At 41.2% G+C, this 139,036-nt stretch overlaps 2 protein-coding genes across 2 annotated transcripts; one reads left to right on the top strand and one right to left on the bottom strand.

Annotated features, from left to right (window-relative positions):
- Positions 1–6,081: 6,081 nt before the first annotated feature.
- LOC129768868 (serine/threonine-protein kinase Smg1) lies at positions 6,082–107,371 on the top strand. Its single transcript, XM_055770806.1, has 10 exons — positions 6,082–6,226; positions 6,310–7,184; positions 27,613–29,049; positions 36,282–37,349; positions 61,016–63,717; positions 63,781–64,183; positions 94,882–95,790; positions 95,847–96,782; positions 104,529–106,059; positions 106,115–107,371. Exons 2-10 carry the CDS (start codon positions 6,345–6,347, stop codon positions 106,312–106,314), a joined length of 10,026 nt encoding a protein of 3,341 aa, XP_055626781.1. The 5' UTR covers positions 6,082–6,226; positions 6,310–6,344; the 3' UTR covers positions 106,315–107,371.
- Positions 73,872–85,814, bottom strand: LOC129768857 (histamine H2 receptor). The gene is made up of 3 exons (XM_055770796.1): positions 84,572–85,814; positions 74,805–75,096; positions 73,872–74,740 (listed from the first exon to the last, which is right to left on the bottom strand). The coding sequence occupies exons 1-3, from the start codon at positions 84,973–84,975 to the stop codon at positions 73,997–73,999; spliced, it is 1,440 nt and encodes a 479-aa protein (XP_055626771.1). The 5' UTR covers positions 84,976–85,814; the 3' UTR covers positions 73,872–73,996.
- Positions 107,372–139,036: the final 31,665 nt, after the last annotated feature.

Raw genomic sequence — 139,036 nt, forward strand, 5'->3', positions numbered from 1 at the left:
CGACGAATACCTTACAGGTTATGAGCAACCCTTTTTTTTTTTTTTTTTTTTTTTTTTTACGACTGTAGAATCCCATCCTCGTCGCCAACTTGAAATGTTTGGGCGGAGTAAAACGCGCACGATACTCGTTAGACAATATTTATTATATCAACCGTTTCTTTTTAAGTTTTACGAGACGTCTGCTCTGCTTGTCGTTCGGGTACGAAAGAGGCCGATTACAAATCGGGATTGATTGACTAACCTAGATGCTATAATTTTTTATAGCGGTAACACACTGGTGTAAATACACTACAGTTTATACTCATGATTTTCTATGCTGGCTACAAAAAGATGGCCGCTTAGCGTCCTCTGAGAATACCGAACTGCGTCCATCATGCGCTATCGCTATGGCTAACATAAGGCGTCGTACACAAATTACGTAACGTGAAAAGGGGGGGGGGAGTGTCGAGATTGCGTTACTTTCTGTGTATTAGAGATAGGAAATTGCATTACTCAAGGGGGGAGGGGGTTCAAAATCCGGATTTTTAGCGTTACGTAATTTGTGCACGACGCCTAAGCAGGCAACTCGGTGGAAACACACTAGACGGCTCTCCCGTGCGATTCTCGCAATGACAAGTCGCAGCAGGAGCTCGATGAAAAACATATTCAGCGGCTTTCGACGGCTTCACTAGCTGCCATCCGCGTTGACGGCATTGAGCTTCGTATTACGAAATGGGGGAGTAGGCATGACAATATGGGTTTGCAGAAGAAATGAGCACACCTTTAAAAAAAATTATGAATTAAAATTATTGTTCCCAAATCAAATTAGTACTCTATGTAAATCATAATCACTTTTGCTTGCAAGTAGTGAAAAAATATCATACAAAAATTGTGTCTAACGATAATTTTATATTATAATAGTAAGTTTTGGTGAGGATGTCTGAAAATTAATGAAAAAAGTTAAAATTAGGGTCAGAACAACGTTCTTCTAATAGGTAAATAACGCCAAGAAAAAAAAATTCATACAAATTTTAGTAATTTAAAACTGCTTTAGGGCCGATTAATCTGAAAGAGAAGAGTTGGCCTCATACAAACTAATCTCGTATCCAGATGTCGACACCATTCCGCCGTCAATGTGAATTATTATATTTTTATAGACGGATGCAAGACGAGTCTATGGTACAAGGTACAACTGTTTGGACAGTAAGCTGATTAGAGGGAAGGTATATAAAGACAGAATGGTGGAAAACGGAAAAGGGATGTTTACCTGAGCGAGAGGGATAGAGAAGTTGATCACAAATGTCTGAAATATTGCATTTCACGATAATTTGGGTGATATTCGAGAATTCGCAGCTACATGACCGCAGAGTTATTTTCACGTTATTTTGGCTCACCGATAGTACATTTATTATTGCCTTGCTTCATGTGCACCGCATAAACACTAATACTATCACAAAACCGTTCAGCGCATCATCTCCATCGATCCACCGCAGAGAATGACGAACCTAACAACAGTGACTTTAGAACCAGCCGTACTCGCTCCGCCTTGTGTGTTTTATCTCATTATCATTCCATTATCGAGGCTCCGCGGCGGCCTATCAATGCAAAATCCGCGCGGGAGAGCCGTACACTGTGTTCTTACGCATATGTATGAGACCGTCATGCAGGCTTACGAGACTTCGGTGAGCATATCGCATGCAGCCTCTATGCGTGCCATCGTACCTCTCTTACGCAGGCCACTCGGTACCGAATCATGCGCTTGATCGTATGCCCCTCTCACACAGGCTGTTCCGCCTTGCTTCCAACATCTGTGACCACATTGGATGCACGCACCATGTTCTCGTTCGTACAGTACCACCAACGCACAGATGAGTAATAACCAGCCGGGTGACGTCTTTAGAGAACCCCCATTGAACTAACAGGAGCCAACATATCGGGTATCCCACTGACATTTTCCCTTTGTTTTCTTATGAATTGGGTATCCCACTGACAGTTCTGCTTGAGATTTTGCTAACGATCCTAGCATCAATCATAGCACCCGGCTGGTAAAAACCTTTGCAACCTCATGATATACCAGGATCAGAAAATACCGGGAATATTCAAATAAAACAAAATAAAATTAAATTTCAGGCAAGCTTATTTTATCTCCTTCAAAATATGATCCATCTGAAGCAACACACAAGGGCCAACACTTGACCCAGTCCTCCATGCATCTCTGGCAGGCCGACGAAGGGATGGCCTTTAGTTCCCTCGTCGCATTATCTTTGATCTCCTAGATCGACTGAACAAAAAAAAATCGCACGGGACCATATCATGTGAACACGGTGCTTGCTCGATGGTATTTACTTGATGTTTGATTAAATAATTCAGTACAATTCGGGCTCGGTGCGATGGCGCATTATCATCATGCAAAATCCAGGAGTTGTCGGCTCACAATTCCGGCCGATTGTGACGAACAGGCAGACACTAATGGTCGGATGGCACTAAAACTTGACAGAAGTGCGTCTTAATGTCGACCCAACATAAGAGAAAAAATACACCGGTTCCCGCATGCACGGTAGGTTTAAATAAAAAATTCTCGGTACTTTCTGATCATAGTGTACTTAAATGGACATACTTCGGCTATCGCGTCATCTGAATCTGACCTTCATTGAACACTTTACTGAGGAGTTGTGGAACTTGAAAAGCTACCTTTTGCGATATATGATTTGGTAATGAGTAAATCGTGATTAGTGTTAAAAATACATATTTAATAGATGATACCCCCTTTTCCCCTTTTCAATAATGATGATATGGAGTGTACATCGCAGGCTGCCTCCGAAATCTCGAAGACTGGCGAGTAAGAATTGGTTGCTGCTGTTGCGTGCTAAGGGCTAAGGTGCTAAAGTGAACGACGTGCCGCAGTATGATTCGAACGGGTCGCTGGCGAGTTGTGTCCTATGTTTCCGATTGACCGTATCTTGTGAAGAAGCCACGAAGGATTCGCAAGATTGCTGTGGTGGTGATTTCCTTAGTTCGCACGACTTCTGGCCATTTGGTTTTTGGAACGAATTCACCAGAATGAGAAAATAGTTCCCATCCAGTGTGGACCGGCGCAATCAAGATGAAGCCATTGCCACGGCTTCTCCAGTGTGAACCAGGATTCCATAGTAGTCTTCCGGTCTGTCTTGGCTACATTGGCACACTCGTTGCATGAAGCGACAATATTGACGAGCGATGGAGCGCATTCGTTCAACTCCGGGATGTTCTTTATGCAGCTGTTGAAGAACACGCTTCTTGAACCGGGAAAACCTTCAGCGACTTTTTGATGACGGTGGGAATGCTGTTCGAGATTGGTGATCACGTATTCCTCTTTTGGTCGCACGTGACGGTTGGTGAGTCTGGAGAGTATGTCCGCGTGATCGAAGCTATCGGTAGAGATGTAACGGATTTCGAAGTCGTAGAGGAAAAAGGTTAGGGTCCACCGCTGGAGTCTGTTAGCGGTGTATGTGGGAATACCTTTCTTTGAGCCAAGTATCTACAGGAGCGGTTTGTGATCGGTATCCAAAGTAAACGACGACCGAACATCATTCTATGAAACGGCGTCACTGCGAATTTCCTTCCCATATTTGCCATAACAATTAATGGCACCCAGCTACGAGTGAAGTGGGGAAATGTCGTGCGTGGGTGGCATGTTGGTAATTGCTGCTTCCTTCTCCGAGTCTGGTCGAATGCCAGCTCCATCGAGATTTGTTGTACCTGCACTTTTCAATGCGTACGGTGAACCCGAAATCCGGCAGTCGGGCGAGGACTCGATAGAGGTTCCGATGTCATCCAGATAACCAGAGGTGCACTCCAGACCAGCGAGCATGATATCCATTATTTGCTGGAACGCTCCCGAAGCTAGTTTGACGCTTGGCGACAGTCTGGTGAACCTTTATGCGTGTTGATCGTAAGAAATGGTTGGCTTACCTCATCGACCTGGACCTGAAGGTAGACGTCCGACAGTACACTAAGGTAACGGCAGTTGGCCATCTTTGTTAAGATATCTTCAGGCAGAGGGAGCGGATAGCAGTTCGGCTCTAGTGCTGCGTTTAACCCCGTCGAATAATCCGCACATACACATACACCGAGGGATACGTACCTCGTAAAAAACCGCGTTATTTGGAAAATCCGCGTAAAAAACCATGTTAATTCGAAAATCCGCGTATAAAAATCGCGTTAATTGAAAAATCCGCGGAAAAAAACCATGTTACCTAATGATAGATATAAAATGGGACTATCCTTACGTAGAACAGAAGTAAAAAGTTGAGTGTTGCTCGCTTCCGAAAACTAGTAGTTTTTTCCTGCAATTTCGCTGGTTACTGCTAGCTATAGTTCGGTTTTCCTCACGAATGAGGTCATCTGCTGTTGCTAGAAGATTCCCTTGTGATTTGTACACTCTACTGCCGATGCACGTACAGTACCACTGTTGGACCGCCCAGAGCTAAGTAGACAGGGAAATCCATCCACGAATCGCTGCCCGTAAAAACCCCGTCCCGTTGTACAGCCCGCTGAGCTACCCGTTACCTAACACCTAAAATCAACGTAAGAATCGTGATTAGGTGCGGCACTTATTTCCTTCATAAGCGCTAAGCTCCGTTACAAGCACTAATTACCGTAATATGCTCTGAGGGAGCATAAGAGAAAAATGTGAGCTGAGGGGGAGACGTGATGTTGCACTGGTCTGTTTTCACGCGGGTACCGCGTAAAAAGAACCGCGTTAGTTGAAAAATCCGCGTAAAAAAACCTCTTTAAAAAACCGTGCAAAAAACCGCGTAAAAAAACCTGGGTGTATGTGGACCGTCCCGATAGGCTTCCGCTTGCAAAAATACCTCGTGCTTCCACTCGATTCACGAAAAACGCTGTTTTTCCCGGATAATTAACAGATTCTACGATGTTGTCGTCACTCTATGGATTAGGATCTTCCCGAATGAAATCCGCGTAGTTATGAATAATAGCGACGAAACAATCTGCTCTAAGAGTTGGTGATGGACGTAGTCCACTTGCTCGACAATCGGCCTAATTGTTGGAAAGGCATTTCGAAGTTTCAACGAGTTCTTTTTTCGGTTGAACTGGCGCAACAGACACGGGAGCCCTTGTTCGGAATAAGTTTGTCGTCTCCAAGAAAACTGACCCAGTGAATTTGTAAGAACGCATCCGAGAGGAAACGATGGAAACTTACGCGAGTATTTTTACTCGTATTCGGACAGTCTTTCACAACGCATTTTTAATCACACTGACTACTTTCTCGAGTAAAATTCTACTTCGGACAGAAATGTAAATAAACGTTATTTTTTTTGATCAGAGAAACATCTGACTGATAGTTCATTGACTCCGCATGACCAGGTCCAGGTCCGGGCGGTTTGCATTTGATTTCCGCATTCGTGAACGAAAATGCTTCGCGCAAACGAGCCCGCGCTCGCATCCCGTTCTCCTCGGCCTAATGTTACACTGAGTGGTGCTTCGGTTTTTCCAATTAGAGGCAAAACTGTAATTAAATAACATGATATAGAAATTTTCTCTCATACCTTAACATTGTAAAACAAGCCTTCTAATCAGGGGCTAGACATCAATTGAATATAGGCTACCCAAAGTCAAAATCAATATGGCGTCATTTGTTTACCAACATACCATTTGCGAGGATTGAAATCGTTGAAATCACGGAAATTGCGCTGCTTTATTTCTAACTGCTTTAGCGATTTTCATATTTCGGTTTCACATGGAGGTGTTCAGATTCAACATGGAGTTTAAAGTTAGCCACTATTTAACTATAAAACCGGACCGTGTTGTAAACAACAGTAATCGTCAGAACCAAAATGTCAGTAAACCGCAGCAATATTGGGTACATTGGCAATATGAGGGATTTGACGTTTTAGTCATACCCCTGCTTCTAATCTGATAGTGATTACACCATTGATCTTTCCATTTCACTGCCTTGGCACAGATCCTTCTACTTTTTTTTCGCTCTTTTCGATATTTTTTGTTTTTCATATCGAGCCCCTCGTTCGCTTCATAACGATTTGCCCTACCTGCCTTAACAAATCTTCTGAGCTGTCAAATTCGATATTTCTCCGCACATTTGTCAATCTTTCATTTCGAGCCTGATAGTAAACGATTTTTCAGAAATAAATAACTTGAGCTTCCGAGCAGAAACTAAATTTCTATAGATTTATAAATATTCGGAGGGCTGTCGAGATTTCATCCTATCGAGTTGAATGCTGTCAATGTAAGTTATAGCGTTTATTGTGATTGATTGCGCTGATTTTAACCATCCATCCTTTGTTTTTGTTTTGATTCTATTCATCCCAGGAGATGCTAATGGTTTGATTTCGCGAACATTGAAGATGGAAAGTGTTGCATCGTTCGATCGCAAAGGCAATGAAAACAGTGATGTAAAGATCATTGTAAGGAAATCGAGAAATGAATTTTCGCTGGAAAAGAATGAAAACAACGCCGGCGGTGGCGGAGGAGGAAGCAATCGTAGCGGCAAACGATATCAAAATTCTCGAACCATATCCAAGAGGAAAGATAGCCAGAAACATTCCAATGAATCCTCCAGCGTGAGCTTATACTCTCAGGAGCTGAATAAACAACTCCAGGCTAACCTCCCGGAGGATATGAGAATTTCGAAACTCTTGCGAAGATTGTGCCAGGAAACGGACGCGAAAGTGTGTCTCGATTTGTGCAACAAGTTGGGGCTGGTGATTCTGGAACAGTGCAATGCCGTGTACATACGCAAATCGTTTGACATCCTTGCCGACGGCATTATGTCCGTGCTGGAGAACGGTCCGGCAGAGTGCTGCGATGCGGCCGCTGATGTGTTTGGCATGATGGGCTTTGTTGCGCGAGCTGATTTCGGCTCGTACCGGGCGTGGATCATGAAATACTACAAATACTCGAAAAAGCTGAAACGTGCCATGATGAAAGCGCTGAAGAAGACCCTTCTGATGGACGTAAACGGCGAGTTGCGTGATTACGCCCCGCGGCTCATGGAAATGTTGAAGGATTTTTTGGAGGCCGCCGACACGGTTGAAACGTTTATCGTGGTTACGGATGTCGTTGTGGAGGTTTGCACCAGGTACCCGAATTGTTTTAAGAAGCACTTTACCGATATCGTTGATATCGTGGTGGGTTGGCATTTGGAAACAGATCAAAATCCGGAGGTGAAAGGTCACTGCTCAAAGGTATGTATGTTTGGTACTTACATCTACCGTAGCCGAAATACAATAGATAGAAATTTTATTGTTGGCACGGGCACTCAGTTATCTATTGCATTGTTGTTGGCTCGTTGTTTGCATATGTAATGGCGAAATGATGATGATGATGTTGGTTTAAAGAGGCTTTAAACTTTTCAGTTCATTCGCCTCTAGTAATGGCGAAAATTGCAGTTCATTGTGTTTTGTGTCGTTGATACGAGATGAAAGCGTATTTGATACTGCAAGAGACAAATAAAAGTTGCCACCTCAACAGATATCTATTTTCAACATTATCCTTAAAAACAGCAGTAAGCGCCATAACCGAAAGCTGCTGTTGATAGAATATTGTTGCTGGTATCATAGATCACCTATTGTTGTCTGTAATTCGCTACACATATAGTGCTTAGCTTAACGGATGAATGTGGTGTGTGACGAAGGAATTGTTATCAGCGATGATCCGGTTGCGTGTGTTGGAAGTTGTGGCGCTCATATTCACAGGCATTGCACAAATCTGACTAACGCAGCAGCAAAGCTGATCAACGATAATGTGAATGTGCGGTTTATGTGTAATGAGTGCTTGTCTGCAAGTAAACGTGAGTCACAATGTGATTTGGTTAATGGAATTTCTTTTTTGAAAGATTTCATAGCAGAGACAATAACCAATATTCGTGGTACGGTTGCTCTGCAGATGAACATCGCATTTGAAAAAGCTAAACAAGATTTGGAAACGAGCCTTAATACTTTTCAAAAACATATGAATACATACACTAAGAGAAATAATTAGTATACATGTCCAATTTTGTGGTGAATATTACTAATTCGCCATTCATTTTCTACCAGCGGCGTAGTGAGGGTAGAAATTGAAATTGTGATATTTATACCAATGTTCACTATGAACAGTTTATCTAGAAATATCATTACCAGCTTCGCTTATTCTCGATTCAAATTTTTGTCTTGGACACTTTAGCTGAAGCAAAATGATTCACAATTGCATCTAAATCAAGCTATTAGTAATTCTTTCTCGATCGAATGTATTTCCAAGTCATTAGGTCGGTCTTGGTTTATTTTAGATGATGAATAATCAATAATAGATAATTTTTAATCAATTTGAGCTTGCTGAAACTGTGTTCACACGATGCCACTGTAACTGGAAGCATCAGTAAAATTCGTAGCGCCGTCTCGATGTTAGGATGAAATGCTTCGAAAGAATATCTGAAAATAATGTTCAAGATGCCTAAAGTCCTTCATCTGCGTCTTGAACACTTCCACCTCTGATACAAGTTCCTCTGTTTCAACATCTAAAGAAAACTCTCACCCGAAAGTTGACGTTAGTCAGTTAGTCAGTCTCTCGTTATACACCCATACCTCGCTATACGGCCGCTCTTTATACTGCATTTCGCAATAACGGCCCTCTTCAATTAAGACACGTTTTCGACCTACGGCCTAAAATGATTCGCTATAACGGCAAAAAAAACATTTTTCGATGTCGATATACAGAACCACTATATCGGTTTGGGATGTTATGTATGTATTTTTGATTTAAAAGAAATAAAAACATGCATTTTGAATGATAAACCATGTTACATATTAATTAAATTTGGAACCGATCCGATTGAATTTGTATTCGAATAATTGATTCCTTATACGGCTTTTTGCTTTGCGGCCAAATTTTGTGGAACTGATGAATCTGATGCTATATTTGCTATAGCAGGGGTGGCCAAACTTTTCACCACCACGTGCTTTATTTTTAAAAGCAGACGACGGACAACCAATAAAATATGTTTTCAAGTGGCCGTTAATAATTAGTAGTTTGTAAAATCTAAAACAACATAGCGAGAATAATGATTCCTTCTCGAGAACTAATAAGTTATATTAAGTTGGGTAAAAAGTTATCCATTATCTTTTGGGGAAATTCAAAACTATTTTTAATATGCTTCGGATTGTCCGATTTGGGTCAAATATGCATCGGATTGTTGTAAAATTTGTTGCCATTCTGAAGGTGGCTTCATAATGTCTCTATCATAGAAGTCTTGGTCCTTATTGGCGAAAAAATCTAGCAATAGATTTTTACAATCTTCCCTTGATCCCAATTTCTTATCACTCTGAAAATTTCACGATGCGAGGAAAAGGTGGTAATCGCTTGGTTCCTGGTCCGGACTATATGGTGGATCTCAATCAAGCTCTTGGAATTGTCTGGCCTTGCTTTGTCCTGATGAAACACAACACCTCTTCTGTTGGCCAATTTTTGACGTTTCTGGTCAGTAGCTAGTTTCAAACGGTCAATTTGTTGACATTAGAGATCTTAATTTAGTATATTGCACTGAAATAAAAATTTAAAAAGAAGGATTTAAAAAAATACAAAAAAATATTCCCCAACCGAATATATTCAAATTCCAATACTTGCACTGAAATGTTCACGCTGTACCTTACAAGTATCATCTTTATGGGCAGATATACATTTATTTAATTGTGTATACACAGCTTTGTTTCACAATCTTTCGCCATCTTTTTACGCAGAATTTTTAAGCTTTTTCCTACCATTTCCCCCCAGAATACATTTGCTTTCTCTTCAAAAACCAATCAAGCTATTTTTTATGCTGTCAATAGAGTCGAAGCTCTTGCCCTTGAGTGAACTTCACAGAGCTGAAACTGTGACAAAATCTATAGATGCAATATCCGGTAAGTTTAGCTGATGGGATGGCACATCCGCCAGACTCCAGAAATCATCGTTGCGTTTGAGAATCGAGTCGTTTCATAAACGCAATGGACATGCAATCCGTTTTAAGATTTTCGATTAAATTATGTGACACTTCCACCATAACTCATTTGTACCGCCTCATTTCTTCATCAGAATTAACTCTTCACTTTGATGATTTCCTGTGATTCGAGAATAATGAATGGATTCAGCTTCGAGACATTACACATATAAAATCTAGCAAATGTAAATCCGTCATCCTTGAAGTAAAATTTTGGAGTGAGAGGAACTTGTAGCATTATCTTCATTGTTCATTTATCCAATTCGCGAAATTTAGAAATTTATTTTTACTAGTGTGATACGAAAATCGAAAAATTTAATTTGCAGGTGGATGAAATGCACTTTTAGAATAAAAATTATAAATGAAAATATACTTTTTTCCGTATCGTGTATTCTACTTAATAGAGGAATATGACTTTCCATATGGGTACAAGTATTAAAATAAAACTGTCGAATAATATTTTTTTATTATTACTAGCTGGTCCGGCAAACGTTGTTCTGCCATAAACATTATTTGTAGTGAATTTATTGGTTATTAAATAAAAAAAATATAGGAGGTTGTGTCCAAGATACGACCGCATTGTTGATGTAGAACTACTCTGTTATTTTATATAAGTCGCATGTTTATAACTTCGGAATCCATTTTATAATGCTGTGAGATTTTAGAAATAACTGTTTGGTAGAATGTCATGTCAGCATGCTACATGTGATTTAGTATCGCCTCAGCGTTCTCACAACGTAAACTAAGCGCCAAACAAGCGTTCGCCATAGCATGCATACAGAGCCATACATTGGTGGCTTGAAGCTACTAAGACTATACACACTTCTCATCATTTTGCATTATTATCAAAAAAAAACGCTTTTGTTAGTATTACTGGTCTCGAGAAAAGTTACATTACTTCTTCATGCTCAAGATAAGCGCAGCTGTCATCCTTAGTGGAGAAAGTTTTGCTACTGGCAAGCGAAACCAAGTCACATACAAAATTACAGAACGAAATTTACTTTCTTGGTGACTAAATAAGCGAAATAAACTCTTACTGTTAATCTAAACAACCTCGAAAAGAGTAGCATTGCTTCATTATGATCAAGATTAGCGCAAAAGCAATCCTAGTCGGAGGCAGTTTTGCGACTGGCGAACCCAAATAACTTTTGACATTCCAGTACGACATTCAAGATGTTTGGTATTCCCCAAATGCACACGGGAGCAAATACAAATGGAGTTTCAGCAAGGGATTGCCTTTTAGTAGCCAGCATAGAAAATCATGAGCATAGAAATCATTACCTAAAATTTAAAATGAAGTGCTCCGCGGGATTCTTCAGCTGTGATTTTAATTGCAAATCGTCAAGAAAGTTACCGGATGGGTATCCAAACATCGCTTGCCAAAGGAAACTATCCAATGTAATCAAATATTAACATATATGACTCCAAACATTAAACAATACGTGAGCCCCCTAAGCGCGAGCCCTGTTTTATGCTGCCTACGCTCAATTTGCATTGGATGGGATAGGGTTGCCAGAGCCCCGGGTTTCAGTGTAGCAAAGGTTCACTATTTTTACATAAGGGTTATGAAACACGCACGTACGCGCACAGATATCCATATATCGATGGCTTGAAGCAACTAAATGTACCCACACTTATCTCCGGTTTGCATTTTTTTCAACAAAAGCCCTTTCTGTTTATATTGTCAGTCTAGATTAGCTTAGCTGTCATCCTTTGTGGAGAGAGTTTGCGAAACCAAAATTCCAGAGCATTTATTTTCTTGATGGGCCGACGATAGCCTAGCTTGATGATTCCCCACACAATTGTGTAGTTCAGAGCCTTAATGCAATGGCGTCAGTTTGTTGCAATGATTGCCAGAGACATCAGCGAGTTAGTAATTTGGTCGCACAGCTCAATCCGAAATGAAGACATCCGATGACGCACAAGCGATGTTCATTGCCTTGAATACAGAACGTGACTGAAAGCTAGACTCAGTGAGATCCACTGTTTATACTCTAGGCAAGTATTCCCCTTCATTCTTTTTCTTCTTTTCCTTTGTTCACGGGAACTTTAAATCTTATGAATTCTCCATCGTAGCTCGGCGATAAGTTGCCCGTTATTGCCAGCTCTGTTCGGAAAAGCACACAAATGGACTGAGCAAATGTATGGGGAAATTGAAACGCTTATAGTTTTCATGAATTTTAACCATTTACACGCCAGGGGATCGTAATGTATAGCATATCGAACAAATCTTAGGGAATTTCCGTTTCGTTTGGTATGTTAATCGCCAAAATCCTTTCGTGACAAAAATAGTTATTCACGTTAACTTTATTTCATAAAAACGCGACCTGTTTTCTGGTTGGCACCCTTAATGAAAGACGTAGTTCTACGTTAAAACTAATCTACTGTAAGTGTGTTTAACTTGTGTATGACATACCGAGGAATATAGCGATTTTTACATGGAACACGACGTCTCAATGACGTCTAAATCGCATTGCGTTTTAAGGTTGCCACATTTGCACAATCGAAGTCGAACGGATGATAGAATGCGATTTTGCAATCGACTGGGGTAATTTTGACTCGATCGGATTTCAGAATACGGATCAGTAGTTGATCAATAGACGTGTCTGGAATTCTTGAAGGAATTACACTATCGATTTCCTCAGGGCGAATTTTGTCGACTATCCAGATTAAAAATGTGCATATGAGGAAATCCTCACTTTTGCTATCCAATCGAATACATCCAGCAAGGTACCGAGTACGTGTAATGTTGTAATGAAACTCATTCTACATTTCATTAATTTTTTGACGTAGAACTACGTCTTTCAGGAAGGGTGCCAAATCAGAATATAGGTCACGGTTTTATAAAATAAAGTTAACGTTAATAACTATTTTCACTGTGAACGAATTGTCATGATTTGCATACCAATCGAATTGGAAATTCTCTAAGTTTTTTTTGATATGCTATACATTACAATTCGCTAATCTCTAAACGGTTTTAATACATGAAAACTGGAAGAACTTTCTTTTTCTCATACATTTGTTCTGCCGATTAGTGTGCTAACCCTATCCGTATTTCGAATGCTTATAACTCGAACATTTCTTAACAGATCGGAAAAAGGTGTGCATCAATTGATGGGAAATATTTTTACGCGTCTATCACAATTAATAAAATATTATTTTTCATGAGATGAACAATTGAATAACTGTAGAATGTCAAGCGTTATTTTAACGCCCTAAGTGCCTAGTTTTGATTGGCCCGATTTACGGTTTCCCAACACAGACTTCAAAATCGATGTACCTGTGGAAATTCGCTATGCAAATATACATGCAAGTCGAGGGTATTTTTGTTCCCACCGAGCTGTGTTTCCCTAACGCGGACTTCAAAATTGCTGTGCCTGGGAGAATCCGCTTTGCAAATACATGCAATTCGGCGGTATTTTTTTGGTGTTGAGCACTTTTGTACTCGCTCGTCATTGTGCAGACCGGAATATGTTTCCATAAAACGTATATTTAAACTGAGAATCCTCATATCAAATGTAAAAGGACGTTCATCAAATTTATTTGTAACGAAGAACATACTCTATTACATAAATTTCGATGCATGCTAAAATAATATTCGAAGTGTTAAACAAGTGGATTGCATAATATAATTGCGTAGTTCTACGTCGAAAATATGCGGTCGTGTCCTAGACCTAGCCCCCTTACATTTTTTTTTGTTTAAACACAGATACTGTAATATCATGACAATGCATGCGTTTGGGCCTGGAAATAGCAAAGGCTGTGTCGGCGATGCTCATGATAGCGTCTAGCAAGTGAGTGTATTTTTCCTCATATCGTTTCTGATTGTCTATAATCGCAGTCGTTCTCTCTACGCTCTCTACCTCTCTATCGTTTCCAAGTAATTCTACGTTGAGATGGCGAACGTTAGGAACATTAGTAACGTTAGAACCATTGCAGACGAAGATGGAGAGCGTCGTTTGAAAGGTGTGTGTCAACGATGAACTCGAATTTATTGTTTCTTTTTCGAATTACAATTTCTCGTATCACTGTGCAGTCGCCTAACATGACTCCAGCAATGTTGTGAACAACATATGCATTGAATGTGTACACGTGTTCTCCAGTCGGTGTTTTATTAGGATTGATACAATAACGTGATCGTCACCTTGCAATCCGAACATGTATGATATGAAGAATTTTAATAATTCATTATATATATTAAAAAAGTCTTCCAGCTCGCCGGCAACACGCATGGCTTTTGAGGTTATTGGTGCATGTGTGGATGAAAGTTCGATGAAGCGAACTTAACGCCATCTGTCATTTAACAACGTAAATTAATTCGTTCTCTTCAAAAATCGAACGACGGGTCAATTATTTGTATATTTGTACTAGCTAACCCGGCAAACTTCGTCCCGCCCATTTACTTGATTAATTCTCGAGTAATGCATTTGTGTTTTATTTGTATGGCAGCCACCCCTAAGAGAGGGGGGAGGGGTATCTAACCACCATAGAAACATTCATTGCACCCTAAAGTTTCCATATGCCTAATTTGATTTAATTTGCTTGATTAATTCTCGGGTTATGCAAAAATTTGTGCTTCATTTGTACGGTAGCCCCCTCTAAGAGAGGGGGAAGGAGTATCATAACACCATAGAAACATTTATTGCATCCTGAAACCTCCACATGCCAAATTTGGTTTCATTTGCTTGATTAATTCTCGAGTAATGCAGAAATTTGTGTTTCATTTGTATGGCAGCCCCCCCTTTGAGTGGGGGAAGGACTGTCTAACCATCATAGAAACATTTGTTGCACCCTAAAACTTTCACATGCCAACTTTGGTTTCATTTGCTTGATTAATTCTCGAGTAATGCAAAAAATTGTGTTTCATTTGTATGGCAGCTCCCTCTAAGAGAGGGGGGAGGGGTCTCAAAATATCACGAAAACTTTCCCCGGCCCCAAAAACCCCTACATACCAATTTTCATGTCGATCGGTTCAGTAGTTTCCGAGTCTATAAGAATCAGACAGACAGACAGACATCACTCCATTTTTATATATATAGATATTACGAGGGTCATTCAAGTGCACCCGTGGCCGAGTGGTTAGCGTCTCACATTATCATGCTGGGTGTTCGGGTTCGATTCCTGTTCTGGCCGGGGGATTTTTTCGTCAAAGAAATTTCCTTCGTCTTGCACTGTGGTCACGCGTATTCTAGAGCTTGCCCCTTTGGCTTAAGAAATCTCAACTAAATATTAATAAATGACGCTAGTTAATCCGAACGTTGAGACGGCAAAAATTCCACAGGGAACGTTAACGCAATTCAAGAAGAAGAAGAGGGTCATTCAAAAAATAAGTTTCAGTTCCTCAGAAATCGCGGAAAAATAAAGTTAGGTCAAAAAACAAGCTGATGTTCGTAATCTACGTTTTATTTTTTACATAATCGCCGTAACGATCGAGGCATTTTTCATAGCGTGGCACGAGTTTTTTATTCCGAGCGCAAAGTGCGTAGCGTCCAACTTTTTGATGTACGATGTAACTGCGTCACGAATTTCTTCCGTGTTATCGAATCGTTGACCGCCGAACGCCTTGGTCGAAGTTGGTTGAAGTAAGATGCACACAAGGGGATGCTTTGGGGAAATGGTCTGGCGGAAGAGCTTGAGCTCTGAATCGCGAGATACTCTGCGGTTTATCTGAGGACTACAATGTTCTTCGACCATTTTTCCAAGAAATGTCCGACGTCGCGGAACCATTGTGTTTTTTGTTCGCGCCTTTGAGTTGTAAGTTCCTTTATAAAGGGTGTGTCACATCAAATTGCATCACGGAAAAAACGCTGTAGAAATTCGCCCAGTAGACCGATCCTTTTGAAAATTTTAGACAGTAAAATAAAAACTATTAAACAACTTTCGGCATTTTCTTTTTATTCATACTTCGAGCCCAAGCCCGTATGCTCGCACCTTCCTCTTTACCCCGTCCATAAGGTTCTGTACAACGTCAGGTTGTAGTTTTTTTTTGAACAGAAATCCATTTTCTCTTGAAGTTCGCCTCCGATTTGACAACTTTTGGGTTCTTCCGGAGGGCCTGCTTCATAATCGCCCAATATTTCTCTATTGGGAGACGTTGACGTATGGGCGCGTTGGGCGGGTTCATTTCCTTTGGCACGAAGGTGACCCCGGTGGCTTCGTACCACTCCAACACGTCCTTTGAATAGTGGCACGAAGCGAGATCCGGCCAGAAGATGGTCGGGCCCTCGTGCTGCTTCAATAGTGGTAGTAAGCGCTTCTGCAGGCACTCCTTAAGGTAAACCTGCCCGTTTACCGTGCCGGTCATCACGAAGGGGGCGCTCCGCTTTCCGCAAGAGCAGATCGTTTGCCACACCATGTATTTTTTGGCAAACTTGGATAGTTTCTTGCGAATCTCCTCCGGAACGCTGAATTTGTCCTCTGCGGAGAAGAACAACAGGCCCGGCAGCTGACGAAAGTCCGCTTTGACGTAGGTTCCATTACCAGGCAATGCGGCTTCGTCAGCATTTCGGTGTACAGCTTCCGGGCTCGCGTCTTCCCCACCATGTTTTGCCTTTCGTCGCGGTTAGGAGCCTTCTGAACCTTGTATGTACGCAGGCCCTCTCGCTGCTTGGTCCGCTGGACGAATGAACTTGACAAATTCAGCTTATTGGCGCCATCCCGGACCGAACTTCTCGGATCACGTCTAAACTGCTTAACTACGCGCTTGTGATCTTTTTCACTGACGGAGCATCCATTTTTGCCGTTCTTCACCTTCCGGTCGATGGTTAGGTTCTCGAAGTATCGTTTTAGTACTCTGCTGACCGCGGATTGGACGATTACCAGCATCTTACCGATGTCCCGATGTGACAACTCCGGATTCTCGAAATGAGTGCACAGGATTCATTCATGACGCTCTTTTTCGTTCGACGACATTTTTCCAAATTTACAAAAAATTGACAATGAAGCATGGTCAACGTGATCTATACACACTTATCTGATTATAAGCGAAAGCTGAAGATATAATTCCTAAAAATTAAATTTCTACAGCGTTTTTTCCGTGATGCAATTTGATGTGACACACCCTTTATAACGTGGAGTTTTTGTGATCGTAACTTGAATTGTTTTTCAGTGTGAGCATTGTTCCGACTTATTAAACGAACGCTCGAATATTGTAAACGAGCAATAAAGCGACTACGGGTAGATACATTATGTAATTTAGGGACTGTTTCTAAATGTTGAATAATTACAATAACAGGAGAATTACTTTCTAGCGAAGTTCGGCGAATCAATCACGCCAGGGAAAGGCAGCGCCGTTATCATCGCGCCTTCTACGGATCCGCTGGACAATACCAACCGGCGAAGTCCCCATTGAGAAAGCAGGAGTGGGTGCGGAAACTTGTGTCCTCGCCGCACTTTCCAGTTACCCTGTGTAGTTGAATTTCCATGTGCACATTTGATGTACCTTTAGTTAAACAAAAATCATTGTAACGATTAATGTACAAATGTAGAGCTACAGTCCACTTAAAGCAGAAAATTTGTCCTTTTTTCGTAATGTTTAGAAGTGAAAGTCGTCAAAATATGTGATCCTGTAAAAGTTCAATTTATTTTTAATTAAGGTTTCACGTTATCCGTGTTTCGAGGTTAATGTTTGGATTTATGTTGTCAGCATTTTTGTTTCCCAAATGGCCGTGCCAGTCTGGTGGATTGTTGTTGGGCGTTGCCTGTGTTGAGAAAAACCTGTAAACGTTTTTCGTCGTATTCGGAGTGTTTCTTGGTTGTTGGTGATTTTCCTGGAGTTCCTTACGGTTGTTTTCTGAAAGACTTCGCTGGCTGGAATTGGCACAGCTAGATCGCCCTCCGATCCTTATAAAAGGTCACAGTTTAGGCGTTGCCTCTAGCTGGGCAACGAACGCGGCGATTGGTCCTCGAAAGAGGTGGCGGCTAAGCCAATAGCTTAAGAGGGATCGGGTGGGAAAGCTAACTTCTTAGCCTTCTTCGAGCCGTTGGTTCCGAGTTGGCTTTCGAAACCCGGCTCGCTACAAGAAGTCTGTGTTAGGGAAACATATACCCGTTCTTAAATGAGCATTCGAGTATAAAAGTACTACCGGTTCGCATTTATTTACAATGCGGATTTCCCCAGGCTCCTTGATTTTGAATTTTGTGTTAGGGAAACACGTTCCGGTGATCATATGTCATTCGCAGCACAATCATAAATGAGTGGATTTCCGAGCTAGCATCCTCTTATGTGCAGATTTGTGTGATTTCAATAGACTGGTTTCGAAGCAATTTTTATGCTATTGAAATAGGTTTTCGGGCCAATAAGTAACAAGCATACAACTCTTAGACATTAACTAAGGTATTAACGTTCAAAACCTTGCATTCCAGATGTAACACTCTCGGCTACGAAAAATTGACTTACACCCCAGCACAGAAATGGAAGAGGTACTCCTACGTCAAAACGGAAAATAATCTACATTAGATTGAGCACGCGCGTATTGATAATCTAAATTGTGATAGCGATTGAAACATAGTAGAGTTTGTTCTTATGGTGGAATTGGACATGATTTCGGGAACATCCAACTTATCCTTGGGAGTCTCATACAGGTATCCTGGAATCTGGTTCAAGTCCGCCTTCACATATGTCTCGTCATCCACTACGCAGCAGTGTGGTTTCGTTAACTTCTGGTCGTACAACTTCCGGGCACGGCTTTTTGCGACCGTATTCTGTTTCTTGTCTTGGTTTGGAGACTTCTGAACTTTAAATGTCAACTTAAAGATGTAGAACCCTAGGTTGATCACTTGAAATATAGTATTATATTATAATGTAAACCAAATTGAGAAATAAAAAGAATTTAAGTGAAGAAAAAACTTTAAATGTACGTAGTCCAACTCGAGTTTTGGTATTCTGCACGAAAGTCTTGCTCACATGTATGCGACTTTTAAGCCACATCTCGCACTGAGGCCTTCGATTTCCGTTTAATAGTCCCAATTGCGTGTTTGTGATCGTTCTCGATTATCTGACGGCTTTTTTTAGGATCTTCGCTTCTTCCGATCAACAGTCAGACGTTCTTCGAATCGTTTTATGATACCAGACACTGTGGAATTCGCGATTCCCAACTTTTTTACAATTTTTTGGCACGACGCGATTCTTATTCTCGAAGAACTCGTGCAATACTTTTTCGCGCACGCACTTGCTCTTTCGTCGCAATTTTGAAAACTTTTGCGCACCTGATGAAATCAACTCACAGAGTGTAAACAATTCACATTTAATCATCTCTACGCAAAATTTCAATTAATTTTACCCAACGGATCAAAAGTTAGAGTAATATGAGTGTGTGCGGATTTAAAACGGTACACCCTAGCAGTTAAAGTGTCAATGAAAATGGTCATCTTGAATTTTCAAACCGGACTTTCTTTAAAATGTTGATTCCCACGCAAAACTGCCCTATGCAAAATATCAGCTCAAATGGACTTCATTTACTAGTGTCGCAAACATCAAAATTTGTTTTTTTTGAAAACCGAAAAATCTTCCTCCATGAAATCGGGGTTTGAAAAAAAGTTCGATGCAAAAAGTTTCAAAATTGCATGAAACGTCGGGATTTACTAACATATGCCGTCCGAAGCTCGCTAACGCTCGGTCGGACCTAACTAAAGGGTCGTCTGCTATGTTTCAAACTAACCGTGCAATCAGTGGAACACGGGTATGCTTGCTAGAATTCGCCGCTTCCGACGGCGGGTCGGCGACCAATTCGGATTGCCGCACCTCGTCAGTATATTCATATATAAATACCGCAAATCCCAAATACGCATTTTCATAGCATTAATGTAGTGTTGTGACTAAACGAAGGCAATAACAACTCAATTATAGTTTAATTGTACATTTATTGTATAACGGTAATACATGTTTCCTCGTTACGATGTTATACTTGAATGGCTGAAAGCCTTTCTGCACCTTTCTTCTGTGCATAGAGGTTGGTAGCTTGTCGGTAACAGTGTTGCTAAGCTGCTGGTCATACATATCTTACACCCCCGCACTAATTTTTTTTTCAAATTTATTATTGTAAAGTGAATTTACTTCAGTCAAGAGCATCTGTAACAAATCAAATAAAAATATTCATCAGAAATTTTACTTTTTCATAATTCTGCCTGCACTGTCCCTAAATCTCCAATTTCCCCTTTCAAATCCTGCTACTTCCAACCCCAAGTCACTATCATCTGACGATATTGATGCTACTGCCAAACGATAATTTTCCCGTGATTGCACTCATTTGAACAATTATCATACCGACAGCAAGCGTTTTTGGGGTCAATGCAGCAAATGTCTGTATATTGTGATGCATACCGTACAAAAATTTATAAGCAGGGAACAAAGCTGCGGTTTTTATTCGATCAGTTGTTTTTGAATGGCCCCTACTTATTCTTAAATTATTTATACATATTTTAGTGTAATGTGGGCTAATTGTATATGCGATAAAAGATGTTATCTTTTGTAAATGCTGTAAATGCTCTTTTGTAAATGTACAGTAGTTTGTTTTTGTGGTACAGTAATCTGTTTTTGTTTGTTTGCAGCATTAAAGGAAATTGGAAAACCGGCAGTAGGTAACTTTTAACGACAAAAGATCAGGACCACATGGCTAACGTAAAGAAGAAAACATCGAATAAAAAAGTGTGGGGCATGCGAATATACACACAGATGTGATATAAAATTGATTGCAAGAATTTTTCTGTTATCCGGATGGTCAATATTTATCAGTTGTCGCATGGAGTATAGCGTTTCACCAATCGATGGAAAATAAATACGATACAGTAATCTTCCGAATATACATATTTCAGTTTTTGCGGAATGTTTCTTCAGAAAAGAAAGGCAGTTCTAATGTAAATCGAAAGAACTTTTCACACAATCAAATAACGTTACGTTCCAGATTGTATCCATTACTTTTCCCAACAAAACGTTTTTAACCTGTTTTGAACCCTAATATACTCGCGCAAATGGACTCCCAGGCTGACAATCAATAATTTTGTTTTATAGAGGATGAATTAATTGACTTTAAAAACTGAGTGAAGATGAAGAACACATATTAATAGAGTATCACGTTTTCTGCAAGGAATATTGAACAGATTTTCTTCTGTTAAGAACTTAATAACAGAAAAGTCTTGAGTCTTCCGAAAACCATAAAATCACCGTTAATGCGTTCATGCGTTCTTTTACAGTCAACAACGGGATATCAATATTTTTCTTGACTTCACAATGCAATCAGTCGGTACCTCGTCCCAAGCCTCGGCCACCCAAAACATAGCATCCCTAATGTTGATTCGGTTAACCATCTCATCGAACTCTCCTTGGATCCTAGATGCCAAGCTTTTGCTTGTATTTGGACTTGATCATTTGAATAATATTTCGGTTCATGAGCTGTAACAAGGCAATGATTTTTTTTCGAATTTCAAAACATTACTCCTCCCTCATGGGGCGCTAGTCAATTTGTGGCTAAAATACTGCATTATACAAATAAGTCAGTACAAATCATAGTTATTTTACGTTTACCGGGAGATTTGCTTTTAATTTTTTTATAAATTTTTTATAAATCCGGAAAATTTGATCATCCGGAGTGAAAATAAAATCAACATTCCGTTTCATCTCTAGTCGAGAGTGAGCAGTCGGAGAAACTGATCATCCATTGCAGACCATTGGACAAAACGATTTCTTCGAAGATTTGGTGTTTTTGCGAAAGCCATCAAAGTCCAGCGTGGATACAACCAGGTTACAAAACTAGAGGGACGAGATCTAGCTTCATGAGGATACATCGTATGCCTTTTCGAAATTTACAACAAATCAGTCTAGCCAGCAAGTAATCAACTACACATCCCCTCTTAGATGGTGCCTACACACGCTACTAATGATAAATGATTTATTTTTGATACAAGTTTATTTCAATAAGTGCGATCGTTTGCCCCATAGGCTGTGAATTTGTGCCGAAAAGTCCGCATTTGACAATTTGTATTATAATAAATATTGGACAAGCAAAACTCGAAGTATTTATAAATTACGTTTCGAAGGTTATATATAGTTACAATTTGGTAAGCAAACTGAACCCTATTGGCTTTCCTTTTAAAAGTTATTAGACGACAACTGTTAGGTGCGCACCTGCGAACATTAGCACATCGAAAAGTTATATTTTCATCGCATCGCATTTTTGCCTTGCGATTCAATTCATTTCTGAGAGCGACACCACTCTATCACAAAGCGATTCGATCCAAAGCTCCGAGGCTAAGCACCCAATCGGATCAGGAAACGATAGTAGAGCGACAGCAGAAACTAACGAACGAATCATAAAATGATACAGGTGAGCATCGATGAACACGCGCACAGATACCAAACGATGACTCTCACGCTGTGTTCATTCAGTGTTTTCGTTGACACGTCAGTTTACTGTTACATGAGTGATTTAAAACATATTATTGTGTGCGTTGAATGAATCAAATAAGAGAATGTAACGAGCGCTCGTTGATACGATTGGAACCATCCTTGGTTACGTATGATTTTTTTGGTGCCAATCCACTATCAAACAGGGTTGGGCTGGGTTGTTGCTTCGTGTTATTCTGAAGGGTATGGTCTCGATTTTCGCGTGAGTATTTTTTTATTTGATTCAAGTGTCGCTTGATCAATCTTCCTGAGGAATCTAACTGCACCTGGTAGTTCCGTTCTCCGAGCACTTCAGTAACCACTGCTGATGCCCAAGCTTCTTTATTAGTATTTGTATAGTCTCGTACCACGACCTGATCTCCAACGCTGAAAACAGCTTCACTAGTTCCAGCATAATGTTTCATCTGAACTTTTTGCATCTGCTCAAGATTGGTTTTAGCAGCTTCTTCACTATCCGTGCCTTGCAAGCGATTTGGTATCATCAACCAGCGAACTTCGTATGTCCCTCCTCCTCGAACATGATTGCAGGAGAGAATCCAGTTGAGCAGTGCACTGCTTTCCTATAGCCCATCAAAAAGTTGACAACTATAATGTGAACATTCATATTCTGCTCTTGTAAGCACTTTAAAAGGGATGTTTTGAAAGTTTTGAAAATGTTCTCAGCTTCACCGTTTGTTGCAGGGTACCCTGGACTCAGTTTATGATGTATGCCATTCGCTGTCAGGAATTTTTCAACATCGGCTGCCACAAACTGGGTGCCATTGTCACTAACAAGTTCGTCAAAAATTCCGTATCTGGCAATGCATTCAGCTAGCTTTTCCAGAACAAATTGCGCTGTGCACGATTTTATGGTGAAAACTTCCACCCACTTCGATAAGGCGTCTACCATGATAAGGAAGTACGTGTTACGAACAGGTCCCGCAAAATCTATATGGATCCTACTCCAAACCTTATTTGGTGGTTTCCATGGAATCAGTTGTGCTTTTGGTGGAGATTGGCTTCGAAACAAACAAGCCGAACAATTTTTTGCATATCTTTCTATGTCTCCGTCAACACCCGGCCAACAAACAGCCGATCTCGCCACAATTTTGGTTTTCACTATGCCAAGATGGGACCGATGAATCTTAGACAGAACCTGGTGCCTCAACCTCAACGGTACCACCACTCTACAACCACGCATCATCACGCCATACTCCAAGGAAAGTTCTTGTATAAACTTTGCATATGGGTTGTGCTCAATCGTCGAACTATCTCTATCACCTTTTAACGCCTGGATCACGTTGCTTAGACTTTCATCTCTTGACAATTCTTCCAACAATTTTGGCACACTCAATAGTCCACATTCATCAGTATTAATAAAATTTAAATAGGAATCCTCTTCTTTCCAAACCTTCCAAAACTCAACCGGAAACTGGGATGGATAATCAGCAATATTTAATTGAGACCGAACATGTGTTATATCATAACTGAAACCGGATAAGAAATGAGCCCATCTCTACATTCTGCTAGCCGCGATAGGAGGAATACCCTTCATCGGATTAAAGATGCTCAGTAACGGCTTGTGATCCCTTCGGATACGGAACTGATTGCCAGCTAAAAATAAGAAAAACTTATTTTTTTTTATCCAAACAATTATTAGGCTCATTTAGCAATTCAGCTGTAACAGAGCCGAATTCATTCGTGTACATTTTTTATCTTAAGATAACTTTTGTTATATATTACACTGTTACCATTATTAGGCGTAAGAGTATCGCTATCTATCGATAAACATTTGTTTTTATCTATTACACAGTAGCCGTTTAGGCTTAAGAGAATTCCTATTCTATCGATGCACAACACATGTCGCCTTTTTCGGCGTAAGAATATTGGTATTGTTTGAATGTTCACAGTTGGGCTGCTCACAGCGGGACTGTTGATATGGGGCTTCCATTGTTGCGTTATTAATAGTGCCAATTACCAATGCAGCAGACCGAAAATGTGAGCGGTAAGGGACTGGGATCACCGATACATGATGATTGTTGCGTGGGCATATTAGCTAGAATAACACACAAAGATGGTCAGTTGAGGGGCCCTGAGTTATGAGCTCATGATCGTTCGCTTAGTAGCGGACACGCAACCAATTAGGCTACGAAGACCCCCTAGAAAAACTTATTGACGCCGTAGATAATAGCCAATGCTTCGCGATCGATAACACTATAATTCACTTCAGCTGGGTGAAGAAGCCTGGAAACAAAAGCCACTGGCCGCTCAATTTTCCCCTCTCTTTGACTCAACACAGCTGAAACACCTCGGTTGGAGGCATCACATGTTAAAAACAGCTCCGATTTCGGATTGAAATGTGCCAAAGTAACGTCTCTGCAAATTTCATCCTTAATGGTCTGTAATGCCTTCTTGCATTCCTCGCTCCATTGAAGCTTCGAACCCTTCCGAAGTAGGGCGTATAGTGGACTCATAATATCCGCGAGACCCGGTATTAACTTAGCGTAGTAGTTAACTAAACCAGCAAAAGCCCTTACATCTGTCACATTCTTCGGCTCGGGAGCATCTCTTATTGTACCAATTCGCTCATCAGTCTTCCTCAAACCATCTTTTGTAATAACGTAACCTAAAAATTTTACCTGGCCCTTGAAAAACTGACACTTGTCTTTGTTGAGTTTAAGACCTGCTCTTTCAAGTATTTCGAACAATTGTTCGAGACGCTGTAAATGCTCTTCATCCGTGGATCCAGTAATGATACCATCGTCCAAAAAATTTGAAACTCCTTTCACACCACAGAACAGTTTCTCTCATTCTCGCTGGACTATTCCCGAGGCCGGCTTGACTCCGAAAGGCAACCGATTCATTAGATACACACCCTGGGTTGTTGAAATAGCACACAACTCCTTTGAACGTTCATCCAACTCAAACTGGTTGTAGGCCTTCGATAAATCTAATTTAGAAAATTTTCTGCCACCGTTCAACTTAACAAAAATTTCCTCCGCCGTTGGTAACGGATGTTTCACATCTATCAAAAAACTATTCAACGTTATTTTGTAATCTCCGCACAAACGTATGCCACCATCAGGTTTGACCACCGGAACCAGTGGTGTCCCCCACTGACTGCTATCACATTTTGTAATAAAACCGTCTTTTTCCATTTTATCCAATTCCTTCGATACTTCGTTCTAGAACTTAAACGGAACCTGTCTTGGTTTCTTAAAAGTAGCCACTGCATTATCGGTCAGTTCCAGACTAATTTGAGCGTATTTGTAACGCCCTAGACCTTCCTCAAATAATTTCGAATACTGTTTCAGAATTTGCGTTAGTTTTGATTCCTCACTTAGATTCACATTATGTAACACTGCCAATTTTACATTGAATGCTTTCATAAAATTCTTGCCAAGCAAGGGTGCGCCACGCACTTTTACTACCGCAAATAAGACACGCCGAACTTTATCATTGTATTCAATTGTAGGAGTGATAACTCCCAGCACCTTCATCCTTTCTCCGGAATACAACTGTAACTTCAGATCTGATTTTTCCAAACGCCACCGAGATAGTTTTTGTCTGTAGAATTCTTCCGAAACAACACAAAGATCTGCGCCAGAATCCAATTCCATCATACAGCTCTTTCCACCTATTCTAACCTCAATCTTGTACCAATCTACATTCCTATCTGCTCCAATTTTATTCAAACTGATAGTAGCATCCTTACGTATGTAATTTTGATGTAAGTCCACTTGATCCACACTTGCCTGCCTCTCATCGTCTTCTGGGATCGTATGCTCGTCCGCTGACACATAAAAATTACGCTGGTAATCGCACGCCAGCTTCAAATGGCCTTTCTTGTGACACTTCTTACAGATGTATTCCTTGAATCTGCAATCGCGTTTGAAATGCCCCGTCTTGTAACATGCCAAACACTTGCCATTCGATGCTTCTCGCCGCGGTTCAGCTTTCGTCTCGCTTGTCTTGAAGTTTCCAGTCTGTCTGCCCTTCACAAAGTGGAGAGGGGTTGAGGGTTCATTTACTTCATATTTTAGGGCCAATTCTTGCGCCTTCTCTAGAGAAAGTTTTTCGTCTTCTTCGCACACTCTGTCGAACGCCTTGCCTTCCAGTCCGTCCACCAGCTTATTGACAAGGTTATGTTGAAGCGAATCCCCAAACTTGCAGTTGGCTGCTAGGTTCTTAATTCGCACTATCCATTGATTGACAGATTCGTTCCCATTTTAGTGTCGATGTGCACGGAAAAACAATCTTCTTTCCTTGTGCACTACTATAGGAGGGGTAAAATGTGTAGTAAGCATCTTACATCGGGGCTCTGGCAACCCTATCCCATCCAATGCAAATTGAGCGTAGGCAGCATAAAACAGGGCTCGCGCTTAGGGGGCTCACGTATTGTTTAATGTTTGGAGTCATATATGTTAATATTTGATTACGTTGGATAGTTTTTTTTTGGCAAGCGATGTTTGGATACCCATCCGGAAGCTTTCTTGACGATTTGCAATTCAAATCACAGCCGAAGAATCGCGCGGAGCACTTCATTTTGAATTTTAGGTTATGATTTCTATGCTCATGATTTTCTATGCTGGCTACTGAAAGGCGGCCATCTTAGCAATCCCTTGTCTTACATAGTTCCACATACTCTATGTCTATGTCTCTATGATACAAGTCTCGCAGTAGCTTATACGTTTTGGAACTCAGATGGTTGATCAAAACTGCTTTCTTCATATTATCCTCCACCTTGTTCGACACAAAGAACTGCTCGAGCTGCTCTCTATAGAGCTCCCACTCCTCCATCTCCGCGTGGAATGTACGGAATAACGCTGCACCGGCCGCCATTTTCAATGCCCAACCGTCATACCGAAGTTTAACAATTGCCTTGGTTTTTTTTATTCCGTTTTTACATTTTCACTTCAATCCACTACAGTATTCACTAGCTCGTCGCCAATGTAGTGTTGTGACTAAACGAAGGCAATAACAACTCAATTATAGTTTAATTGTACATTTATTGTATAACGGTAATACATGAATGTTTTCTCGTTACGATCTTATACTTGAATGGCTGAAAGCCTTTCTTCACCTTTCTTCTGTGCTTACAGGTTGGTGGCTTGTCGGTAACAGTGTTGCTAATCTGCTGGTCATACATATCTTACCATTAATGACCAAACACAGCAAACAATTCAAAAGATAACTGAGTGCCCGTGTGAACAATAAAATTTCTTTCCATTTTTTTTCTATCGATTGTGTCATGTTAATGTTGCTATTTTTTCGAATACAGGTTTTGCAATCATTCAAAGTGTTTTGGAATGAAGACTTAGAATTCACGCTGAGCTTGTTGGGCCAGTTTGTCGAGGATATCGGAGTTTGCTACGAGGATTTGCAGACGCTGGAAGGAGGTAGTGATGAGCTACAAAACTCATCGGCAATATCGTTTAGCTCGCTGTTGGATGCTTTTAACACGGTTATGAAATGCCTGTTTGTAAGCCCAGAAGGTTTGCTCCAATCGGTTGGCAAAGAAATGGTGGACAGTAACTTCCAGCTTGTGGTAAAGGTTAGTAAGGCCGTAGTCAGACAACCTTGTCCCGAAGAGGTCCTTCTGCCTGTCAATGAAAGTTTGATCCTGTTGCTTCTACTTGAATCAAGTGCCAATACAGTGGGAAGTGAAAGCATTCTTCCCATAATCAGAGCTCAGATTGAGATTCTAGACGAGTTAAATCAACGTCAGATAACAAGTTTGTTACTGTTGCTGTGCCGATACGTGGAATGTTATGCCGCAAATTTGCGTTCCGAGTTTTTGCTGATGATTTGGGACCGAAAATATCCGTTCATTAAACTACGATACCGTCAGTCACGTGAGATACAGGAAGGGTTACTAAAGCTGTATCACCGCGTGTTGGCAATCAAGAATGTGAATGTTCTCCAAGAGGCATATAAGTATATTCTGGATGATTTGGATAATGCCATGAAAACGATTCACGAAAGCGTTGCAGATAACGGAATTGTTAATTCACAGGCTCAATTCGCTATCAATTTTAATCTGTTGACATTATCACCCCTAGCGATGGCCAATAATTCAATACTTGTCATGTGGACCCTTCAACCGAGCATCCTGGTTGTGCTTTTAGATAAGTTGCACATATTAAACACCGACTTATGTATGAAATATGAAAAGCTGCATTATGCCATCATTCGTGTAGCTTACCAGCACTGTATCCAAAACAGTAACTTCATATCATCGAGCAGTCTATTGCGCTCCAAAAATTACGCGATACTGGATTCATTCAACCGCATGGGTCTGGAAAGTACACCGGTTTCTACAACGAGTCCAACTGCGGAGCACTTCCGCTTTATCATCGAATTTCTTGAGAAAATATTGCCGGAGGACAGCTCAATTCATCATGTGGAGCTACTTCTGGATTGGTGTCGTACAATAATTGGGCAGGCGGCCCACTACTTCGATGTACTGCTGGACAATCGCAGTTTCAATGCCATAATACGCAGCATATGTGACATCAGTGTGCGACCGGATGAAGGTCTCATATTGCGTTGTGCCAAATGTCTCGATCTCGTTAGTTCGTATAAATCACTCGCGGCGAACACCTATCAAAGCATTGCGGAGGTTTGCTGTGTCCACATGTGCTCGGTCAGCAGCGAGGTTCGAGAAATATTTTCATCAATTCTTGGGAAACTGCCACTGCGGTTTTCTTTGAAACAGGTTCGTATGAGATCATAATTGTTATCTTGTTTTTTCTTTTCAAATTGTTTATTTGTGCGACTCAATCGTAGAAGTTCTGCTGAGCGGCTAATTCAGTGTTTGTTTGATTACATTATTTCATCTTAAATCATCTTATGTTTGTTTCTTTGTTTTTAAGAGGCTTTAAACTTTGCAGTTCATTCGCCTCCACAGCCAATCATCTTATTCTATCATTTTCATCTTAAATCTGTTTGACCGATTACTCACGGTTTATTCGAGGTTAGGGCGGCAACCATTTTTGTGGGACCGGTCAGGGGTGACATTGCGCATTTCGAAACGAGTGATTTTTGTTCGTTTCGACCACTTTGACTTAGCTTTGTTTACGAACCCAAAATTTTGACGTAGGACTACGTCTAACCGGAAGATATAGGGGGTGAAATGGAAATCTAGGCACTGAACAAGTAGGAAAAAATGCAAGATTTGGAACGCTTATAACTCGAGCATTTCTCAATAGCTCGCAAAGGTTTTTGCATCAATTGATAGGAAATATATCTACGCATCTATCATAACGAATAACATTTCATTTTTCTTGAGATAAATAATTGAATAATTGGGAAATATCAAGCATTGTCAAAATGCCCTATGTGCCCATTTTTGATTGGTCCATTTTGTGCTCCTCAAATCGTACCGACCAAAACGGGCAACCAGAGCAGCAGCGAAATAGAATGAAGCACCATTGGAAAGGAAAAAGAAAAAAATGAACGAAACATTGGTCGCTGTCTCACACATGCGTAATTCTCGAGCCAGCCAGACAGCTTAAAAATCCCCGTTCCGCTGCCGTAACGATCATTCTCATTCAAACCGTACACCACATCGGTTCGCATCACAACACATCAACAAACCAACCCAAGCAGCCATGTCTGGACATGGTAAAGGAGGAAAAGTGAAGGGAAAGGCAAAATCCCGCTCGAACCGTGTTGATCTGGAGTTCCCCGCAAGGGTAGCTAGGCCGAGCGCGTTAGTACCAGTGTACCAGTCCACTTAGCCAGCGTTATATAGTTTCGGCCGCCGAAGTGATCGAGTTAGCTGGCAAAGCTGCTCGCGACGATAAGAAAACCCGCATTCGGAACAGAACACATTCGGTTCGGTGGACATCAAGACAACAGGCAGTTGCAGCGAGTGGCGAGTGGCAAACGCAATCGCAAAACTGCATCAGGTAGCAGAAGAAAAAAGTTTGTTCTTTATACAAACTGCTTTGGTGACAAATCCAGAACAAGGCGGCATCGAGGGCGTTCGAAATGGTTTTTTTTCAAAACCACGAGTACTAAGTTTTCTAAATTGGAACCATTCCATAAAACAAGGCGCTTTTCAGGGCCATTAAACCTTCCAAAAAAGAGTTTAGGAAATACAGTTCAATGCTTTCTAAAACATTATCCAAAATAATAATAAAACACAAATTGATTTTTTCATAATTTGTTTGCCAGGATCTGATGAGTATGAGAATTTGGCAGTTGTTCTGAGCTTATTGATAGTTGGGGACTTTCCTGATTATTCAATTTTCACCAATTCTTAAATTGTTTCCAGATTGAAAGTACAGTAATTTACAATTAGTTCGACATTTAGCTAATTGGACGGACATGTAATGCGACTTATTTAGTTGGAAATTTTTGTAAACATAGAGATCCAAATTATAACCCCACATTTAAAGGCGTCACTGTACCACTGTCATCGCATATGTTCAATTACAGATTAAAATCGCCTCCAATGCGACACTGAGTGGCGCTTCGGCACGTCGCATTGAATGTAATTTACTGTACAATATGTCACAAAGCTGGATGGGAAGAAATTTTCCAACTGTGAAAGCTGTGGCGAGTGGCAAACGCAATAGCTAAACAGTGGAGGCGATCTGGCGTAGTGGTAACATCCATGCCTCTCACGCTAAAGGTCACGAGTTCAATTCTCACTCCCGACATTCTTCCAAAAATGGAAGTAAAAGTGACGAACCAGCCAAATGAGTTGAAAGTCACTATAATACAGATAAAAAAAAAAAAAAAAAAAAACAATAGCTAAACAGGAAGGTTTAACCGAACAAGATGGGAATATCGAGTGATAACAAAAACACAACACCAAAGGTTCTTTTCAGAACCATCAACATATTCATAAAGAGTAAACAGTAAACTAATCCATTTTTCAGGCAGATAGGTAGGTATTCACGTAGGAGAAGAAAATAAAACAATATATTTAAAATATATATTTAATAAAAGCTGTCCCCTTTGTATAGTCCTACGTCACTCCGGTTATGTCCCCGACATTACCCACCCGTCTTTTTTATATTTCTCTACGAGACAAATTCTGCTCTAAATCTAGTACACTGAAAATATTAATTTGAAAAAGATACATAATACTAAAACCAATTCGATTTGAGTTGGGATATGAAAATGGAGTATTGTTGTTTCAATCGAGAGTTACCATACACACTGTAGCATTGTGCATTAGGTCCAGGGATATCATCTGGTGTTCGACAAGCTGTCAGAGGTGGGCGACTGAGAGGACAAGAAACACAAAAGCATTAAATTCTTATAGCAGACGTCGCGAGTTCCTAACGCGTCTCTGATAGGAACACATAGCTGTTTTCCTTGGATATCAAGTATGTTCAAGAGGTACTATGGAACGCATGGAAAGACATGAGACGACCGGATTGTTATAACCGCAGTTGGTCCTGTGACGGGAAAGTGCCAACAATGACGAACTCCGGAAACGTAGAGGTGGAACATAGAACGAGATTTGTTCTAGAACTTCAGAGTAGTCAATATTGCCTCCTAGCAAGTCAAAGACGAATAAGTGCTGCATATTGATCCAGCTTCTGAATAGGGGTTTCAAGACGAACAATTGGCAACGGTTGGAGTATGGAGAATCATTTCATGGAAGTTGACGTTGTTCAAACCGTATGAACTTGCTCTGTGTGCGTCCAATACTAATTATATGCGATGTGTAATATGGGCACCAAACAGTAGCAGCATACTCCAGTATACTGCGCACCAAAGAACAGTAGATCATCTACAAAGCGTGTATATCGGTGAAATCGGAGGCGTGCCGACGGATAAATCCGAGAGTAGAGAAAGCCTAGGAAAATTTAGGACCTCCACACTAACGCCACAGGCAAGTACCCGTCCGATGTTTGTATGCCGTTGATTTTTGTACCGGATACCTCAAACGATTTCAGCAGAACGACACCGTGTATTGATCCTTCGTCATCATCAGTTTGGACACCGCAAAGCAACTCCGTGTCGAACGATCATGTTTTCTCGCTGTATTACCAGAACGTAAGAGGTTTACGTACCAAAATTGTTCAACTAGGTTCACTGTTGCTGAGCTGCGATTACGATGTGCTTGTTCTTACAGAAACGTGGTTACGAACCGACATTGATGACGCAGAAATGACATCTGCATACACACTTTACCGATGCGACCGTAGTAGTTTAACCAGTAATTCTACTATGGGAGGAGAGGTGCTGATAGTTGTGAAAAAGCACCTGAATTATGAACTTGTTCCTCTACCGAATTGCGATCGGTTTGAACAAGTCGCAGTTCGTGTGAAAACTGCACATCGCTCGATGTATATCGTGGCCATCTATCTCCCACGGTGCTCCAGTCCGGATTTGTATTCCACTCACGCAGACTCACGCATAGCAGATCGTTCTTCTGGGGCCGACATCATCATATCGGTAGGCGACTTTAACCTCCCTTATCTCCGGTGGCGTAAATGCTATATTTGGTTACATTCCATCAAACGTTTCATCTGAGGCCGAGCAGTCTCTTATAGAAAACATGTTTGCCTCTGGCTTCCAACAAATCTGCAATCTCGTGAACACAAATAATGTGCTACTGGATTCATTGTTTGTTAACCGACCAGATGAATTAGATCTCTTAGCACCGTCTACTTCACTTTTACCTGTGGACAATCACCATCCACCTTTTATTATATTACTCGATGAAAACGTTAACAACTCAGGCACACCTTAAGACTGCAATGAAAATGTGTCATACAATTTTTAAGCCTGTGATTTCGACCGATTGAACGACACACTCACCAACATTGACTGGGGCGGTATAATGAGCGACGGAACTGCGGATGAATTACTTTCGACTTTCTACGATAAGTTGAATCAAGTATTAACTGAACACGTACCTCGGAAAAGACGAGCCTCCGTTATTGACAAACCATGGTGGATTCCTGAGCTGCGACATCTACGCAACACCCTCAGAAAAGTACGCAAAAGATTCCTCCGAACAAAATCTGAGAGAGAGCGCAACAATCTTCGCGAAGTGGAAACAAGTTATAGAGAACTTCTTCTGTTATCATACGAAAACTATATTTCTATGGTACAGTCGAATACGAAACGAAATCCTCAACTTTTCTGGGACTTTGTTCCACGATAAATGTCATGTCGAACAGCGACGATAGTCAAATCGATGTCAGCGAAGTGCTGAAGATCCCGGAACTAGCTATAAATCTTCTATCCGTAATTAGCCTCTGCAAAAAGGGACAAATCGTTATTTTCACCAAGAACAAATGTGAAGTTCGGGATGAAGACGGCGACCTGGTTTTCATCGGTGTCGAGGAAGGTGACCTGTACAGAGTCAATCGTTCGGAGAAGTCACTTCTGATAAGCGGAATTGAACTTTGGCATCGACGTCTTGGACATTTCCACGAAGGTGGGTTGAAGAAGCCAAAACGGATTGCGAACGGAATCGATTTTCAAGCCGGAACGTCGAAGAATTGTGTTGCCTGTCTGGCGGGCAAAAATGCGAAGCGTTCGTTCCCTAGTAGTGAGTCACGAGCTGAGGTGCTGTTGGAATTGGTACACTCCGACCTTTGCGGTCCAGTAATGTTCCGTCGTTGAATGGAAGTCGTTATGACATTTTTGGATGACGCGAGCAAACGATTGGCGGTTTATTTTTTGAAGCAATGAAATTAAGCACCGGGGGCGTTCAAATCGTTCAAGGCCAAGGCGGAGAGACAAACTGGTAAGAAGATGAAAATGCTGCGTTTAGACAACGGAAAAGAATATGTGCATGCAGATTTTCAGAAGCTGTTGGAGTCTGGCGAAATTCGACATCAAACCACGTGCTTGAGCAGAACAGGGTGGCCGATAGGATGAACCGCACGTTACCGTCCTGGAGTAAGGTGTCGTTATCCGTGAGGGGGAACAACCAGTGAAGCCGGTGGAGTTTATGAAGCTTTGTTGGAATGATTTCTGTGACCGTCTTGTGTGTGGTACAGTCGAGCCTGCTGATGATGTTGATGATGTGGAGTGCGCTCCCACCGCAACTGAATAGACCAGCAGATGAAAGCGGTAGCGGTAGCGAGTGCCGTGCCCAGGTAAGTACAGTGATTTTGGGCCTTATCACGAACGTCACTTCACGGTGAGAACGAAATGAAATGTATATAACCTTGCATACAATTCAATTCGTCTTCACCATGAAGTGAGGTTCGTGATCAAGCCCATTGTTAGTTAAACTTCATTTCCTGGCGTTTTCATTTTCCTCAACTACCCTCTAACACGACAAGCGATGAGGATATAATAGATGATCCGATGAGCTACGGAGGGGTTCTGCGACGACCCCACCGAGAATCACGAGGAAGCGTGAAGAAAGCAAGCTGTGATTGGACCAACATGCCTATATCGAAGACATCATCGATCGTTTCGGTATAACCGAGGCTGATGGAGGAACCGATGGCTGTTCAGGAGCAACAGATGGTTCCGAATGTTAACAGGCATCACGGATTAGGGAGGAGCAATGCAATCGTAGTAGCATTGTAATACGCGTCACCAAGGATTATTATTAGTTGCTAAGAGATAGAATAAAATTTTCATTCTATTGCAAGCATTCAACTGTACAAGTCGTTTTATTCATTTGCTCTGCAATACAGACAGCCAAGATGTTTTGGATTATCTAGGTGGAGGGTCAGTGGACGGAGTTGGAGAGATGAACTTGACGGAAAGTGGAAGCACTGAGCGTGTGCTGGAAATGCTCTGGCAGTCTGCGGAGAATGAACCACTTCATTTCGGAAAGAAATCGCATCGATTCTGAAGTAAGTACAACATTCTTCAAGATTCTTGCAAGATCTTGATGTAGGGAGTATGGCGCTCGAAGATACAGTGGGACCAGCTTGTTGTCAACGATCACATCTACAGCCGTTGGTCGATGTGGATCGCATTGTTCTGCCTTGTTCAGGAGATCCACATTCGATGCTGCTATTTTGAAGATGCAACCACCAACATATACGAAACCCTAGAAGTCAACACATTTGTTGACGCTAGTTAGGCTGCTGAATGTAGTTACCTAACATCCAGAACCTTCACAAACTCTCCAAATAGCGAGTTTTCACAAGAATCCGTCGCTTTCAATTCATCGGCACTCAAACTCGCGTCGGAGACTTCGCTTTCTATCTCCACATCTCGAGAAGGGATGTATATGTGATACTCCCTATTGAAAATCTCGTGGTCATCGATTTTGTTTGCCATATCATAACTCGATGATACTTTGGAAGATATTTGAGATCATTAGAAAAATTGGAAAAAATTGCCTTTGGATATCTTATACATCGTTTTACAGTGAGAATCATTCATCAAATAAATTTTACAGACCTGAACGATGACATACAAACTCTCTTAAAAATACATTCATAATTTTTTCAAAAATTATATTTATCATAATCATGTCTGAACTATTTCAATTTTTTATTTTGTTGTTTTCTTCGGTTCAGTTAAAAAAAGTAATCTACAAAAGTTTGAGCCTCGCGCGCCTCTCACAGATATAAAGGATATAAAATAAAAATTTTGTCAGAACCGGTCTAGGATCCTACCGGATCCTAAAAGGAAGTTTCTCGACTTCTCTGGATAGGGATACTCATTGTCTATCCAAAACTTATTGAACTTATGCTCTGGTGGACTGCGAAGGCCTTGTCGGGGTCGAATCGGCTCTGTGGCGAACAAGACTGAGTATTTATTGGCTTCTCTTATGAATAATGTAATAAAATAACATTTTTTTAAAATTTATAACTATAAGTAAAATCAGTTGTTTTGTTTTTGTTGAACTGATTTCAAAGCTGAGGAATAAAAAATATTATCTTCCGGTTAACCCGTCTCACTCAAACCTCTACAGGGGAAGGTGGCGGGACCATCAACATCATCAAATTTTCAAACAGATTGTAGACGAGCATTATATCATTGTTCTTTTTATTGTAGGTCAGTCAGTTCAGCGGCAACAATCAACTAAGGAGTCAACACATTTACGGATTGCAACATTGGTATGTCAGCACGGAAAAAACGGGCGATATGCGGTCACAATATTTTCGAGAGTTCATCGAACGAATCGGCTTCCAGCAGGACACAGAATGTATCGACGACTTTCTCAAGGAAATGTTTGTGAAATCATGGTTTGCAAACAATGACAAAAGTCGAGTATACGCCGAGATGGCTCTGAACGATTTGCGCTCGCTGGTCCCGTGGGTTCAATGGGAAGCAGCTCATTTCTGTGTAAACAACAAGCTACGAACTCCCATTGGAAAACCACAGGAAACATTCCTAAAGATTGAATCGGTAATCAAGCAAAATGCTCGGGTTTTGGCACTGAAGGAGTCAGGCACGGTGAAGAATCTTGGCGTCTCAATGGCCAACCAAAGACACGCGCGGATTTTACTTGGTTTCCTAGAGGCACTGGAGAAAGCCATTTATAACGCCGCAGAGGGAACTGCGTTCGCCTTACCCAGTCCAGAGAAACCGGCACGAACGTTCTTCCGGGTCAATTTCTCTACGTGTGCAGAGTGGTTCAATCGCGTGCGCACGGCCGTAGATCTGGTGGCGTTGCATTGCATGGAACCCGAAATGGTTATTCGCTATTCGGAAGCAGTACTTAAAGAACTGGTGCTGGCCAACAAGATCAATGATCCGATTTTTGAACATACGCTCATGTCGCTGGTATGGGCGCTGTTGCGGAACTGGGAAAATGACGCTCTGTATGGAGTTTATGTCTGGACGAAGCGAGTCACGGGTCGAAAGTATTTATGGATAAAAATGGCAGCTGAGGAAGCTGCAGGTCATAGAGAAACCGCTGTCGAGGGTTTCATGAGTATTCTAAGGGATCCTGAGTGCGCTAATCTAGATCGACACATTCGTGATTTCATTGTAGACCAGACAACACTGTCACTGATATTCACCGAGCGTCTTACTGAGCTGCACGATTTTCTGATCTCGGAGGAAACTAGTGGAATACAGCGCGCAACGGTGCCGCTTTTGAGCTTCACTTCTAATCAGGTGTGTGTGTTTTTTTTCCTAATATGTTTCATAAGAATTTGGATTACTATCTCAGTATTCAGTATTACCGTTTAGATCACGCAATATTCCAGAGTAATACTACATTATTGATAACTTTGCCTAGTTTGCTGGCATGATTTCAACTCAAAACAAAACAAGTTCTACTCTACAGCACAGGTTTGAAGTGCTTTGAACATATCAACTTTTTTGGCCATTTTTTGGTCCTTTATTACAAAGACTTTTAGTCGTAGGCTGGTTCGTCTCTCTTGCAGAGAAACTACGAGAAAGGGTCCTGAGGGGGAAGGATAATTGGATTTACTATTGACTTGGTTAATAGAACAACGTGTTAATCTACAAAATGTTTAAAAAAAATCGTTTTTTTTTCTTTCCAGTATTGTTATCCAATACAACTACGCACAAAAAGGTAGAAGCATTCAAGTATTACATCTCAAAACTTGATGTTTTCAATGAAGCTTTAAAATAATGTATATCCCCTCTTCATGCGTTGGTTTTTCATAAAGTTACAGCGTTTTAATCACTTAACAACTTCGACTTCGCGCTCCGTTCCCATAATGTTTGCGAGTGTAGAATTAACGACATAGTATTGCATACTAGGAATAAAATTTAGAGCCATAGTTCTATTCAAAAATTATTATTGAATCATTATTTGAATCCTATTAACACTTTTTCCATGTGACACCGACTATTACCGTAATAGGTACACTTATTACGAAATTCCAGGAACACTATTACCATGATGGGTATATCGAAGTGGCATTTTCAAACATGTTTTTCTACACAATTTAGTCAATTAATCATCGAAATATCAGTAAGAATCTTCAAAAACAGAGTTCAAACTGCTAGAAAAAGTATACTTTTGTATACTTTTTAACTAAAATAGAGTATGTGTTTATTCACCAATTTCTGCAAGTTGGTTGCATATGTACTCCATAATTGGTGCACATACCCTATGGAGGTCGGACTCGATTATATTAGGCTGTCAAAAAAGTCCTGCGGTATTTCCGCGAGGTGTCGTTGTAAGCGCGTAGTTCTAGTTGTATTCATTGTATCGAGTCATACTATAGCTTGTTGGAAAGGTATTTTATATTAGCGCTATAATATAGTCCTTGACTGTGTTTTATTTGGTTAAGTCGTTCGTGAGTTATAGTGTCGCAAATATGAAGCAAAATAAAGAGAAATTCCGACATATTTTACAGTACTACTATGACAAAGGCAAAAATGCATCTCAAGCTGCCAATAAAATTTGTGCAGTTTATGGACCCGATACAGTTTCCATTTCCACCGCAAAACGATGGTTTCAACGTTTTCGTTCTGGTGTAGAGGTCGTCGAAGATGCGCCACGCTCCGGAATGCCTGTCGTCGAAAATTGCGACAAAATCGCTGAATTAGCCGAGAAAGACCGGCATAGTAGCAGCCGTAGCATCGACCAAGAGCTGGGGATAAGTCATCAAACCGTTATTAATCATTTGAAGAAGCTTGGATTCACAAAGAAGCTAGATGGGTGCCACACACGTTGACGCAAAAAAACATCTTTGACCGTATCGACGCATGTGAATCGCTGCTGAATCGCAACAAAATCGACCCGTTTCTGAAGCGGATGGTGACTGGCGATGAAAAGTGGGTCACTAACGACAACGTGAAGCGCAAACGGTCGTGGTCGAAGCCCGCTGAAGCGGCTCAGACGGTGGCCAAGCCCTCATTAACGGCTAGGAAGGTTCTGCTATGTGTTTGGTGGGATTGTCAAGGAATAATCTATTATGAGCTGCTTCCCTATGGCCAAACGCTCAATTCGGACCTGTACTGCCAACAACTGGACCGCTTGAAGGTAGCACTCATGAAGAAGAGGCCATCTTTGATAAACAGAGGCCGCATTGTCTTCCATCAGGACAACGCCAGGCCACACACTTCTTTGGTGACGCGCCAGAAGCTCCGGGAGCTCGGATGGGAGGTTCTTTTGCATCCGCCGTATAGTCCGGACCTTGCACCAAGTGACTACCACCTGTTTTTGTCCATGGCGAACGAGTTAGGTAGTCAGAAGATAGCCACAAAAGAGGCCTGTGAAAATTGGCTAGTTTTTTGCCAATAAGGAAGCGAGCTTCTATAACAGGGGTATTATGAAATTGGCATCTCGTTGGGAATTCAATGGGAAGCAGCTCATTTCTGTGTAAACAACAAGCTACGAACTCCCATTGGAAAACCACAGGAAACATTCCTAAAGATTGAATCGGTAATCAAGCAAAATGCTCGGGTTTTGGCACTGAAGGAGTCAGGCACGGTGAAGAATCTTGGCGTCTCAATGGCCAACCAAAGACACGCGCGGATTTTACTTGGTTTCCTAGAGGCACTGGAGAAAGCCATTTATAACGCCGCAGAGGGAACTGCGTTCGCCTTACCCAGTCCAGAGAAACCGGCACGAACGTTCTTCCGGGTCAATTTCTCTACGTGTGCAGAGTGGTTCAATCGCGTGCGCACGGCCGTAGATCTGGTGGCGTTGCATTGCATGGAACCCGAAATGGTTATTCGCTATTCGGAAGCAGTACTTAAAGAACTGGTGCTGGCCAACAAGATCAATGATCCGATTTTTGAACATACGCTCATGTCGCTGGTATGGGCGCTGTTGCGGAACTGGGAAAATGACGCTCTGTATGGAGTTTATGTCTGGACGAAGCGAGTCACGGGTCGAAAGTATTTATGGATAAAAATGGCAGCTGAGGAAGCTGCAGGTCATAGAGAAACCGCTGTCGAGGGTTTCATGAGTATTCTAAGGGATCCTGAGTGCGCTAATCTAGATCGACACATTCGTGATTTCATTGTAGACCAGACAACACTGTCACTGATATTCACCGAGCGTCTTACTGAGCTGCACGATTTTCTGATCTCGGAGGAAACTAGTGGAATACAGCGCGCAACGGTGCCGCTTTTGAGCTTCACTTCTAATCAGGTGTGTGTGTTTTTTTTCCTAATATGTTTCATAAGAATTTGGATTACTATCTCAGTATTCAGTATTACCGTTTAGATCACGCAATATTCCAGAGTAATACTACATTATTGATAACTTTGCCTAGTTTGCTGGCATGATTTCAACTCAAAACAAAACAAGTTCTACTCTACAGCACAGGTTTGAAGTGCTTTGAACATATCAACTTTTTTGGCCATTTTTTGGTCCTTTATTACAAAGACTTTTAGTCGTAGGCTGGTTCGTCTCTCTTGCAGAGAAACTACGAGAAAGGGTCCTGAGGGGGAAGGATAATTGGATTTACTATTGACTTGGTTAATAGAACAACGTGTTAATCTACAAAATGTTTAAAAAAAATCGTTTTTTTTTCTTTCCAGTATTGTTATCCAATACAACTACGCACAAAAAGGTAGAAGCATTCAAGTATTACATCTCAAAACTTGATGTTTTCAATGAAGCTTTAAAATAATGTATATCCCCTCTTCATGCGTTGGTTTTTCATAAAGTTACAGCGTTTTAATCACTTAACAACTTCGACTTCGCGCTCCGTTCCCATAATGTTTGCGAGTGTAGAATTAACGACATAGTATTGCATACTAGGAATAAAATTTAGAGCCATAGTTCTATTCAAAAATTATTATTGAATCATTATTTGAATCCTATTAACACTTTTTCCATGTGACACCGACTATTACCGTAATAGGTACACTTATTACGAAATTCCAGGAACACTATTACCATGATGGGTATATCGAAGTGGCATTTTCAAACATGTTTTTCTACACAATTTAGTCAATTAATCATCGAAATATCAGTAAGAATCTTCAAAAACAGAGTTCAAACTGCTAGAAAAAGTATACTTTTGTATACTTTTTAACTAAAATAGAGTATGTGTTTATTCACCAATTTCTGCAAGTTGGTTGCATATGTACTCCATAATTGGTGCACATACCCTATGGAGGTCGGACTCGATTATATTAGGCTGTCAAAAAAGTCCTGCGGTATTTCCGCGAGGTGTCGTTGTAAGCGCGTAGTTCTAGTTGTATTCATTGTATCGAGTCATAATATAGCTTGTTGGAAAGGTATTTTATATTAGCGCTATAATATAGTCCTTGACTGTGTTTTATTTGGTTAAGTCGTTCGTGAGTTATAGTGTCGCAAATATGAAGCAAAATAAAGAGAAATTCCGACATATTTTACAGTACTACTATGACAAAGGCAAAAATGCATCTCAAGCTGCCAATAAAATTTGTGCAGTTTATGGACCCGATACAGTTTCCATTTCCACCGCAAAACGATGGTTTCAACGTTTTCGTTCTGGTGTAGAGGTCGTCGAAGATGCGCCACGCTCCGGAATGCCTGTCGTCGAAAATTGCGACAAAATCGCTGAATTAGCCGAGAAAGACCGGCATAGTAGCAGCCGTAGCATCGACCAAGAGCTGGGGATAAGTCATCAAACCGTTATTAATCATTTGAAGAAGCTTGGATTCACAAAGAAGCTAGATGGGTGCCACACACGTTGACGCAAAAAAACATCTTTGACCGTATCGACGCATGTGAATCGCTGCTGAATCGCAACAAAATCGACCCGTTTCTGAAGCGGATGGTGACTGGCGATGAAAAGTGGGTCACTAACGACAACGTGAAGCGCAAACGGTCGTGGTCGAAGCCCGCTGAAGCGGCTCAGACGGTGGCCAAGCCCTCATTAACGGCTAGGAAGGTTCTGCTATGTGTTTGGTGGGATTGTCAAGGAATAATCTATTATGAGCTGCTTCCCTATGGCCAAACGCTCAATTCGGACCTGTACTGCCAACAACTGGACCGCTTGAAGGTAGCACTCATGAAGAAGAGGCCATCTTTGATAAACAGAGGCCGCATTGTCTTCCATCAGGACAACGCCAGGCCACACACTTCTTTGGTGACGCGCCAGAAGCTCCGGGAGCTCGGATGGGAGGTTCTTTTGCATCCGCCGTATAGTCCGGACCTTGCACCAAGTGACTACCACCTGTTTTTGTCCATGGCGAACGAGTTAGGTAGTCAGAAGATAGCCACAAAAGAGGCCTGTGAAAATTGGCTAGTTTTTTGCCAATAAGGAAGCGAGCTTCTATAACAGGGGTATTATGAAATTGGCATCTCGTTGGGAACAAGTCATCGAACAAAACGGCGCATATTTGACTTAAAACAGATGATTGTAACTAATTTTATGAATAAATGAAAATTCAAAAAAAAATACCGCAGGACTTTTTTGACAGCCTAATATATAATCGCAATTTCACTTTCAACGTTAATTTTCGAATCAAATACATAATCGAATCACAAAAAAGCTATTTTGCTATTAATGTTTGACATTCATACATTCATGAAAAAAATGTTTTCTTGAGATTCGATTCTGTATAGGATTTGAAAATAACTGTTGAAAAAAAAAAAGGTCGACTATATATCATCGAGTCCGACCTGTATGTGTAAATTAGGGTGGCAGCGAAAATGGTCATGTCAAATTTCAAAAACCGACCATGTACATTTTGTTTTTAGGCTCAAAAAATTACCTATGCAATGTTTCTGCTCAACCGGACATGATTATTAATGAAAATTAACTTCTTCGTATCAAACAGGTGTACAATGTGAATGGAAAACTTTGTTTTCTTCATGTGGTATAATAATCTCATATAAAAATTTCATCTGAAGATAATTTGATATTATAATGATAAGTTTGGTGGGAAACTAATCTCGTATCCAGATGTCGACACCGTACCGTTGTCATCGCGGATACGTTTCATTCCGTTTCCACCGTGAAATGTATTCGAAGTGTATTCGAGAATCAGGCCCCTGGTGTCCTCTCGAAATAAAAATTTTTGGCCGACATTCGAGCTTTTGGGACTTAGTTTGAAAGGCAATGAAGGTATGGTAAAAAAATAGTTATAGAATATAAAGATCCGACCATGTGCATTTTGTTTATTGGCCCAAAAATGATCTGTACAAAGTTTCAGCTTAATCGGACATGATTTAGGGGTGCCTCAAAGCTCTCAAAGTTTTGAAGAACGTCACAGCCAGCACAGAACCTTGTGGGACTCCAGTTTCCTCTGCGAATGTCCTCGATTTTTCATTACCGATGATAACATGGAAAGAACGGAGGCTCAGGAAGCCTTTCACGATGTATAGCATATGGCCGGCGATTTCCCAGCGGTTTAGCTGTTGCAAGACCGCTGGCATCCATGCTCTATTGTACGCTTTGGCAATGTCCAGTGCATGTGAAGGCATTCCGTCCTTGTCTCGTCTAAAGCATGGCTCAGTGTACCCAGGTATGTGTTGGTCCCGCATTCGGGTCGAAACGAATATTGTCGGAAGTCCCGAAAATGGTTGTCGGATAGATACTGAGTCAGTTGTCGGTTGACCATTTTTTCCATGATCTTGGAGGCACAACAGGTCAGCGATATGGGGTCTTCTGTGGAACGTCCGGTTTTGCCTGGTTTCATAACCGGAACAACCAGACCGACCATTCCCGAGAGAAATCACGTTCAGCCCATATTTGGTTGTAGATTTATAGCAATTTTGTTTTGCCTACTGAAGTGAGTTTTTCAATGAGCTGATAACCAACCTCGTCCTGGCCCGCCGATTTACCCTTAGCGACTGCAAATGCCAGAGCAAGTTCGCGAGCAAGGAATGGTTTATTGAGGTTCAGGTTAGGATCACGGTCCGGAATTATAAAATTTGATATTGATTCTTTCGTGACGACGTTTCTATTGATGAAATTCTTGGAAAATAGTCCCCAAGAACATTTGCAGCTGCAGGGAGATCGGTGACGATTCCGTTCGCTATGGATAGGGTGATCCATTGGTTTCTTCTTTTCCCTGAAAGGGCATTTACCCGCCACCAAAGTTCGGCTGGGATACTGTCGCTGGACACACCGTCGATGAATTCCTGCCAGCTGTTTGTTTTCACATTGTCGATTATCTTTCTGCACTCGTTCCGGGATGCGTGATAGGATTCAGCAGTTCCCAGCAGTAAGCAGCAGCAAGCTACCCAATTCGCTTGGCCGTGCCACTGCGGTCGTCTAGTAAGTGGAGTAGATTGGGCTAGTGAAACTCAGATCAGTTGCTGTCTCGGTATGGCCTCGCACGAAGGTAGGACATCCGTCGTTCAACAACAACAGATCCACTTCCATGGCATCAGTCAATTCCGCGGCGGTTGTGTTTGGTGCTACTCCATGCTTGATGGTGTCCATCATAGAGCGAGGATTGTGCCGGTTATATTCCTCAAGGTGTGGACCAATTTATTCCGTAGATTGGAGATCTTCTGGTTCGGCAAGTATATCGAGATGATTGTTACCGGGAACGGGTAGACAATTTTCACGGCAATCGCTGGAAGCTCCGTGTCGAGATTCCCTTCAGAGAAGAGATAAGGCCTTCGAACTCCTATTGCAACGGAATGATAGAAGTTTTGTTGCATATTTAGCATCCATCTGTATCGACCGCCAAGAGATTTGTTCAGCTTCGGGATATCAGCTTTGTGAACTTACTGTGTGGCTAATACAGTTGGAATGTATTCTTGGTCCAACAATTCTACGTCGTATACAACCTTGGATGGTCTTGTGTTAGGCGATGGTGGTGATATCCTAGACGCGGGATCTGAAGAAGAGCGTATGTAAATGTGGCTACATATGTCGTCCTGGATGATGAGCTTGACGAGCTTGGTAGTCTGGACTTGTTGGACGAAGAACGGATCCCGACAGAGCTTCACCGACATAAGGTATCCGAGAAAACCTCACTGCGGACAGAGATGAGGGTGCCGCGGGGAAAAAGGATGATATCCGTGAGGGGCCAGGGACTGGTTTTGGGCTATTGCCAACCTTCGCGTTCCATTCGTCATACTTGTTTGCGTTTACTCTTGCATCAGGCGGCATAGTGATTTGTCCCACATTTTTCGCAGATCGTTGAAATAGAAGTTTTGCATTCTCAGGTTCTGAAACATAAGCTGGGCGTCGGGTGGCATTTCATAGTTCCGGTGGGCCTGTAACTTTCGCACTTTGGATCCCCGGCTACCCATTGCTGTTCGGTTATTCGATGTGTTGGTGGTGAGGGATGCGCCGACTTTTTCTCTTAGAAGATATTTCTCCACTCTGTGTTTTAATTAGAACCTTCTTTTGTTCAGTGATTGATTGGAATTGGTTTGTTGAGACCTGGTTTATTCTCATTGGAGTCTCCTTGCCGTCCTTGCTACACTTTCGTGAACCTCGCCGGGGCGACCGAGATCGTGACCGTCGGTTAGGTAATATTGAGATGTCATTCATGTCATTGACATGTCAGGGACGTGGTTATGTTTTCCGGGGTGTCTATTGCGTTAGGGGATGGAATGTGTATGTTAGCAGCCGCCAGTTCGCGCATCCTTGTCAGCAATCTGGCTATCTTTCGCTTTAATCGCTGTTAAGAGAAAGATGATCTGCTCATCCCGCTTCAAAACTTCTTGCTAACGGGAATCAAGTTTTTCGTTCTATTTATAAATTTCAACCAACAGCTGGTCGAATTTGCCGTTGAGTTGTGTGAAACAGGTATCGTTTCCTTCGGCGACTATGGTTGCAATGGTCTTAGCACGGTGTGTCGAGTCGTTGATTCTTCTGGCGGTGGGGTATCCGATACCCTGGTCCACCATTATGTGTTGAATTTCAACCTCCTTTACGTATACGGGACATTTCTTGCTGTTAACGGAATGGGATTCGCTTTTGCAATGTTTGCAGTAGGGGACACCTTTTCATGGTATTCCCGATATGCTTGAGTGATAACCAAAGCATACGCCGCATATCGGGGTTTTGATAGGGCAACCATTTCGTGGGTGCAGTGCGATGAAATTCAATCTCAATCGAAAGAAATCGACGAAAATGACAAATAATACCATTCGTCATCAAAGAAAGCATTCCTCGATTGGTTGGTTAACCTCGTCCACTGAAATCCGAGAGGGTTCATTGTCAAACGAAAGATTTTCTCCTCATTTGAACGTAATGAATGTATTGAGTCGAACGAAAACAAATAATTCATTTTCACAGCCTCGGCTTTTCGCATGGAAGCATGAATTCGGTTTCTTCACTGTCATATAGGCAAGGAAAACACAGAACAGGCAATGTAAGAGCATTTTCTAATGCCCCTAACTCATGTGTTAGCATCACACTCTTCCAGTATAGCGAGAAACGTAAGATTGAAAGAAATTAAAAGTTTATTCTCTCCAAACCTACTGTTTCTCTCAAACCAGCTGTTTCCCTCTGAAAGCATCGTCGGATCTTAATTGAGTCTCGTTCGTTACTTCAATTGATAGGGATAAACGTAAATCTCAAATAACAGCATGATAAGCGGATTGAATGAAGGTGCGGTTATTCAATCGAATGGAAGGGATACAGTGAGCAGGGATCCGTATGAACGAAACATGCTCATTCGTCAAAGCAATCGATGAGCCTGCGATGCTCGTGTGAATAGAAGTGTTGTCAAGAATGAATGATGGTAATCATTCGTTCGAATTCAAATAAATGAATTGATTATTTTCAGCACTGCGTGTGTGACCATAATCGAAACATCCATAACAAAACATCGGTGATGGATAGTACGGTCGAGTTCGGACTCTAATCCATCCAAAGTCGATTGTTTGCGGTACGACGGTCCCCTCAATTGTCAGTATGATTGTAGGAGTTACTACTATCTTGTCGCCTTCTTTCTTCGTGATCCTATGAATGTCTTTTACTCCTTGTTCCATTAATTCCTCTTTCAAGCCTTTAGTTTCGTATTGCGTGGATTCCAGGCAGTACACAAGTTGGTTTAATGTGGGGTGTTCCGCAATTTTGATCTCAATTCCATCTTGTAAATTAGTCATCGTTTTAACAGCAACAATCTGCTCCTCATTTCGTAGTATCAGGATATACGAGGCTCCTTCGTTTTCAGGTCTTGCGTCCCTGATTTTGACACGCAGAAAACTCCACAGAATTTCGTATTTCGAACGTTTTTTTTTTTTGGGAGCGCCTTTGACTACCCTTCTAACCGTAGAACTTGTACTTGACCGAAGTCACTGTTAAAGGGCGAACACGGAATTATTGCGACATCGAAAATGTCATGCCAATTTTCTTATAATGTTTAGAACCAAACCAAAACTTTAGGGTAGTTTTATACATATATTTACTTCAAAAATCAAAAGAAAAGTTAATCGATAGAGCATTGAGTGTAAAATTGAACGCATTTTCGCTTGATGCCCTCCATCAAAGTCTTTACAGTGTCATCCGGTACCAGTTTCTCAGTTTTTCCATTTTCTTAACATGTCCTTCTCGTCTTTGACTGTCTTCTTGCTCTTCCGAAGTTCCCGCTTCATTATTGCCCAGTACTGCTCCACCGGGCGCAGCTGCGGACAGTTTGACGGGTTCACGTCCTTTGGAACAAAATTGACAGAATTGGCCTCATACCACTCCAGGACACTTTTAGAATAGTGGCATGATGCCAAATCTGGCCAAAATAGCGGAGCTTCGTCGTGCTGTTGCAAGAACGGCAAAAGGCGCTTCTCGAGGCACTCAGATTTGTAGATCTCGCCATTTACTGTGCCCTTTGTCACGAAAGGCTCACTCCTCAGTCCGCAAGAGCAGATGGCCTGCCAAACGAGATATTTGGAGGCGAACTTCGACATTTTCTTCTTCTTAAATTTGTCGTCCACGTCGAACTTGCTCTTGCCGGTGATAAACTCCAACCCCGGAATTTACTTAAAATCGGCTTTTATATACGTTTCGTCGTCCATCACACAGCAGCCATATTTTGTCAGCATCTTCTCGTAGAGCTTCCGTGCCCGAGTTTTAGCCGTCGATTGTTGCCGCTCATCGCGGTTTGGGATGTTTTGTACCTTTTATGTATGTAGTCCAGCTCTCTTCTTTGCATTCTGGACGTAGCTCTGCGACATGCCGATCTTTTTAGCCAAATCACGGCTTGAGACGTTGGGATTTGCTTTAATCATCCACTTCACCTTTCCCTCCGTCTTTTTGTTCTCCGGTCCCGGCTTTCTTCCAGCTTCTTTTCCGTGGTCCAACGTCAACCGCTCCTGGAACCGCTTCAACACTCTGGAGACGGTTGAATGGTGAATGTTCAACATTTTTCCCAACTGCCGGTGCGACAGGTCAGGAAATTACAGGTGTTTGGAAAGAATTTGTTCTCTCGACTCGCGTTGGTTCACCTCCATTTTCGTTGAATCGAAAAACACGACTTCGAGTTTAACAGCATGTAAACAATATACATCAATGAGAAAGTGTGCAAAATTTGGTTGATTTTTACCCAATTGTAAAACAGTTATGTCCTGTTGAATGTGTCGCAATAATTTCGTGTTCGCTTTTTAGTGTCTCCCCATCTGGGAAAACTCCGTCCCGTGAAGGTGCCGTCTATTCTATTTGTTGGTCCTGGGTCCTCTGGATACCCTGGTGGTATGAGAGGGGGATAACGGTAGCTTATTGTCCGAAGCACAGTATGTAATGGAAATGATGATGCGTTAACTATAATAAACTACTTCTGACACACGCAAAGATACAATAGAGATTTATGGCGTCTATTCGCTTAGCACCTTTTTTGATTTTTGTTGATTATAAAATAGGATTAGGATTCCGTCAGGAAAAAAACACGTCAACTCGTGATCACAGTTTGCTGTGATAGAGCAACTTGGTCATGTTTTCTACTATCATTTAAAGAAAACTGCTGCAGAATTTCACCGAAAGGTCACGGTGAAGATGGTCTTGGAGAATCGGTTCAGAAGATTTAAAATATTAACATAGAAGTTTCAAAATATTGGGTTGAGGAAAAAGAAATGTCGTATATTGTCAATATATGGCAACACTTAAACATATCTTGTGTTGTTGTACTTATCGCATCGGGTCATACTATACGGCTATTTAAAGACGACAATCTGTGCTACAAGTGTCGTTTTGACAGTGTTGTGATTGTCCTTTTCAGTTTTAAGTTATAGCCCGTCAAAGATGGAGTCCACCAAGCCACATTTTACGTTTTTACTACCTGCGAGGTAAAACTGCAACGAAGGCGGCCGAAAAAATTCGTGTAGTTTATGAACCCGATACTGTAACGATTCGCACAGCACAGCGTTGGTTTGATCGATTTCGTTCTGTTGTAGTGACTGTTGAAGATACACCCCGTATTGGTAGGCCAATCGTCGTGGAGACCGATAAAATCGTTGAAATCATCCAAGTGGACCGGCATGTGAGCACTCGCTCGATTGGCCAGGAACTGGGTATAGACCATAAAACCGTTTGGAACCATTTGCAGAAGATTGGATTCCAAAAAAAGCTGGATGTATGGGTGCCACACGAGTTGACCAAAAAAAATCTTTTAGATCGAATCAACGCCTGCGATGCACTGCTGAAACAGAACGAACTCGATCTGTTTTTGAAGAAGATGGTGACTGATGATGAAAAGTGGATCACGTACGACAACCTAAAGCGAAAAAAGTTGTGGTCGAAGCGCGATGAGCCGGCCCAAACCATCGTTAAGCCCGGATTTACGGCCAGGAAGGTTTTGCTGTGTGTATGGTGGGATTGGAAGGGAATCATCCAGTATGAGCTGCTCAACTATGGCCAGACCCTCAACTCGGTTCTCTACTGCGAGCAGCTTGACCGTTTGATGCAGGCGATTGACCAGAAGCGGCCAGAAATGATCTATAGGAATGGTGTTGTTTTCCACCAGGACAACGCTCGGTCTCACACATCTTTGATGACCCGCCAGAAGCTACGGGAGCTCGGATGGGATATCCTATTGCACCCACCGTATAGTCCGGACCTGGCTCCAAGTGATTATCATCTCTTCCGGTCCATGCAAAACGCTCTTGGTGATACTAAGTTGGCCTCAAAAGAGGCTTGCGAAAACTGGCTGTCTGAGTTTTCTGCAAATAAGGAGGGGGGTTTTATAAGGGGAGGATAATGAAGTTACCTTCTAAATGGCAACAAGTTTGCGAGCAAAACGGCGCATATTTGACTTAAATTGGATAATTTTAAGTATGTTAAATAAAGCGTAAAATTCGATCAGAAATACGACATTTCTTTTTCTCCCTACCCTATATTAGCAAACAGCAAGCACTTTCGAACGAAGATGACACTCAAACGCAACGACTCGCGGAACTTAAGAACCGCTTCGGTTCTTGTTTTTGAGTGACTTTAACCCAAAGGTCATTCGTCCCTGAGCTCAAGAACCCAGAAAATGGGTTGCACATTAGTAATAGCAGGGGAACCGAGAGAATCACATGAGAAATACTGCTTGTCAGGTACAAAATGAAGTCATTTCTCCATCGGATTATTACTACCATCATAATGGGAAACGGTTGTACTGCTAAATCGCTATGAGCGGAAGATATTACATGGGCTGAAAAGAACCGACAGTTTTCAACAGATAGCGCCACTAAAAATGAACAAGATTCATTTCGGTAGGTTCACCTGTCACTAGCTTGTGTGTGAAGTTTCATGACATTTCGTTTATTTGTTCACAAACTACAGTTGTTTAAGTGTCACTATCTGAGCATTGGTATAAAATATGGAAAAGAGGAATATCGTGTTCTGATCAAACATTGTTTTTTGATGGGAAACAATCCTGTACAATCAATGCAGTGGTTGACGAAATATGATTCTATTTCTGCTCCTTCGAGAACAACAGTTTATCGGTGGTTTGGTGAATTGCTCCAAACGGCTGCCATAGTAACCAACATCAGTGCATCGGACAAACCATGATCAAAGTTGAGGTCATCGAGATGCATTAATTACATGGTTTAGACATATAAATCTGATACACATAGTATGCAAGCATGATGTTTACAAAATTTGTAAGTTTAAAATTTTTAAAATAAATCCTTTTATTTACCGAGTTAGAGCCATTTTAGTGATGCGGTATCTAACTTGGTACGGCCATAACAATGAACTTGAAACGCGTTTTTCTCGAAACTTGTTTTTTCAAACTGGCGTACACGATATCTAAAGTTCTACTGAACGGATTCATGTCGAATTTTAATACAAACTGCATGCATCTCTCTATCGCATGAACCTCTAAAAAAGATATTTTTTTAATTTTATTATTTTAAAAAAATGGGAAACGTAAGAAAAAACCTTATGAACCGCATTTTGTTTTTCAAACGGCCGCCGTTTTGTCAAAAAAAGATGTTCTTTACTGATTCAGGACTGGAATCGTGTACGCCATGGCACACCTTTTTTCGAACTTCTTCACTTCATCAGCTTGTAATTATATTAAAGGGTGTGTCACATCAAATTGCATCACAGAAAAAACGCTGTAGAAATTTCATTTTTAGGAATTATATCTTCAGCTTTCGCTTATAATCAGATAAGAGTGTATAGATCACGTTGACCATGCTTCACTGTCAATGTTCAGTGTAACGCTAGAAAACAATAGCCAATGTTACACCCTGTAGTTAGTAGCCATAAACAAAAACAAGAAACCCCAACTGTCTAAGAAGATTGTCAAAACCACATTTAGATGATTCGGCAAAACATTAGGAAAATTATAAATTTGTTCTCGAATATAATAAGGAATACTAGATTGTAAGTTAAATGAATTAAAAATAGAGATGAATTATAAAAATAAATTTATTGCAGCTTTAGCTGATCAATCGGAAAATTCGAGTGTCTGCTTAAAGAATTCCGAAACAAAACTTCGACGAACAAAAACTAAAGAATCTACCATACAAGATGGATTCAGAGCAGAGATCGATTGTTCGACAAACACGAGCTATGACAAAAGCCGCTGCTATGAAGGCAATGTCTAACCCGTCGGATAACAAATCGACTCACGAAAAGGACAATAATGATGATGTTGATCGAGGTGACGAGCATGATTGCGCCGCCTGTGATCGACCAAATAATGCCGAATTCTATATGGTCCAGTGCAAAGATTGCGACCGATGGTACCATTTTTCGTGCGCCAAAGTGACAACCGCATCCGTTCATGCAACGGTATTTTCGTGCGAGCTATGCAATCCACGAATACCGCCACCAGTTTCGTTAACGGGTCAATCCAATAGATCTAGTGCGAGGAAAGCGCAGATTGAACGAGAACTCGAACGGCTCGAGGAGGAGAAAAGGTTGATGGACGAAATGGAAAATGAACAGCTGGCTCAGGAGAAAGCTTTGTTGCAGAAGGCTAAATTGGACAAAATTGAGCGGACCAAGCTGTATATCGCAAAGAAATATGACCTGCGGAGTCAGCAAGAGGAACACGATGGAGGTGCAAGCGTACACAGTCTTCGTTCAAACCGAACAAGCAATCAACGTGTTGGAAATTGGATTCAAACTCAGCGAGAAGCGGCCGACAAAACTGGCCTTGGTATGGTAGGAAACATATCCGAGCTTCCGTCAGCTGTTTCCATTCCTCCACCAATTGCAAATCCGGTCGAAAGACTCGAACATAACTTCACATCGACTCCGTTAGCAGATAAAGCAAAAACAAAAAATGTTCCTGCACCAGTTGCAATGATCCCATCAGTGAATGTGGATATAAGCTCTGATATTAGCAAGACCGTAAACGACGCTAGGAGAGAGAATTTGGAAGGCAATTCGAATGTCGGAGTTGGCAAATCAGATTTAGTGAATTCTTCCATCATACCACCGGTGAATGTGCAACCATTTTTAGCGATGTTAGATGAAGCGAGGGCCGGTCCGTCAACACAGGGCATCATTTCGAAGCATGCCGAAGGAGTCGGAGCTTATGAGTACTGGCGGCAGCAAAGGACGAAGCGAGAGTTAGCGTTAGTTGAGCAAGTACGAGATTTGGAAAACCAGCGAGCGAAGGCATTGCTCGATCAGCAACGTAAAGAAGAGGAGTTGGAGTGCATGCGGCAGATGCAAGTTTCGTTTGAACAGAAGCGGCAGCAAGAGTTGGCGAAACAAGAAGGTGAGCTGAGACGTCTTCGCGCTTTGGAGCAGGACTTCAGGGAACAACTTCGGCTACAGGGCGAGCCGAAAACATCTGGTCATCTGATTCCACAGGAAGCGGCTGCGTTTGGTGAGATATCCTCACTGGACCAGAGGATTAACAAGGTTGGAGGTGAAACAGGAGAACACAGAGTGCCGACACGTTCTGAAGAAGGTATTATAGATTCCCATAAGGAATGGTACATTTCGGAAATGGAAATGCTAAGGCAGTCACGTAGGGAAAATTCTAATTTGCAACCAGTGAGTGAACAAATTCAAAATATTATCCCACTTCCTGAAATATATTGTAGCCCCTCTTACTCTTATCGACAACCCATTGAAACTACTGTTCAAACCCCAGTTGGTGGACGTACTGATTGTACAATGCCAATATATCTAGCACCCCATTCCCCCCATATGCTTCAAAGTAATGTTCCAAATGCATCTCAAGGTCAGTTGTGTCCACCCGCCCCGTCCGTTCTATCAAATAAAGCAAGGAGCCACAGTGCCCAACTAATGATAACTGGGCCAACACCACAGCAGATAGCTGCCAGGCAGGTAGTTTCTAAGGAATTGCCAGTTTTTTCGGGCGATCCACTCGATTGGCCGTTGTTTATTAGCAGTTTCCGACATTCAACTGAAACTTGTGGCTACTCTGATTCGGAAAACTTGTTAAGACTTCAGAGATGCCTCAAAGGAAGTGCCAAGGAAGCGGTAAGCAGTTTTCTATTACATCCGTCCACTGTCATTCAAGTTATATCCACTCTTCAAACACTGTATGGTCGTCCTGAGCAGATCGTGAAGGTTATGGTACGAAAGTAAGAGAAACTCCGGCTCCGACAGCAAATCGAATGGATACGTTGGTGAAATTTGGGTTGACAGTGCAGAATTTAGCCGCTCATTTAAGGGCAGTTGGACAGGAAAGACATCTGTCTAATCCAATTTTGCTGCAGAAGCTGGTGGATAAGTTACCAGATGCAGTAAAATTTAACTGGGCCTTGTATCAACAACAATTACCAGTAGTGGACCTAAGCACATTCAGTGACTATATGGCAAAAGTTGCTTCGGCTACGAGTACAATAGTGTCATGTGACATGGATTCAAAAAATGTTCATCGAGATGATCGTAGACCTAAAGAGAAGGGATATGTCAATGCACATGCAGTGGAGACGGCTCAGTTCTCCCGTGAAACGGCAGATGGAAAACAACGGATCCATCCTTCGACCGAAATAATCAAAAAGTCATGTTCTGTTTGCAGCGGTGGCAATCATCAAGCAACCAACTGTGCTACATTTAAAAAACTGTCTGTTGATGAGAGGTGGAAGATCGTCAAAGATCGCAAGCTGTGTCGACGGTGTCTCATAGCACATACTCGATGGCCTTGTAAAGGAGAAATCTGCGGTGTAGGAGGATGTCAAAAGCGCCATAATCGGCTCCTGCATTATGACCCATCATCAACTGAATCGAAATCTGGTGTATCAGTGAATGCCACAGTCACAATTCATCGTCAGTCAGCAGCACCCACTCTGTTCCGTGTGATTCCTGTAACTTTATATGGTGAGAAAGGACAAATTAACACACATGCGTTTTTAGATGATGGTTCTTCGGTCACGTTGGTAGAACAAGCGATTGTGGATTCGTTGGGTGTGGAAGGAAAGACCAAATCGCTCTGCATTCAATCGACAGGTGGAATAAACAAAACATTCTCGGGTGCTCAGCGTGTGAAAATGAATATCTCGGGAGTTGGTAGTAGCAAACAGTTTGATATTTCTGACGTGTATACAGTAGCGAGCCTTGGTCTACCAGAGCAGACGTTAGATTTCGACGGCATGGTGAATCAATTCAAACATTTGCGAGGATTGCCGATAAAAAGTTTCAAACATGCTGTTCCTTGGATTCTCATTGGTTTGAGTAATACCCACCTGTTAGCTACACTGAAGTTACGCGAGGGTCTTCCTCATGAACCGATTGCCACGAAGACTCGCCTAGGTTGGACGGTATATGGAAGTGTAGTAGGAGCAGAAGCACCGTTTAACCATCGACAAATGCATTTGTGCTCGAAATAATGATCAAGATCTTCATGAGTATGTGCGCAGCTTCTTTTCTGTAGAAAGCCTCGGCATAACGATAGCCCCAGAAATCGAAGGATTGCAAAATCAAAGAGCGCGACAGATTCTCGAGTCAACTACAATACGTACAGCGAGTGGGAGATTTGAGACCGGACTTCTATGGAAGCAAGACGAAGTGGAGTTCCCTGACAGTCGACCGATGGCTGAAAAACGTTTACGATGCCTGGAAAAACGATTGAAAAAGGATCCATTTCTGTACGATAAGGTACGACTACAGATCGAAGAGTTTCAACAAAAGGGATATGCGCACAAAGCCACCGCAAATGAACTGGCTTCATTCAACCCTAACCGTACATGGTATTTACCCATCGGAATTGTTTTAAATCCCAAAAAACCAGAGAAAGTGAGATTAATTTGGGATGCTGCAGCTAAGGTCAAAGGTGTGGGCTTAAACACAATGCTCCTTAAAGGGCCAGATTTATTGGCGCCATTATTGTCTGTACTGTTCCAATATCGTCAGCGGAAGGTGGCAATATGCTCCGATATCAAGAAGATGTTCCACCAGATTTTAATCAGAGAGGAAGATCGTAGTGCGCAGCTTTTCCTATGGAGAAATAATCCTGAAGACGAATTAGAAACGATGGTTACAGATGTCGCAATTTTCGGAGCTACCTGCTCCCCATCTCAATCCCAATATGTCAAAAATTTGAACGCAGCTGAGTACGAAAATGAATACCCCAAAGCAGTGGAAGCTATAAGAAAGAGACACTACGTAGATGACTATTTAGAAAGCGTGGACACAGCAGATGAAGCTGTTAAAATAGCTTTGGAAGTCAGTTATATACACGCTAAAGCTGGATTCTTGATCCGTAATTGGATTTCTAACGATCGATCGGTATTGAGAAGAATTGGGAAATTGAATCCAACAGCTGTTAAACACTTTGTCCCTGACAAGGAGAACACATTCTCGTCCGAACGTCTCCTTGGAATGGTCTGGTTACCGGATACCGATGTTTTTGCCTTTTCGTTAAACTTTCGTGAGGATGTGCGACGACTGATAATAGGAGAAATTGTACCCACGAAAAGAGAGATGTTACGAGTGGTCATGAGCATCTATGACCCACTCGGTCTTGTGGCATCATTTGTGATTGAAGGAAAAGTGATAGTTCAGGAAGTTTGGCGAGCCAAAATCGACTGGGATGATAAAATATCGGGAAAGGTGTTTTGTCGCTGGAAGCAATGGCTTGGTGTACTCCATGACCTTGATCGTGTAAAGATACCTCGTTGTTACTTCCCCTCATACCATGTTGGCAGCTTTGACACACTTCAGCTCCACATTTTTGTTGATGCCAGTGAAGAAGCATTCGCAGCAGCAGCATATTTTCGAATTGTCGATCGAGGGCATGTGCGATGTGCTTTAGTTACCTCTAAAACAAAAGTAGCGCCTCTACAACCACTGTCAATCCCGCGACTAGAGCTCATGGCAGCCGTTATCGGAGCTCGCCTGAGAAAAACTATTGAAGAGGGACACACACTTTCTGTTAAACGTACCTATTTCTGGAGTGATTCAACTACTGTGAGATCATGGATAAAATCCGATCTGCGACGGTACAGGCCGTATGTGGCTTTTAGAGTGAATGAAATACTGAGTCTATCAACTGAGCACGAGTGGAGATGGGTTCCGACGCGACAGAATCCCGCAGACGAAGCCACAAAATGGGGTAAAGGCCCAGCTTTCGATAATGATTGCCGATGGTACAGAGGTCCCGACTTTCTATACGACAACGAAGAAGAATGGCCGAAGGATCCTAGTGATACCCATGAAACAGCAGAAGAATTACGTCCTGCTTATGTGTTTGCACATTTCATTCTTAAACCTATTATCGTCTACGAGCGTTTCTCGAAGTGGGAAAGATTGCTGCGATGTGTGGCATATTTGCATCGTTACATAGGAAACTGTCAACGTATGCGGTCCAAGGAACCTCGCCAAACTGGTAGTTTGACAAGAGAAGAACTACAAAAAGCTGAGAGAAGTCTGTGGCGTTCAGTACAAGCTGAAGTGTTTCCGGATGAAGTTGCTACGTTAAAACGCAATTTACAAGTAGAAAAAGAAAAACGAAGACCGTTGGAAAGAGGAAGTCCCATCGCAACAGCGACACCAAGAGTCGACGATTATGGAATTCTTCGAGTGGACGGCCGAATGGAGAACGCAGATTGTATTCCATATGAAGCGAAATATCCTACTATCCTTCCGAAAGAGCATCGTGTTACAAAACTACTACTGGATTGGTACCACCGTAAATATCGCCATGCCAATGAAGCAACCGTGTTGAACGAAGTCAAGCAAAAATTCTACATCCCGAGACTCAGAGTTCAAATTCGTTTGGTTAAAAAGCAGTGTATGTGGTGTCGAGTACATAAAACAGTTCCTGTAGTACCTCAGATGGGACCATTGCCACGTGTTCGATTGACCCCATTTGTCCGCCCATTCACTTTCGTTGGAATCGATTTCTTTGGACCATACCTAATAAAAATAGGAAGAAATGCAGTCAAACGATGGGTATCATTGTTCACATGCCTAACTGTCAGAGCTGTGCACCTTGAAGCCGTTACAAGTCTATCCACCGATTCATGCAAAAAAGCTATACGCCGTTTCATCGCTCGCCGAGGAGCCCCACAAGAGATATTTACCGACAACGGTACCAATTTTGTTGGCGCGAGTAGAGAACTGAAGGAAGAATTGCATAAAATGAATACAGAATTAGGTGACACCTTTACAGATGGCTATACACAGTGGCGTTTCAACCCACCAGCGGCACCACATATGGGGGGATGCTGGGAAAGAATGGTGCGATCGGTGAAGGAAGCGATGGGTTCACTCCCAACCGAGAGAAAACTTGACGAAGAGTCCTTCGCAACGCTATTGGCTGAAGTAGAACACATGGTGAATTCCCGCCCTTTGACCTTTGTTCCACTGGATACAGAAGATTCAGAATCGCTCAGTCCTAACCACTTTCTTATGCTTAGTTCAAATGGGGTGCAACAGTCGGTAAAGAGTCCAATCGATGAGGGTGCTACAATTCGGGGAAGTTGGAATATGATCCAACATACTTTAGATAAGTTTTGGCAACGATGGATCAAAGAATATCTGCCTACCATCGCAAGAAGAACAAAGTGGTTCAACAACGTGCGAGAGATCAGAGAGGGAGAGCTAGTTCTTTTAGTGGATGAAAGGATCAGGAATCGTTGGATTAGAGGGCGTGTACTACGTACCTTTCCGGGACGAGATGGGGTTACTCGTCGGGCAGATGTTCTCACCTCAAGTGGTGTTTTGCAACGGCCTATTGTTAAACTTGCCTTGTTAGATGTACTAGGTGACGCCGAAGTCAAGATTCTGGCGACACAGGGGGGAGAATGTTCAGTGTAACGCTAGAAAACAATAGCCAATGTTACACCCTGTAGTTAGTAGCCATAAACAAAAACAAGAAACCCCAACTGTCTAAGAAGATTGTCAAAACCACATTTAGATGATTCGGCTAAACATTAGGAAAATTATAAATTTGTTCTCGAATATAATAAGGAATACTAGATTGTAAGTTAAATGAATTAAAAATAGAGATGAATTATAAAAATAAATTTATTGCAGCTTTAGCTGATCAATCGGAAAATTCGAGTGTCTGCTTAAAGAATTCCGAAACAAAACTTCGACGAACAGTCAATTTTTCGTAAATTTGGAAAAATGTCGTCGAACGAAAAAGAGCGTCGTGAATTAATCCTGTGCAATCATTTCGAGAATCCGGAGTTGTCACATCGGGACATCGGTAAGATGCTGGGAATCGTCCAATCCACGGTCAGCAGAGTACTAAAACGATACTTCGAGAACCTAACCATCGACCGGAAGGTGAAGAACGGCAAAAATGGATGCTTCGTCAGTGAAAAAGATCACAAGCGCGTAGTTAAGCAGTTTAGACGTGATCCGAGAAGTTCGGTCCGGGATGTCGCCAATAAGCTGAATTTTTTCAAGTTCATTCGTCCAGCGGACTAAGCAGCGGGAGGGCCTGCGTACATACAAGGTTCAGAAGGCTCCTAACCGCGACGAAAGGCAAAACATGGTGGGGAAGACGCGAGCCCGGAAGCTGTACACCGAAATGCTGACGAAACGGTAATGGACGACGAAACCTACGTCAAAGCGGACTTTCGACAGCTGCCGGGCCTGTTGTTCTTCTCCGCAGAGGACAAATTCAGCGTTCCGGAGGAGATTCGCAAGCAGAAACTATCCAAGTTTGCCAAAAAGTACATGGTGTGGCAAGCGATCTGCTCTTGCGGAAAGCGGAGTGCCCCCTTCGTGATGACCGGCACGGTAAACGGGCAGGTTTACCTTAAGGAGTGCCTACAGAAGCGCTTACTACCACTATTGAAGCAGCACGAGGGCCCGACCATCTTCTGGCCGGATCTCGCTTCGTGCCACTATTCAAAGGACGTGTTGGAGTGGTACGAAGCCAACGGGGTCACCTTCGTGCCAAAGGAAATGAACCCGCCCAACGCGCCGGAGCTTCGCCCAATAGAGAAATATTGGGCGATTATGAAGCAGGCCCTCCGGAAGAACCCAAAAGTTGTCAAATCGGAGGCGGACTTCAAGGAAAATGGATTTCTGTTAAAAAAAAACTACAACCTGACGTTGTACAGAACCTTATGGACGGGGTAAAGAGGAAGGTGCGAGCATACGGGCTTGGGCTCGAAGTATGAATAAAAAGAAAATGCCAAAAGTTGTTTAATAGTTTTTATTTTACTGTCTAAAATTTTCAAAAGGATCGGTCTACTGGGCGAGTTTCTACAGCGTTTTTTCCGTGATGCAATTTGATGTGACACACCCTTTAGTTATGAATATTTTTTCTCCGTGCAATATTTGTTTTATTGTTAAAAGATAGATGAACAAATATTGATATAATGGATACTAAAAATATTCTTTATTTTATTTTACGGAGCTCGAAAAAAAGTCCGAAATTCGTGTCTCTACACTAAAACACCCCCTTAACCCCTTGCCGTACGATTTAATTTTCAACAACAGGGCCCAAACACGAGCACAGTGAGTCGTTTCGATACTCTGTTGAGTGTGTGTGTATCTTACTTACGATTGTAGCAGTCGCGCATCATCACACGCCTGAAGCATGTATCCATTTCACATCGATAGACGACGAGTGAGGTTCGATGTTGTACGTTCTGGCCAGTTTAATCGCCACGAGTGTGGTTCGACATTATACGTGAAGGGGTTAAGAGAGGTACTTTGAGTTGGTATAGTATAGTTCTGGGAACATGAGGCGTTCGCACATGACATTGCCGCCGTTTTGGTTGTCTTTCCTTGCTTCCACGAAGGAAACGTAGGAAAAACAGTTTAATCACTGCAGAGCGGTCTGTAACAATGAGAGCTCGTGAGGACTGTATCAATCCTAGCCTAACCTTTCTTAAACAACCTAAGTATCGTCCAATTCATTAAACGACTATTGTGATTGTCTAATGATCGAAACGAGACGTTTGATTATGTTATCAGGGTATCGGTCAGTTGTTACTATGTCTACAGTTTTAGCCTCCGATATTAGGTTTAGTTGAATATTCGTTTCAATCTTCATATTGTTCACTTTCATTGTATTAAAATTGGCATAAGCGTTAGCTAAACGCGTTTTATCTTTCAATTTTGTAGGTAAAGTCGTGGATGGAGTACGATCGCACGAGAGACAAAAACGCAATCGACATGTCGAGCTGGGAAACGGCAGATATGGGATCTGGGATAGCAAACAATTTCTCGTGTCACAAAATCATCTGCGCCACGGAGAATAGCATTGGTGCGACGTTTCTGCAGAATGACACGGCCGAGAAAGAACGAACTCTGAGGGTTTGCAACGAAGTTATACACAGCGCACTGCAGGAGTGCTTGCTGACCAAATCGAAGGAATACCTCTTCCAGCTAACGATCACCAATCACATTGCGTACATCGCGAAAATGGACGGTTGTACGGCGAGTGACCTGGAATCGATTCGCGTTGAGAAGCGTTACGGGTCGCTGACGATGATGAGAGTGTTGTCTTGGTTGGAATTTTTCGATGAGAGTAAAAGTTGCAAACAGCACAGCATGGAGATGCGATTGGATTTAGCTTCTGTAGCGCGCAAAGAGAACAATTTCAAACTTTGCAAAAAGGAACTAGAAATCTTCTACCGTGATTGTAACTTCGCTCGAATGCTCAATTGTGAGCAGAAAGATCTTAACGTGGACAACATACGGGAGAAGTTGATGGACTCAGATCAAGATATTTGGGAAGAAAGTGTATCTCGAGCTGTTTATGAGCAGTGTAAATGGCTGTATTGTCAACAGAATAGGAAGCAGGATGCAATTAATTTCGCATCCGTTGCTGCTGTGCGAATCAATGAGCGAATAGCAGGAAGCGATGAACATCTTACTGGTAGCTTACGTGACAGAGAGGCACGTTTCTTATTGACAATCGCAGATTGGTTACAAAATGAGGATGTTAGAATACTTCAGGAGTCATCAGGTTCGCCACTGATAAACTTAATCTCTTCGCTTCCGGAAGTTATGCCATCCGCTGATTCGCGGATGATATCGGTCTTCTCGGCGATGGATATTGTTATGGGCAAACTTCTACAAGCAAGTGTGCATCGCTGTCCGGAATTAGCAAAAGCATGGTCACAATTTGGATCGTGGTGTTATCGGTGGGGAAAGAAGATAATGGAGTTCAACACGGAGGGGAACACCGTCCATCGGATAAATCTAGAGGAAATTCGTAAAATATTACCGGCCACTTCGTCCGACGATCTTCAGAAGATCGCCGTTATTCTCAACCAACATGAAGTGATTTGTGAAGAAGACGAAATTGGACTGAACGAAACCAGCTCAACGGATTTGCTAGAGGCACTTCAGGCGACAGTGCCAGATTTGTGTCATTGTTCGCCTGAAAAACTTCAATCCATTGTTGACATCTGGCGCCAAACACATCGAACTGTTTATGGCTATTATGAGACAGCCGCGACAGCATATTTCCGTTTTCTTCATTTATCATCATCGATTGAAATGGAAAGTGAGAATGGAAATTCAACTACGGTTACCGCGACTCTCCGACTGCTGCGGCTGATTGTGAAACATGCCCTTGGGCTGAAGGAGGTTTTAGAGGAGGGTCTTGCCGCCACTCCCACTAATCCATGGCGAGTGATCACACCGCAGCTGTTTTCACGCTTGAATCATCATGAGCCATATGTTAGGAAACGCGTGTCGGAATTGTTATGCCGAGTGGCCAAAGATGCACCCCATCTGATTATTTTCCCCGCGGTTGTTGGTTCGGTTCAGGAGGGAAAGATGGATATTGCAGATATTTCCATAGAGGATCTGGACAGTGTTGATCAGCGAAACTCGATTTGCGATAACTCAGGTCTTGTTTTTTGTTTCAACTCACTGCTCGACATCCTATCGAAGGATGCTCCGGAGACTGTGAAACAAGTGCAAGTCCTGGTTCACGAACTTAGAAGAATCTGTCTGCTGTGGGATGAACTCTGGGTTATGTCACTGCAGCAAATTTACTCAGAGTATACGAAACGATTCGCAAGCTTCGAGAATGAAGTGCAAAAAGCGGTGGAAAACAAACAACTTGCCCAGAAGAACCAGCTTCTGGCCGAGAAGCATAACCTCCTGCTCAGACCGTTGATATTTGCACTCGAGCAGCTGCACGATATGACCTCTCGCACTCCGGAAACAACACATGAGAAACATTTTCAAGACAAATATTCGAAGTACATAAGCGCGATGATTGAGAAACTCAAAGAACCGTTGGATTTCAATAAACCCATCGAAGGATGGGTGAGATTCAAAGCATTGTACGTTCAGTTGCAACAGCGAAGTCAGAAAAGAATCGCCTTTTCTCTGAGGCTCTCCGACATAAGTCCCGTTCTGGCCAAACTGTTCAACACAACCATATCGATGCCTGGAATTGACAGTTCCGAGAAGCAACAAATTTTGATACGCTCTGTTGATAATTTGGTACAAATTTTGCCAACTAAAACGAAACCGAAAAAGCTCATGTTTTATGGTAACAACGGGCGTCGATACAGTTATCTTTTCAAAGGTCTCGAAGATCTTCACCTCGACGAAAGGATCATGCAGTTCCTTTCGATAGCTAATCTTATGATGACAAAGTCAATTGACTGCAATGGAAATATAACCTACTACCGAGCGGAGCACTATTCCGTCATTCCCCTCGGACCCAGATCGGGGCTGATCAATTGGGTTGATAACACGATTCCGATATTCTCTTTGTACAAAAAGTGGCAACAACGAGAAGCGCAGCAAAAAAAAGATAAACCTGGATCGGTTTGTCGTCCTTCGGAACTTTTTTATCAGTAAGTCATCCTACTACAAATGTTCAATGCGAGATTCAAATGGGATATACAATTTTTTTTCAGAAAGCTAACTTCGGTGCTGAGGGCCCATCGCATCAAATTTAGCGATAATCGCAAGGATTGGCCTTTGAGCGCGCTCAAAGAGGTGCTGCAGGAGCTGCAGAGTGAAACGCCACGCGATCTGCTAGCGAAGGAACTTTGGTGCCACAGCACAACGGCTTCCGCCTGGAGACAAGTGATTCGTAACTATTCCCTGTCGGTGGCGGTGATGAGTGTGATTGGTTACATTATTGGTCTCGGTGATCGCCACCTGGACAACATGTTGGTGAAGTTAGCAACGGGTGAAATAGTGCATATAGATTACAATGTGTGCTTCGAGAAGGGCAAAACGTTGCGTGTTCCCGAGAAAGTTCCGTTCCGTATGACGGCCAACCTGGAGGAAGCCCTAGGAATCACGGGTATTGAGGTGAGTGTTATATATTTTTTTGGTTTTGTGAATTAATTTGATCGTAAAATTGGTTACCAAGGGTTGTAAGGATGTGGAGATCAATGGGAATGTTGCGCGAACCAAGAAAATGAGTGTTTGCCTCAATATTCTAGGATAACCCTTCACCGTACAACATCGAGTCTCACTCGTGGTGTACTTGAATAACATAGGGCGCTAGAACGCTCAGCAGAGTAGTGGAATCACTTGATGTGTGACGCATTAAATAATACGGGAAGGCGTTAAATGGAATTATTTTATTGATTCACATATATAATAGGTATACTTCCTAGATCAGCCATTCCATGCCAAATCGATATAGTGGTTCTCAGATTTTTGTCAACAGTGCACAATGGTCCAGGCGATGCATTTAATTGGGAACTTCCTAGATACTTCCTAGATCAGCAATTCCATGCCAAATCGATATAGTGGTTCTCAGATTTTCGTCAACAGTGTCCAGGAGATGCATTTAAGTGGGAAGTAGCATTTAGAGCTCGACGGTTATTCGGTAGACCAAAACTGTTAAAGTTTTTAAGTCTTCGCAACTTCGATAAAGTTGTTACATATCATAGAGCGCTCATTTTCATGTTATTAAAAATAGGGTGACCAAAATTGTCGATGAAATAAAAAATATAAACTTTCTTATCTTTATAGATAGAGGTGAACATAGTTAGACAATGTTGTAGTCCCAGTTATTTGAGACATCTTTGTAGAACAAAGTTTTTTTCTATCTCTTGAAATAATTAATATAGCGCCTTTTCTCTAAGTTGCGTTAGGGTTACCATGAAAAAAAAGGTTTTTATACTCTAACTTTTATATTTCAAATTCTACATACAGACTGTCTTCGAAAGACTTTTAGTGCTTACTCATACAAGTACATGCCAATATCTCAACTTCACTCAAAGTTATTGATATTTCTTCCCAAGAAATACGCTCTCTGCAATTGTTTGTTCTTCTTTCTGGGGCAAACATAAACAAAGTTTATTGGCGGCATTTGAAAGAACATAGTTCACTCTACATGATGTGTGATTTAGAAAACTATGTTATTTTTTTTATTAATTAAAATTGAAATCATGTGTTTTTGGATAAAAAACCATCAATATCTTTGTGTAGGATTAAGATATTAACAAGCTCCGAAAGTCGTATGAAGACACTTTTGATGTAGAATTTGAAATATAAAAGTTAGAGCAGAAAAACCCGCTTTTACATGATCACCCTAATGCAACTTAGGAAAAAGAGCTTAATCGATTATATTAAAAGATAGAAAAAAGCTTTGTTCTACAAAGTTATTTAAAATAATTGGGGCTACAACAATACATCGAACTATGTTTATCTCTATCTATAAAGATAAGAAAGTTAGATTTTTTTTCATCGACAGTTTTGGTAACATAAAAATGAGTGCTCTATTCTATGTAACAACTTTGTCGAAGACAGTTTTTGTCTAAAGAAGAAATATTTGCTACAAAGATGTTTTTTAACTGAAAAAGGCGCTATATTGATTATTTCAAGAGATAGAAAAAAATTTGTTCTACAAAGTCGTCTCAAATAACTGGGACTACAACATTGTTGAACTATGTTTACCTCTATCTATAAAGATAAGAGAGTTATATTTTTTATTTACATTAGACTCGTATTTTTTCATTTTTTTCATTGGGTGTCCATTTCCATCTTAGGGTGGTCCGAAAAATCATTTTTTTCCACTTTTTCACAAAAATAACTGATTTCATAGCTTTTGAACCACTGAACCGATTTAGATGATCGACATATGAGCTGGCCTTTTGTGAAAAAATATGGAAGAAATTCATGGATTTGGACTAGAAGGCGTATATATAGTTTTTTTTATATTTTTTCTTGAAAGCTGAGTATTTTTTACATAACATATCTCGATACCAGAGATGTTTTTTTCGTTTTCGAGATATGATTTTTTAAAGTTAACCGGTGGTTCGAAAAACCATTTTCCTCCTTTATCCAAAAATTACTTTTTGCAAAAATTCATAACATTTGAACTACTGAACCGATTTAGATGATAGACATATTAAATTGAAGCCAAAAAGCTAACTTTCTTCGAAAAAAACATCACACTTGCGGGAAGATTGGATTATAGTCGCATAGGTCTTGTCTAGTCACAAAGGAATATTGAGCGAAGACTTAGAACATGTTAAATTGCAAAATAATGACTCAAAAACGAAAAAAATAGCATCTTTGATATCGAGATAAATTATGTGAAAAATCCACATCTTTCCATAAAAATATTTAAAAAATAACGCCCTCTATATTTAATCGAGAAAACTATGAAAAATTAACTCAATCAATAATTACAAAATAGGGGGTGTTGAATCTAGTACTTATTTTATGCTCACGCCATAGCTTGTGCTAGCCGGCGCGGCTTAAATGAGATTTTTATCTCGCTTTTCTGGCAGCCCGATTGTACGACTGATAACGATTGTGATTAATACCGAGTCAACCGAACCGTATCTGGTCAGTTCCACTTTGTAAGCAGTTCAGAGCTGTAATAAAACTCGATGTAAAAAAGTTACATGAAGAAAAATATAATAAAGTGACTTACCTGTTTGTACTCACCTGGAGTTCGCTGGAATCCGCCGTTGTTGTGCTGGTGCTCGTTTTCCTCGCTGTTCGCCGTCGTTGCTGCTTATGGTGAAGAATCTGAAAAGGAAATAACATTCAACTTACTTGTGTCGTCTGGTGCCTCTGCTGCTCCGAAGTGAGCTGTTGAAAACTCATCGTAGGACTAATTGAGTAAGCGCCAACAGGGAGTTTTCGTAGCCACTTGGTTACGCGTTCGCATAATACCGTTGACCTGGGCTGAGTTTTCCACTCCAGCCCATGAGAAACAACCCCAAACCATGATGCTCCCATCACCGTACTCTAGAGTCGGTTAGAGATGCCGGTCCTGTAGACCCTCGTCGCTCTTCTACCGCACCCGGAGTCGTCTTTTATTGTTGAACAGCTCGAACTTGGAGTCGACCGACGCATGCTTTTTGGCGAAGTAGCTCTTCAGGTCCCGTTCCATCAAGCGTCGACGAATGGTGCGATCGGAAAGATCCAGATCCAACCTTTTTTAAATCGCCCGAATGGTCGTTCGTGGATTTTTCTTTACTTCCCGGATGATTAGCATGCCCATTATTGCATCAATCATTACGTTTCGGTCCTCTTCCTGGTCGATCGGTCATGCTGACGAACTTCTGATGCTTCCGAATGACGAGCACCACTTCTTACCTCCTATTTCTCAGCAATGTTTCGTTGAGACACCATACACTGGAAGACACGCGCAATCAAATTTCGGACCTGTGTGGAGATTTGCTTTCCATCCATTTTCAGGAATCTTTCTCAGCGTCAAAAACACGTCACTACGCACGAAAAGTCGACTGAACAACTACGAAATTTCTGTTTGTGTCAGATGTAAACAACAAGCTGTCAAAATCGAGGAATGCGTTAGGAGCAAAAACCAATTTTTTTCTTTTTTAAATAAATTTTTTAAATAAAAAAAATAAAATAAATAAATCAACGATACTGAAATGGCAAAATGGTCTACTAATTACCTACTTTTGCCTAGCATTGACTGGAATACCGAAAAGTTTGAAAAAACTTTTAATATTGGAACTCTTTGATTTCAAAAAGGGGTGGATTTTTTTGCGCTCATCAGTGTATTTCTAAGCGACTCAGAGCCGCAGTATAGATTCAAAAACAAGGAAATTATGTTCTGGAAGCGAGAGATGTCGAATGACGATTTTGCATGTCCGAAATGTTGCTTGAACGGTACAAAAAGAAGTTTTTTCTGTATCGAATCGTTACCGGGGGTGAACAATGGGCTCACTACGATAGACCAAAACGTAAAAGATCGTATGTAAAATCCGGCCAATCAGGAACATCAGCGCCGAAGCCGGATATTCATGGTACCGAAGTAATGCTCAGTATTTGGTGGGATCAAAAGAATTTGATCTATTATGAGCTGCTAAAACCTGGTCACACGGTTAATGGAGACTCCTGCAGAACAATTGATCCGTATGAAGCGAGTTATAGCCGAAAAACGTCCAGATTATCCGATCAGACACGAGTCGATAATATTACATCATAATAACGTTCGGCTGTTTGTTAAAAATTATTTGGAAAAAATCGAGGATGGGGAATTCTCGTTCACCCGCCTTATAGCCCAGACGTTGCCTCTTTCAACTACTATTTGTTCTGATTGATACAAAACGCTTTGAGTGGAATAGTTCAGAACAGGGTATCCAAAATTATGTTGTTTGGGGAAGTTGTGCTTTTGGTGTTCAAATATTGATATATGCAATTTAATTCCGACATTCTTCCAAAAATGGAAGTAAAAGTGACGAACCAGTCAAAAGTGTTGAAAGTCACTATAATAGAGGAAAAAACAATTTACCAGCGTTTACAAATATAATTCAATTCAATTTTTCTCAATCTTCTGAACACCAACATTCTCTCTGGATATTCCTGATTGATCCTTCTTTATGATGAAGGTCATCCATTGATGGTAGGAAACATGATTCGGTATAGGTCCTTTTGAATTCTCCTGTTGGTGCGCGTTGTGTAACGTATACATTGAAAAAATGGACTAATTTCGGATGGTGATGGAATAAAAACCTATAAAGGATGATTCAATGGACCAAATTTTCTTTAATTTCTACGTTTATTATTCCTTCCCCGAAAATACGGCACATGACTGGATTATTAGCTATGGACGATGAAAAGATGAATGATTTGAAGTACGCACAATTTTTTTTTATCAGTCACAGCTGGGAGACGCTGGGAGAATTGGCGGTCTTCAGTACAACGTTTATCTTCAGCCGGTCCATTTCCTCCAGTGATCTTCTGGCATAATGATGTGATATCTTGGCCAGGACCGGCCAGAAAATCACACCCTCCTTCGCGTGATACTTCTTGATGAAGGTCGCAACTTCCGGCAGGCACTTCGTACGGCATATCTCACCGTTCACCGCAAGCCCCGAAAAATATTTCCACATAGTAATGTTCATTCTGGCCAGATATTTCACAGTTCGACCGGTTGCTCCCAGCTCCCAAGGTTTCCGTTCGAAACTCTTGCCTTTCCTGTTGTAAATGACGTATCGACTCTATCCAGAGGACACAAAGTTTCCATCATCTTTGGTCCGGGTGGAGCTGTCGGCTGACTGTTTTCGTTATACTGCTGCAAATTAACTAATAAGAGCATCGAAACATAGACGTAGGAGACTTAATAAATGTAGGATTCAAGGAAAATTGTGCAGCAGACGGCAAGCCAGACCTGGTCTCGGAATTTTATGCCAAGAGATCACTGTATGAAATGGACCGGATAAAGTCAACTCTTCTAAGATTCGCTCATACCATTTTCATCGCACCAAAACAAAAGTAGATCTATGTCAGTTTGCATGACTGATGAAATCACCCAGAAGATTTTCAGATCGTCAGCAGTGAATAATTTTCTCGATGACAGACGGTGGACGAGATCGTTTATATATAGAACTAGCTGACCCGGCAAACTTCGTCCGCCCAAAATTTATTTTTTTGTTATCAATACCCTTACACATCCACGTTTTCTTACTAAGCGCACGTTCATGGGTCCAATCGCTGTTCATTGAGTGATTTTCTAGGCAACCCTTTAAAACTACCTTTTACTATAAAATTACTAGTATTAGTACTAGTTTTCGAGTTCTTCAGAAATGTGTGTTCTTGGAATATCCACAGAAGAAAGCCAAAAGTTTGCAAGAAAAAAATATTTTGTTAAAATCGTAAAGGTTTCGATAAAATGGATCCGAATCAAAATGAAAATGACTCGTTCTGTACTAGTGTTTGAGAATACTTCAAGATAACTTTGATATGTATTAATGAATCAAATTTCTTACCTTTTACGACTTTTCTCAGTCGTCGTTGAACTCAATCAAAAATCACAAACAATTAATTCATTAGAAGATATCGACATACGTTCACAAGTTTCATAATTTTTGCTAATTAAATGTTTTAAGAACTACTGGAATTTTCTGATAAATTACTGGAGAATCAGGGAACATCAGGGAATAACCGTTTATATAATCGTCAAATTTCCAATGAAGCCCTGGTAGTGCTAGAACAATTCCAGCGTTTGCGATCTAAACTAGTGTGAACGTCGTACGAGTGTGGTTGGTTACAAGATCAACAACAAACAATTACCTCGCTAGATTTCGTCTGGTTTGTAGGAAATACAGACTATCTATCGGTATCGGCTCTCGTAATTCAGAAGACGATACGGATCACACCAAGGTAATATTCGGAAAGACGAACTGTCGTTGCACTGATTCGATTTTCGTCATCCCATCTTGGAAGTACGGATTTCAGATGACGCTTTCATATTTCAAGATTGGTCGAACTAGGGTGCAAAACAGCAATTTAAGGCAGTATATATCAGAGAAACTTTTGGAGACTCGGGATGGGACTTAATTATGCAATTATGCATTTTATACCAAGTGTTCGAAAAATCGAACAGCAACTTTGATAATTTTTTATGTCTTTGGAAAACACCCATATGGTAAGGTTTTGGCATCCGATCATAGCTTAATATTTCAGCTGCCACTTACTATCAATTTCATTCAATTTTGTATAACTTGATTGGGCAAAAAAGCGATTTAAATCAACTACAAAAAATAAGTTTCAGTGATATTGTGAAGTTTTGGACCGATTAAGAACCGTGATTAAGAACAAAAGGCCATGTTTATTGACGAAAGGAGTGTTCCTCATCCACAATAATGCGCGGCCCCATTCTGCTTGCGTAACTCAAGAGCAATTGAAAAAATTCAAGTGGACTATGTTCGAGCATCCTCCTTACTCCCCAGACCTCGCCCCTAGCGACTATCACTTATTCCCGGTGATGAAACAGGCGTTCGGCGGTCAACGATTCGATAACACTGAACACTCGGAATAGAAAAACTCGTGCCACGCTATGAAAAATGCCTCGAACGTTATGGCGTTTATGTAGAAAAATAAATAAAACGTAGATTACGAAAATCACCTTGTTTTTTGTCTTAACTCTATTTTTCCACGACACTCGAATATGCGGAGAGTGCATAACCTCGTATATGCGGAGAGTGCATAACCTAACAAAAAACAAAACCTAATAAAATGCGAAAATATGTCAACTTTTCTAAATTATTTTTTTGATAAAAGACCACACATTGTGATGTAGGAAAAAAACATTGGATTAAACCTCCTACAGGATGAAACATGTAGGTTGTGGCCAATGTTTTTGTTTGGCGATTTTTTCGATTTTTTGTCATTTTCCGGAAAATTGAAGAACGGAAAAAATGATTCTAGGAGATTGGAGTTTTTGTTTTTACAGCCTGGTCGTGAATGAGTTAGTTCCTTCTTCCTACCGAAGGTTAACGTCTAACATTTGCGTTGATTGGCGTCTTTTGAGATTCGACCCATCTTAGCAAAATTCCAGTGGCATCTAGCTTTGCTAGCTAGCGATTACGAAGTTCTGATGAATCTTGTCAATAACGGCTGATAGTTATGTATGGATTGCGTCACGTTTCTATTATGCTGTCGACGGCTTGATTGCAAAAAGTTACCAAGTTCGTGAATCGCCCGGGAAAAATACATGTTGATCACAACTCTGAAATCTGATCGAATAAGTACGAGGACACTGAATTCAATACGATAAATTCAAACAGTTTTGAAATCCTTCATGAAATCACTCTGTATCTGTTATCAATATTTGTATAGCATGAAGGTTATAGAGCTAGTTTTACAATTGAAGGTAGTTATTGTACATCACTTCATCATTTCGTCCGTCTCTGCCCTTCTTCTTCTTCTTATATGGCACTAACGTTCCTAGAGGAACTCCGCCGTCTATTACTTGCGTCATTTTCATTAGTACTTAGTTGAGATTTCTATGCCAAATAACACGCCTTGAATGCATTCTGAGTGGCAAGCTCTAGAATACGCGCGACCACAGTGCAAGTCAGAGGAAATTTCTTTGAAGAAAAATTTCCCCGACCAGAACGGGAATCGAACCCGAACCCCCGGCATGTTAGGTGTGACGCTCACCACTCGGCCACGGGAGCACCCGTCTCTGGCCTACGGACGGCGAATATCATACTAACATTCCTTCCCTTCCCCTGGTGACTGTAAGGACGTGGCCGGCGTCGTTATTGACTATTTAAAGCTCGAATCACCGAAAACTACACAACGAGAATGATTTGCTAGTCCTGTTCGCGCCACGTGTAGCGAGCGCTTACGTGTTCTGACATGTCAGGACAAACCAATTGAAATCCTCCATTTTGTCAGCAACAGAAATTTTCCATTCACTACCCGAAGCAATTGCTCTCCATTTCATTCCATCGTATCACTCCGCAACGTGCGAGAGCGAGATGAAATAAGTAGCAACATTACAAACGAACAGCACCCGGGCGAGCCGAGTGGAGCCGACAGGATAATCACCCCACCAACTTCCGACAAACATAAAAGCAACGCACAACGTGATTCATTTTCCCAGTTTTTTTTCCTAATTTTTTTCCAACGACAAAGTGGTTTACCAAGTGATGCGTAATTAGTGAAATACAGAGAAACTTGCACTCCAAAAACTTATGTTTTTTAATTTTCACAGTGTGCTTAGCCAGAACCATTCCAACCGTAGTTAGCCCGGTTTATGTGCTAATAAGTCCCAAGCGTCATTCTGTGTGTTCTTCGTGCAATTTGGTTGGTTCAGGTCAATCACGGAAAGCAAGTACGAAATGTACAGTCTACCCAAGCTCAAGCTCATTTCATCATTTCGTCTGATCTAGATTCTATTCAAATCTCTAGAAACCCAAAATTAAATGTTTCTAGCTACTATCCTCGTTTCATGTAAAGTATCAAAAAGCAGTTATCAGTAGAACAAATATAGTTAAGAAACATGTTACGAGTCTGCAGGTTGAATTCTCATATCTCATATCTATATTTTTATCCATTTTTATACCACTCGATTTTATCAATCGATCTATGACCAAGAAAAAACAGATAAGATTCACGTGAAATCTTGCTTACGTACGTCTTCTAGATTCCGCAGTGCAATTAAATGAGATCCTTTGGTATGTTTTTAGGACTTGTTAACCATCGGAATAGAACGATACATGAGAAATTTGAAACATCTTTTTTGTGTAGTTAGAAGTCTCTAAATCTGCAAAAAATACTTTTGGACTATGGACTGAGCGATGTACATGACCAGACTGGTGTTGGCTGAATTCCAGTCGGCGTCGTGAAGGTTATCTATGATCCCATGCTCATTATATATGAAAAGAATGTCACTAGGGTTGTTTTTAAGATACAGCGATGTGATTGAATATTTCTTGTTACAGACTATGCAACCGGTCTCAACTCTTGAAGAAGATAAATTATACGATTAACAATGAAGAGTTTTGAGTCTTGTTCGTAACCATTCCACTACGAAAACTTCCTGTTCCTGTGGTTTATCAAACAAAATTACATGTGTTACTTAATTTTATTTGAGTGATTAATTGAAGACAACTTTTTATTCGCCGTTCGGATGGAATTCATTTTGATGGAAACAACATTTCAATACTGCATTAGCCCTTTTTAATTCTTTTATGAAGCCGTATGTGTTTCTTGTTTGTTATGAGAGTCGTTAGATTTAAAGTAAAACATAGCTTGTAAATTCTATTCACCAATCTATTTCAAGGAAAACAGTTTACATAGACTCTATACAAATGGCTGTTAAACATGCCATTAATTATAAAAAAATCGTATAGTAGTTACTTCTAATAAATAGTTTGTACAAAGATTTTTACTCTATAATTTAGTTACATCCTCTAGAAAACTAGGATTACTAATACCCGCAATTTCATCATTATCACAGTTGTGATTGGTTTTATTTCGATTCACATCTCCAGCCCGATATTCCCCTTCATCAGTTTTATCCAGTGGTCCTTTGCTGGACCATGAACTAGACTTTCTGGTGCTGTCATTTCTAACATCGAGAATTCCTTCGTATACATTATAGTTATTTATTATCAAATTTCCTTTGATAATATGTGTCGTTATGCTGGTTGGTTCAGTTGAAGTGTTGTTTCTCCCATTACTGAGGTTTCCCACTACTTGCTGGATCGGCGTACTGTTTATGGCCTCCTCATGGAGCGTCGAGATGAATGTAATCTCATGATCATGTCCTTGTGTCACGGACTCTATGCTGATTTTATTAATGTGTGATGAATTACCGTTCATGGTACGCCGTACTCTGTTATCAACATCTCGCTTGCGTCTAATTTTCTTCTTATTCGACATTTTTGCTCGAGGATTTTCGTCGAAACGATCGGGCTTTCGACAACGCAACAATTGTGAGAATGCATAGCGAAAATTGGTATTCTTCCATGCGTAAATCAATGGATTCATCATTGAATTGGCCATTGCCAGTGAGAAAACCGCTTTGTAAGCTGTCGGTGAACTGTGTTCAAAGATTGTATTTATTTGAGTTAATATCACGACGAAATATGGTAGCCAGCAAAATGTGAAGCATCCCATTATCAGCAGAACAACCTGTAACGGAACGGGAAGAATAAGCTATTCATCTTGCATTTGCGACACGCATTTGAAATATTACCTGCACGGACTTCCAATCGGACGTTTCTTCCTGGGAATTGTGTGCTCGCAGTTGTTTGGCGTGTTTCACTGCCTCGCGCCATATTCTCCAGTAAACGAGAAACAAACAAATCCATATGATTGAGAATATCGGCGTTATTACCCCAGCCACATACCATGGGTGGAGCAGCTCATCAAACTCACACTCCATCGCCGTTTCCCATTTGTTCCAGACAAGTGGGATGGTTGCAATGAGGATGGCAAGGCACCACCCGCAGCTCAGTATGACGAAAGCGACCTTCTTTGTCATCACACTGCAATAATGGAAGAAAAAATGATAGTGATGCATATATTTTAATTTTGCAATTTTTCACGAGACAAAAATAAATAAATAAATAATGACAAATTAACGATTAAGTTGTAAAAAATAGATTTTGACGAAAGCCATTGGGGTAACTTCGATTATTTCGCTAAAGGAACTTTATTGTTCAAGATTTGTTTCCCATTTTCCGGGAAATCACTGTTTGAAAAATCGAATTTGCCTAAATTCTGCACTTTTTTGCAAGTACAATCAAACCTCGAACAAAAAGTCACTTTAATTAGCAAATATACGGCATTCATAAATATTAGGCTGTCAGAAAAGTCCTGCGGTATTTTTTTTTGAATTTTCATTTGTTCATAAAATTAGTTACAATCATCTGTTTTATATCAAATATGCGCCGTTTTGTTCGATGACTTGTTCCCAACGAGATGCCAACTTCATAATACCCCTGTTATAGAAGCTCGCTTTCTTATTGGCAAAAAACTCGGATAGCCAATTTTCACAGGCCTCTTTTGTGGCTAACTTCTGACTACCTAGCTCGTTCGCCATGGACAAAAACAGGTGGTAGTCACAAGGTCCGGACTATACGGCGGATGCAAAAGAACCTCCCATCCGAGCTTCTGGCGCGTCACCAAAGAAGTGTGTGGCCTGGTGTTGTCCTGATGGAAGATGCGGCCTCTGTTTATCAAAGATGGCCTCTTCTTCATGAGTGCTACCTTCAAGCGGTCCAGTTGTTGGCAGTACAGGTCCGAATTGAGCATTTGTCATAGGGAAGCAGCACATAATAGATTATTCCTTGACAATCCCACCAAACACACAGCAGAACCTTCCTGGCCGTTAATGAGGGCTTGGCCACCGTCTGAGCCGCTTCAGCGGGCTTCGACCACGACCGTTTGCGCTTCACGTTGTCGTAAGTGACCCACTTTTCATCGCCAGTCACCATCCGCTTCAGAAACGGGTCGATTTTGTTGCGATTCACATGCGTCGATACGGTCAAAGATGTTTTTTTGCGTCAACGTGTGTGGCATCCATACATCGAGTTTCTTTGTGAATCCAAGCTTCTTCAAATGATTATTAACGGTTTGATGACTTATCCCCAGCTCTTGGCCGATGCTACGGCTGCTACTATGCCGGTCTTTCTCGGCTAATTCAGCGATTTTGTCGAAATTTGCGACGACAGGCCTTCCGGAGCGTGGCGCATCTTCGACGACCTCTACACTAGAACGAAAACGTTGAAACCATCGTTGTGCGGTGGAAATGGAAACTGTATCGGGTCCATAAACTGCACAAATTTTATTGGCAGCTTGAGATGCATTTTTGCCTTTGTCATAGTAGTACTGTAAAATATTTTGCTCCATATTTGCGACACTATAACTCACGAACGCCTTAACCAAACAAAACACTGTCAATGACTATATTATAGCGTCAATGACTATATTATAGGTATAAATACCTTTCCAATAAACTATAGTATGACTCGATACAATGAATATAACTAGAACTACGCGCTTACAACGACACCTCGCGGAAATACCGCAGGACTTTTTTGACAGCCTATAGAAATCAATATATAATATATTGATTTCACATTTCAAGACGAACAAGCACAGAAGGATGAAAGGGAAAACCTGACTTTTTCCACCTATGGTGACATGTGACCTCCCTTATTTTATGTAATTTTAACTTATTACCGGCAGGCTTTTTCTTTCAAACGAAAACGCCTGACAACCTGACATCCAATGTGTCGTTCATATGCTTATACGGATCATCTGCATGACTGTACAATACATCTTACAAGCTTGTTGGAAAGTCTTCGGTGACCGGTGACGGAGCAAATGATTTGACTTTATCCCCCGAATAATCGATAGAATGCAGGAATCTCAGCAAGTTCCCAGCAACAGATGTTTCAGATGTTCGAACATTGTTCTCCTAGCGAAGGACTGTTAAGGACCTGATCCGGAGTGTGCAGGAAATACGGAAATGAGGGACACTTTGACAGCGACTGCAATGGGAAACCGAGGTGCATGCTCTACAAAACAGAGAACGGTACACCCAAACTAGCGTTGGCTGAAAAAATATAATGTTTGGCAGAAAAAATGCCTTTTCTTGTGTTAAAGGGTAAAATGCACGAATAAAAGCATCTTTTTAACGGTGTTTAAATGTTTGTACATATGAATCAGAACTCTCATTCTCTCAGACTGAATGCCAGCTTAGAATTGTACAAAACAAAAGCCAAACGGTGCCAAGCAGGGATTGAACCAAGGCCGGCTGGGATGTTAGACCCAGTGGCGTCGAGTGGAGCTTTCGCACCTGGTGCAGAAGGGTCTAGTTACACCCCCTTTCTTTCACAATTTTTTATATGGTGTATGCCGAATAGGATTGGGCGGTCTTCATAAAAAAAATCGATCTTGCCGAATCGATTTTCCAAACGACGTAGGGATCGATCCACTGATTAAATCGTTACCAAATAATCGATCTTTGAAAAATCAAAAGCTTTTTTTCCAATTTATCTGCTTATTATGAAGGAGTGTTGTCTTTAAACATGGAATACAAAATTTCGATTTCTATTCAAGCATCAAAAGCATTTTGTTTTGTTCCTCAAAATATTTTAAAGTCAAAAAAAATGTTCCTGGGTATTCGTTTTGTTGAATAAATTAATCGAAAAAGCGTTATTAGGAAATCAACAACTGGTATTTGTTCCGAACTCAGCTGACAACGATCCCATAAAAGCCAATCGTGCCAACGTCTGTCATATAGTCGAAGCCGATTCTTGATTTTGGCGCCATTTCTAAAAAACAACGATTCGCCTGGAATTGATGTCAACATCTAGTTCAATGATCATATGAGCCACTGGTTACAGTACAGTTCTGTTTCTGTCAGCAATGGTAAAGGAGTAAATCGTAGAAGAAACGATCCAAATGTTGACAAATGTTAGGTGTTCTTTGGTCGAGATTGAAATCAATATATACTGAAAAACAAATCTACAAAAAAATATTTCTGAGATCGAAAGAATAGAAAGCAAAAAAAAAAACGTTTCTAGATTTTCTCGAGTACAAAAGATCGATCCAAAAAATCGAAAATCGAAATGGAAAAGATCGGTCTTCTGAAAATCTGAATCTGAGGGGGTATTTTTGCACCCCCAAAATCGTGTACCCGGGGATCATTATGGGTGGATATCACATTTTATCAGCAGTTGATGATTGTGTTAATCTCTCGCCCCGTTACGAATGTAATATCGCTGATGGGATGTAACTACTCGAGCAGGGCTGGATTCGTTGCCAAGCTGGGTATTTTTACTTGAAGACAGAGGTATCCCAATTAACCTCAACCACTGCGACACCGACACCGATTGTGGCAATCAAAGACAGAAACAAATTATGATGTCGCAACCATTCAGGAGACGTATCCTGTTCCTCAGTAGGTGACGGATATTAACGCGGGAATAACCGCCATTCAAGACATGGGCTAACATCACATTCAGGAGGGAGTCTTGAGGTCTCAAGAGGGTTCCATAATGATTTCGTGCCACTATGCGTGGACACTGACGTCCTAGATATGAACGCAGATGAACTGACGGAAACGTTAGCAGAAGCATGGGATGCATCTAGCTTTAGGAGGTCTAGGCAATGTTGACACATTTTTAATCTGTTAATCTGTGGAGTGAGGCACTTGGCGTACTTTGTTCCATTTGCTTAACGCCTGAGGACGCTTTCAAACAGAAAGCAATGACACCCTAAAAGAGAGGAAGGTTCAATTAAGATTGGTTAGGTTCGCTCTTAGACGGGTGATAAATGGAGTAAATCTAATTGCTTAAGAGAGCTATGCCGATACGTGGACGTCAATCCATGGGACTACCTGGCCTCCCACGCCATATAGAAAGGCTGGAGTCGATAATGCTCAAAACTCGCGAAATAAAAGTCCTAGATCATCTGTGCGGAATCTTGAAAAACTACACCCAAACTAGCGTTTTCAGAAAGCATTTTATTTTCGACAAAACATATCATTTCCTGCCTTGAAGCGTCAAATAGACAAATAATGTCATATGTCCCCCAACGTTTTAAAATGTTTGTATGTATGGAAGCAGACATCTCTTTCTTTTTTCTTTTGTAGTCTTTTTTGGGATTACACACAAAAAAAAGTTCAAACGGCATCAATGGGGATCGAACCAAGGCTGGCTAGGACGCAAGACTGTTTTACACGAGCACGCTATCCACATGACTATTGATGTTGTTCGGCAAATGCGTGATAATATTGCACCTGATTATAAAATGATGTTGGAAAGTGTTTTCTAAGAGTAAAAAAGGATCGCATGAAGGAGAGCAATATCTATTTCGGTCTGGTCCGTGCATGTGGCAAAGTGTGCGGAAAGCTTAATTGTCTTTTGTTTCACTCGCTCGTATTAATCTTATATTGCTGTACCATGTATATTATACAAATGCTTACCAGTATTTGAGAGTCATGACATTTTCTGTTATGTTATTTAATGTCATAAATCGGGATGACAAAACATGAGCTAAAAATCAATTTTGGGGATATGTAAACCATAAAAATATAATGTTTCTTCTACACTTTTTATTAATTTATATTATGGATGACTTGTACTACTCTTTCATGCGAAACCCGTATAATGTCTTCAAATTGGAAAAAAATGCGAAAGAGTTTGACCTTCATTGATTAATTTATTCGCAAGTTAGGCCTCACAAGAAACTCAGCCGGATCGCGTTGGGCGACGAACGAGTTAAAGGGGCTTTCAACTTTGCAATTCTTTTGCCTCTAAAGACCAACTTGGGCCAGAGACGAATTACAACTACGGCAGGAGTTCGGCAGGGCTCTATTCTGGGTCCATCGCAATGGAACGGCATGTGAGATAGTGTACTAAGCTGAATCTGCCTCGCGGCTTGCAGATCATTGGTTTCGCGGATGACATCGTTGTTCTGGTGATCGGAGAGTCATTGGAATGGGTTGAAATGCTAGTGACCGAGTCGATAGACATGATCGGATGCAAAGTTGGAAGCTGCAGATAGCGGACTGTAAGACAGAAATGTTGAATATCAGCACCCGCAATGTGGTGAAACGGGCGGAAATCGCCACAGAACGGTAATCCCAAAGCAAAAACTGAAACACCTTATTGATGATCGACTGAACTTCAACAGCCACGTCGACTACGCAACGAAAGCAAGGTCTCCATCGACATCATCTTGGTGAAGGACAGCAAGTGCTATAGACGAAAGGGAACCAGTAAAATGTTGGAGCTCATGGTGTGTAGTGGAGTGCGGCACAGAACAGTAGACGCACAGGATCATACCGATACTTTCGGGCTAGGTTAATAGGAATCATGGAAAGGTAAATTTCTACCTAACCCAGATTATATCTGGTCACAGTTGTTTCAGGCAGTATCTACACCGGTTTGGATACGCAAGGTCGCTTCTTGTCCGGAACGCGAAAATTTGGAAGAAACACCGGAGCACGTCGTTTTTGACTATTCCAAATGTCTGTCCTTGATGGTGGGAATATTATGGTGAAAGTGTATGGAATGGAGATCACTGCGAGTGTTGTTGCGACGGAACGAGCGTGAGTGGAATGAGAATGGAGTGGAGTGAGAGGAAGTTTTACAGTCGAGGAAGAGGAAGGGGAAGAGAGAGGAAGGACAGAGGTTCTGCGACCCTCTTCGATTTTATTGAAACTTGATACATACGGTGGAAAAAACGCAAGGGTCACGGAGTAACGAAGGCTACAACGAAGAAGAGGCTGGACAGAGCCAAACTGATACTTTCGTGGCACGCAGGTCAGGAGTCCGTGTTTTCCTGAGCTTGAGCTTGATCTTAAGTTTGGGTAGACTGTACACTTCGAAGATGCTCTCCGTGATTAACCTGAACCAACGAATATGCACAAAGAAACTACCAAATGACGATAGCGAGTAGCAAATCATTCTCATTGTGTAAGTTTCGGGAATTCGAGTTTAATATAGTCAATAACGACGCCGGCCCCGTCCTTACAGTCACCGGGGAAGGGAAGGAATGTTAGCATGATATTCACCGCTCGAAAGCGTGGTTCCCTAGCGATTATTAAAGACGGGATAGTTGCTGGTGGGGAGAGGTAGGAATCAGGATTCACTGTGGTGAGTAATGTGATTATGTAAACGTGAACTATCGACCACTCGACGAAACGAATACTCTAAAATCAAATACATTTCGTGGCGGCTATTGATAGGTGGCCTGAAAAGGTCCCTTCGAATGAATATTCAAAAATCAAAAGCACTTCGTAGCTGCTGAAGATAATAAAGGTAGTAGTAGGATGCAGTAGGATCGGAATTGCGATAAGAGATGTGAATCTGTGTGCGCGGGCATAACTACTCGACGAAATGAAAATTAGAACATCGGATATATTTCGTAGCGGTTGAAGATATTAATGGGTGAAAAAAAGGAAAACGTCTCCTCTGCAATATATCGGAATTAATATATACTTTGTTCCTAATGACACGCAATGCTCTTTCTTTGTAACACGGAGGTTATCCCTGGGTTATCCTGGGTAATCTACAGAGTCCACAAATTAAAGAACGAACAGATGGTTATTTTTCTGTTCCTTTAGGGGTAAGGAAAAAACCATAATTTCTAACACGCCATATATCAGTGCGAAAACAAAATCTGAAATCACAGGTCAGGAGTTCATGTTTTCTGATGAGAAACTCTTTGTCTTGCAAAAGTTTTAAACTTGAAATTAAACTTGAAATAAATTTAAACAGTCGCACAATGTCCAAAATGATCGACTTCGGTTAGCATCCCCCGTCCCACATAAACATTCCGTGGTTCCAGGGTGCCGCGTCGGTAATGGTTTGGGGGTCGTATCCAAAAAACCTGAAAATTAACCCCGCGTACCATAAGACCGGGGTTCTGGAGAAGGTTGTGGCCCCGGCACTTCGGGACCTCTACGGGAAGGATCATTACGTCTTTCAACAGGACGGCGCACGGCAAATATCGTCCGAGCGTGGTGTCGGGAGAATTTGACTGATTTTCTCGATAAGATTTTTTGTGCCCTCCAGTGTTTGGATTTCGATCAAAATCGAATAATACACAATGTGTCATGCAAGTAACCTCTCACGAACATATAACCAAATATAAGTGGATCATTCAGATATTTGTATAAATGACAGTAATCACTTGTGTTAAACTAAATGATTAAACCAAGAGAGGAGTTATTTGCATATTCGAGCTGTACCAAACATCGCACACCATTTTCGAAGCCTGCATACAAGTTTGAACCGCATATATCGTCCCGTTCTATTAGAACGAAACCCACTGCACAGACAAGTGCAAAACAATAAATGATACAAGAAAAATTACGTCATAATTCGGTCACCATTTGCGGAGAGCAACGAATGAGAGAAGAAATAAAACGAGAGAGTTTGTTTTCTCACTGGAACGGTGTTGCTAGTAAAACTATGCGGTCTATATAAAAATATATATTTCAAGGGATAGCAGCGTTAAAAATGGAAAATATAATCTAACTACCCTTTCCTTTGCTTCTATCTAGCTAAATAATCATATAGTCAGCACTCTCTGAGACTTAAAAATCAGGATCTGCTACATGAGCTGAATATGAATCATTCGTTTTGCGTAGTCCGTATGATCCTGCTGTTACGCGATGCATGGAGAGTTTCGATATGTATATGTATAAGAAAATGAATTTTCTGCGCCGAATGCGTATATGATGGTTTTGCTTGCGTGCTGGTATATCATGAAGTGCGAACCGATGCAGAGTTGTCTCGTTCTATTTTGTGTCGTGATTTGTAGCACGTAAAAACAAAAAAATGCCGCTGGGGGAAATGATTTCTGTATGATCATATTTGAACGAACGAAAGCGATTTTTTCACTGAATGGATCATTTGGCAAACACTGGTGCCCTCCCAGCTCTCCGGACCTTAAACCTCTGGGCTTTTATGTACGGCCAAGCAGAGCGAACATAGATTGAGCACTATGGATCAATTCAAAAAGCTCATTTCCAAGATCTGGAACGAGATGCCGATGGAGCAGGTGCGTGTCGCGTGCGATTCTTCTGAAAAATGTATCAAGCTCGTCATACAGAGCTGAGCTGGGTGCTCCCAGTTAATATGTTGTGAAGGTTATCAATTTGCATAAATAAAAATTGACGCAGAGGAGAATATCTTGTATTTCCTTTTTTGACGTAGGACTACGTCTTTCATTAAGAGTGCCAAATCAGAAAACAGGTCACGTTTTTATGAAATAAAGTTAACGTTAATAACTATTTTTGCTGCGAATGGATTGTAACGATTTGCGTACCAATCGAATCGGGAATTTTCTAGGATTTGTTTGATATGCTGTACATTACAATCCTATAATCCTATATGGTTTAAATTGATGAAAATTGGAAGCAATCCCATTTCTCCATATCTTTGTTCTGTTCATTTGTGTGGTTTCCCGAACAGAGCTGTCAATAACGGGCAACTTATGCAGCCGCTAGAATAGTAACAACAAAGGAGGATAGCGAACTGTCGCTAGCGTATAAGTATTGCATCTCTGCTGAGGAAAATTCTCAGAATCTTTCTGTGCCCGAAACAACAAAGGTCGTTCTGCTCGTTTTGTGTTTTATGTTTCCTCTCGCGCTGTGAACGCTATTGAATATTTCACTTGAAGTGCATCTGGCATTGCAATTAATATAATATAACCATTAAACAATTTTTCATAAACGGTCATTCTCGCGATGTTTCATTTTTATCGTTGCCACTGTGTGCATCTGTTAGACGCGTGCTTGATGCTTGTTGAATGGTGATGCACGGAAGATGCCTCTCGTTAAATACTCAGTGCAATGCATGCATTGATATAGAGAAACAAATTCCGATATATGACCAATTAGTGTATTGTTCTCGTAAAGGCAAGAAAGAATCGTTGCTTATCGAAAAGGGTCCACAAAACCACCCTTTCAGGGTCCCCGACACTTTTTACTAAAAAGTTATTTATGAAATTTCGACGTATTCGCAAATAATATATGAAATGATCACCCTTATTCTGTATTTCGATTGATTCGAAATATTTCGATCGACTTGATAAAATTCCATTCTCTATTCCGTTCGAGTTGTTTTTGCATTTCGTTCGATCTGCTTCTTTTCGAACATTAAATGGGCAAAACGTCGAAATATGGAATGCAAAATTATAACTCGAGCGAAATATCACTTTCGAACGAAATGGAAATACGTCGGAATACAGAATAGGGCTGGATAAATGATAAACAAATTCAAAAAAAAAAGAATGCGTAGGTCTACACCTGAGCGGTCGTGTCTCGGATACAACCCCTCGAATTTTTTGGCAGACAATATGTCTTCACCCAATAAATAAATCAATTCATTTTTCGGTTATACATATATTGTTTGTCTCTATAGAATACGAAAAATCAAACATTTGCACTGTAATTTTATCATATAGTGTACTGATACCTGTCTGACGACTACTTACCGGGCGTAATGCAGCGGATAGCAGATGGCAATATATCTGTCAACAGCTATCGCAATGAGATTCCAAATGGAAACACCGCATGCGATGATGAGGATGAAAAATCGTAACAAACATAATCGTTTGTCGCGACCCAACTCGTGTCCCATATAGAAAGCCAGATGGTAGGGTAGCGTTAGTCCCACGAATATATCCGAGAATGCTAGTGACAATACGAACATGTTCGAAATTAGCAGCCGCAATCGGCGATGGTATCGGACGGCCAAAATAGTGAGAATATTTCCACACAAAATGCACACTATGAGCACCCCATCGATGATGGCCCATATCGAGAGGTCCTTACTGATGGCCGAAAAACGATCCGTAAACGCTGGTATCGTTGTTGTTTCGGTTGCCTCCGGATCCATTGCATTCACTTTATCGAGTAACACAATCAAAACATATATCCTTTCCTGCTTTTGTTCTGTTTCTTTCTTATATGAACTACCATCCTCAGTTTGCTGCTCCAGATTTGTAACCTCGTCTTGAATTGGATAGCGCCCAGGGAATTGTTAACAGTTACTGCTTTGGTTCACTATTCATATGTTGCTCGAATTATTACTTTTCATCCGACACCACACAATCGAACTAACTTTCGAAGATAATTATAGCAGACAACACATATTGCAAACGTGCTCCTTTTCAAATCTAATTCAGATTTGAAATTCAAAACAAGTATTTCCGGCGAGGCGGTTAAGAACACCAATAATTCACAATAATTGATCGAACTATTCGCACGATTTTTATTGTGACACTTGCAACGATAGCTGGACACCGGATTAGTCATATCATACTTTCCAGCGGTGGTCTCCGTTTCGACTTCTTGTCATTCCGGGCTCTGTTTACACACCAATAGACAATAAATCAAACTCTCTATGAATAGTTGATTTCAGTTGAGTTCATCCGCGCGATCGCGTATCAATTATATATTTGTTTAGCCGATATTCGATTATAGTGAAAGATGTATCGTTTATATTTTTGAACACGCGTGTTTTTTCACTGTGAACTTATTTTGAAAACTGGGAGAGTAGTGTAGTCACTGACCGCCAAACTATCGGTAGTTTTGTTTTTGCAATCCATCTTACTTTTGCTTCAATACACACCCACGCTGTCAAGGGCACGAACGCGGCGACTCAAACACATTCAGCCGGCCTGAAGGTTGAAAACGGACTGCCGCGCCAGCCGATGAGGTTTGTGGGCTTTGGATTGTGAGAATCCTCAGGGCTGACTGACTGACTGATTGTTTCTCTCTAAGTACGCCGATTTTGCCATTACCATTCTGTTATATGTGCAAAGAGCAAAAGCTGATTTTTTTTACGATTAACAAGATTTTGGGGAAGCACACCGTGTTTTGAGTGATATGCAAACTTTTTGGATACCTTTTCATGGATATGGAAATGTTTTTACTCATTAGTGGTGTACTTACTACCTGTTTGACGATGAGTTGCATATTTGGCGTCCCGTATTGATCAAATTCATTACCTTTCGAAAATGGCTTAACTGTATCCGTAGGTCATTCGTTCGAATAAAATTTCCAGAGTGTAACTGTTAGGATTTTATCTCCAGAATTCTGAAAAAAAAGTCATTTTCTTTCTTCGCAATTCAATTCATTCCACCATTGATTCGTACATATTAACCCTTTGGCTGCCGGCGACACCACAGTGGTTACGTGCCAATAGTATCTCAGTGGCCGGCGACAGCAGTTTAGTATCGTTTGCATTCTGGTGGGGTGTTGTTTAGGTAACATTAACTTACACACGCCAACAAGTTTTATGTTTTTTATAAGTAGGGGAGGTGAGGAAATACGGATATTCAGAATAACTTCAATTACATCTTTCGAAACTCAAGTTTCTTCAAACTTAAATCCAGTTTCGTGCATTTCAATAACTATTTTTCGAATTAATCGGCCGAATGTTCTTCAATGTTTTTACTAAAATTGAAACAGATCGAAAGAAGAACATTGTTTCGACGATTACCCACATGGACACACATATATTGGGGGGAATATGGACAGGTTTGTAATATTTACGCATGTATATCTTCGAAATTTCATGAAAGTAATGAAACAGTGTTGAGAACTTATGAAAATTAGCGATGAGTAAAACTTAGCAATTTATAATTTCCCGATAATGTCAAGAACGGGCGGCTACAAGCCAAGTAGTCCGAATTAGCGCTGCCGGTGCCAAGCTAATATTTTTTTTACGAAACGTACGGACGGCAAAGTGTTAGGTATACTCAAGTAAACAATGGCACATGAGAACCGATATGGTCCAGCCACAGCCTTGTTCATCACCAAAACGTCAGTGATGGTCCAGACCATGGTTGGAACAGAAAAGCATCATGCCATTGCATTGCGTTCTTTGACCAAAATCTTATAGTTTAAATTTTATAAATTTTTAGAAAAATTTCTGAAAAAAAACTTTGATTCTTTTCAAAAAGTTATCTAGATTATTTTTGAAGATTTAAAGTTTCACTGCATTCTGAGATGGTGCTGCCTACTCCTTAGATGAGTTGGCATGAAATTCGTCCAATGTAATCAAATTTGATCTCCAGTGTAGGTCAGTTTCCTTACTGCAAATGCCACCGCCGAATGGAAACATTTTTTGGGACCTCCATTTGCCCCCACAAATCTTTGAATTCCAGGACCAATGATCGATACGCGGTGATGGTGATTTGTCGGTCGCTCTCGTCTTAAAACATTATATAGATTGTGGAAGATCGGAAGATCGGTTAGAACAGTGTGATCCGAGCACATCTTGAAAAGGGAAGCAGATATGATGTCGTACTTGAGCAACACATAGTTCAGAAATGTCGACGATTTCAAATTCTCCTTCTTTGCGTGGTAGTGTCTTCTTTCCAGTGTCGATTGAGTATGATGCTTCCCGGCCACTCTGAATGCTTTTCTTGTCCTCCTTTCAAGACCTTCTAGGCTAGTTTTGGTCCATTTGATTACTCAAAAACTTCGTTCAGCTGCGGCTTGATATCAGAGTGGCGAATTCCACTGATCTGCCGGGAAAAAAAGGATTTTTTTGGAAGGAGATTCCCTATTCTCGCTAAGTACCCTTTGGGGACTCCGCCTCCGTTGAATTAATCTCAGAACAAATTTCGGAAGACGAAAACGAAAAAAATAATTTATAATAAAGGTTACGATTTTTTTTTGTGGCAGAAAACGCAGAAGAACATCATGATGTTTTTCTCGCGTCAGAATATTTCTAGCCAACTTGTGACATTGCGCAGCTATTTCGGTAGCGCTTGTACCCTTTGTGATTTTTTGCGGTCACGGTTCTGCAGTATTCGAAAAGCCACTCCACGGTCTTCTATGATCGTACATTTTCCAGAAGCTAGGACGACTGGATTGATTCACGCACAAAGTGGTGGATTATTTCGGGCCTCTGATGATAAAATAAGGACACCTCATTAAACTCGAGCGAATTCAGTATCTTTGTCTCCGTATTGCGTTGGGATGTATGCCCTCAACGCATATCATGAGTCTCGAGGTTTTGGCAGGCGTACTCCCACTAAAAGATCGCTTCAATTTATTATCTCTTCGGTTCCTCATCCGGTGTAAGGTTATGAACCATTGGTAATCGGAAATTTTGAGCAGCTTATCGAGCTAAATTTTCATTCTGGATTCATGAGCTCATATCATGAATTCGTCTCCATGCAGGTTGATCCTTCTTCGTATACTCCCAACCGTGTTTGTTTTCCTGACTACATCAATTCCTCTGTACATTTTGATCTGTTCATGAAGGAGAAAATCCAAGGAATTCCAGATTATCATCAATCGGGGATCGTTCCTACGATCTTCAATGCAAAGCATGGCCGTATCAATTGTGATAATATGTACTTTACTGATGGGTCCCCTATGAATGAGTCCACAGGATTTGGAGTGTTCAAGGTTTAACACCATACCAATAGCTTCGAAGTGTAAAAACTGACTAAAAATGTGTAATTTACACATTTGCGTCTGATTAAAAAGCTATCTGAGCATTTGTGAAGGTTAGGCCTTTGAACTGGTAAGAATTTTGTCCCTTGATGTGTGTTTAGTTAAGTTTGCCATTTTGTCAGGCCAGCGATGAAACTTACTCTTGATTGAATGGATACATATACAGTAGAACCCCGATGATCCGCGGAATAGTCTGGTTAGCTCACCGCGAATAACGAAAATCACGGATAACGCAATAAAGGACTAAAAATGAGTTCCGAACACGAAAAAACGATATTTCAGCATGAAAACAATGTTTTATTAATACATAAATCATTAAACTATCCATCTAGAAGGTGTACATCAGTGGTCAGATAATGTGAAAACCATGACCAAGACAAAAGTGCATGAGTCTATCACTCACTGATAAATTTTGAGAAGTCCTATGGATTTACTATGAATCTCGCTGTCGCGCATAATCCGCACCGCGGATAATCGGAGTTCCACTGTATATACAAACGAAATGTTCGCCTAACGAGTAGTTTCACGTAATTGAACCGTAAATTGAGGTCCAAGATAATGCAATTCAATACAATTGGACTATTTTTCGTGGGACTATATGAAGCCTCTGCTCTTCGTCGATAAGCTGCAGAAAATTTACGCCATTCGCCACGTATTCTGCGAAAAGTAACCGAAAATTGGACTTCCCGAACTTCCTTCCTTTCTCCGAGTCAGTCGAGGTAGACCGAGGCCGGAAATGCCAGGAATTTCATTCAAATAAAAATAACAAATGATTAACTTTCGAATAAAGCCAAATCAATGATAAATGATGCATCTGTGTTTAATTTGAATTTAAATAACTGTCTTTAAACGACCTGTACATTCATAGTTTATGATAGTACATAGTATATCTTTTGACAGCAATTTCTTTTTGAAGACCTGTACTGCCGTTCTACGCATAGTTGTCCCATGTTCCAAAATCAGCAACTGAGAAAATGCATTCAAGTTTTGCTAGCATATTTGTCTACATTTTTGTTTAGCAATACACTAGGTTATTTATAAGCAGAAAACTATTGTTTAATGAAATAAGAGAAGATCCCCTCATTTGGATCATTTAATCTCTCTCTGCTCTTCTTCATTATCCCTGGATTGCACGTGGAAGGTAATCCAAGATCCCCACGGTAGTGATCACCTACCAATAATTTTATCGATCGCCAATATCTGCAGCACTTGCTTCAATGCATGAACTTCCTCCACTCGAAGAGTATAGCTTTATATCGAGTTTGGTTTACGAAAGCGCACTTCAAGCTCAAAAGAAACGTGTACCAGCTACCAGTTTCCGACGTCGTTCTCCATCACTTTTGTGGGACAAGGAGTGTTCAAAGGTCTACCTTGAAAAATCATCGTCTTTCAAAAAATTCAGGAAAACTGGATTAGTGGAATGGTTTCGAAAGTACCAAGCTCTAGAAGCCAAACTAAAAGGTTTGATTAAAGCAAAAAAGCGTGGATATTGGCGGAAGTTCGTCAATGGTTTGTCAAGGGAGACCGCTATGAGCACTCTTTGGAATACGGCTAGGAAAATGCGTGACTGGAACCATACAAATGAAAGTGATGAATACTCTGACCGTTGGATTTTCAAATTTGCAAAAAAGGTTTGTCCCGATTCCGTTCCTGCACAAAGCGTCGTACGCGACATTCCGCTCCAATGGGATTATGAGAATTTTTCGATGGTAGAATTCTCAATTGCCCTCCTCTCATGTAACAATTCAGCTCCGGGGTCGGACAAGATTAAATTCAACTTGTTGAAGAATCTTCCCGACTTGGCGAAACAGCGTTTGCTGAACTTGTTCAACAAGTTTCTGGATCTGAATATTGTCCCACATGACTGTAGACAAGTGAGAGTGATAGCCATACGAAAACCCAACAAGCCGGCTTGCGATCACAATTCGTGTAGGCCGTTTGCAATGTTATCCTGTATTCGTAAATTGTTAGAGAAAATGATTCTACTTCGTTTGGACAAGTGGGTCGAAACGAACAATTTGCTGTCAAACACGCAGTTTGGCTTCCGCCGAGGTAAAGGGACGAACGATTGTCTCGCGCTGCTATCTTCTGAAATCCAAATCGCATTTGCTCGCGAAGAATAAATGGCTTCCGTTTTCCTCAATATCAAAGGGGCATTTGATTCAGTTTCCATGGAAATTCTCTCAGAGAAGCTTCATAATTGTGGACTTTCACCAATTCTGAATAATTTCCTGTACAATTTACTGTCAGAAAAGCACATGTTTTTCAATCATGGCCGCTTGAAATCTTCTCGATACAGTTTTATGGGCCTACCACAAGACTCCTGCCTAAGCCTCCTCTTGTATAGTTTTTACGTCAATGATATAGATGATTGTCTAACTAGAGATTACACGTTGAGACAACTTGCAGACGATGGAGTTATTTCCATCAGGGGTACTAACCCCGCCGTTCTGCAAAAATCCTTGCAAGATACCCTGAACAACCTGTTCACGTGGGCTCTAAAGCTGGGTATCGAATTCTCTACGGAGAAAATCGAAATGGTCGTATTTTATAGAAAGCATGAACCAGCCCAATTCCAGCTATCCTATCCGGCAAAACGATCAGGCACTCGATGTTTTTCAAATACCTTGGAGTATATTTTGACTCTAAATGTACCTGGGGAATACACATTGCGTATTTGAAACAGAAATGCCAGCAAAGAATCAATTTTCTCCAAACAATAACCGGAATATGGTGGGGCGCCCTTCCAGGAGACCTCATTCAGTTGTACAAAACAACGATATTATCAGTGTTAGAATATGACAGTTTTTGCTTCAGCTGCCAGGATTCATATTCTCAAGCTGGAGAGAATACAATATCGTTGCCTGTGTATAGCCATGGGGTGTTTGCATTCGACACATACGATGAGTCTCGAAGTTTTGGCAGGAGTATCCCCGCTTACTCTTCGGTTCACAGAATTATCCTACAGATTTCTCATCCGTTGCAAGATCATGAATCCATTGGTGATTGATAACTTCGAAAATCTACTTCAACTGACTCCTCAGTCAACTTTTATGTCTTTGTACCATGAGTACCTTACCCATGAAGTGCACCCTTCACCAGGCATCCCCAACCAAGTTTGCTTCCCATACTTTTGCAATTCCTCTGTCATTTTTTATCTGTCCATGCGACAAAAAATCCATGGAATACCAGATCATCTACGCTCCAATGTTACTCCATCGATATTATTGGAAAAATATGGGAATGTTGGATCTGATGAAATGTTCTTTACTGACGGTTCATTCATAAACGGGTCCACTGGCTTCGGCATCTTCAATGAAAATTCCAGTGCCTCTTTAAAACTCAAAGATCCTTGTTCCGTGTATGTCGCTGAACTGGGTGCGATATACTACGCACTAGGGATCATTGAAACATTGCCCATCGACCACTATTTTATTTTTTCAGACAGTCTCAGCTCAATAGAGGCAATCCGCTCAATGAAAGTTGATAAACGCTCATCTTATTTCCTAACAAGAATAAGACATCTATTGAGTGTTTTGGTCGAAAAATTATTCAAGATTACCTTGGCATGGGTTCCCTCTCATTGCTCGATTCCGGGGAATGAGAAAGCGGACTCGTTAGCTAAGGTGGGCGCTTCAGTAGGCACACTTTTTGAAAGGCAAATTGCTTATAACGAATTTTTTCACATTCCTCGTCAGTACACACTCGTAAGTTGGCAGCGCAAGTGGAGTGAAGATGAGTTCGGTCGTTGGTTACACACGATTATCCCTAAGGTCTCGACGCATGCATGGTTCAAGGGATTGAATGTAGGTCGTGATTTCATTCGCGTGATATCTCGGCTTATGTCCAATCACTACAGCCTAAACGCGCATCTCTATCGCATTGGGCTTGCAGCAAACAATCTTTGTGATTGTGGCGATGGCTACCACGACATCGAGCATGTTGTCTGGTCGTGTATCCGGTTCTATGCCGCCCGCTCTCAGCTTTCCATAGCATTGAGGGCACTAGGCAGACAATCGGATATCCCCGTCCGGGATATCTTAGGTAGCCATGACCCTGATCTTCTGCTTCATCTATACCTGTTCCTCAGAAACGCCGATGTCAACGTTTAATGATGTTTCTTTCGTTGTGTCCCTGTTTCATATCCCTCCTATCCGATCTATAAACTTTTACTTAGTCGCGGCAATACATACACATACTCTTTACAAATACACAGGTCGAGGATTGTGCAGGCCACTGACCATTCAACAAGAGCCAAAGGTTGTACCGCTCATGACAACTCTACACGAGCTGAAGATTGTACCGCCCAGTGACCATTCTACCCTAGATTCCTCGAGTCAAGAGAGATGCACCACGATTGATATGTGGTACAGACTAGGGGGGCGTCGCTGATTAATGGTCAGTTGCACCCCAATAGGAAGTATCCCGTATCGGCCACACATACAGAGCACTGGAGACTGCAACATAGCAATTATGAGAATCTTTGTAATACTAACCTCGAGCCAACCGCGTGTAATCGGTTATATATTACTAACATAGTAGTAAGACAAAAATTGTCAAAATATTGAACTTCCAGCCCCGTCAGGCTAACGCCATATGTGCCTTAATAAAATATATATTTTGGAAAAAAAATCTTGGTTACGGGCTTGAAAATTCATGGTGGGACAGTTATGCCTAGAATATCAACAAATCAACATCGGACAATTGAGCTTGATGTTGTTTTTTAAAAAACAAACTACAAATTTTTGTGTTTTCCCGGAAGATTGGACATAAAAACATCATTTAATGAAGATAAGTCAAAAAGTAACATGGGACAACTATGCGTAGAACGGCAGTGTATCTTTCGACGGTCATTAATTCACGTTGATCCGTTTTGTTTTGACAAAAGTTGTGCAGGATGGAAATCGAGATAAGAAATTTGATTTTGACTAGAACACACCACATTACAAATCCGTAGTGGTAAGATACTAAACTCGCGAAACTCGCAGATGGAGTTTTGATCAGATGTGGCAAGCTGTCATTATAGTCGAGAGTTGCTTCAGTGGTGCCGTGACAATGGGGTGGTTACATTGAGAATACCTCAGTCCTCGTAATTACCCCCAATTCCGCCCAATCGAAAAATATCAGGCAATTGTCGAGCGGAAATTGAAGAAGGATCCAAAATTGACTCGGGATGCTGCAGACACGAAGATATCGTGAAATTAAATGACCATTGAGGTCGACCAACAGAGAATCCGAACTTTGGAGGAAGGTATCCGAAGAAAAGTACGAAAAATCATCCAAAACTATAACGGATTTTTTTTTCAATGTGCTTCAATAATTTTTTGCTCCAATAAAAAATTATTCATCTGCATTTTGATATATAAAAAAAATTCGTATCTTTTATCGATGTACAATTGGTTTTGTGATTCCGAATTCTAAATGTTCAAGCTTTATAAAGTTGTTTTTCGAACATTAATAAGAAAAGTAGTTGATTTAAGCGACTGTTCAAACATTATGCACTTATTTATATGTCGTGGGAGAGAAACTCTTCAAAAACAATCATGCAATTATTGTTGATCAATTCGTCCAGAACCGCCTATTGATGTAGTTCCGTATAGTGTTCCGGAAGGGTAGCTCAGGATTGATTTCTGACGACACCACCAAAATAACGGTATGTACTTAGCGATTCTGAGAGTACAGACAATTATCAGAAAAGCAAAGTTTATCAATTATATGTACCTCAACAGATAGAGAAGTCTTCAATTACTGTTCGGCATGTCACAGTGGAGAGTAAAACAAGTCGTTTATCGTGCGCACTTATCAGTGCGAGAGATTGAACAGCTGCATTGTCATATCTCGGAGCATTCGTTCACGGTGAACTCCACCCACACAGTTGCGAATGCAGTTTCGATAATCGATTTGCAGATTTGCGAATGCAATGGTCTCAACCGTTTCTATGGTTCCCAATATCTATTGGCTGTGTATTCCACTTTATTGTATTTGAGTATAGTTAGGCGGATCAAAGGCACACCAAAAAAAGTTTATTCATTCATCAGTGTAACATGAAAAGATAACGTTTTATGGTGCTCACATCATAACCCCTAGAACCTCATGTTTTGTTACAATTCAATTTATCGCAACACGGTTTCATTGATCATCGTTGTTACACTGCTTCTATGATTTGCCGCCGCTTATCACTGGGGTGATATGGGGTTCTATCGAAAAATGATGTTTTTCTGTCATGTTCAATATATTGTATTCGGATATCAGTTATGGTTTTTGTTTCGTCAAGAAACATTTTGAAAATAATTGTAACTGATCGTGTTTTATGACTATTTGTTTACAGGGCACGTTCCGTTTGGCATGTGAGCATGTTCTGAAGTCATTGAAGAAGGGACGTGAAACTCTGCTCACTCTACTGGAAGCCTTCGTGTATGATCCGCTGGTGGATTGGGCGGTTAGTGAGGAGGCCGGCGCGGCAACATTCTCCGTATCAACATACGACAACCGAGAAGGTTTCAACAGTGAACTGTATCTAGCGAAGAAACAGCTGGAGCGGGAAGTGAATCGCGATACATTAGCGATTCGGTTCTCGGAAATCAAAACGGAATGGATCCGCAATCGGGACAATATGTACCAGCAGCTTTCGCTTATTCAAGTGTTCCTACTCGAACTCGAAAACAATCGCATCGAATTGAGAGACGCTGAGAAGCAGCGGGATTCCCTATCTCGGCAGATACAGATGATCCGTGAGGCAGAATCCCTGGATTCGGCTATCGGCAGCCATCCTTTGAACACGCTCTCGCAACGATATAGTGTTTTCAAAGGTTTAGTTGAAACCCACGCTTCGACGAAGAAAGCTCTCATGAGTAAGATTTCGGAATGCGAGAAGAAGATCGATGAGTACCGGAGCTTCCGGAAAGATATTGATAGTGAAAAATTACATGAATACACTGCTGGAATAGACACAAACGCAATTGAGTGTTCCAGCTCAGAGTTTGAATTGGTACAAGAATTTTTAGAAAGCTCAAACCTTCGCGACACTTTCCTCAAGACAAACACATGTCGACATGAGTTTAACGAATATTCCCATCAAACAATGGTACTTGTAAAACACGTATTCGAAACGCTCAGTCAGTACGGGGAGATTATAAAATACTTTCCGAATGATTTCGAGCTTAATCATCGAGATCACATGTATGCCGCTTGGTGCAGAACGCTGATCGATAATAACACACAGGATTCGTGCCAAGAAGTATGCAACTCAAATTCCTTGTCATAAACAAACTCTAATGCTATAATTTCTTTCAGGTCATGCGAAACTACCAACAGTACCTAACAAAACTACAGCAACACTCACCCGGTCAGCAAGTTCTCTCTTTCTCGTTTCAACTCACAAATTTCATCTCGGACAGCACATTTAGACTATCGGAGCTTCTAAGTTATCATACTCAGGAGTTGAACGAGTGTACCATTCCCATCGATCAGCTTTACGAAAATGCCCATTCCACAATCAATGCGATGGCCTTGGGCAATCTTAACGGAAGATATTTGTTGACGGGTGCTGCCTTGAAGCCTTATGAAGATCTGAGCCAAACATACCTATTGATGGAACAGGCTGCTTCCGCTGCAGGCGATACCCTCGTTGACATGCAGTTCAATGGCGATTGGTTCCTGTACGAATTTTACACCGGTTTATCGCAGCTACATACACTCAGCCAGATTTGTTTCGAGGACGACAATTGTTGCATCCCCAAGGATAGTTTCTCCGTTGGTATGCACTGTCTGTCCTGTTGCGTAGGAATTTACGAGCAGTTGCATAATATGCACGAATGTATCACCCAAAGCTTTCTTACCGACACGCTGCGGGGAATCATTTCTGAGAATCAGAGTGTGATCGAGATGATTTCCGCCGTTTCTGACCTGCAAAATAATGTTGTTCCGTTGTCAGAGATTTTGAATGATCTGAACATGCATCTGCAGTGCGTAGTGATGAACGTTCCTTCGCCACACGCGGAAGTGATGGTTACAGTGGAGAGCTTGAGGAGGCGAATAGCAGCGTTAGGCGAGCGCTATCGATTGCAGGAAACCCCAACAGAAGGAGGAAGTTTATATTTGAAGCTTCATTCACTGTTTAGTGATTTGATTGACAAACGGAGCGAGCTAATACAGGCTATGTGCGATGGACTAATGGCATCGGATGATACCGATTGTATAGATCAAGTTAAAGATGCTAAGGATTTGACGGTGAGTAAAGGTGATGTTTATATCTTTTTTAATAACCTACACCGTCTAGCTTTTGAGACGTGCAGATGTATATTTCGATTGCGCTTATCACAAGTGAAGCATCAACCTTTAAAAAATTATTATATTGTACTGTGCCACGCTGTGTGAAGTGTTTCGCGATGAGACGAGAAAACACGTTCAAAATAGATCTTCGCGCCCCCCTTAGGGCGAACGAAGGGCAAGCGTTGCATCCTTTCCAATCCTTCCAATCATCCCACCATAAATGCAATGTGTGGTGCATGACACATCTCCACATCACAATTATGTATTTGAGAACGTACAAATCCATCCATGCCATCCATATTTTTATTCCAATTCCAACCTTTGAAAGTATAACCTCGCAAAAATAAATTCCACTGTGTTTGAATTATTCCTATGTGTTTAATTTTCTAAGTTTTTGATTCCCAAAGTGCTTCAAGTTTCCAAGTTTCGTGAATTCCAAACGATCTTTTTCAAGACCAAAGTACCAAGTTTTCCCAATTCCTGAGCTATCAACATCAAGGCCTTCATCAGCCGAAGAGCCGTATCGAGCTCCTCGTGATAACGGTAACTGGGTGGCGGATAAAGTAGAGATGGGTGCAATACAGGTGATGGGAAGGTACCCCATCCAAGAAGTGGTAGAGAGTTCACAGGAAGGTTTCGTAATCACCAAAATCAACGGAATCTTCATGTGTAGTTGCTACGCAGCCCCGAGATGGACAAATGAGCAGTTCTACCAGATGATAGACGCAATGACCGCGGAATTAATCGTTAGCAAACCGATCGTCATTGGACGCTTTGGCGGTGGAGTGGGGACGTAGATGTACCAACGTAAGAAGGTACAGTCTACTGGAAGCTCTCGTCCGGCTGGAAGTGACGTTATTGAACGAAGATATCACCAGCACTTTCCGGAAAAATGGCCGCGAATCCATCACGTTACCTTTTGCAGTCCGTCGTTGTTGGCGAACACGAAGTGGAAAGTGTGCGAATCGTATACGCAAAGTGATCACCATAAAATCGATGAACGAAACCACGTAGTAGTACGGAGGACAACCAGCTGCGAGCGGAAGTGGAAGACGAATGAGTTCGACAAGTACCTTTTTGTTGAAGCACTTTGTCTAGATAGCGTAGCTTCAGACTGGAACGCAGAAAAATTGACAGATCTAATGGTGAGAGAATGCGGCACTACCATGCCTAAAAAAATAGAACCTAAAAATAAACGACGCCCAATTTACTGGTGGAACGAAACAGTCCGTAGCCACCTTGCTAGTTGTCTCCGAGCCAGAAGAAGGGTTCAGCGAGCAAGAAAGAGTGCTATAGAGAGGAGAATAGTGCGGTGTACCGAGCAGCTAGAACCGCCTTGCAACGGGAAATTAGACTGTTTTAAGGAGCTATGTCGAAATGCAGACGCCAATCTATGAGGCGAAGCTTGTCGCGTCGTGATGGCGAAGATCAGAGATCAAGTGACGCCCGTCGAATCGTGTCCCGAGAAGCTGAAGATCACTGTGGAGGGATTATTCCCGAGGCATGATCCAACGACTAGGCCACCCACACCGTACGAAAAGAATGCTGCTGAACGTTTACCAGTCTGCAACGAAGAACTGGTAGCAGTGACAAAAAGACTGTAGATGAAGAAATCACCCGGCCCCGACGGACTCCCCAATGTGATACAGGCGTTCCCGGACATTTTCAGAACAGCGCTACAGAAATGTCTGGAAGATGGTTACTTTCCTAAAAAATGGAGTATAGGACAGCTATTGTTGCTGCCGAAGCCAGGAAAACCCCCGAAAGTTCCAACATCATATAGACCTTTATGTCTGTTGGATACGCTCTTGGACTCTTGGAGAGTTCAATCCTCAACCGGCTGACGAAGTGTACGGAGAGTGGCCATCGTCTGTCAAAAATGCAGTTCGGTTTCCGAAAAGGCAGGTCCACGGATGATGCCATCCGGGCGGTGATCGGAAAAGCTGAGAAGTCATCTAAACAAAGTGGAGGGGCGACAAACACTGCGCGATAGGAATGATCGACGTGACGAATGCGTTTAATAGCGCTAACTGGGAGGCCATTGCCGAATCCCTGCACCGTACGAAAGTTCCGGAGTACTTGTGCAGAATCTTAGGAAGCTTTTTCCAGAACCGCATTCTAATCTACGAGACGAGCAGAGGGCAGGTACCGATGAATATAACGGTCGGAGTTCCACAAGGCTCTATCCTGGGTCAAACGCTCTGGAACGTTATGTACAACGGAGTGCTGACATTTTTTTTATCCCTTTTGTTTATTTTAGGCTCATTAGCATTTTAGCTGTAACAGAGCCGAATTTTAATCGTGTACATGTCACATGTTTATCATATCTATAATTAGCACATTATACAGTTGCCATTTTTTCGGCGTAAGAGAATCCCTTCCATACCATTGCATATGGTACACATTTACACAGTAGCCATTTAGGCGTAAGAGTTTTCTATCTGTTCTTCCATTATCCAGTTAGACCGGACAGCGGAGACAGTTGATTGATCATTGTTGAGTTATTTATAGAACAGCAGCCCGATGTGTCTTGCAGAGCAGAGCAGTTGTATGGATGAATCGATCTTATTTCGACCGTGGATCGATATCCATCGCTGATGATTGTTGCGTGGACGTAGTTATTCTGTAACAACACAAAGGCCCAAACAACAATGAGGGCCCTGAGTTTTGAACTCACGATCGATCGCTTACTAAGCGAACGCGCAACCAATGTGGCCACGGAGACCCCCAAGTGTGCATTGAAGCTTCCCAAAGATGTGGAGATCGTGGCTTCGCGGACGACGTCGCACTAACAGTGATAGACGAAACGCTGGTGGTGAAGGTGCTAACAACCGAGTCCAACGTCACAGTAGACAACTGGATGCGAGCAGCGAAACTGCGAATTGCTCGTGACGAAACAAAGGTGCTGTTGGTGAGATAACTGCAAAGCCGGGCAGCGGGTGGAAGTCACAGTCGGGGAACACGTGATATCTTCGAAGCGTACGCTGAGGTACTTGGAAGTCATGATCGACGACCGGCTGAACTTCAACAACCACGTCGACTACGCTTGCGGAAAAGCAGAGAAGTCCATCAGTGCAATAGCGAGGATAATGATGAACAACGCTGGACCCTGCAGTGGCAAAAGGCGTCTTCTAGCTACTGTATCCTCGACAATACTACGGTACGGAGCGCCAGTCTGGTCTACGGCTCTCGAAACCGATCGGAATTGCAGAAAACTGGGCCGTACGTTTCGGCTCTTGGCGATGCGAGTTGCATGATCCCGATTGGCATCACCCTAGTGGAAAACGGCGAATGTTATATACGAAAGAAAACCAGTGGTATCCGGAAAACAGCGAGAGCAGAGTTACTATTGAAGTGGTAACAAGAATGGGACACGGCGGAGAACGGCAAATGGACGTCTGGGCTCATGTCAGTACTATCGACCTAGTTGAACAGGAAGCATGGAGAGCTGACATTTTACTTGAAACAGTTCCTGTCCGGACATAGTTCCTTCCGGCAATATTTACACCAGTCTTCAGAAAATTCATCAGCGCGCGTTCATAGCAAACACGTGTTCTCTCTAGGAGCGAAGTGTATCAAACTCATTTAACGTGAGAGCTAGGAATTGGCGAGGGTATTGAACACGGCGCATAATTCAGATACGAAACATCGTTTCTCTTCGGTCGTTCTAAGCAAAGCATGAAAACAACAGTAGAACAAGGTACATAAACACAGTATATGAACACGCTTTACTTAGCGATGGGTGTGAACTAATCTACGCTGATGATCTGAAATTGTACTGTGCGGTAAAAGAGTATCGAAGACTGCCATCGTTTACAACATTTGATGAATGTGTTCGTCGATTGGAGCCAAAGAAACAAGTTGATTGTCAGTATTCCAATGTTTTCCATCATAACATTTCAACTGTTTTTCGAAAAGCGTGGCTAGATCTGAATACATTCATTGTGTACTGTGATATTATTTATTAAGACATTTCAGTTAAACGAATATAACAGCAATGAATAAATAAATAAACACGGTGCAGTAACGATCCTCACATCTTAAAGCGAATGGTGTTCACAACAAAACATTTCATCTATACGAGAATCTTCCACATTGGTTGCGCATTCGCTTACTAAGCGATCAAGCGTGCATTCAAAACTCAGGGCTCTCAATCGACCATGTTTTTGTTGTTATAGAATAATTACGTCAACGCAACAATAGAATAATAATCAGCGATGGAGATCGATTCACGGCCGGAGTCCTGGCCTTTCTTCATCCATATTTAAGCGCTGCTTGAAGCTGCTCTGTTCTTGCAAGAAACACTATAATGATCTTATCAACTGTCTCCGCTATCCGATCTATCTAGACAAGGGAAGAACAGAAGGAATACTCTTACGCCTAAATGGCTACTGTGTGTGTAATTTACAATTTATAGAAACTATAGAAACATGTAACATTTCAATTTAAATCCGGCTCCGTTACAGCTTAAAAGCTAATGATGATAATGAGCCTAAATATATAAACAAATGGGATACAAAATTCATCTATGTTTCTGTTCGTGTTCATTCGCCAGTAGAGATGGGCAAACCGTTCACGAACGGTACGAAAGAACTAATTCGCCGAAAAGAGTGAACGAGCGGTCGTTCTTTATCAAAGAACGGTAGTTCTCCCCACGAACTGATTGCGAGCGAACGGTTTGTGAACGAACTGATTCCGTAAGAACGGTTTGCGAGTGAACTGTTTGAGAGTGAACTGTTGGAGAGTGAACTGTTCGTGAACGAACTGATCCCGTAAGAACGGTTTGCGAGTGAACTGTTGGAGAGTGAACTGTTTGTGAACGAACTGTTTGCGAGTGAACTGTATGGGAAAGATCTGATTGAGAGTGAACTGTTTGGGAACGAACTGTTTGAGAACGAAGTGTTTGCGAACGAACTAGCGCAGCTGAACTGATTTGCGCTGGACGGAATGGATAAATATTATGTTATCGTGATCGTTTGTATGTTTGTATATTGTAGGTGAAAATCGCTGCTGATTTTTTCCCTGAATGAACACTATGAAATATGATCTTACATGGAACCTGTGTGTTTTCCAAAAAGAGAATATGAAAAATTGCACATATTTTGTGCGCATCAAATTATTACATAAACTTTTGTCGACCGATAAACATATTTTCACACACAGTTTGAGACTTTTCATGAAGCAGCTTATCTTTCCCCACTAAATTTCAAAAATATAATTCCCATACGTACACTATCCAATCCAACGATATCAATTAATAGCTGTCTACTGATGTTGGGTTCCAGCCAACATTCTATGTTGTTCTTAATACCGCTGAACTAAAGAGCGAAAGAACGGTTCAAAAGAACTGATTCACTTAGATGAACGGTTAGTGAGTGAACCGTTCATCAAAGTGAACTGTTTCGTCCATCTCTATTCGCCAGAGCGCATGTGTATACAAGGAGTGAGGGTTCAATTGAGCGCAGGAAACTTTTTGCACGAGCGTTACATTTTGGAGACTGGTTGAGAGGGAAAACATAAAGTAAGAGAGATGGGAGAGGAATGAGAGAAAGTTTAAAGGGTCCCTTACACGATAAATAATAATGACATTACGTCATCAGAATGACATTAACAATGATCGTGTAAGGTTGACAAAAATGATATGATCTACAATAATTATCTTCTTCTTCTTCTTAAATGGCACTAACGTTCCTAAAGGAACTTCGTTGTCTCAACGTAGTATTACTTGCGTCATTGTTACTTGCACTTAGTTGAGATTTCTATGCCTGAGTGCCAAGCTCTAGAATACGCGTGACCACAGTGCAAGACGGAGGAATTTTCTTTGACGAAAAATTCCCCTGTCTAGAACGGGAATCGAACCCGAACCCCCGGCATGTTAGGTGTGATGCTAACCACTCGGCCACGGGAGCACCAATAATCCTGATTTTCGGATCTCGCTCCATCATTACTGTAATAGTGCAGGGACATTATCATTCGAGGTGTCTAGGATACTGTGCGACATCTTGTGTTAAAATCTATGTTTGTGAGACAATTTCCTCTCTATCAGGTTAGTGTTCCCAAAGCAGTTTGAAACTTCAAAAATTTGATTGGAAGTTATTATTTGCTGTGACTTCAAATTATTATTTTCTATGACTTGAATTCACAAAACACGTAGCATTGAATTTTATTTATTCAATTTTCTTTTTTTTCTGAAATCCCTACTAAATGAGTATGAAATGAAATTACTACCAGATATAATTTTAGTCCAAGACTCCTTCGGCATTCACGGAAGAACCTGTTACTATATTACATAGAGCAACATATTTGACGTGAAAAAAATATTTTCATTTATTCTTTTTGATTTTAAAAATCTTTTCATTCTACCTGAAAACCCGTTATATAATTTTCGATTCACAACGATGGAGCACGAAGCTTTAAATTTTAATTCGCGATGGCGACGGTACAGTGTCGACATCTATTGCCCAAATAAGCGGTTGAAGTATACGGGTAAGATATGGTATCGACTTCTACGAAAGTTTTAACTGGTAATGAATCGAGCATAAGTTATTGAGATTACTATGGAAAAATACAGTTTCAATTTGTTAATAGATTAATGAAAAAAATGCTCATAACATATTGTTTTGAATCTTCTTCATCCATTACTGACAGACATTATAATAACAGATCAAATAGTTGAAATTATAATTAGAAGCCATTTTTTGCAGAAAATCTTTCAAATTATTGATGTGGATGTTTATTTGATACAATAAAATTAATTTTCATTGATAATTTTCATTTCGTAAATTTGTTTATTTCTCTTAAGACTATGAATTAGCATTGTTGATTAGAGTTGTTGCATTTCTCCAAGCAATAACAATGATTGTGTTGGGTTGAAGAATAATAATAATGCAGAATGGAGTGGTTCTTGCTAGTGTTGCCCTTACTGATAATGTCAATGCTACTGATCGTGTAAGAGCCGCTTAGGGAGTGCAGCATCCAACCAGTACCTGTTGATTGCGCAGGAAATCTTTCAAATTATTGATGTGGATGTGTATTTGATACAATAAAATTAATTTTCATTGATAATTTTCATTTCGAAAATGTGTTCATTTCTCTTAAGACTATGAATTAGCATTGTTGATTAGAGTTGTTGCATTTCTCCAAGCAATAACAATGATTGTGTACGGTTGAAGATTAATAATAATGCCGAATGGAGTGATTCTTGCTAGTATTGCCCTTACTGATAATGTCAATGCTACTGATCGTGTAAGAGTCGCTTAAGGAGTGCAGCATCGCACCAGTACCTGTTGATTGTGCAGGAAATCTTTCAAATTATTGATGTGGATGTTTATTTGATACAATAAAATTAATTTTCATTGATAATTTTCATTTCGAAAATGTGTTCATTTCTCTTCAGACTATGAATTAGCATTGTTGATTAGAGTTGTTGCATTTCTCCAAGCAATAACAATGATTGTGTAGGGTTGAAGAATAATAATAATGCAGAATGGAGTGATTCTTGCTAGTATTGCCCTTACTGATAATGTCAATGCTACTGATCGTGTAAGAGCCGCTTAAGGAGTGCAGCATCGCATCAGTAACTGTTGATTGTTGAGGATCTGTCACAGCCTTTGCAGACTGCATTCAAAAAAAGTCTAACTGCTAAAGTTTTAAAATTTAAACATTATTTTTTTATTCAGTTTTTTTTTGTATTCATATTTTCAGGTACTGATACTAAACAAAGCCACGAATGACGTTTTGGAAGCTATATTCATTTTAAAGCGCATCCAGACGATTATAGAGTTCTTCACCTCCTGCCTTCAGATGGCATGCGCCTTCAACGGAACCAGTCTTGCGGCAATTTGCAATGACGACGCTTTAGTCAGACCGGTGAGGAAATTTATTGCTGATTTCACGTATCACTTACTACTGGGAATTGGTTCGATTGCCGCTGGAATGGTCATGTACGGAGTGTTGCAACGTTCCAATCCACAGTTGACGCATGACATAGCGAATCTGCAGCAAATAACAAACGCGAACAGGATCCATATGAATGATTTGAGCAACATGTTCCTTGAACGAATGTTCGCTGAAGTGACTGAAATAGACTACAACAAGACGAACAATGCCTGTTTGCATCTCAGCTTCACGTGGAAGAAGATGATGCACATCAAATTGCTCTCGGAGCGCATCATGACTGAACAAATTTCGCTGAGCCGATGGCAAAAGTTGTTTGTGGCGCACAGTTGGATGCACAATGTAACCACAATTCCTAATGTTGGCAATATGCAACAAGGTGATCTAACGCTGTACGCAAATCGTTCGACTCTACTGATGCAATTGAAAAGCTACGTTGAGTCACTTACATCGGCGAAGTCGACTATTCAGAAGATGCGAGATGAGATTCTTAACAATACGAGTGCAATCCTGCATCGTTTGAAATGGGCAGCAGGGGCCAATGCTGAGTTAGTACCCCTATTATCATCATTCGAGCAAGCTTCCCTGAAGAAGAGAGATTTCTTGGACGAACAAATGATTCATCTGGACATTGCGTTGAAACACTGCTGCTCTGTTCTGAGCTATGATATCGTTCGTTTACACATGCATAGAGATCTGGAACAGGACCAAGAGTTTGTCGACTTGGTCGAGCGCTTCAGGAAGGCTTGTACAAAACTAAATTCCTGTTCGACGATGGTTAGTCCAACCGAAATTGCTTTGGTTGAACTGCTCGATCCAGAAGGACAGATCGATCACATTTGGCTGAGCAATGTCAAAGCACTGATCGATGACATGACCGACCAGGTGCAAAATAAAATCGCCAAAGTAGAAAAAGAAGTGAGGGCCGCTCAGGACAATTTACACATGAGTGCACACAAGTTGAGAACTCTCGTAAGCACGCATCACGTTTTGGCAGCCGATATCAAGGGTTTATTGAAAACGAAACTCAAAATAGAATGCTCGCCAACACTGCGCGAATATCTGTTGAAATACAAATCATTTTTGGAAACCATATCGGAACTTCATTCGAACATGTTGAGCAAGGACTTCACCGATGAATGGGTGCAACAGGCGATGGAACAAGTGCAGAATACGTTACCAAGTGTGCATCAAACATTCGATCAGTTGTTTGAATTTGAACAAAGTCGTGACGATGATGTAGCTATCAACGCAGAAAAGGAAATGCATGACAAAATAGGAATGCCAATCGTGGACTCACCTGCTAAAAAACTTACTTCAGAAGGTGGAACGAATAAAGGTAAGATCTGTTGTTGTTCCTTATGAATCTTTGTTTAATTTTGATTACGTTTCAGTACAACAAACTCCAAAAGAACAGAAGCGCAACGCATATGCGGTATCTGTTTGGCGGCGCATCCGCATGAAATTGGAGGGTAGGGACCCAGACCCAAATCGTCGATGTACCGCACAAGAGCAAGTGGATTGGATGATACGTGAAGCGATGGAACCGGACAATCTGGCAGTTTTGTACGAAGGATGGACTCCCTGGGTGTGAAATAATGTGGTTAATGAGAACAGGTTGAACATGTCGGTAAATCATCCAATATTCTAAACCGTGGGGACACATCCGTGTCGATATCGGTTCCAAGTATCACCAGTAGATAAGACTGCTGGAATCCCGCGCAGGAGCCATCTGCAGAGTATCGAGTGTCGTGGTGTTCGATGCGCAGTCAATCAGTGGTTCCATTTTTTATTCGCGCGTTGGGGTAGTCTGGGCTGCAGCCTATGTTACTAAGTTTCATATCACCACAGTGACGATACAACTTAGAGAATGAATTTAAAACAGTTCTAACCATCGCACTGTAGTGACTTTTACAAAGTGCACTGCAAAATTCAGTCATTTACAATTCCCAACAACAAAAAATATAAATATTATACTTCAAACTTTCGCCCTATCGAGATATGCAATCCAAAGCTTCTCTTAGATTGTTTTACCGGCATGTCATGGTTCTTTAGCCAACGGAATCTAAGAGAACTAGCCAACTTTCTTATAACAACATAGAAGAAATGGGTATCAGTTGGCTGGGCAGTGTGTATGAACCCATACAAACTCATTTCTACGACCCAAAGAATTGCTTATCATTGATCGGACGGAAGGCATAAAAAATAAAACGTCAAAATATCTCCTCAATCATATTTAATTTTACCGCCCTGATACCGGTACTATTTCCCGCTGGAGTTTTATTTACGATTTGCACCCGCCAGTCATTGATTTGGGATCAATGCCACTTTTTCTCAAATTTCATTTTCTTGGTCATATTTCGGACTGTTTTAAATTCACTTGGTATTCCTTCGACACCGGAATCATTCAATTATCGTCATCATTTTATTTGTTTCAACTTTGCGAATAATTTTTTGTGTCCATAGCATGTGGCTCATTTGCATTCCTTCGTTTTAATCATTTCCGCTTCCAAATTTTAATCCAGAGTACTATCATTTTTTAGAAATTTCGTTGAAAGAAACAATTTCATTCATCCCCCGATTCATTACTATTATAGGTTATTCAAAGGCAAACTTTCTACTGTTTCGAAATGGATCAATAAAAATATATAGCGAGTACTTTTGACTCCATCTTCTTCGATGACATCCCCGATGATTTCCAATTTTGAATTTAGTGTGAGTATTCGTCATAGCCTGGCAAAAATTGACAACAAGTAGAAGTGTTTGTTTCTAGAGACACGGACGGAACCTTGATGTAGGACTTTGAATACAACTGCTTTTGAATCGAGTTTCTGTAACTGTTCACAAATCTGTATATTTAACTCACTCAATACCCCAAATGATGGCCATAGAATATCGTTTGTTATATGAACTGAACTGAATTTATTTAGAACAAGGAACTTTTATTATTGATACTTTCTATTTTCAATAGCATTTTTAAAATTATATTTTAAAATTAACCCTCTACAATCCAATCCCGCCTTTATGCGGGTTTACGGATTTTTTTTATCAAATATTCAGACATTATTTTCAATGTTCACCCCTACTAGAACGTCTTTAGAATATTTTCATCCATCACACATACACATTGGTTTTATGCTGGCAGCTTTCTGCTAGGAGTATTTTATGTTGAAAGTCGGAAATTCGAGATAAAAGTGGAATAGGTTTTTTAGAGAAATAAAAATTTGGGTCTTAGAGGGTTAACACGAAAAACTCGACATTACACTAAAGTAGCTTTTCACGCGGTTTTTATATGCGGTTTTAGGAATTTACGCGGATTTCGTAGTTTACGCGGTTTTCTATTACGCGAATTTTAGATTTTACGCGATTTTTTTACGCGTATCTCGAAATTTACGCGGTTTTTTACGCGGCACGTATCAACCGCGTAAAAATTCAATATGCTAACTGATGTGACTTTTCACGAAATAAAAGTTTGTATTGTATCACTGGTAAGTAGCTGAGAAATAAAAGGATATACAGATATCATGATTGTAGCATGCCAAAAAATTCAGTTACTCAATTGTTAGAATATGGGTTGCATTTTAAACTGATTCACTGTTTGTTAGATTTTTACTCGGATTTTGAAAATTACCGGTTGATTTCTACGCGTATTTTGGAATTTACGCGGTTTTGGTTGTGCGGCAAGTGTGTTTTTTTCGTCAAGGAGGTGGAAATCTTCAATAGACACCCAGCCGCCATGTTGACTGGGTAGTGTGAGATTTCTACTCACTAAAACCACCACCTTGTACTTCATACCTGACCCCCTCCGGAACACAATTTGGTATTACTTCGGGGAAGAGGCTGTGCTTATGCACTTATTGCTCTATATTTATTCTGGTTACTCTTTGATCTTCTCTCCATCTTCGTTGAAGTTTCACCATAATTTTACATATAGCGTGGTTCACTGCATTCCATGTGCTCTCTTCTCTACACATTGCCTGTATTATATTTCCAGCATTCACATCGGGACCGCTCACTATAATCATTTCTTGTCTCTCTGTGAAGAATCGAGGACAGTCAAAAACCACGTGCTCCTGTGTTTCTTCTATTTGATCGCAGAAAGCACAGAACGGTGACCTTGCGTGTCCGATTCTGTGCCGTCGGAAACATCCCTGACCTGACAGAAATTGCGTCAGGTGGAAACTCACTTCACCATGCTTGCGATCAATCCAATTCGCGATGTTCGGTATCAATCGGTAGGTTCATCAACCGTTAGATGTGTTGTTCCATTCCTGCTGCCACTTCTGCATCAAGTCTAATTTAGCTCTTTTTCGCACTACTCTGTTCCTTTGCACATTCATCGTTTCTTGTTTGTAGCATACGCTGTCTTCGAATAGAATGATGGCGATCGAAATCATTCCCGCTATAACGTATAGAGTAGTGCGGGGCAAAGATGTGCACGGGCAAAAGTGCGCATTGGTCTTTTTGAAGCAAACGAGCATAAAAATTCGACAACAGTGTATTCGTTTGATACATTATTACACCTGAAGCTCACACATATAAACATTGGAGTGCCAATGAAAATGGCCATCTCGAATTTTCAAAGCGAACTTGATTAAAAATGTTGATTCTCACGAAAAACTACCCTGTGCAAAATATCAGCTCAATCGGACTTCATTTACTAGTGTCGCACAGCGGTCGAAGTTTGAGTTTTTTGAAAATCGAAAAATCACTTAAGGGGGGAGTAAAGAAAATCAGGGTTTTCGAAAAAAAAAATTTTATGCCAAATGTCTTCAAGTTGCATGAAACGTCGAGATCTACTGTCATCTCGAAAAAAAATGTTTGTTAAAAATCGACACTTTGGGACTTAGTTGTTTTTAGGAATACGAAGTATAACGTATGGTTTAGGGTGCCAATGTCTTAAAATCGCATGAAACGTGGAGATTTACTGTTATCTCGAAAAAAAAATTTCTTCAAAAATCGACTTTTCAGACAAAAACGACCAAGTGCCGAATTTTTGACAACAATTTTTTTTCGAGTTAACAGCAAATCTAGACGTTTCATACAATTCTAAGACATTTGGCATCAAACTTTTTCTTGAGAACCCCACTTTTCTTTCTCCCCCCTTGGGTGGTTTTTCGATTTTCAAAAAACTCAAACTTTGACCGCTGTGCGACACTAGTAAATGAAGTCCGATTGAGCTGATATTTTGCACAGGGTAGTTTTTCGTGAGAATCAACATTTTTAATCAAGTTCGCTTTGAAAATTCGAGGGTCACTTTTTTCCCATACATCCATTGGCACTCTAATAAACATGATACATTTCATGAAAGTGGCAAAAAAGTTATGAGGTAAAAAGAGTTTTGATTCTTCATTTTCTAGAAGATGATGGTGAGGATTCGTTTTTGTGGAAAAGTTCAAGGGCTTTCTTTAAAAAAAAGACGGGTGGGTAATGTCGGGGACATAACCGGAGTGACGTAGGACTATACAAAGGGGACAGCTTTTGCTAAATATATATTTCGAATATATTTTTTTATTTTCTTCTCCTACGTGAATACCTACCTATCTACCTCAAAATGGATTAGTTTACTGTTTACTCTTTATGAACATGTTGGGGTTCTGAAAAGAACCTTTAGTGTTGTGTTTTTGCGTTCTTTTTACAAACTTGATTCTTGTTTTTTTTCTGAAGGCTTTGTACTTATTAAATGTTCAACGCCGGGCATCTTTCGGCATATGCACATATCGTACAATCAAAATGATGGCTGTGATAGGGAATGCATAGGTGGTTATCAGCTCATTCACTGTCATATATTTCACTATTGAGCATATTACCGTACCTTAAACTGTGGTTTCGGAGAAGAATGAATTGTAAGATTTGTAGTCTCCGCAAACAAAGTAAATAAAAATGAAACAGAACTGAGTTTTTGGAGACGAACTCTACGATCTGTCGAGAAATAAACGAGCTTTAAGCGTTCTGAAAAACCAACAGTAAATACAGGGACGGATGATTTTCGGATTAAAGTCCTTTAAAATAAGAACAGAGCAGCAGGAAATACATAGCTCATCATGTTGCTCCATTGTTAATTTTCTATACAATGCAGATGTAACGTCAGTCAATTTTCAACATCAGTTATCAACCAAAGAAAGCAATTTTTTGCTACTGAGAAATTTCGTTAATGCCATCCTGCATACAATGTGTTGTAATTTGAAGCCACTTTTAATTCGGAAACCAAGCATGGGTTTGTGAAAACTGAATGATCAATTTAAAAGACCCGAACCACCAATAAGTTCAAGAACAAGCATAAACAAAATAAATCAGTTTATATTATATGTCATATTATGTCACTTTAGAATGCATTGGTATTGTGAAAAACTTTTAATAACTCTTCTTTGAAAGGTTTAATGGCCCTGAAAAGCATCGTGTTTTACGATGGCTGGTTTTACCACCAAAGCAGTCTGTATAAACAAACTTTTCCCATCTTCTACCTGCTGCCGTTTTGCGAATGCGTTTGCCACTCGCTGAAACTGGTTGTTGCCTCCGAACCGAATGTGCATTGTTCTGTAGGCGGGTTTTCTTATTGTCGTGAGCAGCTTTGCAAGCCAACTCGAGCACTCCGGCGGCCGAAATTCTATAACCGCTATTAGGTATACTGGTGCTCCGGCACCAATCCGTTGATGCGATGTGATTTGAATCGATGCCATACAACCACACTGATTTACGGTTTGAAAGAGAATGATATATTTTTCAGTGGATCCGCGCATTTTGTACTTTAGCGGTACACGCTCACAGGATAGAGACAAATTGGCAGACTCAGCCAAAGGGGCGAGTCCAACGAGACGAAATACATTCATTACGATTTGTTCGCTCGTTGGATTCACATGCAGGCTAAAAAGGGTCCTTTTCTGGATCACAAAATTATCTTCAATCTAAAGAGTTTATTGTTTTGTTATCACTCGATATCCCCATCTTGTTCGGCTTAACCTTTCTATTTAGCGATTGCGTTTACCACTCGCCACAGCTTTCACAGTTGGAAAATTTCTTCCCATCCAGTTTGTGACATATTGTTCAGTAAATTACATTCAATGGCACGTCGCATTACCACCACTCAGTGTCGCATTGGAGGCGATTTTAACCTGTAATTGAACATTTGCGATGACAGTGGTACAGTGTCGACTTTCAATGTGGGGTCATAATTTGGATCTCTATGTTTACAAAAATGTCCAACTAAATATGTCGCATTACAGGTCCGTCCAATTAGCTAAATGTCGAACTAATAGTAAATTACTGTACTTTCAATCTGGAAACAATTTAAGAATTGGTGAAAATTGAATAATCAGGAAAGTCCCCAACTATCAATAAACTCAGAACAATTGCCAAATTCATATACTCATCAGATCCTGGCAAACAAATTATGAAAAAATCAATTTGTGTTTTATTATTATTTTGGATATTATTTTAGAAAGCATTGAACTATATTTCGTAAACTCTTTTTTGAAAGGTTTAATGGCCCTGATAAGCGCCGTGTTTTATGGAATGGTTCCAATTTAGAAAATTTTGTACTCGTGGTTTTGAAAAAAAAACATTTCGAACGCCCTCGATGCCGCCTTGTTTTGGATTTGCCACCAAAGCAGATTGTAAAAAGAACAAACTTTTTTTCTTCTGCTACCAGCTGCCGTTTTGCGATTGCGTTTGCCACTCGCCACTCGCTGCAACTGCCTGTTGTCTTGATGTCCACCGAACCGAATGTGTTCTGTTCCGAATGCGGGTTTTCTTATCGTCACGAGCAGCTTTGCCAGCTAACTCGATCACTTCGGCGGCCGAAACTATATAACGCCGGCTAGGTGGACTGGTGCACTGGTACTAACGCGCTCGGCCTAGCTACCCTTGCGGAGCAATTGGCGGATACACCTACGGGGAACGGCAAACCAACACGGTTCGAGCGGGATTTTGCCTTTCCGTTCACTTTTCCTCCTTTGCCATGTCCAGACATGGCTGCTTGGGTTGGTTTGTTGATGTGTTGTGATGCGAACTGATGTGGTGTACGGTTTGAATGAGAATGATCGTTACGGAAAGAAGGAAGGTCTTGTATTATAGAGACTTTAAACTTTTGTAGTTCATTCGTTTCTAGCCTTGAGAAAGGCCCTTTGAAAACTCTACTCTACTTTACTCCAGCGCTACCACCTCCACCCTCTTGCCTTGAGAAAGGCACTCGATCCGTCGCCGTCCAGCCCGTCCAGCAACGATGTTGTCCAGTCGGTGTCCACACAAAGAATGATCGTTACGGCAGCGGAGCAGGGATTTTTAAGCTGACTGGCTGGCTTGAGAATTACGCATGTGTGAGACTGCGACCAATGTTTCGTTATTTTTTTTTCTTTTTCCTTTCCAATCGTGCTTCATTCTATTTCGCTGCTGCTCTGGTTGACCGTTTTGGTCGGTACGATTTGAGGAGCACAAATTGGACCAATCAAAAATGGGCACATAGTGCATTTGGACAATGCTTGGTATTTCACAATTATTCAATTATTTATCTCAAGAAAAATGATATGTTATTCGTTATGATAGATGCGTAGATATATTTCCTATCAATTGATGCAAAAACCTTTGCGATCTATTGAGAAATGCTCGAGTTATAAGCGTTCCAAATCTTGCATTTTTTCCTACTTGTTCAGTGCCTAGATTTCCATTTCACCCCCTATATCTTCCAGTTAGACGTAGTCCTACGTCAAAAATCGATTAGTTCAAAAATTGCTTGTGGGCAAAGGTGCGCAGTGGGTGTAGGTCAAAAGTTCGCACCAGCATTTTGTTCTCAAAAAATTATAAAATGTTTTCAACCAAATTTTTAACGGGATCCACAAGAAGAAAACTGATTTGAAGAAATGCTGTCGGGCCGACAGAGGCTTCGGGAGGGAGTCTCGAAGCACCGAATTACGGCATACTTTGGTATTTCTGAATCAGCTCTGAGGAAGAGGCTCATATCAGTAAGTGATTTCGGTTTGGTTCAGATCAGTATTTACGAGTGAGCAGTCTGAGGATCTGGCGAACCATTGCAGAGCACTGGACAAAGCTTTCTATGGTATGACTCTCAAAAATTTGAGGCACCAACAGCGCTCCAAGGCGAAGCGTCGGAATTCTCAAAACTGTAATCCAAAATGAGGAAGAAAAATAAACAATTGCTTCTAAATAATTCAAAATGAAAATTGTTTTTATTTTCACCATGCATTCAATTCAGCAACGGTTATGTTTCGTTTATGTTTATGCTTTCACAATGAACTTCAAATAAATATAGTTTTTTTTCAACAATGAGTTTCAAATAAATCAGGTGAAGGTAACTATGTATTTACAAACATGATCTATAAAAAAAAATGGTAATGGCCACGATTTAACTCAAGAACGGAGCAACGGATTTTAACAGTCAGTATCAGGATTGATGCGTCTTAGTCTACATCAGGTTTATAGGCGTCGTGCATAAATTACGTAACGCGATAAGGGGGGAGAGGGGGGGTTCGAGGTTGCGTTACTTTCTGTGTATTAGAGATAGGAAATTGCGTTACGTAGGGGGGGGGGAGGTGGTCCAAAATCCGGATTTTTAGCGTTACGTAATTTGTGCACGACGCCATATGTCAAAAAAGAAATTATATACCGCGAGTATAGATCACGTACATAAAAATGATTCCTGTGGGAGCTTGAATGTTCCAAATGATTTATATCCATACATCAATTGTGGGTGGGACGAAGTTCGCCGGGTCAACTAGTTTGTTAATAAAAAGAATTCTGTTTCAAATGTTTGTCATTCTCAGGTATCTTATATTGTCAGTCTCCAATCTCCCAAAAATTTCCACGTGGTATGTTCGACCATAATGCCCACTCATCTACACCCATAAAACATCACACAACACCCCTCTCCTCGCCACTGGATGGTGCCTACATGCTCTAGTAATGATGTAATGATAAAGCATTTATTTTTGTTACAAGTTACCTCAGAAGTACAATTCAATAACTTTTGCCCCGTACGGTGCGCACCTTTGTCCCCACTATGGGGCAAAAGTACGCAGTTGTCATTTTGAATCAAAATAGGTTTTTGTCTCACTACAAACAAAACTCGAGAAATTATTGTATTACGTTTCGAAGGTAATATATAGGGTTGGGGAAAAAGAAATGTCGTATTTCTGAATGAAATTTGACGCTTTATTTAACATACTTAAAATTATCCAATTATCCAAATATGCGCCGTTTTGTTCGCAAACTTGTTGCCATTTAGAAGACAACTTCATTATCCCACGCTTATAAAACCCCCCTCCTTATTTGCAAAAAACTCAGACAGTCAGTTTTCGCAAGTCTCTTTTGAGGCCAACTTAAGCGCGCTACACATACAGCGTCACCGTCACCGTCTCGTCAATTATTCTCTTGGACTTATTTTGCCGACGTCATTTTATTCCTTTACGTTGACTTGACGGTGACGGGACGTTGTATGTGTAGCGCACTTTAGTATCACCAAGAGCGTTTTGCATGGACCGGAAGAACTCCCGTAGCTTCTGGCGGGTCATCAAAGATGTGTGAGGCCGAGCATGGTCGTGGTGGAAAACAACACCATTCTTATTGATCGTTTCTGGCCGCTTCTGGTCAATCGCCTGCTTCAAACGGTCAAGCTGCTCACAGTAGAGAACCGAGTTGAGAGTCTGGCCATAGTTGAGCAGCTCATAGTGGATGATTCCCTTCCAATCCCACCAAACACACAGCAAAACCTTCCTGGCCGTCAACCCGGGCTTGGCGATGGTTTGGGCCGGCTGTGTTGCATCCATACATCCAGCTTTTTTTTGGAATTCAATCTCCTGCAAATGGTTCCAAACGGTTTTATGGTCTATACCTAGTTCCTGGCCAATCGAGCGAGTGCACACATGCCGGTCTACATGGATGATTTCAACGATTTTATCGGTTTCCACGACGATTGGCCTACCAATACGGGGTGTATCTTCGACAGCCACTACACCAGAACGAAATCGAACAAACCAACGCTGTGCTGTGCGAATCGTTACAGTATCGGGTCCATAAACTACACGATTTTTTTTCGGCCGCCTTCGTTGCAGTTTTACTTCGCAGGTAGTGAAAACGTAAAATATGGCGAATTTCGTGCTTGGTGGACTCCATCTTTGACGGGCTATAACTTAAAACTGAAAAGGACAATCACAACACTGTCAAAACGACACTTGTAGCACAGATTGTCGTCTTTAAATAGCCGTATAGTATGACCCGATGCGATAAGTACAACACAAGACATGTTTAAGTGTTGCCATATATTGACAATATACGACATTTCTTTTTCCCCAACCCAATATATAGTTACAATTTTGTCAGCAAAATGATTTTCATTTGCTTTTATTTCAAGAGTTATTGGACGACAACCGTTAGGTGCGTATCTTTGCCCCGCACTACTCTTCTGCATCCGCAGTCCGATATGCGCTTGCTACTCTCATCGTCATTACTCTAAATGTTCTGTTTAGCAGTGTCCGTTTTTGTTTTACTCCGAGTGCTGCCACCCAGGCCGGGCTGCCGTAACGGATACACTGGATACACTGATCAGAAGGCGTCTCTTGCTGCTACATGGTCCTACGTTATTCGGCATAATTCTTGCCATCCCTGCCACGACCTTTGCTGCTTTCTCGCATGCGTATTCTACATGACTCTTGAATTTAAGTCGGTCATCAATAATAACACCCAGATATTGCAATTCTCGTTTAGACGTAATTCTGTGATCCCCAACAACAATTTCTGCTTGCTTCACGACTCTGCAATTGCTGATCAGCACCATTTCTGTTTTCTGGTGTGCTATATGTAATGTTGCCTTCTTCATCCATTCTTCAACAATTTGAATTGACTGTAGTGAACATTTCTACTTCCTCTCTTGTCTCGCGAATCACCGTCAGTGAAATATCATCTGCGAAGCTAGTTATCCTCACGCCCTTCAACGTTAACACTTCGTCATACATCCCGTTCCACAGCGTTGGACCTAGGATGGATTCTTGTGGGACACCCGCTGTGATATTGAACGTTTTCTGCATTTAGAAACAAGGCAAATAATTGATGAGCACCTCTATAATACGCATCAATTTATTTGGGCACCGTTCTCGGGGTATCGATTGACCTTTGAGTTTTGACAACACCACTCTATAAGCATTACCCCAGGAGTTCGCGTCTGCGTCCCGGCACAACTCTTTGAAACACTTCTGTCTACTGCGACTGATTTCATGCTTAAGTAAGGCCAGTGGCGTCGAGTGAAGCTTTTGCACCCGGGGTGGAAGAGCTGATTTGCACACCCGTCTCCCCGTCAGAAATCATATTTATCCAATTTATTCATGTAAATTCGGTTTATTCTGCACCCCTAAAATCGTGCACCCGAGGAGCGGTTTGCCCCCTCCGCACACCCCAGTCGATGCCACTAAGTAAGGCTGTTGCCTCTCTGAACGCTACCTTGCACTCTGCTCTGTCGATTACAGTCCTAGCCCTTTGCATTCTTCTTCTGGCTCGGAGGCAGCTCGTCCGGAGGGAGTTTATTGTTTCATTCCACCAATAAACCGATCGTCCTCGTCCTTCGGGGCATTTTCCGCCTTTTCTGCTCTTGCCTTCCAAGAATGTTGTTCACTCACAGCTGCTGCGATCGTAAGGGCTCGTATCAAGGCGTGGACTTTGTTACGAGACTTGATGTACTCGTAGAGCTCCTCACTTGCCTTCTCGGGTTCTCCCAACTTGGACTTGTTTTGTTTTAGCACTGGCTGTTTGTCGAGGGGAGTATTACTACTAGTGTTTAATGCTGTCGATTGATTCGGCACCGGTGACCTAACCATCTGTCCCCCTCTGGCAAAAACGATCGCCTCTTCTACTTCGTTATCCATTCGTGGTGTGTTTTTTGTATGCAAGCAGTGAGGCCATGCAAGGGCATGAGTCCGTGTTCAGAGCCGGCTCAGCGTAAGTCAGGAATGTGACATCTGATCCTAGTACCTAGTGCCTGAGCCTAGACGAGTTTCGAACGTACCCGAAGACTTGCCAAGTTACGGGGTCACGGGGCAGCCGCATTATTAACCCACACGCATGTTATCCATTTCCGTGTCATATCCGTTTTCCACTTCTTACCAGTATGCCGTAATCAGGATCTTACTGGCGTCGATCTTGATGTGCTTGGCATTCCCTTCGTTGCTCCTATTTCCCCCCCGTCCATAGGCTTTACCGCGTCGTTACTCGCCTTCGCACCCGTTTAGTCGCCTTCTACGACGGACAGGGACCTAGACCCGAAGTGCTATTCCCGGCAGCTCCACGACCCTCATAGATTGTGCTGGATAAACATTCGTAAGTATGTTTTTTTTCTTTTTTTATTGAAGTAATGTTTGTGTAGTATTGTTTTAATATTTTTGTATACATGTCAATGATATTTGATTCCCGTTTGTCACAACGTCTAACCGTGATGGCGAAAACAGTGAATCTACTCCGTTCAGAAGTATGCGCGTTCAAAGAACGGTACCCTGCCGCGTCGAAAACGGACGTCGTGCGGCACATTGTGGACGTCGGATACGCCCGTTCTGGCATCTACAACATATTGGCACTATTGGAGAACAATTAGAGCATCGATAGAAAGCCCGGCCCAGACGGCCGACAACCCTGAGCGACATGAAGCTCCAAAGGATGCTGAAGAGGAAGATCGAGGGGAAAGGGACTACATAGCTGCGCGCTTGGTCGGGAGGTCGGTGCTACCGGCCAAACAGTGAAACAGTACCTGGCGAACATGGAATACATGTCAGGAATTAGAAGTCCCGTCTACTGATCTCGGAGCTGCAGGCAATGACGCAGCGGAAGCGACTGAATAAGATGGTCAATTCGATTTTCCGGCGAATCGCAATGTTGCGGTGGTGATGGACGAAGAAATCTATCTCACCCTGGATGGCAACGACTGGCGGGACACTTCGTATTTTTCTTCCCCAACGAAGGAAGTGAGCTGCGAAGTGAAGTTTATTTCACACACCAAGTTCCCCAAGAAGGTGCTGCTGTGGCTGATAATCAGCGGGAAGGAGATGTCAAAGCCGCTCTTCTTTAGCTCCGGACTGGCCGTGAACAGGGAAATTTATAGTACGAAGTGCCTACCGAAAGTTGCGTCGTTCATCAAGAAATTCCATAAGGGCGAAGACGCGGTGTTCTGGCCGGATTTGGCGTCGGCCCACTACTCGAAGCGATCGTTAGAGGAGATGGAGCGGCTGAATATCGATGTGGTCCTCAAGTCGGCGAACCCGCCCAATGTCCCCCAGCTGCGTCCCATCGAGAATTTCTGGGCCCTGAAGCGTAAGATCTACTCCAACAATTTTGTCGAGAAAACTGAGAAGGAATTATTTTTTTTGCAAGTAACATAATTTTATGTTTCTTTATGTGATAAATAAAAGTAACACAACTTTTAGAGTGACACCTCACGTACTCAGTTCACTAATTAAAACTGACTTCTTTTATTCACTCTCATTCGATATACACTTACAGTATAGTAGTTTTCATGTCAGGGGTATTCAACATTTACTCAGTCTTTACTGGTACACAACAGTTTTCACCCCTTCAGTTATTTGCATATAATTCAAAGTAATATTTACAGATTTACACTATGCACAATGCTTTTTATACAATTCAAATCCCTATAATATTATGAAAGAGAATAGTCATTTTCCAATATCACAAGACTTTTCTTGAGTTGTTTCGATTTCAACTATATTCTAAAATCTGATTAAATATTCGAAGGAAATAATAATTTCTCTAGAATTTCACATATTTTTTTATTGACGTAGGACTACGTCTAACCGGAAGATATAGGGGGTGAAATGAAAATCTAGGCACTGAACAAGTAGGAAAAAATGCAAGATTTGGAACGCTTATAACTCGAGCATTTCTCAATAGATCGCAAAGGTTTTTGCATCAGTTGATAGGAAATATATCTACGCATCTACATTTCATTTTTCTTGAGATAAATAATTGAATAATTGGGAAATATCAAGCATTGTCCAAATGCACTATGTGCCCATTTTTGATTGGTCCATTTTGTGCTCCTCAAATCGTACCGACCAAAACGGGCAACCAGAGCAGCAGCGAAATAGAATGAAGCACGATTGGAAAGGAAAAAGAAAAAAAAATAACGAAACATTGGTCGCAGTCTCACACATGCGTAATTCTCAAGCCAGCCAGTCAGCTTAAAAATCCCTGCTCCGCTGCCGTAACGATCATTCTTTGTGTGGACACCGAGCTGGACGGCGAGGGATCGAGTGCCTTTCTCAAGGCAAGAGGGTGGGGGTGGTAGCGCTGGAGTAGAATAGAGTAGAGTTTTCAAAGGGCCTTTCTCAAGGCTAGAGACGAATGAACTGAAAAGTTTAAAGTCTCTATAATACAATACCTTCCTTCCTTCCGTAACGATCATTCTTTGTGTGGACACCGACTGGACAACATCGTTGCTGGACGAGCTGGACGGCGAGGGATCGAGTGCCTTTCTCAAGGCAAGAGGGTGGAGGTGGTAGCGCTGGAGTAAAGTAGAGTAGAGTTTTCAAAGGGCCTTTCATAAGGCTAGAGACGAATGAACTGAAAAAGTATAAAGTCTCTTTAATACAACACCTTCCTTCCTTCCGTAACGATCATTCTCATCCAAACCGTACACTATATCGTTTCGCATCACATCAGATCAACAAACCAAAACAAGCAGCCATGGTTGGACATGCCAAAGGAGGAAAAGTGAAGGGAAAGACAAAATCCCGCTCGAACCGTGCTGGTCTGGAGTTCTGCGCAAGAGTAGCTAGGCCGAGCGCGTTAGTACCAATGCACCAGTCCACCTAGCATGCGATATATAGTTTCGGCCGCCGAAGTTATCGAGTCAGCTGGCAAAGCTGCTCGCGACGATAAGAAAACCCGCATTAAGAACAGACCACAATCGGTTCCGTGGACACCAAGACAACAACAGGCAATTGCAGCGAGTGGCGAGTGGCAAACGCAACCGCAAAACGGCAGCAGGTAGCAGAAGAAAAACGTTTGTTCTTTATACAAACTGCTTTGGTGGCAAATCCAGAACAAGGCAGCATCAAGGGCGTTCGAAATGTTTTTTTTTAAAACCACGAGTACTAAGTTTTCTAAATTGGAACCATTCCATAAAACACGGCGCTTATCAGGGCCATTAAACCTTTCAAAAAAGAGTTTACGAAATACAGTTCAATGCATTCTAAAATATTATCCAAAATAATAATAAAACACAAATTGATTTTTTCATAATTTGTTTGCCAAGATATGATGAGTATGAGAATTTGGCAGTTGTGCTGAGCTTATTGATGGTTGGGGACTTTCTCGATTGTTAAATTTTCACCAATTCAATTGCTTCCAGATTGAAAGTACAGTAATTTACATTTAGATCGACATTTAGCTAATTGGACGGACCTGTAATGCGACATATTTAGTTGGACATTTTTGTAGACATAGAGTTCGGGGTCCAAATTATGACCCAACATGTCGCAAGCTGGATGGGAAGAAATTTTCCAATTGTGAAAGCTGTACCCCTCACTGTCAACGCAAATGTTCAATTACAGGTTAAAATCGCCTCCAATGCGACACTGAGCGGTGCTTCGGCACGTCGCGTTAAATGTAATTTACTGTACAACATGTCACAAGCAGGATGGGAAGAAATTTTCTCGCTGTGGCGAGTGGCAAACGCAATCGCTAAACAGGAAGGTTTAGTCGAACAAGATGGGGATATCCAGTGATAACAAAACAATAAACTCTTTAGATTAAAGATAATTTTGTGATCCTGAAAAGGACCCCTTTTAGCCTGCATGTGAATCCAACGAGCGAACAAATCGTAATGAATGTATTTTTGTTTGTTTGTTTCTTTGTTTTTAAGAGGCTTTAAACTTTGCAGTTCATTCGCCTCTAGCCCAGTGAAGAGCCACAATAAAACCAGCCCAGAGGGGACTGGCGAAAGGGAAACCAACAAAATCACTCATCAGACCTGTCCGCTCGACTCTCGGTTAAAGAAGAAGGTAGGAAGGGATCCTATGCTTCATAAGATATTTAATATATGCTGTAAAGAAAGTAAAAATTTACTGATCCGAGGACCAAAGCAGTAACGAAGCACAAGTGACCCAGCGAAAGGCGTGTTCCAAAGCCAAAAAACAAAAAGGCCCTTCTCAGGAGGATAGGAAGGAAAGGAGTGGAAAGGATTTGGGTGGGATTAGTGGATTGGGAGGGGGTGGGAGTGGTATGGGAAGGAACGAGGGGAGGAGTAGGTGTGGGGTGGGGTGAAATGAAATGAAATACAGTTTGAATAGATAATAAAATATAGTGGTTTTGAATTTAATGGTATATAGTATAGCTGAAAAATGGAGAGGTTTATTTAATGAATTTATCCTCCTTGGTGAGTGTGGCTGTAAGAATAGGAAGTTGATTAAAGTATAATGTAATGGATAGAAGATAGATGTGGGTATGAAAGTATATATTATATTATTTGTTATTTATTATTATTGAATGCGTGTATATACATGTATGAATACCTTCCTTCCGACCCGTACATACATGTGTATACACACATAAACACGCATACATGACTGTGAAGTGGCGAACTTTAATAAGCAATTTCCAAGGTATTTAGTATTTCGGTTTAGATTTTACCAAAGAAGTCGGTTTCTTTCAGAAACGCAATTAAATTGGTTTCTTGGGTCTCGTCTCTACTGAGGATATCTCGGAGACTCTGACCTATGTTGTGTCGGACTCGAGCATCTTTGGTATGTTGACATTCAAGTAAAAGATGGCTAACGGAAACCGGAGCTTCGTTGCAAGCACATTGGGGTTTTTCGGCTCTGCAGAACAAGTGTGAGTGGGTGAAGTTAGTGTGTCCAATTCGAAGACGGGTAAGGACTTGCCTTTCCCTACTATTGAGACGGTCCTCCCAAGGGAGAGTGGAATTTTTGATTTTATGAAGATGAGTGGGACGGCTGTTTATCCAACCTATGTCCCAACTTTCACGGACTTGCTGTTTTACCCAGCGGATAATGTCAGATGGAGGACAGGTCATGTCTGGGGGTTCTATTTTGCTGCCCTTGCCGGCCAGTATGTCGGCGGCTGTGTTTCCGCGGATTCCTGAGTGACCAGGAACCCAGCAGAAGGAGATGTTTTTATTTGAAGCAGCCTCTTCTGTTTGCTTAATCCATGGGTGTTTGCTGTTTCCACTCAGAAAATCGTGGAGACAGCTAGCTGAGTCTGAGAATATTGTGGTAGGAAGAAACTCATGGGTGTATTCTTGGGTAGCTATTAGAAGGGCGAAAGCTTCCGCACTGAAGATGGAGCATTGCGGTGGAAGAGAAAAGCTACCCGTGTATCTACTCTCAAAGATTTCACATCCAACTCCATCGGCACTGACTGAACCATCTGTGTATACCTGGTGGTTGATTTGAAAATTGGATGCAACGAGGTTATTGAAGCAGGCTTTGACTTTTGAAGAAGGGTCTCCCGCCCGAACTGCCTTGAGAAGTTCAAGGTTAATGTTCGGCGGTTTGACGTTCCAATTTCTTCCCGTCGCAGATGAACGTTCACATATATCGGGAAGATCTTTGTTCGTAAGATTTTTGAACCATGTTTTAGCCCTATGTATTAATGGGACATTGTGGTCGTTTTCGGGGAGTGACAAGTGACGGATGGCTTTATTGGTGATGGCTTTTGTTACCAGGTGGGTGAAGGGAAGTTGCCCACTTTCTGCCATTACAGCAAGAGTAGGACTGGTGGGAAAAGCGCCAATTGCGAGCCGAATTGCTTTATTGTAAATTGGTTGAATGGTGTTTAACACCCTGTTCCCTCCACGGCTGAAGGTGCCTATTCCGTAAAGGATTTGTGGGACCAACCAAACATTTACAACATTTAGCAGCGTCTATCTATGACCAGAGGCTAGGTTGCCTGCGATAGCCTTGATGATGTTCAGTTTCTTTCTGGTGGCTATTTTGGTCTTTTGGGAATGTGATAGGAAGTTGAGTTTCTTGTCGAAAGTAACCCCTAGTTTTTTCAATGTCCTCATTGTAGGGATCGGGATTTTGTTGAGCTGAAGATAGGTTCTCCTTCTGAGAGCTTTTCCGATATGTATGTGTTTGGATTTCTCCGGGGAAATTTGAAAACCTGTTTTTAGAGCCCAGTTTTGGATGGAGTCTAAGGTTTTTTGAAGCCTCTTTCTCTGAATTAAGCCGAAGCAGCTCGTAGAGATAAGAGTAATGTCATCTGCATAGACTATAACCTTTATATGGTCCGGGATAATCTCGAATAGAGATTGCATGGCAATGTTGAAGAGGCTTGGTGAAAGTGCTGAGCCTTGTGGGAAGCCGTTTTCTGGGATTTTTAGAGAAGATTGGTGGTTGTTAATAACGGTTTTGAAAGACCGGTTTTCTAGAAAACTTTTAACGAAGAGACCTAATCTCCCACGAATCCCCCAGTCGAAAAGGCTTTTCAGCACTGGGTACCTCCATGCCCGATCGAAGGCCTTGGATAAATCCAGGGAAACAATATCAATGTGGTGTAATTTTTCAGATGCGTCGTCTAGGATTTTTTCGATTGCTACAAGGCAATCTTCTGTACCTTTTCCCGCACGGAATGCGAATTGTCTGGGATCAATCAGCTTATTTGACTCTAGGAAAGTCGATAAGCGTCAATTGACCATTTTTTCCAAGACTTTCCCAACACAACTTAGGAGAGTGATGGGGCGGAAATTGTCAAGAAGATGATTGTTCATGTCTGGTTTCGGGATACAGATCATTAAACCCTCTTTCCAGCAACTGGGGAGGGTTCCACTGTCCCAGACTTTGTTGAGGAGCTTCAGAAGTGCTTTTTTCCCGAGATGGGGTAGATTCTTAAGCATAGGGTAGCTGATGTCATCAGGTCCTGTGGATCCTTGTTTGACTTTGTTCAGTACCCAATCGAGCTCTTTGAGGGAGAGGTTTTTGTTGAAGTCAAATTCCACATCGGTATGAAAATCGATGGGAATTCTTTCGCATTCCGTTTTGTGGGTTAGAAAGGTTTGGTCGTAGTTTTGATTGGAGGAGGCGGAAGCAAAGAAATCTCCAAACGCCTCGGCGATGATTTTCCGGTCATTGGTGTATTGACCGTTAATTAGAAGATTATATTCTTTGCTTCTTTTCTTTCCATGAAGCCTGCCAATCTTACTCCATAACTCCTTTGTTGACGCGTTGGGATTAATTTCGCTGACGAATTTAACCCAACTGTTGTGCTTGGCTGTGTTGATAGCAGTCTTAGCTTCTTTGCGAGCCCTTTGGAACTCTGCAAGCAGAGTGGGTCTCAGTGGGCTGTCCGGATGGGCCTTTCTTAATTTGCGTAGGGCCTTACGTCGACCTTTGATCGCTGCCTTCAGCTCAGGTGACCACCATGGGACACATTTCCTGCAACTTCTAGGACAATTGCAACTTCTAGGACAACTTTGGAGAATTCCTCAGCTGTCCAATCTCGTTTAGCGGAGAGGCGGTTTTCAATGTCAAACTGATAGCCAGCCCAGTCAGCGTATTCAAATTTCCATCTTGGCCTTGTTGAAAACTCTGGAGAAGTTTGGCCGAAGGAAGTGAAGATTGGAAAATGATCGCTTCCGCAAGTATCATCGTGGATGTTCCAAGAAAGTTTTGAAGATAGTTTGTCTGATACTATAGTGAGATCGATGGCTGAAGTAGTACCAGAATAATGGATTCTGGTGTGTTGGCCGTTGTTAAGAAGGAGAAGAGAATGGTCGGATATGAAATCCTCAATGATGGATCCTTTTCGATCGAGGTATGCACCTCCCCAGGCGTATGAGTGGGCGTTGAAATCACCCATAAGCATGATTGGGGCGGGAAGTTGGGCGAACAGATGGTCCAGTTGTCCGCGTAGAGTGTTCGGATCGGAATCATTAGTGATGTAGAAGCTAACGACGGTGATTGGAAAGGGGTGTTTGATGCGCACTACCACTGCCTGAAGATCAGTGGTAATGGGAAGAAGATCATGTGGAGTGCCATCTTTGATTGCGATTGCAACTCCGTTTTTTGAGGGGTTGGGACCCTCTTTGAAATATGTGATATATTTTGAGATGAAGTGTTTATCGAAGTTGTTTGGAGTCATAGTTTCTTGAAGGGCTATGACTGTGGGATTAGAGTTTGAAATAAGCATTTTCAGTTCTAGAATATTTCGTCGGATACTTCTGATGTTCCATTGTATCCCGAATTTCTGTGTTGGAGTGAATGTGTTGGTGTTTTTAACTCTAATTCCTAAGTCTTAATTATGTGTATGTTTGAACTATTCAAAGAGAATTAGTTCGATGGTCCTTTACCCTTGGAAAGAGAAGCTTTCTTTGAGGTATTGGTGTTGTTTTTGTTTGGTGTAGAAGTCTTTGGAGTGTTTGTTGTGTTTGTGTTGTTTTTTGTTGAATGTGCGTTGCTGTTGTTGTTATTGTTGTTTTTTGTTTGATGTGTGTTGTTGTTGTTGTTGTTTTCTGTTGGGGTTGTATTGTTATTTGTTGTTGGTGTCTGTCTTTGTTCATTCTTAGTTCTTTTCTTGTCCTTGTTTGTTTGGGTCTCATCTTCAGATTTTTGATCTGACTCTGAGGATGATCCTTTAGTTATTTTTCTTTTGTTTTTGTTTTTGTTTGGAACATCAGACGTATCCATAGAAATGACTGATTCGCTTTCGGATTCAGTTGATGAACTACCAGTTGTTGAATCTGTCATGGTTGTATCGAATGTAGTGTCAATTGGGGGGGTGCTTTCGCGGCTAGAAGTGGCCGAAGCGGCCGAGGCGCAGTTACATTCGCAGTTGCAGCTGGGTGCTGGCTTTTGCAAGTTGGATAGTCTGTCTTGCAGAACACTTGCGAATGTTGGAGCATTGTTTTGAAGTTGCAGCTGTTCCTTTGCCTCTTTGTATGAGATTCCATTGTCGATTCTTATTCTGGTGATTTTATTTTCGGTTTGCCATACGGGACAATTCCTACTAGAAGAGGAGTGGTTCCCTTGGCAGTTGACACAAAAAGCTGAAGCATCGCATACTTTGTTTGCGTCTGTTTGTTGTTCCGGATGTTCATGGCCGCAGTTTCTGCAAAGCGGATTTTCGCGTTTGCATCGCTTGTTCGTATGCCCAAATTTGTAGCACTTGTAGCATTGCATGGGATTGGGATAAAAATTTCTAGTCCCGGCTCGAATGAACCCAAAGTAAATGAAATTGGGAACGACAGTTCCGCGAATGGTCAATATTAAAGTGGCCGTTGGCACAACAATGTTGTTGTCCTTTCTGGTGATGCGTTTGACGCCGATCACACCTTGAGCGGTGAGTTCTTTCACCAGTTCGGATTCCGGAAGGTCGATAACTTCGCGGCAAGTCACAACGCATTTGCGTTGGTTTAAAGTTGGGTGGAAGATCACTTCTACAGGAGTATTATCAATCAGTTTGGTAATCGAAAGTAACTTACCGACTGTATCCTCATCCCTGGTTGTCAAGATGTACTGGAGTTTCTTTTTATTATCTCGCTGTGGTTTGGCGCTGTTGAATTTTTTTACAACTGCCTTGATGGTATTGCTGACTGTGAAGGGGTTTGTTGGAAGCACCTTGTCTCCTGTAGCTCTCAGAAGCAGTATCTGGAGATTACCGTTCGAGGGGTCCGCCCATAGTGGAGCGGTGGCTTCGGTGGGCCTGCCCTCATAGAAATTTGTAGCCCGGCCTCCCGGAGGCCCGGAGCTACTTGAAGCCATGCTTCTGCTTGACTATACCTAGGTTATAGTCAGCAGGTACGGATATGAAATCACTAAAATTCCTTATTGGGAGATATTCACTAAGGGGTATGTTCCCAGAAAATTACACTTTGTTCTAGTAAAGCACTTTGAAAAACCACCAATGGGTGCGGAAAATTGCAAATCACACTTAATATAACAATTGCTTCCGTCACTTCACTTGTTTGTATGCGTGTTTTTCTTTTTAGATTTTATTTAATAATAAAGATTCACTACACTACAATATAACTGGCAACACTGCCCGAAAGAAAAAGGGGGCGTGGCGTCGGTGACGCCGAAAAAGCGCGCGCTTTTTCCGGCAAGCCGGCGAGCGCCCGCTCTCCACGGTCGAAGCGAGCTATTGCCTTTTCCCGCTCTCCTTCTGCTGTCACCTTAAAACTTATTGTAACAAATCTCCTTCCACAATCGCCAGGGGGAACGTCCCAGTCCGCTGTCCAGAAACGCCAAAACTCCGAGCTGCTGAAAGAAAAATCGACCTTCTCGGTCGGAGGTTAAAATCAGTATGATGTATTTTTTTGCCATCGCTGCCTTTTAACGCTCATTCGTTCGTCTCGTTGGACTCGCCCCTTTGGCTGAGTCTGCCGATTTGTCTCTATCCTGTGAGCGTGTACCGCTAAAGTACAAAACGCGCGGATCCGCTGAAAAATATATCATTCTGTTTCAAACCGTAAATCAGTGTGGTTGTATGGCATCGTTTCATATCACATCGCATCAACGGATTGGTTCCGGAGCACCAGTATACCTAATAGCGGTTATAGAATTTCGGCCGGCGGAGTGCTCGAGTTGGCTTGCAAAGCTGCTCACTACAATAAGAAAATCCGCCTACAGAACAGAGCACATTTGGTTCGGTGGCAACAACTAGTTTCAGCGAGTGGCAAACGCAAAACGGCAGCAGGTAGAAAAAGGAAAAAGTTTGTTTATACAGACTGCTTTGGTGGCAAAATCAGCCACCGTAAAACACGGCCCTTTTCAGGGCCATTAGACCTTTTAAAGAAGAGTTATTAAAAGTTATTGCATTATATCAATGCATTCTAAAATGACATAATATGATATATAATATGAACTGATTTATTTTGTTCATGCTTGTTTTTGAACTTATTGGTGGTTGGGGTCCTTTAAGTTGATCATTCAGTTTTCACAAACCCATGCATGGTTCCCGAATTGAAAGTGGCTTCAAATTACAACACATTGTATGCAGGATAGCATTCACGAATTTTCTCGGTAGCAAGAACTGCTTTCTTTGGTTGATAACTTATGTTGAAAATTGACTGAGGTTACATCTGCATTGTATAGAAACATAACTAAGGAGCAACATGATGAGCTATGTATTTTCTACTGCTCTGTTCTTATTTTAAAGGACTTTAATCCGAAGGTCATCCGTCCCTGTATTTACTGTTGGCTTTTCAGAACGCTTATAGTTCGTTTATTTCTCGACAGATCGTAGAGTTCGTATCCAAAACCTCAGTTCTTTTTCATTTTTATTTACATTGTTTGCGGAGACTACAAATCTTACAATTCATTCATTTCCGAAACCACAGTTTAAGGTACGGTAATGTGCTCAATAGTGAAATATATGATAATGCATTCATATGCACATATCGTACAATCAAAATGATGGCTCATTAGCCATCATTTTGATTGTACGATATGTGCATACGCCAAAAGATGCCAGGCGTTGAACATTTGATAAGTACAAAGCCTTCAGAAAAATATCAAGAAGCAACTATAAGATAGTGAGAAAAAATTGAGAATGTTTGTAAAAAAACGTAAAAAAACAACATCAAAGGTTCTTTTCAGAACCTTCAACATGTTCATAAAGAGTAAACAATAAACTAATCCATTTTTCAGTTTGATAGGTAGGTATTCACGTAGGAGAAGAAAATAAAACAATATATTTAAAATATATATTTAGCAAAAGCTGTCCCCTTTGTATAGTCCTACGTCACTCCGGTTATGTCCCCGACATTACAAATACGATTTGGATTTCAGAAGATAGCAGCGCGAGACAATCGTTCGTCCCTTTACCTCGGCGGAAGCCAAACTGCGTATTTGACAGCAAATTGTTCGTTTCAACCCACTTGTCCAAACGAAGTAGAATCATTTTCTCTAACAATTTACGAATACAGGATAACATTGCAATCGGCCTATACGAATTGTGATCGCATGCCGGCTTGTTGGGTTTTCGTATGGCTATCACTCTCACTTGTCTCCAGTCATGCGGGACTATATTCAGCTCCAGAAACTTGTTGAACAAGTTCAGCAAACGCTGTTTTGCCAAGTCGGGAAGATTCTTCAATAAGTAGATTTTAATCTTGTCCGACCCCGGAGCTGAATTGTTACATGAGAGAAGTGCAATTGAGAATTCTACCATCGAAAAATTCTCATAATCGCCTTGGAGCGGAATGTCGCGTACGACGTTTTGTGCAGGAACGGAATCGGGACAAACCTTTCTTGCAAATTTGAAAATCCAACGGTCAGAGTATTCCTCACTTTCATTTGTATGGTTCCAGCCACGCATTCTCCTAGCCGTATTCCAAAGAGTGCTCATAGCGGTCTCCCTTGACAAACCATTGACGAACTTCCGCCAATATCCACGCTTTTTTGCTTTAATCAGACCTTTTAGTTTGGCTTCTAGAGCTTGGTACTTTCGAAACCATTCCACTAATCCAGTTTTCCTGAATTTTTTGAAAGCGGATGATTTTTCAAGGTAGACCTTTGAACACTCCTTGTCCTACCAAAGTGATGGAGGACGACGTCGGAAAGTAGTAGCAGGAACACGTTTCTTGTGAGCTTGAAGTGCGCTTTCGTAAATCAAACTCGATATAAAGTTATACTCTTCGAGTGGAGGAAGTTCATGCATTGAAACTGATTCATTGGCGATCGATAAAATTATTGGCAGGTGATCACTATCGTGGGGACCTTGGATTACCTTCCACGTGCAATCCAGGGATAATGAAGAAGAGCAAAGTGATATGTCTAGCATACTTGCCCGTGCAGGAGGGTTGGCTATCCTAGTTGCTTCCCCTGTATTTAAAACTGTCATGTTGAAGTTGTCGCACAGATCATAAATCAAAGTGGCACGGTTGTCATCGTAGAGTGATCCCCATGCTGTTCCATGGGAGTTGAGGTCACCTAAGATTAGCCGCGGCTCCGGCAATGCCGCGATGATATCAAAAAACTGATGGCGGCCGACCATGGTTCTTGGAGGAATATATATCGAGGCAATGCAGAAGTCTTTGCCATTGATTTGTGTCTGGCAAGCGACAACTTCAATGCCTGTCATCGATGGGAGAGTGACTCTATAGAAGGAGTGACATTTTTTGATCCCCAATAGTACGCCACCAAACGAGTCATTTCGATCGAGGCGAATAATGTTGAAATCGTGGAAATTCAGTTCGTCGGCTGAAGAAAGCCATGTTTCACAGAGGGAAAATACATCACAGTTAGAACTATGAACTAAAAATTTAAATTGATCTAGTTTAGGGATGATGCTTCTGCAATTCCACTGTATGACAGTGGTCAAATCCTTGACCTCTTGCACTGAATCAGGCATCGAGGGAAATGACGCTGCTAAAAAACCACATTTTTCTTTCAAAAATGTTCTCACAATCGGAAGCAAACATAATACTATGCTTTTAAGAGGGTCATTTATATTTAGAGCATTTAAAATGTTGTCCACCAGGTCAGAAAGCGCAAGCAAACCAGATTGTGGATGTTGCCTCGACCGCGAAAATGGAACAGACCGGGTGGGTGCTGCTCCGGGAAGTGCTGAGGACCGCTGGTGCGTGGAAGAACAGCTTAAACCAGGAGGTACTTGCTTCGGTCTATTCTCAGCACGTTCGATACGAGTTTTCATTCCAACTTGGGAAGTTTCGGTCGTCTTTCTGGGGAGTGAAGGAAAAGAAGTAATTTTTCTTTTCCTGACGGCACCCTGCGATGTACCGGAACTTCCTGCATTGGGAGCGTCAGCAACAGGCTCGTCGTTCTGCAGAATGGAGTAGGGATTGTCCTGAGTCGTTGGAACGGAACTCTTAAGCATTTCTGCATAAGTCCGCTTGGAACGTTCCTTTAAGGAACGCTTGATTTTTTCCCCTCGTTGTTTGTACACCGGGCATTGAATAATATCATGAGGAGTCCCGCCGCAATGAAGACACTTGTGCTCTTTCGCGCAAGGATTCTCATCATGGCTCTCTCCACAATCTGCGCAACGTTTTTTATTGCAACAATAGGCGGCCGTGTGACCGAGTTGCATACATTTGTTGCATTTCATTACCCAGGGTACAAACAACCGAACAGGTAAACGAAGTGCACCTATTGCAACGTAGTTTGGAAGGGCGGAACCCTCAAAAGTCACACGAAAAAAGTTTGTCCGATTGAGAACCCTTTTGTCTATTTTTTTTGTGACACAGATTTCAGTCGATCGCATGCAAGAATCTTCACAGTTTTAAGTGAAGAGTTCTTGAAGCGACCGACACCATCGATAATCTCTTTTCGAGTCAAACCCTTTTCGGTTATTACGCCGCCTATTTCGACGTTGCAACAGGGCACGTATACGCGATACTCAATCGCAAAGAGGTCGCAGCGCGTGATTTCGTTCGCTTGTGTCCTGCTTGAGACGACAACTCGTAGTTTGTCTGGCCCCATCCGTGTAATCTCGGTAACTTCGGAAAACTTCTGAGTAAGTTCTTCGAGATACGAATGACATTGAGAGGTTTAGATTTTCGTCTAAAGTATACAATGAATGGGCCTTTGGAGCCTCTAGGGTATTCTTTTGGACGAAAATCCTGTTTTTCTTCAATGTCCTCATCTTCGGAACTTCCAACTTCATATACAGAAGTTTCTTCCTCAATCTTCCTGCTCTTCAGGAGGAGGATCGGTATCGGAAATATTCAATGGCGTCGATGGGGGATCCTTCCCGCCCTCAGCCATATCAAAAAAAATCGGTCAACTGTTCGATATGAACAGAATATAATGATAATCAAAATAAATAAATAAGTGAAAAAAATATTTTTATAAGGTTATGATGCGAATATTAAATTCAATTTATTTTATCTATATATATATATATATATATATATATATATATATATATATATAAAAATGGAGTGATGTCTGTCTGTCTGTCTGATTCTTATAGACTCGGAAACTACAGAACCGATCGACATGAAAATTGGTATGTAGGGGTTTTTGGGGCCGGGGAAGGTTTTCGTGATATTTTGAGACCCCTCCCCCCTCTCTAAGGGGGGGCTGCCATACAAATGAAACACAAATTTCTGTATTACTTGGAAATTAACCAAGCAAACGAAACCAAAGTTGGCATGTGAAAGTTTTAGGGTGCAATAAATGTTTCTATGATGGTTAGACAGTCCTTCCCCCACTCAAAAGGGGGGCTGCCATACAAATGAAACACAAATTTCTGCATTACTCGAGAATTAATCAAGCAAATGAAACCAAATGTTGTATTTTAAAATAAATGAGGCTCCGTGCCACACCTCGAACCGCAGTCAGAAGTGGTTGCAGGTACATCTGCCGTTCTGAACGAAGAAAGTGTGGTCGCAATCCAGTTTCGATTTTAATCTGCTGGATTACACAGTATGGCGCGTCATGAAGGCCAAGGTCCGTTCTAAAAGCCACCGAGTACAGCAAGCTTCTGACACCTGCAGACCTGGAGAGAAATGGATCCAAGCTACATTATTAAGACCTGCCGTGCGTTCCGGAAGCGTGTGGAGGCCGTAGTTGCAGTAAGTGGAAACTCGATCGATGATTAACATAGTTTAAGGGCCTGATTCTCGAATACACTTCACGGTGGAAACAAAATAAACGGTACGCCATTGAACTACGTTTTACGAGTTAGTGAAGTGTCGAAGATAATAATGAGTTTTCAGGCAGAATGAGCACTTTTCAAATAAAAAATCATTAATGAAAATTAACTTCTTCGTATCAAACTGGTATTCAATGTGAGTGGAAAACTTTGTTTTCTTCATGTGATATAATAATCTCATACAAAAATTTCATCTGAAGATAATTTGATGTTATAATGATAAATTTAGTGGGAAACTAATCTCGTATCCAGATGTCGACACCGTAACGTTGTCATCGCGAATACGTTTCATTCCGTTTCCACCGTGAAGTGTATTCGTAGTGTATTCGAGAATAAGGCCCTAAGACTCCCAGAAACATCCCCACTTTTGAAGAAATAGAAAAGTCGAAGCCTAAATTGATGAGTTTTTTTTTTAATTTTAACATTGCTCAATTGTGCAAGCATTATCACGCATACGGTAGAAGCTGGATTCAAAACGAAGCTCAATGGGCCTGATCACGAACATCACTGCCACTGCCGCTTTCACGTCACTTATATTTCACTTAATCTTTTTGTGTCTATCATCATTGTCACGGATAGTTGCATGTAAAAATGAACTCCGTCAAGTGAAAGTGTTCATTCCCGTTTATAAGAGACATGTTGGTTGCATAATGTCGGGTGTTTGAACGTTGTGTCGATTGCATAATTTCGGACGTTTGAACGTTATGTAGGTAAAATTAATACAGCGTATGAGATAATATTCCATTTAACCCTCCTGTACTCGCGTGCAAAATCATAACACGTATACTCGCGCACGGTGTCACAGACCGAAAATTGAACTTCTCTGTAATGTTGCCATTGTGTATTTTTCAGGTTTTATTGGCATTTCTTTGAAGAAGAGGGTATGATTGAATGAAAAAACTTCAAAAAATATGTTTTCTTCGTCTTTATTATGTTTTAATAATCATCTAATTCAGCCTCCTCAGAACAGAGTAATTTTTGATACTCCAACACAAATAACGAAATTCGAATTTTTCGCTGTTAATGATTGAAAGTCAGCAACTGAATATAATTCATGGAAGTATAAAGAGCTATAAAATAACATAAAAACGTATTAATCGATGGTGGTTTCATTGGAGTAAGAATCATAACTGCATTCTCGAAACAAACATATTTTTTACATTTCACGCAGTTATTGTGTGTTTTTCGGGCCTTTTATTAAAGACAAGAATGTATAACGACCTTCTAGATAATTACCAGATGATAAAGGTTCGGGTTTGCATATTTCTAATATTCCTTGTCTCTGTATTCTTGGTAAACTAAGAATTAATGCTTTTTTTTTAGATGGGACATAAAAAGATGATATAAAAGGATTTCCAGGAACTTCTGTTTTTGTTGTCGATATTGTCCATTAAAAAAAATATCCCCGAAATTGTAACTGTTAAAAATTACCATAAGCCACCGATTAGTTTATAGTTTACTGTTTACAATTCTTCCACAAGTGAAATTCTTTCACAAGTGTGTATATGTATGACCATTACATTTAGCGAATAACTATACGAACCAACACATGCGATACGCTAAACCAGTGGTTTTCAACCTTTTTTACTCCATTCCCCCCTATACGAAAATTAATCTCAGTGCTTCCCCCCTATCAGTATTTTGTAAGAAAGTCTGTAGCATATCAGTAAAACAACAAAAGAATACATACGGGTTTCGAGTTATTTTCGCAACAAATTTGATTTTATACTTGTATCTGATTACAAAAAAAATATATATAAATTTTGGCAAATCAGTATGGCACCTGCACCTGAACTATTTCCACCAAAATCTTAATTCTTGAGAACGTTGTCAAAAAGCACACCTCATGTCATCTTCGATATCCACCCTGTTTTATTTCCATCGTCATCAATATAGGAAATCCGGATTCACATAAATACTACGCAAAATACAACAACACTGGTAATGCTTATTTCGCATATCAGGATAAGAATCGATCATTTGTAGAGCGATGAGTTTTTTTTAAATTGATCCGAAAAGTTTATTACTGCCAGTCGGAAGACATTTCAAATCATGTCCAAATCTTGCTTTTTGATATAAGGAAAATTTGTTTCAAGTTTAACTTGTTGTAAAAAGTCTTAAAAAATTCTGTACAATTTCCTTTTTCATGGTCTTCCGTACTGTTTCGCCGTCTGTTCCATCATCATTCACTGAAGAAAGTCTTTCAAACATCATGAATTACATTTCAAATTTGGAAATGTTTGCCGAGGATCGCAAATTTTAGCGTATCCAATAATGTTTTTGTGGCAATTTTTGCTAATCATTGTAATTTCCAAAGCGAAGTAATTGTGCAATATTCTCTTGCTCAATTCCCCCCTTTTATTGACCAAATTCCCCATTAGGGGGGAATTCCCCATCGGTTGAAAATCACTGCGCTAAACGATGACGAACAACGAATAACGAAGCTAGAGAGAATCGCAAAGTCGTACTGTTGATTTTTTCTGAGAAATGAACGAGTTATTGATTTCTCGGTCTGACAGACCAATGCGCGAGTATAGGAGTGTTAATTAATCGTATATTTTAGATCGACAAGTTTGCGATTATACCTCGATGATTAGTTTGCTGAATCAAATGCTGGCTTAAAGATGAGGAGGAATACTTGGTTGCTCGGGAATAATGTAGTTGTTGTACATGGACTATTATGTTTAATAATCGAAATCTCGCATCTCTCTTGTACTTAGCTCTGTCTTACTCGTTTTCGTATTTCGTCGTCCATTACCAGGCAATGCGGCTTCGTCAGCATTTCGGTGTACAGCTTCCGGGCTCGCGTCTTCCCCACCATGTTTTGCCTTTTGTCGCGGTTAGAAATATTAGAAATATTTAGAATAATTTTTTATGAACCGTTTCTACACTTTTGATGAATAATATCTTCTATATCTCAGAACAAACCCGAATTGATCCACCTCACGATCAGTATAATCTGAGCTACTCCCATATGTGATTCTGAATTTTAATCTTCTTATCCTTCCCATTCTCGTGTAATTTGATATACGGGACATGAGGTTTAATTTAATTATTTGAACAGAAACTGGTCAACAGCGTCGGTCAGAAGCATAATCCTCATAGAAAACATCTGATGGGTTTCAAGGAATTGGACAAAAGCGGAAAACGATTTAGTTTTTCTTTAGACGGATATCAAAATAATGGAAAAAGAACTAGAGAAGAATTTAAAAACAGTATCTTGTGAATGCTTTGCAATGATAGACTCATTTTTTCCTTGTTTGAAACTTATTCTCATTTTTTAAATATTCTTTCATTCAAAGTATGTCTTCAAAACAATACCGTTGAGAATATCTATAACGTAAAAAGTTATAACTATCGTCCTGATTCTGGTCTGATCCGCCAATTGTGAATGTTTGAATTACAAAAAAACTAGCTCTGCAATGTTGGAAAAACTTTTCAGTTATTATTTCATATTCAAAATATCAACAAATCAATATTATACATAATCAATCATGATCGTATTTGGGCCAGTTGCCTCCATTGCCATTTTATGGTACTGCAACTCTCTCTCAGTCTAATCCTAAAAATAGAAACAAAAAATTTCTGTTCATTCAGGACAATCGGAAGTAGACCTCTGCCATGTTTCAATGGGCCTACGGGAACTAAAGGGTGTGTCACATCAAATTGCATCACGGAAAAAACGCTGTAGAAATTCGCCCAGTAGACCGATCCTTTTGAAAATTTTAGACAGTAAAATGAAAACTATTAAACAACTTTTGGCATTTTTTTTTTATTCATACTTCAAGCCCAAGCCCGTATGCTCGCACCTTCCTCTTTACCCCGTCCATAAGGTTCTGTACAACGTCAGGTTGTAGTTTTTTTTTGAACAGAAATCCATTTTCTCTTGAAGTCCGCCTCCGATTTGACAACTTTTGGGTTCTTCCGGAGGGCCCGCTTCATAATCGCCCAATATTTCTCTATTGGGCGAAGCTCCGGCGCGTTGGGCGGGTTCATTTCCTTTGGCACGAAGGTGACCCCGTTGGCTTCGTACCACTCCAACACGTCCTTTGAATAGTGGCACGAAGCGAGATCCGGCCAGAAGATGGTCGGGCCTTCGTGCTGCTTCAATAGTGGTAGTAAGCGCTTCTGCAGGCACTCCTTAAGGTAAACCTGCCCGTTTACCGTGCCGGTCATCACGAAGGGGGCGCTCCGCTTTCCGCAAGAGCAGATCGTTTGCCACACCATGTACTTTTTGGAAAACTTGGATAGTTTCTTGCGAATCTCCTCCGGAACGCTGAATTTGTCCTCTGCGGAGAACAACAACAGGCCCGGCAGCTGTCGAAAGTCCGCTTTAACGTAGGTTTCGTCGTCCATTACCAGGCAATGCGGCTTCGTCAGCATTTCGGTGTACAGCTTCCGGGCTCGCGTCTTCCCCACCATGTTTTGCCTTTTGTCGCGGTTAGGAGCCTACTGAACCTTGTATGTACGAAGGCCCTCCCGCTGCTTGGTCCGCCGGACGAATGAACTTGACAAATTCAGCTTATTGGCGACATCCCGGACCGAACTTCTCGGATCACATCTAAACTGCTTAACTACGCGCTTGTGATCTTTTTCACTGACGGAGCATCCATTTTTGCCGTTCTTCCCCTTCCGGTCGATGGTTAGGTTCTCGAAGTATCGTTTTAGTACTCTGCTAACCGTGGATTGGACGATTCCCAGCATCTTACCGATGTCCCGATGTGACAACTCCGGATTCTCGAAATGAGTGCACAGGATTAATTCACGACGCTCTTTTTCGTTCGACGACATTTTTCCAAATTTACGAAAAATTTACAGTGAAGCATGGCCAACGTGATCTATACACTCTTATCTGATTATAAGCGAAAGCTGAAGATATAATTCCTAAAAATTAAATTTCTACAGCGTTTTTTCCGTGATGCAATTTGATGTGACACACCCTTTACATTTTTAATCCTTAATTACATCCCATAGCGCATTTACCGAATCCAAATAAACAAATTTACGTCTTCTGGATACGTCAGAATTTCGTTCCAAAAATGCCACCAAGCAGGTGAATTGCTGTTTATCTATCTTTTGTTTCTTAAACAAGACAAGACAAGATTCAAAATGTGAGCAAAAAAGCTAAATAAATATGAAATTAAACTTACTCCATTCCGCGTGACTAGCTTTCACCATCTAAAACACAAGTGACAAATATTCCTGTTTTTATCCGTGACATGACAGTATCGTGATATTCACAATAACACCGAGTTCATCAAAGTTGTCACGACGGATGAACTCTTCTGGATTCTACACACACGGCGACAGCCGTAATAAGGTTGTATACAATTCACTTCGTTTTCACCGTGAAGTGACGTTCGTGATCAGGCCCAATGTTTGAGTGCTTACAGCAATTAACACAAAAAAACATGATGGATGGACTTTCCATCTGCGAAGCATTGGTCAAAACAAAAACGATCGGTGTCAAAGCGTGAGGAAGCTTAAACGGTGGCCAACCAGGAAGGTTCTGCTGTGTATTTGGTGAGACTTTTTTTTATCCCATTTGTTTATTTTAGGCTCATTAGCATTTGTTAGCTGTAACAGAGCCGAATTTTAATCGTGTACATGTCACATATCTATAATTAGCACATTACACAGTTGGCATTTTTCGGCGTAAGAGTATTCCTTCTGTATCCATTATCCAGTCACACAATCGGACATCGGAGACAGTTGAAATGATCATA

This window comes from Toxorhynchites rutilus, chromosome 1 (genome assembly GCF_029784135.1).
Source record: "Toxorhynchites rutilus septentrionalis strain SRP chromosome 1, ASM2978413v1, whole genome shotgun sequence".
Classification (NCBI taxonomy): domain Eukaryota; kingdom Metazoa; phylum Arthropoda; class Insecta; order Diptera; family Culicidae; genus Toxorhynchites; species Toxorhynchites rutilus.

Coding starts and splice junctions, on each gene's coding strand:
- LOC129768868 (XM_055770806.1), top strand. CDS start 6,345: ATGGAAAGTGTTGCATCGTTCGATCGCAAAGGCAATGAAAACAGTGAT. Junction 29,050..36,281: donor TGCGGTTTTCTTTGAAACAG/GTTCGTATGAGA, acceptor TTTTTATTGTAG/GTCAGTCAGTTCAGCGGCAA. Junction 106,060..106,114: donor AGAAGGTGGAACGAATAAAG/GTAAGATCTGTT, acceptor ATTACGTTTCAG/TACAACAAACTCCAAAAGAA.
- LOC129768857 (XM_055770796.1), bottom strand. CDS start 84,975: ATGGATCCGGAGGCAACCGAAACAACAACGATACCAGCGTTTACGGAT. Junction 75,097..84,571: donor TATCCGCTGCATTACGCCCG/GTAAGTAGTCGT, acceptor CCATTATTGCAG/TGTGATGACAAAGAAGGTCG. Junction 74,741..74,804: donor CCGATTGGAAGTCCGTGCAG/GTAATATTTCAA, acceptor GTTCCGTTACAG/GTTGTTCTGCTGATAATGGG.